At 36.3% G+C, this 125,326-nt stretch overlaps 1 protein-coding gene and 1 long non-coding RNA gene across 2 annotated transcripts; one reads left to right on the forward strand and one right to left on the reverse strand.

The window, feature by feature from the left end:
* Window positions 1-6,862: 6,862 nt before the first annotated feature.
* On the reverse strand, window positions 6,863-118,889 carry LOC124520501 (uncharacterized). The gene is made up of 5 exons (XR_006964328.1): window positions 118,622-118,889; window positions 17,429-17,645; window positions 15,421-15,609; window positions 8,796-8,905; window positions 6,863-8,205 (listed from the first exon to the last, which is right to left on the reverse strand). It is a non-coding gene; the product is annotated as an uncharacterized LOC124520501 (long non-coding RNA).
* A 2,053-nt stretch (window positions 118,890-120,942) lies between these two features.
* On the forward strand, window positions 120,943-121,529 carry LOC124520516 (60S ribosomal protein L6-like). The gene is given in 1 exon segment (XM_047091439.1): window positions 120,943-121,529. A coding segment is annotated over 1 exon segment (534 nt). The 5' UTR covers window positions 120,943-120,957; the 3' UTR covers window positions 121,492-121,529.
* Window positions 121,530-125,326: the final 3,797 nt, after the last annotated feature.

Raw genomic sequence — 125,326 nt, forward strand, 5'->3', positions numbered from 1 at the left:
TTATTAGTAAAAATAATAAAGACTTGTCAATTGGGCCTTAGTGTTTTCCTCACTTGAAAGCCTGGTCAACTGCAATTGAAAGGATAACATGCAGGGTTAATTACTTCTCCATGCCCTGTTCATGTTTGTTTCTCTGTCTAGACCATGTATACCTTCCTCTCTCCCCCATCATCTCTTTCTCTTTTCTCTGCATGACTAACTCCCACTCATCCTTTGAGACTGATCTGGAAGTTTGCTTCTGGCAGGTGACAACTTTTTCAAACAGACTTCATAACTTTTTGTGGTGTTGTTGTTTTTTTTTTTTCCCCACCGTGTTTTCACAGTATTTTATACCTATTTTGTAATATGTATCACATCATGTTATAATAGATTTTTTTTTTCTTTTTGCTTTTCATCCTCACTAGACTGGAAACTTATCAAAGGTAAAGCCATGTCATTTCCTGCCTTTCCCGTTGTATCTTGAACCTAGCCACCACTTAAAGTGATGACTGAGTGAATAAGTTCTTCAACAGGGAAAGTTTGCAAGTCTGATTAAAGACTAGTTCTGCACATCTGTAGGAAAATGGTTAGGTCTGTTACAGTTCTTGGTAACTATAGTACTTCCCTGCATAGCCTTAGGACAGGAAAAGATGAAGGGACAGAAAAGTGATGGATGTTATACTAGATTTCATTCAGTTTAAATATGTTCATGGATGGGGGGAATAGCCTAAGAGCACATTTCTTGAATTTGGCATAAACTACAACAAAGGAACACAGCATAGAAATAAGTATATATACTAAGCCTATAAAATTCAGTCTGATCTTTCTTTTAGAAATCACTCTGAAGATCATTTAGTTAATTTATTTTCACACTGTTTTCCTTGGGAGATCTATGAAGATGGTCCAGGAGTTCCCAAATGGACAGAGCCTGACCACTGTGTGGATACCTATGCTCCCACATACATTTCTAAGAGACAATTCAGCTTTCATTAAGGCATTTGGAATGTTAGCTTAGGCCTACCTGCCACGTGAAATTCAACTAAAATTGGCCCAAGCCCACACCAAATCAATAGATGTTGGGTCATTTAAAACCTGTTAAACATTTTTGAAAATCCCTAGGGCCATCTGCATGTCTTGACTCTTGAATGTGGCTCAGAGAGTATGCTCTCTGTACGTTGTTTCTGACCTCCATGCCATGGTAACATTCACTGATTTTTACATTTGAAACCAACACACAGAACACAAGCATTTATGACTACAGTAGGTCTCCCTCTTCTTTTTTCTTCCCCAGATTATCCTAGGAACATACACCTCTTCTTTCTTCCTTTATGTTTATGCTGTGCTGTAGCCAACATACAATCCTTCTGTAGGGGCAAGGGGATTTCTCAGTAAAACATTTATCTCTGTGAGATAAATTCCAAGGGCACCTGGGTGGCTCAGTCAGTTAAGCATCTGACTCTTGATTTCAGCTCAGGTCATGATCTCGCAGTTCACGCGTTCAAGCACCGCATCAGGCTCTGCACAATCAGTGTGGAGCCTGCTTGGGATTGTCTCTCTCCCCCTCTCTTTCTGCCCCTCCTCTGCTGCACTCCCTCTCTCAAAAGAAACAAACAAATAAAAAAAAAAGGAAAAGAAAAATTCCAGTGTCAGGTGTAAAGGTAACGATATTTTCTTTGCTCATTATGTTGGTTGTCAATTGGTGCTTCTATTGGGATTTAAGAGATTTCATTTGAAGAAAGGGTTTCATGGCTTCAAAATTTGAAACCCCTGATTTTAGGAGTTTGGGTTGGAATTTAGGAGTTTGAAATTATGCAGGGCAGTATTTCAGTTGTATGGGATGGGCCAGGTACAGTAAGATATGTCATTCTTTACACAGATTAATTTATGTTGTTGATGTTCTATGTTCCATAAGAGACTAAATCCATAAAATAAAATTTTATTATAAATGAGCATATGACATGGACATTTTGTTACACAGGTGCTACCTATATATGGCATTCTAAATAAATTATCAAGCTTCACCCACCTGAGGGCACAAATATTAAAATCCATACCTAAAGTTCTCCAGTTTTAGACATTTGGTGATGCAAACCCTCAGGCATTGGAAGATTTTTTATAACTCAGAAGCAATTGTGTCCATATTCTTTTCTTTAGCTTCCTTGAGGAAGTCTGCTCTCTGCAGACCATTTTGCAGGTGGGTTTCCACTTCCACTAGTATCTTGCATGGGAGTGTTGGTATACCAGGTACCATCATCTGTCTGCCACTCCCACTTGGCTTAACAGTTGTTTTCTGCTGGCTGAGTTTGGCCCTCAACACTTGTGGGAAATCTATGGTGGGCTGGGAAAACAGAGTGAGTCTTCTCCTGAATTCTGTCACATTTTTTTCACTTGAAACAAGGAACCATGCTAGCACTTAGAAATGCACAGAACTTCATGTGAACACCTTCTTCAGTCATTTGATTTAATCTCTACCCCACTAAGGGTAGTCTCTGCACAGACTGAATGGGAACAGACACCAAGTTATTCACTCAATTCTTCTGCTTTTTCTTCCTTTCCCCGACTAGCCCCGGTGCTGGACACACACACACACACACACACACACACCCCTCTTTTCTTCTTTAGCCTGAAAATAAAATACCTTCTGTACAATAACACATGGAATAGTCATCATCCCTCTGATCTGGCAAACTGAGTCTAAATTAGTTGAGGCTGGATACAACTGGGGCATCCAGTTTCACTTATGTTTTATAGTATGCTACCATTTGTAAAGTGTTTTTACATAATCAATTCTCTTATTAACCCTAAGAATACCAGTCCTTAACAAACTGAGGGTTGATGGGGGGGAATGGGTGATGGGCATTAAGGAGGGCACTTGTTGGGATGAGCACTGGATGTTGTATGTAAGTGATGAATCATGAGAATCTATTCTTGAAACCCAAACTACACTGTATGTTAGCTAATTTGAGAATTAAAAAAAAAAAAAGAATACCAGTCAATCTATCACCAATGATAAACATGAAGTATGAAAAGACCAAGAAGATTGCCAAGATATGTGATGATGAATTCTATATGTCAATTTGACTGGACTAAGACATGTCCATTTAACTGGTAAAACACTTCTGAGTGTATCTGTGAAGGTGTTTCTGGAAGAGATTAGCCTTTGAATCTGGCAACTGAGTAAAGAAGATCACCCTCACCAAGGCATTGAGCATCATTGAATCTGTCAAGGGCCTGAATAGATCAAAAAGGCCAAGAAGGAAAGGCAAATTCTCTCTGCTCAAGCTCAGATACCCACCTTCTCCTGCCCTGGGATGTCAGAGCTCCTGGGATTTGGGCTTTTATACTCTGACCAGGACTTACACCATAAGCACTTTAATTTTAAGCTTTCCGATTCAGCCTGAATTATACCAGTAACTTTTCCTGTTCTCCAGCTTGCAGGTGGCAGACTGTGGGACTTCTTGTTCTCCATAAGCATGTGAGCCCATTTCTATAAGAAATACCCTTTTCTATATAGCTGTATATATATCCTATTTTTTCTGTTTCTCTGGAGAATCCTGACTAATGCGTGGTACATTTGCAACTACAATTCAGGTCTCTTGGCACCCCCACACAGAGCCAATGATGACAGTTGGGTGATATTAACATAGAATGGTCTTTAAGGACTGAGTTTACTTATATACATTCCTTCTTTTCCTTTTAGCCAAATATTTTTTTGCTCTCCTCTCTCCTCCCCCTCTCCGCTTCTTTCTTTCTTAAGTTCAACCACTTAAAGTACGGTGGGAGGCAAGAGGAAGAGTAGAAGGAAAGAATCATCTCCTGAACTTCAATATTCTTGTATCCCTGAGATGTGCACTGAGAAGGTAGCCTTCTACGACCATTATTTTGAAACATGAAAGTTAGGCTTTAGTAATACATAATGGCTCCTAAGGAGGTGTCCCTAGGGGTGACCCCAACTAGTAGTTTCCTATGGGGCATCCATTATTGACTGACACAACAAATACATGATTTTCATTTGTCACTAATAATACCTACACTATAAACATATAGAAAAAAAGTATAATATAAAGGGCTTAGGAAGAGAAGAGTAATTTTTTCAATGTACACTGCTTAAATAACACAAATAGGCAAGGTAATATAAGAGATAGTCTCATCTCTTTAGAATAAAATAATATAGAAAATTGACGTAGTATAACTCTTATTATTTTTAAAAAATCAAACAGCTCTTTTTTGGGAGTATGTCTATTGAGGATATGATGAGCAGAAAGGACATTGGCCAAGTTCAACTCACAGATTCCCATGTATTATCCTGATGTTTTAAAGTAGGTACTGTTTATGTGACATGAGCTAATTTTTTATTTCTTATTTTGATTTTTTTCACAAAATAACCCCTATTTAAATAAAAATAATATATGCTTGCCTATTATTTAAAAAAAATCAAACTATATAGAATAGTAGAGGGAAAAAATCAAAAGGCTTATCTACTTCTGCTCAGTCCACATTTTTCCAAATGGAAGGTTTTAATGAGAGTTCAGAGAATTTTGTAAAGTCATTTTCTTTTTTCATGGTTGATCTGTGAGCAAGGAAGCTGGCTCAGGGACCTAGACTTTACCACCTGTCACATCAGAATCCTCTGTTTCTTTCTTTAGCTTTGCTTTTTGAGGTATATGGCTTTCATTTGTTCACATTTCCTTATTTGGTGGCTGTTTGTGAAGGAATTTTTTTAAAGGTTTTTTTTTTTTTAATTTATTTTTTGAGACAGAGAGACAGCGTGAGAGAAGGAGGGGCAGAGAGAGAGAGGTAGTGAAGGATTTTTTATCCTTTTTCTTCCTCTCTCCACTTAAAAACTATTTGTCCATTTTATTAGGATGAGGGAGGGTGATTTTATGCTGCTGTGTAACTGAGCTAGTAACCCAAAACCCTGCATTTGGTTTATAAAGGTAAATGTGAAGTAGATTGATATTTCCAAAGAATTTTTACCCTGTGTTCTGCTTCTTCGGGATTTGAGACTAATATGGAGTAATTAGGAAAGAAAAAAGTTACATTTTGTTTCAGTCTAACTCCGAGTAGATGGAAAAGCATAGAATTAATCAAACCAATCTTTGAACTCCATTGTCAACTTGCAACATGATTCAATTTCAGAGTTCAACCAGTTCACACGGGATATTCACGAACATTTTGCATGTTACATTGTAGGGCCTGTAATGAATGTGGCAGGTATGATATGAAGAACTTGTTGGCTCAGCTGCTGGGGATCCTGTCACCAGGTGCCTTAAGCTTTCATACCCTTTAGGAATTGCCTTACCTGCCGAGAAGCACCAAAGTCACACGTCCTTCCTGGATAGCCACGTCCAACGATTTGTATGGAAAAGCAAATGCCTGGCCATTTTGATGGAGCTGAGAACAACTCTGAAGAAACATTCTGGCTTGAGAACTCTTAAGAGGGTCGGTGAAACTTATTGGTCCTGCTGCTCTGCCCATTCCTTATCTTCTCTTCCTTCCTCCACAGGTGTTCATCCAAAGGTACCCCCTAATAAACTCCAGGAATACCAAACCCCCTCTCAGGATTTGTATCCAGGGAGCTCATCTGTGGCAGAAGTCATTGTGACTTTTCTCATCAACATCTACTCTATCCCTATTCTACTGTATTGCAGCTTTATTTATTTATTTATTTATTTATTTATTTTTGTGAAGTTAGCTTAACACTTAGCACTGGGGTGTTTATCTAAGACAGACAAGGGGTTCCTGTCTAACTTGCCACAAAGGTTCAGATTGATCAGGGCTAGCAAGTTAGTACATAACAATTGCTTGATCATAGGGAATGACTTGGGGACAGTCCAATCAGCATGGATTTTAGGATTATAGTACTTACAGGAATAAATGTTGCTCTCTTCTTAGATGTGAACCATATTGCCTTCAATGGCTGCTAGTATCTGTCTTCCAACAGTAGTGGAAACCAATCTGAAGATGATGCTAACACACCAAGGACAGAACTGAAGCAGATGTTGAAGAAACGATCCAGGCCTGGATGGAACCATGACTAAATCCTGTCCTACAGGTGGGTATGGGTACAGGTGATTCATCAGGATTTCAGTCTTTTTCTCCTAAGACCCAACTCTTCAGAAATAGCAAATTAAATGGCTCTGAGTACTCTTAGAAGGTAAAGATATTTTTTTTCCTTAAAATTTTTTTTTATTAACCTTTATTTATTTTTGAGAGAGAGACAGAGTATGAGTGGAGTAAAGATTTTAGCCTGATCGTAAACCAGTTTACTTATTTATATTTTTAAGTTTTTATTTATTTTGAGAGGGACAGAGACAACATGAGCAGGGGGAGAGGGAGAGAGAGAGGGCGAGAGAGGGAGAGAGGGAGGAAGGGAGAGAGAGAATCCCAAGCAGGCTCCACACTATCACGAATCGTGAGATCATTACCTGTGCTGAAACCAAGAGTCAGATGCTTAACCGACTGAGCCATCCAGGCACCCCCATGAACCGGTTTATGAAACAAACCTGCTAGCATTCAGGATAATTCTTATTGCCCTATTAGTTAGACTTGCATTAAACAACATTAAAAAGATGGAGATAATTACTATCTCAAGCACCTTGCCACACATATTTATACTTGTTGGTCATAATTTTATGGCTTTAGCTTGAATAAACATTGCTTTATTGCTTTTAGCTTTTAGCTTGCGAATGCATGGTGATTATATTGGTGAGGTAATGGAAATATTTTAAAATTCTTCCTCTTTTACCTATTAAAACGAACCAAAGTTTACAAAAAAAAAGGCTTAACATGCAAAAATAAAGTATGAGTAATTATAGTAATGTCTGTGTAGTTTAGTGACACAAGAACAACACACAATGTGTCATTTTCATTCTCAGCCGACCTTCACTTAAATAGAAATTTATTAATGGGTTTTTACACAGAAGAATGAGGTACACAGATACAGGTCTGGGCCCTTAGTCAACTTGTGAGTACATTTTGCAGTATTATATTTTTAACCTTATTCTGTCTCATTTATTACAAGGAAAAGTATAATACAAATGGAAAATACTGGTTCCTCAGTAATAGTCATCTGACAAATTCAGCTGACAAATGAGTGTATTTCTGGAGATTGAACTGAAAAATATGTATGTAAATGAACAAAGAACAGAAAAGAGACTAAAAGTAGCAAGAATATAAAAATATTCACTTATTTTTGAGTGTGTGCATGTATGTGTGTTATAGATGTACTGATGATATAAAACCAGCAAGGACTATTCTCATTTCAGCACCAGCAAAGAACTAAAATCAGAGAGGAACAATAGCCTTTATTCACTGATGATTCAACAGACTGAAGATAACTTTTCCTCAGCACACTTGGGGATTTATAGACAGAAAGTGGTTTTGATTATTTTCTGAATGAAGTCCCATCTGACATAGTAAGGAAGAATCTAAAATGTCACCAAATATCACCCCTAAAAGCTTAAGAGCAGATCAAATATAAACTTTTTGAAATATCCCACCCTTAGTATTTATTTTATTTACACTGGGAAAAAATATCTGCTTATCTACGGAGGAAAAAAAAAATAACTAAAGTGGTATTACCACTTTAGAAATCTTTCATTATGTTACCTTTTTTGAAGGGTGTCTAACAACAGCACTTTTTCAAATAAAAATACACAATATATTGGACAGTAAGTATTCCGATAATATTAATTCATAAAAATCATTAAGAAGCTTAATTTGTCATTCCTGTTAGTTTAAAACTACTCTAGATAATGAAAAGAGACAAGAAGGTGCAACGTGGTCCCTAAAATGGAGACTTTTGTGTGATTATAAAGTTAAATATTAAGATATTTTTGGTTAATGAATGAGAAAGTAACACAGGACTGAAATAATTAAAAGGGAGAATAATCGTTTGATGGCTTAATAGATAAGGTTTCACTCAAATTACATCACTCCATTGCTTGAAATCATTTGATGGCTTCTTACTTCCTATGAGATAAATTTCCATGTCTGTATCTGGGCATTTAAGCTTCTCCCTAATGTACTCCCAGTCTAATCTTCTTAATTTATCTTTTCCCACAGATTCTTCTCTAGAGCCATACTTGCTGGTCCCCCAAATTGCCCAGCATCACCTCATTTCCATGCTTTTTCTTTTCCTGTCTCCTCTCATGGCAAGAAAGTCTTCTGCAACCTCCCAGATAGGACACATTCTTCTTTCTCCTCCAAATCCCCATCCCGTGTCTGATAGGGTCAAAGAAACATTATCTTACTAAACATTCCAGAATTCATCCAAGAAAGATAACTGTCTATGCATAGAAACAAACATTGATAAAGTTACTGAAAAAAGAGATGAGCTCCTAAAGTGAGGGAAATAAATCCAAGAGCTAACCTACTCTGGTCAAGAATAAGCAGGAAAAGGGGGAGAGAAAAGAGAAGGTGTGTGAGCCACGGTGGATGTGCAGTACTGTGGATTTGCTCTGGAAATTATATAATCCAGAATATATGACATCCTATTTTAGTCAATGTTTCTGTGATATCGTAATCTCTAAAATCTTTGGTAGATTATGCCACACACAGAAGACCTTTTGAATATTTTCCTTGTCTTTTATTTTGAAATAGAAGAAAGAATATAAAGTCCATATTTGTTTAACTGCCAGCAAGAAGATGAATGAAGAGACTCAAGATTCAGGATTAAAAAAAGAATCCAGGAAGAGCAGGGAATAGGAACAAGAAGTGGCTAGAGAAATAGCTTTTCCTTAGGATTTAACAGAATTCTTAGGGATAATGTGGACTTTCCACAAAGCATAAACTGGGAGTGTTGCTCAACTTACCTGTAGGGTGACCAACCACCTCAGGACCTGGCACTGAGGCCTTTCCTGGGATAAAGACAGTCAGTGCTGCAACTGGAAAGTCTCAGGCAAAGGGAGATGAGCTGTCCACCCTAATGAGAACAGAACGACACTGACATAAGGTACCTCACACGCAGTGTCCTGAATGGTTAGTGCTCATTCTCTTTGTAAAATACTTAATGAAATAGTGATATAACATTTTTTTTTCAGTAAACATGCACACACATGCATACCTGATCTATAATACAAATCTGCACACCCTCAAATAATGACCTAAAGAGACTTTATACTTAATAATTACATGAATAATTTTTTCAGGGAATTTTCTTCATTCTTCTTTTGGAGTTACCTTTAGGTCATTGATTCTCAACTGGTAGTGAATTTTGTCCCCTTCCCCAAAGGAATTCGTCAATGGCCAGAGAAATTTGTGATTGTCAGAACTTATGTTTATATGGGTGGCTCCTGGACTCTAGAGGCCAGGGATGCTATTGAACATCTTACAATGTACAATACACCCTCACCCCACCCGAGGAAATATTTGATCCAAAATATCAATGATGCAGGTTGAGAAATCCTGATTTGGATCCTGAATCATATTTTTTCTATCATAGTATTAGCAAATTATTGGCTTCACATGAGAACTTGATATTTAAAACCATTAAGATCATTTGAGGAGAAAGAGTGGCACTGTTTCACCAAGCACTCTTTCCAGGCTAAGCACAGGGCAGTGATAGGTAAAATAATTTTAAAACATCAAAAGAAGTATCCATAAACAAGATAAGAATCTTTATGGACCAGAAGTGGAATAGAAACACACAGCTGTAGTCTGGGCTTGCTGGGATCTGGCTCCGAAAGCAAACAAGGCAGCCAGAGTTCAATTCTGTGGAGAAACAGGATCCCAAATGCACCATGCCCGGCAGGGGACCAGCGCCAGACTCAGCTCCTGATTGCAACATTCCATGAGAAAGATAAAAGCTTTTATGTTGCTCCTGAGCTGTAGCTTTTATAAGTTCTGTATTCGTCAGTATAGCCTAGATTATGCTGTTGACAAGCAGCTCCACCATATATCGGACTAAAACAATGAGAGCTTATTTCTTGCTCAGCTACATGTGCACCATAGGTTGATAAGGTGTCTGTGCTCATTCTAGACCTAGGCTGACAAAGAAGCCACTGTCTCTATATGTGCTGGCATCCAGGTCCAAAGAAGAACTCTAGAAGGTCTTGCATCGGCAACTGTATGCTCTGGCCTGGTAGGAAGATATACCACTTTGGGCCAAAAGTTATTAGCTAACACTCATCACTTGGCCCCAGGAAGTACAATTCTATCATGTTCCTGGAAAGAGGATTAACTGCACTAATGAATGCCACAAGCTCTGTATCTAAAATTCTTAGAAGAAGCATAAAAAGCTGAGAACCGGGTATGGCAGGCTGCTTGCTTGTTCAATGACTGGCTCTCTGATAACTTCAATTTTAGAATAGGTTAGAAGCTTCAAGTTATGAGTATGAGATCTGAGCATAATGTGAGGGCCCTTGATGAGGAGGACAGGAAGAAACTGACTGTATATGTATCATTTAATACAGGTAGGGAAGAGTGAAGGAAGAGAAAGAAAATATCCCCTACTTAAGATCATCTTGCAATCTATAATCTCAAGGCACCCAAGGAAACCCAGTGATATTTCCAATTTTCCACTGCCGGACAAATAGTGGGATTTCACAATCTTGCTGTCTTATAATTAGGGCTGGAATGTGAAAACAAGTGATGTATTCCAATTCCAAGTTGGAGATTATAAAAGCTGATGTATGATCTCCCATGTTCTTTTCTTTCCATAATGCAAAAAGGTATATTCCAAATAGTATAAGGTCCTATAGCCTATATATGACTGAGAATAATGTAGAGCAGGTCCCCCAGTAGATTTGAAATTGATATGTGGTATGGGCTCCTGGATGGCTCAGTCGGTTGAGCCTCTGACTCTCGATATTTGCTCAGGTCATGATCTCACGGTCGTGGGATCAAGCCCTGTCTTGGGCCCTCTGAGGGTGTAACCTGCTTGGGATTCTCTCTCTCCCTCTCTCCCTGCCCCTCCCCTGCTCTCTCTCTCTCTCTCTCTCTCTCTCAAAATGAGTACATAAACATTAAAAATTTTGATATGTAGCTTAAGTAAGTTATCTGTATGTATTGTTTTAATCCACTGAAATTTTGTTATTATGAAGAAAATGTACTTTATCATTCAACTGATAGTTATTCAGTTGATACTTATTGAGTGCTTAGGAAATTTTAAACATGGTACATGTTTAGCTAGGCTTTCAAAAGAATGGAGGGTGTGAATTGGTGAAGATCATGGTGGAAGATGTTCCAGACTCTGTGAATAGCAGAGGTAGAGTGTTAGCCCAGTGTATTGTTTGACATGGTCAAACAGATGAGGGTGTTTGCTTGAGTGTATAGGTAATATCAGCTCGAAGGAAAATTTCATGAGAGAAGGAATAAGATGTAAATTATAATAAGGAAGGGGGCATCAGTTAATGAAGAATTTTTGGTTCTAGTGTGAAGAATTCAAATCTTGCGCTCTTGAGAATAATTTAGGTTCTTTTAGAGAAGAATGCCACGTTGAAGTTGTGCCCACATATTAGTTGTTTTTAATAATGATTAACCTAGTAGTCATATTTGGATGATTTAGAATGTGGAGCAGACTGCAGAACTGTTATAATAAGCTAAGTGTGAAATAGAGAGTATAACTCAGGTATTGGTAGTGGGAATGGTATAACCTTGAGAGTGATTTACAAAAGGGACTATTAATAGGACTTTTTGATTAGTATACATGAGAAAGTTAGGAGGGGGTAAATTAAACTAAATAAAGCCCCTCCCCCCCAAAAAAAAAGAAAAGAAAAGAAAGTCAGAATCAAAGTCACTTGCCTGGGAGACAAGTAAGGTGTTTCGTTTGCAAGAGAAAGTGATGTTAGACTACAGATTTTAGAGTTGGAGAGACATCTCATAGTGATATTGGAATGCAATTACAATTCCATGGTTCATATGGGAAGTTAGGACCGGAGATACAGATTTATTAACAAACATTTTATTTATTCCATTGACTTAGTTCACATTCACTAGACCAGCAAACAAAAGTTGCAGTGAGTCACTTGTGTGACACTCAGTAAAAGAAAGGGTAAGGCCAAGTTTTTAGTTATGTTATTCTATTTGTCACTGACAAGCTTTAGAATTTTTAGTGTAAAAAAAAATGGCTACGATTAAGGTAGAGGAGAAAGGGGATTGCCAAAACATAGGGATAATTTGTAATTTAGACTTGCCCTCTTCACCCAGCTTTAAGGAGCTTAACGCTCAACTACAGAACTGGCTTTTGGCTGATCTGAAGAACAAATAAGAACTTGCTCTGGGAGATAATCTTTTTTATTAGCTCCTTTAAAGGTTTTAAGTTATATGTGCACGTTGTGGAATGTAGTCACTGTAGTTACTGCTTTCGAAAATTGTTGACACTTGTATAATTCAAGACTAGATTCATTATGAGTATCCAGAAATACGCTGTGCTTAAGTGAATTTATATTTGCATTCAGAAATGTTAAAAAAAATGAATATTTTCTTCTCGAGCCATGGCATTTATGATCTTTGTTGTATGGCTAGAAGCTCAAATAAAAAAAAAAAAAGGGTTAGCTTTATATAAAATACTTAATGCAAAATAGTATAGTGTTAAAAATGCTTCATGTGAACTTGATAGCATGGATCTCATTAAGAAATAAGCAACTAATTCTTATGTATTTTATTACATGAACAAAGGAACCAGCTACACATGGGCAATAAATTTCAATCAATGCTAATTTTTCTATTATTTTCATAATATTTTTATTATATGAAAAAGTAGAGCAATTTTCATATCAAGATTTCAGGAATCTTGACAAACATTGTATTATCATCTAAAGGATAAAATAAATGTTGCTGACAATAGCAGGTAAGCTAAATTATTTAAAGTAATAATGTGCCCATGATTGAATGTATATTAATTCTGCTTTTGGAGAAAAAGCTATTTCTGACTGAATTATTATTATTATTACTGAAGGAGAAATTCTTCCAGACTACAAATCCCCAAAATAAATAAGCTATGTATGATCCAAGTATTTAGGATTCCTAAGTCAGGTATTTTGCTGAGATTTTACACATATTAAATTATACAATAATCTCCAAAATGGTTTTTGTGTATTGATTCAGTCTCCAAATAGTGAAAAATTCTTGATAATTGCTTTTTTTTCCCCCTGACTTCCTAACAAATTTATAATTAGCCATCAGGACAATTGAAATGCTGTTAGACCCAGACAGACCAGATTCTGCTGTCTATAATCTTCTAAGAATTATCCTATTTTCACATAGTCTGGGAATCTGTTCGGGGACTTTTAAGCTATTAAGAAATAAGTGCTTAAACTATGTCTGAAAGCAGATGGTTGAAAACCTGATGGCCAATTTCTCATCCTATGTGGGAGAATTCTTTGTGTGTGACATAGGATGAAAAACAGGCCAAATGATCTCAAAACAACATCATTGGAACATTTTAACTCCATGAAACACATATTTCCAAAGGGAGATTCTGAACACCGTGGAATTTGTTTTTCCTCCCTTATGGGGCAAAGAAAACATTTTCCTTTTTCTTTTTCTTTAATGTTTTAAAAAACAACTAAAAAAGAGCCACGCACATTTTCTTAGTGGTATCATTTTTCTGATAGCTGAGATAATTGTAAATTCTCTTCTGCCGGCCTAGAGGAAGAACATTACTGATTTTATATTTCAGGTATACTCGTGACTTAGGCTTTCACTTTGCTAAGGGAGGAACTTAAAGAATTTACGCCAAGACGAATTATTGTGAGAGTCAAGAATCTGGCTGACTGCTTCATAAGGGTCCCCATTTTGAATCGTAAAAGCAACATGAAACTTTGTCAAAACGTGATAGAAATACCAATCATGTTTTCTATGGCTACCCTAGAAGTCTAAATACTTAGATGCAGAAGCACTCTGGCTACCATTAGCTGCCATGATGATTGGGTGGAAATTGTCAGGACTCCAATCTCACAAGCATAGGAGAGAGAGAGAATATCACTTCAAAATCAGAAATTAACCAATTGCATAGCCCGTACATAGCACGGTTTTAAGGAGTTTAAAATGGTTACTGGTGACCACTCTATGAGATAGCTACTCTAATTATCCCCGATTTAGAGAGAGGAGCTGCTACTCAGAGCAGTTAAGGAACTGAATTAGGTCATACAGTGAGGACGTGGTCAGCTCTGCAGTTCCCACTCTCAGCCAGCGGGGGTGCTGCCTCTCGGGAGCGCGTTGCGGTGTGCCGCGTCACAGCAACGAGGGGTGCCCCTGCTTCCAGCATCACCTTGACTCTTTAAAGCCACAAAGCCATAAAACCTTTAAAGGGCTCATACTTTTCTCCTTGGTTTCGTATAGTAAGGAAAACCCGCTACCAAACAATATACAAAGTTTTGGTTTTTGTTTTTAATTTTTGATCAGTGTGCAAACCAGAATGGTTTTCAGTTTTCATGGTTAACAAAGGTAATAGAATTTGGCGAGGCATCCTGAGAATTCATCATTCTGGAATAGCTATAGACAGAAGTACTATCTGTAAAGAGAAACATTACTTCTAAAGTAAATGTTCAATCTTAAAATTATAGAATTACCTGTGAAAATGAATTACCATAGAATTACCATAGAAAATGAAAAACGAGTAAGAGAGTCTATCATCCTGGTGCTGATCTTGACAGAATTTTATTTGTAACTGTTTATGGGCCAGTGGGTATGATTCCTGGTGAGTTGCCTTGTATAGTACCACACATGTATCAGACTGTGCACATGCACACACTAGCACACAATTACTTATATAGCTAACATAATACAGTGTTTTCCAATTAACTTTATGGGCAAGTTTTGTGACAGAAATTTCATTCTCGTGAATACATTACATTAAGTATTTTGGTTTCAGGGAGTGCAATCTGAATCCATGTGGCTCGTGGATCCTTACCGAAATATAACATGATTTCCAACTCTGCTATGGTCCTGTATTCCATACACTCAGCAATTATGTTATATAGGAAGCCATAGGCTGAAAAACATAGGTTGAAAAACATCTCTGGATCGAACAGCAATGTATTCAAATGGAAGTAAATAAGAACCGGTTATCTCATGAAAATGGCCTCATGTACCAGGTGAAAGACATCTAGATAATTCTGTGGTTACAACTCCAACGAGGTAACGATGCCAAAGCATATACAATATTGTTCATCATTTAAGATTCATCATATTTTGTAAAAAGCATAGTCTCTGTTCTCTTCATTCAGTGCAACTTCTCGAAAGTATGGCCGGAGCAGGAAGAAATGCTTTTAGCTCCCCTTAGAATTGAACCAAGGAAACAGTATGAGGTATATGTACCAACTTCTGAGACTTGTTTCCTGGGAGATCTAAAACATATTTATTTCAGAATATTAAAAATAAACTGTAGGCTAAAAACCATCTACAGATGAAATCAATGTGATTCAAGAACTCTGAGTGTGGAAAATGAAATCACAGTTCTGCAATCAGTGAGTGTAGGTCATCTATGTTGCTTACCAGAGGAAGCAGGTGTGGGAGGTGGTGGTTAGAATAAGGCCATTAGAATGTGCATTGGTGTGGTGCTGTAGGAAAGGAAACTATTTTCTGCTTGTTTCTCTAATTGGAAAAATTATTCTTCTGATGCACAGTTTCTCATCAGAGCATCTTGGAATAACACAGAAGCGGTTACTGAAGAAATGTAGAACCCTAAAATTAGAGAAAGATGAAAAACTTGAGGACCACACAAATAGAGAGAGAATAGTGAGTTCTGTGGTTATAAATATTTAGTGACAGGCATTTTGCAAATAAAATTAGAAGAAGCCACTTCCCACCCATCCTTAAGAATAGAATTAATAAAATCTGCTATTAATATACAGGACTGGAAAACTTGTAAAGCTTAAGAAAATGAAGAATTCTGCCCAGAGATTATTCACCTAGCAACACAAGAGAAAGAGAGAGAGAGAATGAGAGAGAGAGAGAGAGAGACAGAGAGAGAGAAGAAGAAGAAGAAAGAAGAGGAGGAGGAGGAGGAGGAGAAGGAGGAAGATGGAGGGGGAGGGGGAGGAAGGGGGGAGGAAGAAGAAAGAAGGAGAAACTGAATCTTACTTGACTAAGGAGAAAATTAGAAACAAGAAGCCCATGGCATATTATCTGAAATGTGTGGTATATAATTTTTCTTATACTAACTGTGTAATAAGATCTATGTAGTTCTCTTTTTACCGTGTGGAGCCTTTTTTAATGTGATGATCAGGGACCAGCCAATGTTTAGATGGTACACTCGGAAGGGACAACTAAAGAGAGTTCTATCAAGAAATTCTTTGTAAAATGTGGTGAGGACCAGAGGAAATCAACACTACTACCAGTTGAATAGTTACCAGACACATTGAGTGGTTTGGGAGAGTGAGTACCCAGGAGGATGTGTGGCTCTGGTTAGAGGATATTGGCTGGTGTCTGGCCAAGGGATAACAGGTAGGCGGCCAAAGGAATAAATATCTGACGTGTCTCTCTTCCTCTGATTGCTTACATGTGCCTCCTGTTGCCTAAACCCAACCAGAAGCCAAAGGGAAAGGGAATTTGGCTGATACACATTATAGAAGCTATAATGTCCAGTGCTAGAAGAGGGTAGAGAAGGTGGAGAGTAGGTCTGAAGGGGATAAAGGAGAATATAGGGCACACTTAGAAAACATTTTGTAGTTATCAAGTCTTAAATTAAGGTGAGGTGGGTGGGAGAAACCCGGTAGAGTCGAGTCCGGTTCCTGGAACACTTAAACCTAGTCATCAGCAACTTTCATAGAAGAATTGCTTCAACAGGACTTACTTCTTCCTAGCTTTATTTCAACATTCAAGGGGCATTTCCTAGGCTCTGAAAAATCAGAATTCTGCCTTAAGTATTCTGGGAAAAAAACCTCCAGTTCTGAGATTTTTTTTTTCTTTCACATTGATCAGTATACCAACAAATATTAATTAGGTTGTGTAAAAAGAGAAAAGATATGTTTGAGCCAATAAAAGCCCTCATTTAGTCTGTCAGAGATTAAAAAAAAACAACAACAAACCGTATCTTTGTATAATATTATAAAACAATCATCTTGGGGGCCCCACATATATCACACATCTATTTTTATGCAGAGTAATTAATCGTTTATTCTGCCCTAAAGAAAATTTACTTGGAAAGTACAATTTGCTCACTGTTCATATCTTTTTTGAAAGATAAAATGTGGCAAAAAGTTCTGTATGAAGAAGAGATACAAGTACCACACTGTCTTGAAAAAATCCTTTCACTTTCGTCAAGACTCTTACCATCTTCCTGGCATTTTTCAAAAGACACACAAAACTTCCTGAGAATTTATGTTTTGGTCCTTTAAATCAATCTTACTATAGAACTTGACAGAGCATTTTATCAGTAACTTCAAAAAGTGAGAAATTTTAAGTCAAACGTGACCGATCCTTTTCTCCTTTTTTGTTCAAACCCTAGGCTCTCATGTTAATACAAGATGAGTCCCTGCGGATGAGACCATGATGCACTTACCGCTCTCTGATGATTCCTGGCTATTTGATAGAGAGTTCTTCTCAACTCTAATCAGAGAAACACATAGAACATGTTTCTGTGTTTTGTTGCTTTCTCAGCAGTTTCGCCCACCTCTCTACTTTCTAGGTCAGTTGAAGCAGGCTTGGTGTCTCCTTCCACTTGGCAGCAAGCAGTATTAGAGTCTGAAAGTTTACAGAAGAAGGGGGAAAAGAGCAATCTTTTCCTGGAATTAATCACGTTTCAGGTGTTCCCATCCTATCCTCTAAAGATATCATTTCTTTGGTCTCCTCATGCATGGGACTATCTGAACAATATTCTCTAGATTTGGGCTGCTTTACTCGAAATGTGTACAGTTACATCAAACTGTGATCTTCTGTTAACTAAAAATTTGCTTGGATATCTGAATCGATGCCATATCAGAGTACATGAAAGTAAAATGTGACCACCAGTTTGTTTCTTAGTCTAAACTCAGTTTCAAAATATCACTATGGATTATGTATCAATATGTAGCTGCAGGAGAAAATAGTAATCCTAATAGTAAAAGCTGAAACTATTGGAGGTCCTTTTTTTTTTTTTTTTTTTCTCCAGGATCTGAAAAGAATCACCTGTTATCTGTCTCCTCTTTCTCCATGTAGGGAAGTGAGGATGTTTCCAAGAGATGTGCTACAGATGGGGCCCAGAGCAATGCCTGGCAGTAGGGATTCCAAATCACACAGGTTCTGCCAACCACGTGACCTCGGAGGGGCACTCCAGGTGCAGCTATCACTGCTGAATTCTAGCAGTTTGCCCACACAATAGCTTAGAAAACACATGCTCTGGAGAGCAGAGCAAGGGCTACTTGGAAACATAGCATCTTTTACTAAAAAGGCATAGATCGATGTCACTAATGATTTTATTTATTTGGACAGGGTGACTAGAAGAGAATACACAAGGATGGGAACAAGTCATATCTATAGGGAAAGCTATCTCCCCTCCAGGTTTAGAAAGATGTGTAATGTGGAGGCAACCTATATGAGATGAGGAGAGAAAATTCATTAGCAAATTAATTCTGAGAATCTTTGTAAAGCGCTTATGACAGCCATTAAAGTAATCAGTGTTTTTGTATGACAATATAGCTTTTATCCTTACTCAAGGTGTCTCAATTAATGGATAATATTGGGGGTCAAATCTCTTTTCCCTCTTTTAATCTCTCTTCCACTAGTCTCAGTGCCATTCTGTTTACATATTTACAGAGATAGCAAACACTTTAAAATGCAAATCAAGTTCTTAAGGCTTTAGAAGTGTAAGCAAGTTGAAGACAGTACTGGGGAATTTGAAGGGTAGTTTTGTTCATTTGGAATTTCTCACCTTCATCTGTCTGGCCTGATAAAACCAGTAAAAACATATTGTCTTTTTTCCCTCAAAACCATGACGTCTGATTTTTCTTATAATTGTCATAAAGTGTGTGTTTAAGAGATAAATTGACAAAGGAAATTATTCAATGTATCACAATGGCTACGAGAAATAAGCAAAGGATACAAGTTAAATGCTTAGTAAACTAAGATAAATTTTTGAGAACAGTTGTGTGTAATAATTTAAAATTTTAAGTAGAGAATCTGCAAATATATTTTTTTTTCTAGTGTTATTCCACACATTTAGATTTGGGGAAACTTTTCCTTTCCTTTCCCTTCCTTCCTTCCTTCCTCCTTTCCTTCCTTCCTTCCTTCCTTCCTTCCTTCCTTCCTTCCTTCCTTTTCTCTTTTTCCTTCTCCTTCTTCTTTGGTGTAGCAAATGCTTTAATTTTTAAAATCTTTTATTCAACTCAAATGCTAATTTTAATGAAAATCATTTTTTAAATGTAATTTCGTATCTCAGTTTAGTACATTGCTCTGGAAACACATTTTTGACGTAGTGCTTCTTATTCTAGAAGCCTTAAACCTTCCTAAGGAGAATACAGGAGAATGCAACAGCCTCTGTTCTAAATGAAAAATCAGGGAAAACCCACACAAATACTATTACAGTGATAACTATAAAGATTTTATACTGATTGAGGTATTGGCTTTCTCTAAAGAGAATCTTATTTCGTCTGCAGAGCTCACCTTCTCTGGGTGAAAAGTGTTGATTTACTTTTGTCTAGAATTTGTTTTAGCTTGCTTGCTTATCCCCCCACCCCCACCCCAACTCCATTCTTAGCACATATTTTGGATTACCTAGAAAAGATTTTATTAGGAAAATATCATGATTTAAAAAAAACATTTTAATTAAGGTATAACTTGTATACAGTGAAGTGAGCAAATCTTAAGTTGCTTTATAAAGTGTTGCAACTGTGTAACCACCAGCCAGATCCATATACATAACATCACCATCACCCCAGAAAGCTCCCTTGAGCCTCCTCAGAGTCAACACTCCTAGAAAATAACTACTCTTTGACCTCTGCCATCGGAAAGTTGTTTTTCTGCATTTGAATTTTGTACAAATGGAATCATACATATAGTCTATATTCTGTGTGTGGTATTATTTGCTTTGTATTATGTGATCTTTGAGGGTTTATTCCCTTTGCCAGTTTTTTAAAATGTAACTAAGCTTTAATATACTATTTTAATCTTTTTGAAAGTATCCAGTACAAGTCATAAAACCACTACAAAAAGACCATGTATTTTGCAATGACATTAGATGATCAATGACATTGATGCTGACTTTGTTTTGCAATTTGTTAATATAAAGAAAAGCTGCTTCAGACCTTCACATTTCATCTACTCACCCATGCCCCATGTCCATAAGCATCAACTATACCAAAGTCTGGAGAGATCACTTAAGGCTTCAGTTTGACACAGGTAAAATCATTACACATGCACAATTAGCTCAATATTATTTTGATCATGAATTTAGACAGTAAAAAATAGAACAGAACTTGGGTGGTTGTGATGGTTAATTTTATGTGTCAACTTGACCACGTATTTGGCCAAACATTCTGGGAATGTCTCTGAGGGTGTTCATGAACTGAGATTAACATTTGAATTGGTAGACTGAGTAAAGCAGATTGATTTTCCTGTGTGGCTAGGCCTCATCTAATCTCTTGAAGGCCTGGATAGAAGAAAAGGGCCAACCCTCCTGTGAGTAAGCGGGATATCTTCCTGCCTGACACCTTGAGCTGGGACATTGATCTTTTCCTGCCCTCAGAAGCATTGGCTTTTCTTAAATCTGAAGCTTGCCAGCTTTTGGACCAGAACCACATCATTGACTCTGTTGGGTCTCCAACTTGCCTGGGGGCGATCTTGTGACTTCTCAGCCACCATAATCCTGTAATGAATAATTCCTTATAATGAGTCAATCTCAATCTCTCTATCTCTTCTCTCTGTCACTAGCTAACTAACTAGCTATCATCTATCATCTAACTACCTATCTAAGACACAGATTCTGTTGGTTCTGTTTCCCTGGAGAACCCTGATTAACAAAAATGTTGATACTGAAAGCGATTCTAGAGGAAGAGGATTTTAAGGATGATGTTTCTGAATTGGTTCTGGGGTTTCTGGGCTCTTTAATTTGATTAAACATGGCAATGACTTTCCTGTAGGAAAGAGAGCACTGGTAGTCAATGGCATGATCTGGCAATAGAGATATAAAAAAATATTATAATTGGATACTCCTAACCAAGCACTTATGAGAAGCAAGGATCTAGGTGATTGTGTATATATTTTCAAACAGTTTTGGCAAACTAATGAATATAGTGAGATTGTCTGGTTATTCCTAATGTTGCTACAAAATGAGGAAAGAAAAGGATGAGTTCATGAATTCGAATTCCCAGCTAAGGCATCACATAAATGATCTGAAGGCTTCTCTGTGTGCCTTGAAGGAGATCCTTATCTCCTGTAGCAGCATGACTGAGATGATTGAATAAAAAAGAAAAATCCAGAAACATCCTGTGACTCAATGAATTACAACATATATTCAGTTCCTAGCTTTGTAGGGTATCTACTGTTTGAGTGAAGAGATTAACTGGAAAGGAATGGTATCTTGAAAGTTGAAATGGAAACATATGGGAAGACCTTGATGAAGCTGGCAACATTGAACCTCTAAATTCTAATGAGTTTTCTTTGCCAGTGAAAGAGGTGCCTCTCAAAGGGGCACATGCACGCCAAAGTTTATAGTAACACTAGCAATAATAGTCAAACTATGGAAAGAGCCCAAATGTCTATTGACTGATGAATGGATAAAGAAGACGTTATACACATATATAATGGAATAGTACTCAGCCATCAAAAAGAATGAAATCTTGCCATTTGCAACAATGTGGATGGAGCTAGAATGTATGCAAAGCAAACTAAATCAGTTAGAGAAAGACAAATACCAGATGACTTCACTTATGTGTGGAAATTCAGAGACAAACAGATGAACATAGGGGAAGGGAAAAAAAGAGAGAAGGGAAGCAAACCATAGAGAACAAACTGAAGGTTGATGGAGGCAGGTGGGTGGGGAATGGGCTAAATGGGTGATGGGTATTAAGGAGGGCACTTGTTGGGGTGCCTGGGTAGCTCAGTTGATTAAGTGTCCAACTTAGGCTCAGGTCATGATCTCACAGTTCATGAGTTCAAGACCCACGTGGGGCTCTGTGCTGACAGCTCAGAGCCTGGAGACTGCTTCAGATTCTGTGTCTCCCTCTCTCTCTCTCTGCCCCTCCTCCATTCATTCTCTATCTCTGTCTGTCTCTCAAAAATAAATAAATGTTAAAAAAATAAAGAAAACAGAGGGCAGTTGTTTTGATGAGCTCTGACTGTTCTATGTATGTGATGAATCACTAAATTCTACTCTTGAAACCCGTATTGCACTGGACGTTAGCTAGAATTTAAATGAAAATTTGAAAAAAAAAAAAAAAAGAAAAGGAAGAGGCATCTCTACGACCTTTCTGAAGGTATTAATCCTGCATTGTTTGAAGAAATTGTAATGGTCTCCCTTGAGGCAGTCGCCATGCAAGACAATGCTGGGTTTCTTCAGGACCTACCCTCACCACACCTCTTTGCTTCTCGATGTTTCTCTGGAGAACCCTGACTAATAGAGAGGTTGAAATTATTTGGGAAACTGCTTAAAATATTCTCAGCTTTTCTTTAGATTGGCTGATATGTGCTATAAGCTTCAATATCAAAACAATTTCCTGAACAATGTTAACAAAAAAAATTACAAGTTGGACTAGAGAAAAAATTACTTTTCTACGGGAAGGGTGCCCAATTATGACTAGATATAGAGCAAGTTAGGAAGACAGAATGGGTCAGAACTGAAACATATATTGTGTTCTTCCAAGAAGCATCTATTAAGGAGAGTTGAAAATACAGCCATCCATAGTCAGGCTGGAGGCAAGGTGAACTGAAATGCATTTGAACTGAATAAAGAATTACATTGAAAAAGAAAGGTATTATGTAATGGAAATAATGGATACTGCTTTTTAAAGAAGAAATTTCCACATTTGGAAAATTCTTAGAAAAAAGGTACTAAAATAAACTCAAAAGAGCTATTCAGTAGAGAAGATATTAATTGGACGATATTAATTGGAAGATAGAAATTGGATGATATTAATTGGAAGATAGAAATGGATATTGAATTGGACGATGTCCAATAATTTAATGGATATTATTTTTCTATTAAAAGATTAGTGTCCTGGTAATAGTGTGAAAACAAAACAAAACTAACAAAACTACATTTGACAAGTTAGAGGTTAGTGTGAATTAGGAAAAGTCTTAGAGTTTTAAAAAGTAGAAAAATTTCAAGGTTTAATCTTAAATCAAGGCAAAATTAAATTATTTAATACATGACACTAATACATGACACTAATCAGGATGGATGTTGGCTATGACTAGGGCAACGTTTCATAGGTTCCCTGCTCTGCTGGGCAATAATCCTTGAGTTATTCAGGGTCATATATGGAAAGTCCTGGAGGAGAAACAGTATTGAAAGGGGGCAGGGGAACATGGGGCCTCCAAGCAACCAGAATGAAAGTACTTAAATATTTTAACAAGTGTTTTGGCCTTATCTGTGCAGAGTGGTTGAATGTCAGCTGTACCTTAACTTCACTGTTTGCATAATCCTTGCTGGTATTCTTTTTTAGTCATTAGATAAGGAGGAATCTCTAAAGTTGAAACATTCGTTTGCTTTTGAACACCGAAGTCCTTGAACTGGTTTATTTACTGAGATTGAATAAAACCATCCTCTATTACCAGGTGTGTTCTTTTTAAGTCTTTTCGCCTTTTTTTTTTTCCCTACATAGTATAAAGAAAAACTTTAGCTCTACTTTGAAACATTAGTTTCTTTGTTAGACATGTTTTGTAACTAATTTGAATATATTCATTAAGTCATTCATCCATAGATGCATTTGTTCCTGCAACTCTTCATGCGTGCATTCAACAGATTTTGACAAAGCATGAATGTCTCTTCAGTTTTGCTTTTTTATTTTTTAAAAATTTTTTTTTTCAACGTTTATTTATTTTTGGGACAGAGAGAGACAGAGCACGAATGGGGGAGGGGCAGAGAGAGAGGGAGACACAGAACCGGAAACAGGCTCCAGGCTCTGAGCCATCAGCCCAGAGCCCGACGCGGGGCTCGAACTCACGGACCGCGAGATCGTGACCTGGCTGAAGTCGGACGCTTAACCGACTGCGCCACCCAGGCGCCCCCAGTTTTGCTTTTTTAAAAGAATATTTAGATATTCAATTTAGAATATATTTAGAAAAATATTTAGACTATTTTATGTTTAAAATATTTCTCCGATTATAAAATTAGTATTTTCTCCAAGTGGAAAATATATGGCTAATACAGAAAGGTTTTAAGAAAATAAAAATAAATACTCTGGCTCACACTTGATAATACTACTTGGTGGACTTCGATGTTCTTAGAAACAGATCTGTAATTCAAATTGAGTATAAAGTTTTAACTTAATATTTTGACATAAACATGTCATGTGACATTAAAAACAGTGAAAGCATTTTAATATCTCATAATATTTCATAGTATGAATGTTTTATCATTCCCCTAGCAGTTCCCATAAGGCTGAACATATAAGTGATTACGAACAGAACTATGATGAATGAATATATTTATGCATACATATGCACATGAATTTGAGTATTTACTTAAAAAATATTTTACGGGCATCTGGATGGCTCAGTCGGCTGAACGTCAAGACTTCGGCTTAGATCATGATCACACAGTTCATGGGTTCCAGCCCTGTGTCGGGCTCTGTGCTGACAACTCAGAGCCTGGAACTTGATTCGGAGTCTGTGTCTCCCTCTCTCTCTGCTCCCCCCGCCCCACCTTTCTCTCAAAAATAAATAAACATTAAATAAAGTTTAAAAAAAGAATATTTTAAATTAGATTTAATAATGAAACATGATGACAAATTTAAGAATCTTGACACATATTACAAAATTTATCTCCAGGAAAGTTACATTAATTCCTATCACCACCGGTAGGTGATGACTACACTTAGTTTAACTCAGTCTCTAACAGCCATATTGCATATTATTATCAATAAAACTAAAAAATAGCTTTTTTATTTTTTTTGTTATGTGATGACAATTTTTAATCCTAATTGCTTATAAAGAAAGGTGATTTGTGGTGCAATGTTTTATTTCTCTCGTTTTACTATTTTGTTTACATTCTTATTTTACAAAACAGCTCATTCCCCAGTTCTTTCTAAGTGTTAAATACTGTGATTGGTTTTCAGTTTTCCCCAACAGACCTAAGTCCTTTCTAGGCAAGGCTGTTTTGTAATCTTTCTACTCAAAGATTAGAAGTACTCTATTTGCTTTAAAGTTCATTAATATTTCTTTTTGAGAGAGACAGTGTGTGAGTGGGAAAGGGGCAGGGAGAGAGACACAGAATCCAAAGCAGATTCCAAAGCAGAATCCACTGCAGGCTCTGAAGTGTCAGCACAGAGCCCAAGGGGGGGACCTGAACCCATGGGGTGATCACCACCTGAGCCAAAGTTGGACGCTTAACAAACTAAGCCACCCAGGCGCTCCAATATATTTGTGTTAAAGGTTGAATCAATCAATGAATGAATTTGATGGAATAGGTTGCTAATAATTAGATAACAAGGTATTACCTGTCATCTGCTTTTTTTGTAGTGTAATATTCCTTCAAATCTTGAAACAGTAAGAGAAAGCTGAGCTACTTTAGCTAGTTCTCCTAGGATATTTTAAGACAAAAAAACATGCAGTATTTATTTACTACTGCTCTTGAAGATTTAAGCACAATGTCATTGGGGGGGGGAAAGATGTACAGAAACTGATTCACAAAGTCTATACAGTACCATAAGAACAATATTTGCATTCCAAAAACTCTGGAGTAGTAGTTTCAAAAATATTACATTGTCAGTGTAGTGTGCATGTTTTTTATCATATTACTTCAGGACACATTGGTTCAGATTAGACGGCAACTGACTGCTTTCTTTATGCTTTTGGGAAACAACAGCAACCCAAGCTGAAACAGAACAAAACAAAAAAGAATAGAGATTGTATCATCTTTGATTTCTACCTTGTGTTCTAACTCTTTTTCTCAATCATGGCAGTTTTCCTCTCCTTTGTCCTGGGTATATTTAGATTGTAAATAATACTTTTTGAACTGGAACCTCCTGTGTGGTAATGGATTTTCTGGCTCACTCAGAATTTCTTAAAATTTTGACTGCCACTAAAACATACAGAGCACATTTTGATAGACTCTATTGTGACACATGAAGGGATATCATTAGCCAATTTGCCTGTAAGTTGCAGTGCTTAGGTACTTGTTATGGGGCTAAAATAATAATTTTTGAAAAACGTTACAATGACACATATATTGAGCATATGTCAAACATGTATTTCACAAATCAGAGAAGGAAGCAGTGAGACAACAAGGGTGCTTCAAAAGAAGGTACACAAGACTAAAATATACAGTCAGTAAAAGGAAAAGGCATCTATCATAGGTTCAGAACTGACTAATGGCCTAAAGGCCACAAAACCATAATCTTTTTTTTTTCTTATGGTGTAGAAAACATCTGCATCTCTACTTGTCAACATTTATTTGCAATTTATCACTCTTCTACGAATTCAAATCCAACTTTACAAAATTGGACTCCAAGTAAATAGTAAGTTGTACAAAGTTACATATTCTTAGAGCATCTGATGGGGTTGTTAGGTGGGGCTGTTAGAGACTATTCTTATAAGATATTGAAAAATCACACAGAATCTTTTTCATTATTTCCAAGTTTTCAATATTTTTAATAACATAGGAATTAAATGGACACATACACGATACGAAAATGATCTTGTTCTCATCTTTGACATAAAAGGTGTTTAATATTTTATTCAAAGTTTTGAATCTAAGAAAGAAAATACAGCCGATTAAAAAAATGTTCAGACTATAAAATTATTTCTCTCTCTAATCTGATAAATATTTTCCAATGGCTTATTAGGAGTCATTAACAAAAGGATAAAATAGAGATGTAATAGAACATTTGAAGAATTTTAATTTTATTTTGTTTTAAAATCATAAAATATTTTTATATACTATAATATCTTTTATTACATGATATACTAGAAAAATAACAAAATTATATTACTACATAATATAATAGAAAAATAACAAGACCTAAATATATAGTATAATCTAATTTATAGAATAGAATTACTAGTATGGTTAAAATTCCTTGTGTATTTCTTTCCAAATAAAACCAGCTCTCATCTTCAGTTAACTATGAACTTGAATTTTGTGTTTTATAATGCCTTGCTTTCTTTATAGCATTAATAAAGTGTTAGAATGTATATATATGAATTATATAAAATATGAATAATATATAACATAAATAAATATAACATATATGCATTTTCCCAATATGGCATGCTTTGGACATAGTATAAATGCTATCATACCATAGATATTATTCTGACATGATTCTTCTCATTCAAATTTATCTTTTTTTTAATGTTTAATTATTTTTGAGAGAAAGAGAGAGCATGAGCGAAGGAAGGGCAGAGAGAAAGAGGGAAACACAGAATCTGAAGCAAGCTCCAGGCTCTGAACTGAGCACAGAGCCTGACACAGGGCTCGAACTCATGAGCCATTAGATCATGACCTGAGCAGAAGTCGGATGCTTAACTGAGCAAGCCAGGTGCCCCTCAAAGGTATCTATGTTTTTAAGATGAACCGTGTTAAACTGTTTAGCTCATGTTAATTCTTTTTCATTTGGATTTTTGCTAATTTTTAGCTATAACAAACAAAGAAACCACAAACAGTCACATGCCTATCTTCTTGTACAGTTCTTTGAAAACATACATTCTAGTAGATACATGGGGACCAAGGTTTCATGTATCTTGAATGTTGTTAGATAATTTCCAGTTTTTTTCCAAAGGCTTATACCAACTTACACATCCATCAGCATTGTATAGGGAATCCTCTTGCACCACAGTCTCAACACTAGTTTATTGTCAATTTTTAACCTTGTCAAATTGGTGGGTAGAGAATCAGAACTTCGTTTTAAATTTCTGTTTCTCCAAATATGAAGGTTGTATATATATATTTATGCATTTGCTTTCACTTATGTTTCATCTTTTGTTGAAGATTTTTTTTATAAGTGTGTTTTTTTTTTTTAATGTTTATTTATTTATTTTGAGAGACAGAGACAAAGCATGAGCAGGGGAGGAGCAGAGAGAGAGACACAGAATCTGAAACAGGCTCCAGGCTCGGAGCTGTCAGCACGGAGCCCGATGCGGGGCTCGAACTCACAAACCGTGAGATCATGACCTGAGCCGAAGCCGGACGCTCAACCGACTGAGCCACCCAGGCGCCCCTGTTGAAGATTTTTTTTACTTTCTTTTTTTTAATATTTATTTTTTTATTTTGAGAGAGACAGAGAACGCCAGTGGAAGAATGACAGAGAGAGAGACACGCAGAATCCGAAGCAGGCTCCAGGCTCTGAGCTGTCAGCACAGAGCCAGACACACCCTCAAACCCACGAACTGCAAGATCATGACCCGAAGTGAAGTCAGACACGCAACCAACTGAGCCACCCAGGCCCCCCAGTTTTTTTTGTTTTTTTTTTTTACTTTTTTTGACTGTTTTGGTCATTTCCTCATTTTTCTATTTTTTTTAACTTTTTTCAAAACAAGTTTTTATTTATTAATTTTGAGAGAGAGAGAGAGAGAGAGTGGGGGAAGGACAGAGAGAGAGGAAGAGAGGAAATCCCAAGCAGGCTTAGCTCAGTGCAGAGCCTGATGCGGGGCTTGATCCCATGACCAGGAGATCACGACCTGATCTGATATCAAGAGTTGGACACTTAACTGACTGACCACCCAGGTGCCCTTCTATTTTTTTTAAACTTTTTAATTATTTAATGGTAGGAGTTCTGGATGTTGTCTGCTACTATTTTTTGTTGGTGGTGGTTATATGTGTCTTTACACAGAAATAGTGTCTTTATACTATCTCTTCAATAACATCATTCGATGATCAGAAGCATTCTATTTTAAAACAATTTCAAACTTACAGAAAAGTTACAAGGATAACACAATAAACTCTCCACATTTATCTGATTTTTCCTTAGCACTATCTATATAAATACACATGTTATTATGCGTATTATTCTTGCTGAAACATTTGCAGTTGCAAAGCTATATAATGTACTATCTCTGGGGAATCATCATTCACATAAGTCACAGTGAAAATGGTGCTTTTTCTAAATGTGAAGTTCAGTGTTGCTGAGTATGATAAATTTCCTTCCCATGTAAGGCTCTTGTCTAGATTAGTAACTGCTTATTCTGGTAAACAGAAAAACATGATCTGATGCAATGCCAGCATGTAACCCAATGGGACAGCCTGATTCTTACTGAAATGAAATCAGCTAAAAATGAACAGCATGGTTATCATACAGCTAGCATATTTTGTTCCCACGAGCTGAAAATTAAATATTCCAACAGTTTTTGTCTTGGAAGAATTATATCTGAGCTCTACTACATGAACACCGTAGGGATATTTCATTTCAGGTTCCTACCTCTTTATTCTCCTGCCTACTTTCCACATAAATGTGTTCCTGATAGCCTCTTCTGGTTACTAGGAAACCCCAGGAAGCACATAAAGCTATTTGGGAAATGTGGCTGTTGTTTTATTCTTAGAGGTACCATAGTTCAATGTTAGCATGTTGTCCCCAGAACTGAATGATGAACTTCTTCAGAGTATAACTGATTAAAGTAGTTTATAACCTCATAAAGATCTATTATTGAAGGTTTGCTTGCATTTTGTCTTTCAATTGATTTTTCCTCTTCCTGTTTGCAATGAAAAATTATCTCATATTCCTTTGATACCAAATTATTATGTATCTGTGGAAGCTTTATCTACACCAAATACGATAGAATGAACAACTAGAGAAAATTGGCGTCTGTTTCATTAATTTCTGCTTGCAGCAATGTCTGTGGACACTAATTCTCAAAAGCTATTCTAAGTCTCTTTTGGTCCTCCTATTGTTATGGAGAATTTAAGTCTAAATCTTTAATTTCTTATCAAGAAAAAAAATAAATGACAAAGGTATCTAAATCATGAAAGCGATATTAGAAAGAAAAATGTTTCAAAATTATTGCTTATTTATATAGGTGGTAATCTCTATAGTAATGGTTATCCCTGGTGATAACCATTCATGGTGGAAAGAAATCCTTTTAGAGGAAACCAGAACTTGTTAAGTTGGATCATGGACAGAGAAATTCTGTCTATAGACTGTGTTCTCTAAGTTCTGTTTCAAGGAAATGCTAACAGTTCAGGAGAGTTAAGGAGATCTCATTGAAATAGGCCAAAGTTAAAGAGAATAAAGTCTTGAAAGTCACATTATCAATTTGCACATCACTCTTTAATTAGAAGTCAAAGACCTAAATTTTAATAAAATCTGCTCCTCATCTCAGACGTCTGCAAATAATTGAAACTTATTCCCCTTGAGGCTTACACATTGGTGATAGAAAAACACTACTAGATTACCAAGGAGAAAATATACCAAGCGATTCCAGTCTTGTGCTTAGAGTCGAGAGGTCTACAGACAAATAGAAAACTTATCATCAGTGTCAGGTTTGGAAGGTCTGGCTTTGTCATATTCAGGAAACCAGCAATTTCCTTATACTTCAAAAATAGGTAAAGATCCTTTATGTTGTCTTCTGAAAGGTTATCAGTGCTATTAATTCTTCATTTGTCAGAAAAAGTCAATCAATTGAAATGTAGTTGGTAATAAGGAGAGAAGGGCTCCAGGGGAAATATAAAATTAATTTCACCCTTTCTCACCTTGTTGCTATCATAAGTACATCCTACTGCTTGCTGCCAGAGAAAAGAATGGGCTGTCTGGTAGCTACTTACATATCAGAAAAGCATTAAAACAGAGACCACATCACTCAGCAGTATTGTTAGAGATGGAAGCATAGAAGGGGCAGGTTGAAGAGAGATAACTTTTATGTTTTTTGGTCTGATAGTTTGTTTTGTAATAAGTGCATATAGAAAATGTACTTCAGGGGCACCTGGGTGGCTCAGTCAGTTGAGTGTCGGACTTTAGCTCAGGTCATGATCTCACAGTAGTTCCTGAGTCAAGCCCCACATCAGGCTCACTGCTGCCAGCAGAGTACAGTTCGAAACCTCTGTTTCCCTCTGTGTGGCCCTCTTCCATTCATGCTTTCTCTCTTAAAAATGAATAAACATTTAAAACAAGAAGAAGAAAATGTTCTTCATTGAAAGCTTTTTTCTTCTTTAAAATGTAATAAACATTTTTAAAAGTTTATTTATTTTGAGAGAGACAGAAACAGCACAAGTAGGGGAGGGGTAGAGAGAGAGGGAGAGGGAGAGTACCAAGCAGGTTCCACACTGCCAGTGCAGAGCCTGATGCAGGTCTTGAACCCACAAATCCATGAAATCACGACCTGGGCTGAAACCAAGAGTCAGTTGTTTAACCCACTGAACCACCCAGGTGCCCCTGCAATAAACATTTTTAACTATAATAAGATTTTCTTTTGGAAAAGCCTGAATTATTATCTTTATAGCTCATTTTTATTAATATCACATATCTCCTCCAAACAGCAAAAAAAATTCTTCACAAAAATGCCTTCCTTAAGCCCAGTAAATTACAGTAGAAAATCTTTTAATTGTTTAATTAATGCGATTCTAAAGAAACTTATATTGACAAATTTAATATTATTGATAGATTTACTATTATTCATAGAAACATAATTATTGTAATTACAATTTGCATGTGTTCCATGATTTAATGAAGAAAAAGTAAATTAAATATAATGAAAGAATAGAGTTGTAGAAATAAAAAAATTAATTATGTCATGCTTTAAAGACTCCTAACATGTATCATTTAATTGCTTAAGCCATTGCACAGACAGAAAGATTAGCATCCTAAGTAATAGCTAAATAGATATATAGTGCCAGCTGGTGGAATATATAAATCCTTGAATTGTAAAATTTATTACCTGAATACATTGAGTTGGGCAAAGCTGGGTTTTCAAAGCTTTGGTACATGAGGACTGGTTACTAATTGAGTATCATTTTGACTGAATTACTGCATGTAATTTAATGAGACTTATTAGTTTAACATATTTCTTTCTTTCCTTGAACATCCAACAATCTAAGGTGAGTTTTCAGATAATTCTTAAACTGTTCTTTTTTGACACAGTTTGTTTCTTCTTTTCTTTTCTTTTTTTTTTTTTTTCTGGGTCTTTTCTTTGGCATTTCAACCTACATCGGTTAACATTTAGACACCATCTTAAACTAAGCAGAAGAATACTAAGAGGGAGAGAAGAGCCCACATTATTGCCCGCTTTATAGCTCCATGACGGAGAAAGAATTCCATATACATTGATCATGTGAGGCATATTATTGCCTAGATTTCCAACCAGTATGTTGAATTTAAAAGTATCAATTGGACTGTAAGTTAAGGAAACTTAAAATTTCAATTGAGAATCTTCAAAGCAGAATCATAATGTGCAAACAAGGGTTACATCATGTGCAAGGGATACTTAGTGATTGTGTTATGAATGTATATTTTTATATTTTATCAGGCTAGCTAATAATCTCACCTCTCCTAACCTTTTTGCAAACTTGGAAGCCTGTTTAAATTGTATCAATTAAAATTAAATATACATGTGTGTATATTATTCACAGTACTTTATTCACATACTATACGTTGTAGTGTTGAACACTTCAAACCTTGATAATTTCCTCAACTTAGTATGGGGCTTATGTGTATTTATTTACATTCCAGTTGAACATTATTTCTTTTCATTTTTGTGCAAGGCTTTTTAAAAATAAAAATCAAATTCAACAGAGCTTTTTATTTTGAAAATAATTTTAGAACCAGAGGTCTGTCTCTGCTGAAGAAGGCTAAAAGTTTCAGTGGACAGATTAGCACATCTTTAGAATCCAAACTAGCTGGAAGAACATTCATGATAAATGGTTTGTTTCATTTTAGTGTTATATACCTCATTATCATGAAAGTGCTATTTTTTATTATCCTCTAAAAATGAGGTTTTGGAAAAAAACAAAAATGAGTTTTTAAATTATCCCAACCACCTTTTTAGAAGGACATTTTTTGGCAATGGCGATAACACCTAGAAACATAGAACATGTGTAGGTCATATCATACTATCTCTGGAGACATGGATCCTTGTCACAGAAAAAAAATATATTTTGTCAAGTTTAGCTTAGGCTTGAAAATTATGGTACTATGTACTGAGAACCAACAGGATATTTATATATGGATATAAATGTATGTATATCTGTATCTGTATATAAAGATTTTTATTGTAAGGAACTGGCTTGCATGATCAAGGAGGCTGAGAAGTTCCACAATCTGCCATCTGTAAGCTAGACCCAGGGAGGCCAGAGGTGTGAGTCTGAGTCTGAAGGCCTGAGGACCAGGAGAGCCAGTGGCGCAAGTCACAGCCCAAAGGCAAGAGGAGACCAATGTTCCAGCTCAGCAGTCAGAGAGGGAGACAGAAACAGAGACAGAGAGAGAACAAAGTGACTGTCGGAACAAGGAAGGGTTTTGGAAATATGTCGTCTTGAAATCAATCATATCTTCCAATTAATACCTTTAACTCTAAGTAGCCAAAGAATTGAAAGCACTTTTTCTTATTTAATGCATCCTTGAGGGCAGTTTCATTTCCCATGGAATCCATCTTGGGTCTCAAGTTTAGCTTGTACTTTCATGCAGTTTCATTTTTTTAAAAAAAATTTTAATGTTTATTTTAGAGAGAGAGAGAGAGACAGAGACAGAGTGCAAGTGGGGGAGGTGCAGAGAGAGAGGGAGACACAGAATTTGAAGCAGGCTCCAGGCTCTGAGCTGTCAGCACAGAGCCCTACATGGGGCTCATACCCATGGACCTCAAGATCATGACCTGAGCTGAAGTCGGATGCTTAACCAACTGACCCAGCTAGGGGTGCCCATGGTGCCCATGGGCACCCATGAAATTCATTTGAATTGCCCATGCAATTTCAGCTTTAATTTTCAGAAACTCCTTGAAAACATGGAATAGAACACAAATGCCAGAAAATCCATGTTTAGTAACAAAAAAAAAAAAAAAGAAAAGAAAAGAAAGAAAGAAAGAAAAAGAAATTATACATTTCATTCAGCTCTAGGGAACACTTTACCTCTCTAAATTTCCTAGACCCAGCTGGAAGGGTAGAGGAAGAGGAAGAGGAAGAGGAAGAGGAAGAGGAAGCCTGGGGTCCCCTGAAAATGCCATGGGAGAGGGTAGTCAGGGCTGAATTCCTCTTCAGTAATGCATGGTTAGTGGGCCCCTTGGTTTCTTCTGGATACTATATTTGTTTCATTTTCTGTCTACATCTTTATTTTACTACAAGAATCCCTTTGAACTCAATACTGACTGTTCACGAATAAAAGTTCTGGAGCCCCACCTCGATGCAGATTCCCAATTTAGATGAAAAATCTAAATCACAGGGCATTGTGTCCTGTCTTTTCCTCCCTCTTTTATCTCTAAAACCTAGCACAGCACTTGGCACATTATTGGCACAGTATAAGTATTACTTTAATAAATGAGTATAGAAGAAGCCTGAAGTGAACACTTTTCCTTTATATAAATATACATTGCAAAATATAAATTGAATATTGTATGAATTTACCCAAAGGAATGCTGACCCCCTCCCTCATCTAATTCTATAAGAAATAGCATTTCTGGGGACTAATTAAAATTTCTGTCACTTTTCTATTCTACGGACCTCATTCAGAAAGAACAGCAGAAACATGACTTTCTTCTTTCACTTTCTATGCCTTTATATACTAAATTTTATTTAACCCATAAAAGGTATCCAGAAAGAACCAAAATGAAGTCCTTTGCATATTATCTAAATTAACACTCTACAAAATTTGAGATTGGCTTTAAAATGTATGTTGTCAAGATAAGAAACCTAAAGCTTAGAAAATTTAAGTTCTCCAAATGGCACCTCTTACATGGAACCATGATCAGGACTCAGGAAGGAATGACTGCATAGCACATCATATCTCAGGATGTCATGAGTCTTTGGAAGGTACTCCTTTGGCCAGTGTTCATCAAGCACATAGCCATGAACTCATTTGCTGAAGTATTTTTTCTTTGTTTGTTTGTTTGCCATTGCTGCTTTTCCTGAGAATTTCTTTAGTGGCATATAGTCTAGTCCATTCCACAACTTTGAAGTATGACTACTCTGTCAAATCTTGATAAAAATCTGCTAGTTTGAAATACAGTGTATCTTCCAAATTCTTTCCGAAGTTTAGTATTTTTCCAGAAGTTCTTTTGCTGCTTAAAATTTTCTTCCCATGTTTCCCTAAGCTTCTTGCTTGCTATTTTGTTCTCAGTAGGCACTTCCTAATTTTGCAATTTCAGTTTGCATACTCTACAATTTGGATGACAGTTTCAGATATCATAACTAATTAATATACTTCCCAGCCCTATATTTTATACAGAAACAAAATAATCATGAATAAAAAAGGAATACTATGTTAACATTTTCCACCAACAGTTTCTCTTATTATGTAAATCATAGTAATGGTTGAGAAGAACAATTGTACTTCATTTTAAAAATAAACTCATGATTGTTCAGCTAAATATTTAAAATGTCATATAAATGTTCCAATTAGCCAAAGTTGAAATATAATCAGGTAGGCCATCTGTTAATAGCCCAACTCTTACAGTGAAATTTAGATAGTCAAGATTAAAGATGAATGGTTATTCTAAAATTATGTTACAAGATTTGCAGTAAACATCATCGAAGTCCAGATTTCTACCCCTGATATCTCTTACTGACAGCAGACCCTGATTTCTAGAATTTCTAGGTTATCTTCTTTTAAATATAACTGTTCACCAACCTAGTTTTTGCTTTTCTTTCTCTTTCTTTCTTTCTTTCTTTCTCTCTTTCTTTCTTTCTTTTTCTTGAGACTGAGCGTAAGTTGATATGAGGGTTTCAAAAAGATTAAACTATTATTTCTTTAGGATTGGATTCAACTTTAATTTCTTGTCTTGGCTGTGCCTTTTATATAATGCCCCTAGAAGACCCCATTACATTAATATGGTAAAATATTAAGATACAAAAAGTAAAAAATTAAGGTACAAATCAGAAATATATTTTAAATATGCACACATATTACATGATGTATATGTTAATGTCTCTGAATTTGCATTCTTGGATTGACATTTGATTTCCTTAAAATGTGATCCTTTGAATGGGTCTCTGTGGGTGTTGCCTGATGTGGCTTGAGAAGGATCACTAGGATGATCTGAACTTGCTGTATTGTTTGAGGATATTCAACTCTTCAATAAAGACAAAAAAAACAAACAAGCTGTGGTAGACTTATAAGAAATATGAATTTTACATGGTATAAAAGCCGGTAGCTTATGGGTTAGAGGCAAAATGTATAATAAATGGTAAACATATATAATAAAAATGCTAGTAGCTTGTAAAATAGGAACAGAATTGATGTAAGTATAAAAAATGAGTTAATAACATGTGAAACATGCCACAAATAGAGTCAACAGAGATGATGGCAGAACAAACAGAAGGGTTGATGATAGAAAGAGATAGAAGGAACAATGGGCTGGTCCTGCCGTTTCTGGGCTGAGAGCCATCTCACTCCTAAATCAGCCACCCATTGATGACACTTAATATGTACTTGTTCTGACTCCACATGTGCTCTATCCAAGAAGTATAAAAAAACCCATGGCTGTTCAGCAGGCTGATGACAAGCTACTGTGGTAGCTTCGTATACTTGTCCCTGCATCTCTGATAGCATGTGTGTGTATCACTGACCGGAGGAACTTTCTGTCTGTGGGCCCCTTGCTCTGCTGCTTGTAACCATGCCTGCCATAGGGGAACCTAATGCATCAGAAAGAGAAACAGACCACAGGAGCTCTGTGTAATTCTAGATCAAGGTAGTGTGGACCTGCATGCTAACCTAAGTGTGTTACCTCACCCCACCTCTCTTCTTGTGTCTCTTCCTGTGTGATTAAATTCATTTAGTAAACAGTGTGATTTGAGCATTTATATGGGTTTATAAACATTCCAATTCTTTGGTCTCTGGGGTAAGCTTACCTGGTAGTGTGGAAGCTAGTATTGGAAGCTAGTATTGCTTCAGAGAAATTTCCCACATGATACTGACTTTGCTCACCTATATACTAGGAAAATCTGCAAATCCTGGACAGAGAGCTTCTAGAGTTGGTTGGAAGTCTAACCAAGTAAACCTTCAGGGTCTATGGTTTGATGGTGATTTAACTTCTGATTAAATCCTGCTCAGACATAAATGGGCTAGTAGCCTTTCTTAGATCAGTCTGTATGTCATCTCCAAGAAAGATCCAGGGGAAGATAAACTAAAAATCCAGAGGAGAATAAAATGTAGTTATGACACGTGCTCTTTATCATTTCGTTCATTATATTATTATTATTAAAAGTAAACATATAAACAATATACTATTGTCAATACTATTTCTTAGTTAAACCTGGGCTTACTTGTTGGAAAATAATTTGAGAATTACCATTTTAACTATTCTATATCTTGATCATCAAATAATAACAAAAAAATACAATATTTCCCCACAAGTCCTTTTTGTCTCCCAAGAAGCAGAAGAGCCTTGATAGACAGGTGGTCTACAGTTCCCACTTCTCAGGACACGGGATGGATAGGAACAACCACTGAGTGGTCTTAAGCTGCTCTTCTATAGAGGCAAACAAAATGGAAATAAGGTTGATAGAAAATAGTTTCTGAAAGTTGGGTCCAAAAAAAAAAAAAAACAAAGTAGACGAGCTGATTTGCCTATTATTTGTAAATTCTAACCAAAGTAACATACACATTTTAATAAAGCTTCTGCATAAAGGTAGCTCCTAGCTATAGGTCACATTATTTCTTTGCATCCCTTCGTAGCAGTCCTAGTTTCCATTCTGGAATGAGATTTTTGGCTTCTGTGTGGCTCTTGGTCATGAGAGACATCAAGCAGGACACAGAAGTCATTTTTAATTCAAAATATTCATCTGAGATGAATGTTATTTTTTGATGAAGTGTAAAGAGAGCAGCGATCATAAAGTAGTATTTTTTTTTCATCATAATGGTGGTGATGGTATTTATTTGATTTCAAATGCCTTCAGGCTCCAGGGTGGTGGCTACTGCTCTTCATTAGAGTGTCTACCATCCCCTATTGACTCAATGCTTCACACAATTTCTGCTTGTCCCCAGAAGACATTTGAGGCTGTCACTCCACAATTCAAGACATAGTTAATGTTCAGTTGGAACCCTGAGAGGTAAAAAATTATTCTGAGGACAAATGTCGCCAAAAAGATGAAATTTGAAATCCATCAGCAAATTGAACTGGAACCATACCCTAAGTTTCCTTTCCTCAGAGGCTTTGAATTATCTTTGTTGTTAAACCGATTTGTATAGTGCAATGACAAAGTGTTATAAAATACGTTTTGTTAGTTAACTTACCCACAATCTCTTTTTTCCTACTTTGAGGCATTTTTATAAATATTCCAAAATTTCATATTGAATACCACTTGCTCAAAAATAAATGGACCATCATTATTTATTAGAGAAATCTTTGTCATCTCCAAGAGAAAGATCCAGGAAAAAAAATCTTCAAATTTCATGTTAAGACTTCTGCTTCTTCGGAGATAGAGTTGATGTATTTTTCCCTATTTTTTGCACTAAATATAACTAATAACCCTGGAAAATTACATATATATTATACATACATATATGTATTATATATAATTTTATGTATTAGATATAGTTAATAATTCAAATATCATATTGAGAATTCAAATATATAAAAGTATTATATATAATACTTATGTTTATTTTATATACATATAAATATATAAATATAAGTCTATATACTTTAATTCTTATGTTTATTTTACATATTTATATGCTATATATACTTATATTTATATGCCTGTAAAATAAACATAAGAAGAATGAAAAGTGGAGTAAAGGTAGCAGACTGGACCAGCTTGGGACCCTGGGACTCAAGGAATAACACGGTGGAGAGTTCCCTGGTTTGATTTTTTTTTTTTCCATTGTATATTCCAGAAGCCAGTAGCCTCTCCAATAAACCTGCTCTCTTTAGGTAAAAGGCCTCAGTCTTACAAGAGAGAAATGTTAGACAATAGCCACTCCATCCCAGCCAAACACCACATCAGAGGCCTTATCATTATCCACAGCAGAAAGAGTCCAGTGGCAAGCCTACATTTGCCAGGAGAGCCAGCCCTCTCATCTGCTTCCCTCCAGGTGTCAAAGAAGGCTAAGTGGGAAAGCAGATGATGAAAGCCTCCACCTGCACAATGTCCATGTAGGTTACCTGCAGAACCTGGACTTTCATCCCCACTCTTAGAAGGAAGGAGGCACCCCTGCCCTTCCCTGCCTGGGTGGTGTCAGAGGAAGCCTGGGGGAGAGTCAGATCTCTAGAGGATCTTCACCACTGCCTAGCAACAGCAGGTCACCTCCCACCCACCATATGTCAGAGGAGGAGGCCAGGGAGGGTGCAGAAAAGAAGCACTCCTCCCCCTCATCCAGGGAAATATCAGGAGAGGCCTATTGAGGATCTGGAATTCTCCTCCCTGCCTAGCAGGAGAGAGTGCCTCTCCCTATGGGATGTCAGTGTAGGTCGACATAGATGGACTTCCACCACTGCCTGGCAGTTAATGAGGCTTCACTTCCCCCTGCTCTACTGGAGCAGTTTAGAGGAAGCCAGAGAAGGATTAAAGACGACCCAGAATCTAGTAATTCACAAAGTGTCTAGGTTTCAATAGAAAATCACTCATCATACCAAGAACATGAAAAATCTCAACCCGGGCAACTGGGTGGCTCAGTTGGTTCAGTGTGTGACTACACCTCAGGCTCCTGATCTCGTGGTTCATGAGTTCAAGCCCTGCATGGGCTCTGTGCCGTCAGCTCAGAGCCTCACGCCTGCTCTTGATTCTGTGTCTCCCTATCTTTCTGCTCCTCCCCCGCTTGGGCTCTGTCTCTGTCTCTCTCAAAAATAAGTAAGCATTACAAAAAATAAAAAAAAATCTCAACCTAAATGAACAATGACAATCAATTGAAGCCAACAACAAAATGACAAAGATAGAATTATCTGACAAATATTTTAAAGCAGACACTTCACCAGAGTGTATACACATGGTAAATAAGTACCTGAAAATATGTCCAATATCATTAACATTAGGGAAATGCAATGAAAACCACAGCAGAATATCACTACACACCTATCATAATAGCTAAAATAGAAAATATTGACAATGCCAAATGCTGGTGAGGATACAGAGAAATGGAATCACTCACACCTTGATGGTGGGAATGTAAACTGGCATAGTCTCATTGAAAAACTGGCATTTTCCTAAAACAAAACAAAACAAACCACACAAAAAAACTAAACATACTACCCAGCAGTTGCCCTTCTAGGACTTTATCCAAGAGAAATCAAAGCTTATGTTCACACAAAATCCTGTCAGGAATGTTCATAGCAGCTTTATTCATAATAGCTACAGTGGGAAACTGTCCAGATGTTCTTTAACGGATGGTTGGTTGAGCATCACATGGAACATACATATCAAGGACTACTATTCAGCAGTAAAAAGGAACAAATTATTGATACATGCAATAGCATGGATAAATCTAGAGACTTATGCTGACTGAAAAAAAATTCCAAAGGGTTACTTACTGTATGATTCCATATAGAACATTATTGAAATAAAAAAAAATAAATGAAAAACAGATTGTGGTTGCTGGGTTAAGGATTGGAGGTAAAGGGAGTGAGGAGGGCAGACGTGACTTTAGTGTAACACCATTGATTTTGTGACAGAAATGTTCTGTATCTCGACTGTATCTTGAGAAATTGGACCCCACCAGGCTAGGGGGAATACTGGGCTGATCCTGTAGCTAAGGGACCTGGTACCCAAAGGCCTGGACAGGAAAGGAGACCTGAAGATATGCCAAAAGTGGAGGATGGTGCAGAGAGGAGGGTTGTGGGTCATCCCAGAATGGAGATGTTGTGGGTTTGAGGTATGATAGTGCTTCTGGATCATGCTTCTGAGTCATCTTTTCAAATCACAGAATGGGTTTAGAATGGAGCAGAGATTGTTTATTGGCAAATCAAGGTGGTTGAATGAGATGGACTTCAGGAGACTTCCATTTTTGGATTCAATCAACAAATCTATGCATAAATAAAATCCAGGTTGTGTTTTTTTTCTCAGTGAGAACTGTGGAGTAAAATGCTTGTAATCTGTTTTGCAAGTTAATAAGATGTGGAAACAAAATCATTTGAAAATAACAAAAGAAAATACTATAAAATAAACATGAATGGTGTTTCAGAATAGTCATTCATTTTAGTCAGCCACTTCTCACAATATTTGAAAGGTGTAATGGTAAAATCAATTCTAAGCCAGGAAAGGCACCAACTGGTCTCTAATGATTCTGGAGATAACAAAGTAAAAGCAGAAAATTATCTGTAAGTCATCATTGCTCTGGTGTCCAAAAACATCTTATTGATAGAATGATTCTGAAAATCTAAATAGTAAATTATTAAGGAATAAAAATTTATAATTTCTACTTTTAACATGCAATACTTAATCCAACTCCAGGGACTGACTGTGACACACTGGTCTTTACAATCAGTTGCATATGCATCAATTTCTTGCCATTTTTGCTCCATTGATTTTGGATTCACATTATTAACTGCCTGGTGCGTCTCTCTTTTAAACACAATGTGTTATGATGCAGAATTAATTTGAAAAGTATTTTCTGAATCTCACCACTATTTATTCATGCAGAAAACCTGAAGAAAAATAAATCCTTATTAAATGGCTATTTTAAGCTAACGGGTAAGTAAGATTGGATACTACATGAATGCCTGCGTATGCACATCAATATGTAAACCAAATTTTAAAACTATCCGAACCTAGCAGTTGCTTTCTTTGACTTTTCAATGTTGCTTAATCTTAGTAAAGTTTCCCCAAAGCCTATAAAATGTTGCTGTAAAACCTAAGGATCATCTTTTAATACACCATTTAGCAGCAACATCGTGATTCACCATTTAGTGTAATTTAGTTTGATGAACGTAAAGACATATATTTTCAACTCAGTATTACATTAACTTTTGTGTTAAAGGAAGCCTTAGTCAAGAATTATAAATTCCATTTTTCTTTTTTGTTTAAATGCAATAGTCAGTAAATTGGACACAGATATCCTTTCTTTAAGAAGAGTATATTGGGATGCCTGGTGGCTAAGTCTGTTAAGCATACAACTCTTGATTTTGGCTCCGGTCATGATCTCAGGGTCCTGAGATGGAGCCCCTTATGGAGCTGGCGTTGGGCTCCCTGCTGGGCGTGGAGCCTGCCTAAGATTCTCTCTCTCCTTTTCTCTCTGTCCCTTCCCTCCCCACCCTTGGATGTGTGTACTCTCTCTCTAAAAGTAAAAAAAAATAAGAGCATACTGATGGCAATTTATTTCAAAATGAGAGAAGCTAATGAAATTAAATGGGTATTGAGTGTTTTGCCATGTCCTGGGCACTAATCTAATTGCTTCATGTAATTAACCTATTTAATCCTCACACCAATTTAGAGAACAAGTGCATTTATTCTTTCCATTTTCCAGAGAAAGAAAGTCTTGAATAGAGAAGGTAAATCACTTATGTAAGGTACCAGAGCTAGGAAATTTTAGAGTTCTATTGTCTCCTGGCTACAGGATATGCATTTCTGAACTATTAACTATTCCATCCATTCCAAAGTAATGTATTAAAAGAAAAGGAAAAAAAAATGTCATGTGAAAGGATTGTTATTCAACTATTCTTAACAGACATTTGGAAATCTTTCATCAGGAACTATATTGAAACGTAATATTTTCCTCACCACTTTTGCAGTCAATTTATATGATTATAAACTGTGAATGAGATATAAGAAAATGCTGAGTTGGCATAACACTGGTATTTTAATTTTGCTTTGTGAGGTGAAATGAAATAAGCATGGGGATAAATGACATATCCTGAAAGGTTATCTTTCTTTTCCTGGATAAAGGAAAGAAGACTTCGGTTATGGCTGGAGGAGATGATGTGGGCCAATCATTCAAGCTAGAATGATATGGCTATAGCATTCTTTTTTTTTTTTTTTTTCAACGTTTATTTATTTTTGGGACAGAGAGAGACAGAGCATGAACGGGGGAGGGACAGAGAGAGAGGGAGACACAGAACCGGAAACAGGCTCCAGGCTCTGAGCCATCAGCCCAGAGCCCGACGCGGGGCTCGAACTCGTGGACCGCGAGATCGTGACCTGGCTGAAGTCGGACGCTTAACCGACTGCGCCACCCAGGCGCCCCTGGCTATAGCATTCTTGCCTGCAATCACGTTAAGATGTTTTGCTGGTTTCCAGTCAGCAGAAACGGTCCTCTTCCGTGGTGAACCTTGTTTTTATTTCTCAGAAGGACACTCTGTGGCAGAGAAGCAGGTTTGATAATTCAGAGCAACTGTCTCCGTTGCTCCAGGTTAAGACCTTTCCCAAAGGTCAAGCACTAATCACAACAGCTGCTTAGTTACCCAGAAGAATAATAAATAGTTCCCAAGCCCAGTCTCTCTGTATGTAAACACACTTGGTCTCTGCTCTTCACTGCAACATTTTAAGGTGAATTGTAAAGAGTGCTCTTGTTTACCGAGCAGATGTTAGAGCATTAATGGTGTACTATTTACAACTCCTCGGTGGATGTTAAAGTTTGTGTTTGCTCGCCTTGAACACTCCTTATCAACACAGCTGCCAGAGATGGTCTGTGAAAGGGTTGCAACAGTGCTGAGAGCTGCTGCTCGGAGCCACATTCTCCGCATAGGAGCCAATATTAGCGAAATGGGTCTCGCGATGGTGCACTTCCATCACGCACCTTATCTGTCGCTCTGTTTTCTCCTACCCAGAGGAATATATCTTATTCATTTTGTAAGTCCTATAAGAAAATCCCCTTTCTTCCAAGATGAAATAAAGCAGTTGAGATGTATTGTTGTTGCTGCCTACAGCAATGACGTGTCGATATACGTAATGGATCCCAAGCAGGTGGCATTGACTGCTCTGACCAAGATAGTGAGCATTCTGGAAAACTGGTGCTTGGGTTAAGGCTTTCAATTTGTTCTACCACAAGAAAGATGATAACACAGAGTAAAGATTAATGGTAGGCCAGCAATTTTGGGGGTGGAGAAAAAAATCGACAACCACCATCTATGATACATAAACGATTTTGGTTTGGAAGGAGGGAGCATTTGCTATTTAATTTTCTTTTTTTTTCTTTTTTTTTCAATATATGAAATTTATTGTCAAATTGGTTTCCATACAACACCCAGTGCTCATCCCAAAAGGTGCCCTCTTCAATACCCATCACCCACCCTCCCCTCCCTCCCACCCCCCATCAACCCTCAGTTTGTTCTCAGTTTTTAAGAGTCTCTTATGCTTTGGGTAGCAACGTGGATGGAACTGGAGAGTGTGATGCTAAGTGAAATAAGCTATTTAATTTTCAAAGAGAATGCAGTGGAACTCACTCTGGCTTCCATGGGAAGGAACGTCACACACACACAAATATTAACTCTTGCAATCCAACAAAGCTAATACTGTACGATGACTAGATTCGTGGCCAGTTATTTCTATTTTGAATTGACACAGTCCGCTTCAGTAAGAGACCTGATTTTTTAAAGTTTTTGCATTTGTTTTTATTGTGGATATTAGCATATTAGTTTTGCAACACTTCAAGGGAAAAAACTTCCTCATCGGTTTTGTTTTAGTTTATAATTATAAAATTATGAAGTAGTCTATTAATTATCTTTTCATGGTTTTTATTTAAAATCTATTTATGCCTGCAATTTCAGCAGAAGCAAGACAATTAAACCTGTTGATACTTTAGAAGGACATTATAGAGGGGCTAAGTGAGCCCTAAGGTTGAGCAGAATAAAAGTAATATAGAATTAAAGAGTAAATATAAGTAAATTTATTTCTATCTTGATTCCGTGTATCAAGTGAATGAATAGATTTGCAATACAATGGAAAGAAGAGAAAGAAAGAAAGAAAGAAAGAAACAAAGAAAGAAAGAAAGAAAGAGAAAGAAAAAGAAAGAAGAAAAAGGAAGAAAGAAAGAAGAGAAAGAAAGCAGTTCTCAGGAAGTAGCTTCTCGCATTCCCAGGCTAGCAGCTAAACTTGAGAGAGTGACTGGACTTCCCAATTTCTAGGAGCCAGTTGCCGACCTCAAAGCCCCAACTTCTGACACACAACCTTATTTGCATGTGTGAGCTACACTTTGTCTTTGACTGGAGTGGTAAGGGTTCTATTGTTCAGAATAGCATGCTGGTCACTACTGCTCTTGGTTACTGTTAAAACACTTACTAATCATTTTGACAATACTCTTACTTTCCTAGAACGTTTTTTCCTAACACTGAAAATTAGTTCATGCCTCAATAATTCCCAAGTATGTTTTCAGTGTCCACAAAGGGCTGGGTTTCTATTTAGGTGGAGGAGGCAGCTGCTGAGTGGTAGGATTTCAGAGGCCCCGACTCCTCCCCCTTCCTTGCCTCATTCCAAAATCTGCTTGCCACACCTGTTCACCAACTTAGGACATTCCTTTAACAGGGGACAAAAGCTTTCAGTTTATAATTAGAAATATGACTTAGGAATCCCCTTTTGCCAGAGTGTTCGAAGCACAGAGGCCCAGGTTTCTTTACGGGGTGTCAAATTTCTCTTGGCTTTGGCCGCTGCCCAGAACACTCAGAAAAATCTTTCCACTGTGCTGTTCACTGACATGCCACCGTCTTACTGGTGTGAAAGAACATAGTAGTGATAATGTGCTTTATTAAAATTCAAAAGCCGTTACACGTCCTTCAAGTAATAAGTTATAGTACCTCGAGTCCCACAGGATTATTGCTCCCTGTTACAAAGATGCAAACTTCCTTAGGAAAATCCTCTGTGAATCGTTAGCACAAAGTTTGAGGTAGTGTCCCTGGCATTAGCCTTCTGTTGACATGACATGTTTCCTTTTTCTTTCTACATTTCTGTGTTCAGATGTGATAGAGGCCCATTTTAAATGCAACAGTTTTAGGCGTTTTATTGAAGGAAATAAAACTTTCATACCAGTTTGTTTAAAGTTTCAGAAAACTCAAGGGAAAAAGGCCCCACCCCCTAGAGTTCTTGGAAACTTGTAGCACTGGGCTGCAGTTTGAATAGAACCGTACCCTTCTCTGACTATACACTTCCACCTGTCAGGAAACCAAGTTCTTGAGTGTTTCAGTCGAGACCTGATTTTCGCTGGTGCTAGTCTGACTAATGCTCCTGGCCATGCAGCAATCATACCCACTCATTATTGCATCATTTTGTCTATGTAGTTAAACAGTATGAGAAAACATTACTTTCACCATTGATGTTAATTTGTCAACACAGATGGATTTACAGAGTATCACTGTGTCTGAGAATTCTTGCGGTGTATATTTCACAAGGAATCACTGGTGTGTTTTTACCAGAGCTATGTGTGGCTTATGATTTTTCCAACAGCACTAGAAATATATTTTATATCAGGAATTTCTAACTGGAGGCTATTTCACTTTCAACTTAATCACCGCAAAGGAACACCCCCTCTTAAGTCTTCATTACTCCTCCCTTTCAAGTTTAGACATCTTCTGGTTCTAAGTATAGAAGTACAAAGAGAACCTGCTTTATTAGCACACATTAGCTGAGACCTTACCCCAACTTGATGTCGTTTTCCACTTCTCCAAAATAAGGACAACGCTTTCCTTTTCCCCAAGATTTTTTTTATCAGTTTTCTTTGGACTAACAAGATTCCCCACTTAGGTTATCATGTTCTCATTAGACTCTGTGTCGAAAAAAACTAGTTGATTCTTAGTGAGAAATGTTAATCACAGTGGCTACCCATTCTGGCCAAGATATGTTTTCAATAGCTCCTAAAGTCTGTATCTGCCTAAATATGCTTTTATGTAAGAACATAGGGAAGGAAGGAGCACCTTGGTGGCTCAGTTGGTTAAGCATTTGACTCTTGGTTTCAGCTCAGGTAATGATCTCATGGTTTTGTGAATTTGAATCCCACATCGGGCTCAGAGTCTGCTTGGGATTCTCTCTCTCTCTCTCTCTCTCTCTCTCTCTCTCTCTCCCCCTCCTCCACTTGCACTTCCTCTATCTCTCTCAAAACAAATAAATACACATAAAAAAAAAAGAACACAGGGAAGGAAAAGTTGCTATAAATGTTCCAGGTACCCAGTATTGAAGGATAATAGTTCATTATCATCAATATTATTATTATTTCTGTGAGGGAGCTTCCTTGGAGGGTTGCTATCAGTTTTCATTTCCTGGAGGTGCAGATTTTGTTTACTTTTGTTATATACACCCTTTGTTTCAGGAAATTTACCAGGCTGGGTCTGCTAGATTTACAAAGTAAAGCAAATGGTCATCACAGTCATTTATTGTTTTTGGAGAAAAACATAAAATAATTCACACATTTGAATGAAGATTTTAGACTAAAATTTTAAGTGTTCAATTAAGTATCTAAGTTGGGCAACTAATCATTTAGACCACTTTATTTTTTGTTTTGTTTCTCTTATGGTGAATAATTGTTGTCAGAACTATTTGTCACATGGGTGTGTTGTAGTATTCTCATGGCAATCTGCCCACCAGAGCTTTTAAATCTACCAACCCATCTGTTAAGTTTTTTTTTCTCCAATAATTGAATTATACAGGATTATTTGGGGTTCTACACTTGGTGTTATTTAAGATTTAATAAGCCAGATTTGGGGGAAATAATTGTTCTTCGCATTTCTTTTATGAGGCTGTGGGGATCAGACTATCTTTTAGGGATTGGGTTGGAAGGAGGAACCTGGAAAACAGAAATATTTCCTGAAGAAAGTGAATGTTCCTACCATTCTTCATTGAGCACACCTTTGACTATAGAGGAGGCAGGTTCTTCTTGTTTTGTAGCTGAAGACTAAGGAGTGGTTGGATTCCATGTTTACATTTTCTTGAGATGCCTGATGGCAACTGTCAAGAACAGGGTAGGGATCTTGGGATTTTAAGTCAGGTTCCTGTGGGACCTAGGGGTAACTTGTGCTATTGATCATGTACCTGACACATGATCTGTTACCCTCTATAACCCAGATATTCTGGAAATAAAAATAATGCATATAGTCTTCTTTCATCTTTGCTTTGAATTTTAAGGGCTACAATGCTGTAGACACGCAGAGTAAACATCTGTGAGGAATTGAGTTTAACAACAAGGACAACTCATTGTAATTGTCAATAATTCTATGAGGGAGGTGATTTTACTATCTCTTTTTTTACAGCTAGAGAAACAAAGGGAAAGAGATTAGATAACTTCCTGTAGGCCACACAGATATGCCAAGTGATCTGGAGAGTTTAGCAGCCACAAAGTGCCGTTAGTTCATTTTTTCATTCATTCATATATTTATTTGTACTCTCTGGTGCCAGTCACCATTTGAATTGAGGGATTCAACAAAGAATAAGACAGAAAACATCCCCACTATCCTGGAGCTTATATTCTGTTGAGACAATGGCAGTGGGAGAAAGAATCACCCAACTGGAAGAATTCATAGACTAGAGAAGAGTTCCTCAAAAATACTAAGAAATTTCTCATGGAAGGAAATATGAGAATGAGTGGACTTGATATGAATCTGGGCATTTGACAACTTGCAGATCTAATGTTTTGAAAATTAGGGTATTGTATTTTGAATACTAAGAAAAGGAATTCTATTATTATTAGAAATGCTTTAAAAGCAGGAATCTCTAGTCATGACAATGCTTCATTGCTTTTCACACTGAGATATATATGTATATACATACAAGTCTATACACACACACACACACACACACATATATATATATATATATATATATATATATATGATTTTTCTCAGCTTCTGCCTTAGAGCAGCTTTCTAAGGAAAATGAATGCACTCAAAAGACCTAAAATTTGGATGGTGGATAAGAAGGAAAGAGGAGGGGCTATATATGCTGGTATAATAGTTGTCACATAGAGACACTAAGTGACTTTAGATACATTTCCCATCTTTTATGTTTATGACATTTGATACGTTCTCGAGTGTCTTTTTGTTGTTGAATGGTCATGAGACTCGTAAGTTTCCTGTAGCATACTATACTTTCCTGTCACTGTAGTGTTCTCCTCTGAGTCTTTAAATTCACCAACCTACCAGTTTCTCTCTCTTCTTTCCCTGTGCGAATTAGCTGGCTTAATTTCCTCAAGTTTACAGTTTTATTTTATGATGTGGACAAAGCCAGAGACATTTTATGAGGAATCTTATAAAGAAAAAAACCTTGGATCATTAGGTAAGTGATTTCTTTTTTGCTTGCTACCTGATAGCCTTAATGGTCTCAACACATGGAGAATCCTTTTTTTTTTTTAAATCAGAACTATTGTGGAAAAAATGAATAGCATCAGGAAATGACTGGAAGGGTCTAATTTACAGTAGGAGTTTTTAATGAATTGTCTATGAATTTGATCCTCAGCTCTGCATTCTTTTTTTTATTTTTATTTTTTAAATTATTTATTTATTTATTTATTTGCTCTGCATTCTTTAAACATTTCTTTGGAGAATATAAATGTATTTTTCATATGAAAAAATGGAACAAAAATTTCTTTAAATGGAATTTGCCAGCTTTAGTCTGTGGTAAAAATAACATATATACCCTTACTATGCTATGTTCATGTAACTTCATTAAGGTGCGATGATGCCTGTGTTTCATCTCTGATTCTTAGAACTCGCTGGTGGTCTTTCTCCCTTTATCACATGGCAGCATGATTACTGAAAATAACTATTCTTCTTTACAAACCTCAGACTCATAAATTCTGTGAATACTGAATTTATTTTTTCCACTCTGCTAAGTAAGATGGGAAAAAAAAAACCCCAAGAAATAAAGATTTCAGATATTTTGGTTGCAATAATAGAAGTTTTTACATTGTGTTTAAAAAGTACACTTTTATGTAAGTGTATATTTGTAGGGAGGATCAGAAAACTGTAAGGAAGGTTCAGAAATCTGTGTCTATTTAGGAGAATTCGGGAAACAATAAGCAACATCTGGGACATTTCTGCTAATGACCATGGCTATAAAGCAAATCAGTAACTATTCTAGCTCAGCATATAGCCTATCTCAATGAACATAGCAGGTGCACTTAAAAAATGTATATTCTGCAGTGACTGAGTGTGGTGTTCTACCTATGCTCAGTCACAGTGATAGCATTGCCTAAATCTCCCATATACTTTCAAACTTTTCGTCTAATTTTTCTATCAATTATTGAGAAAAGGAATGATAAAAAAAATCCTGAGTTAGAATTGTGGATTTATTTATTTCTCCCTTTAATTATATCATGTTTTTTTTTCCCCCAATGTGTTTTAGGTCTGCATACACAATAAGGATTACTATAGGTACTTAATGAATTGACATTTTAACAGTAGGACATTGACATTTTAACATTATGAAATGTCTTTCTTTATCTCTGGTAATACTGTTTGTCTTGAAATTGACTTTGTCTGATATTAGGGCAACACCAATATTTTTTATGCTTAGGGTTGGTTTGTACTTCTTTTTCCTTCTTTTACTTTTGACAGGTCTCTTTCTTTATATTTAAGGGTCATCTCCTGTGAACAACATATAATTGAGGTTTTCTGTAGGAATTATAATAAGCATCTTTAATTTATCATGATCTGCCTTTAATGCTATATAATGTTAGAAATTTATAACATCCTATATGTTATTTTCATCACATATTTTACTGTTACAAATGTAATGAACCCCATGATATATTGTTATTTTGTATGTTTCCTCTTTTTAACTGATTTTAAATAATTTAATAAAATAAAAAGTTAACGTTGTCTTATTTACCTAAATATTTACAATTTTTAGTGCTCTTTGTCTTCCACTGTAGATCTGAATATCCATTTGGAACTGTTTATCTTCTGCCTGAAGAACTTCCTTCAGATTGTTTTTTGTAGGGTGGTTATATCTGTTGGCAAAGAATTCTTGGCTGTTGCTTATACAAAACATCTTTTAAAAAAATGTTCCTCCATTCCTACCACCATGCTTCAGTTTGTATAATTTCTGTTGATCTGTTTTTAAATGTATTGATCCTTTCTTTTAACTTCTCCATTTGTGGTTATGTAAACCAAAGACTCTTTAGATCTTGTATAGGTGTTTCATGTGGTAATCATTGTTTCAAATGATTTGTTTTAAAATTTTTGCACACATCAAGTCCATTACTGTTAATATCAAAATATGTTATATCAGAGTCTTTCCTTTGATTGTATTTTCTTTTAGGTATGAGTCATATTTTCCTGTTCCTTCTCATATCTACTGACTTTCTATTAAATAGTGGATATTTGAGTGATACGTTATAATGACTTGGAATTCTGTTATCTTCCTCTAAAGAGTGTTGAATTTGGTTTTAGTAGGGAAGAAATAAATTGCTATTGGTTACACTGAGCCTGTGGAATCTTGTTTTTAGGTTGTGTTATGGTGTGTCTATTTTGATTTTGATTTTTCCTTTTATCATCGTACATGGCCTTATTCCTAAGGCATAGTTATTCTTGCATTTTAATGGAAATTGTATTTTGTTTGCTATTCTCTTATTGGCAGAGCTTGGACTTTCAATGCTGCCTCCCTAGCAATGGCAGTTTTTGGACTCTCTTCTTAGTCCTTCAAACTTCTTCCTGCTTCTTCGAATGGACTGCTTAGATCTTGTCACACACATGCCCAACTAACTGGCAATCAATGATATGAGGGAAATTGTATGCAAACTTAAGACTCTGTGATGTCCCCTCATCCATTTCAAGAAACGCTTACTATCTCAAACCCTGACCTCTGAATCATCAACCTAGTGAGACATCTGTTTTTAGTTTGAGTTTTATTTCTTGTTAATGTGTAGACAGTGCTGTGTTCTCAGGGAAAAAACTCATATTTGTGTTGATTTTAGCAATACGCTTACTATTTCAATGTTTATTTATTTTTGGGACAGAGAGAGACAACGCTTACTATTTCAAAAGATGAATTCGCCCTAAAAATTCTCATCGTTAGAAGAACTGTTTTTCTTTTCTTTTTACTGTATCTATATGATACAGATACATGTTAACTAAACCTATTGTGGTAATCATTTCACAATATATGCAAATCAAACCATCATGCCAGACCCTTAAACTTAGTGATGTATGCCAATTATTTCTCAATAAAACTAGGAAAAAAAAACCAGAAAATGAAAAATAAAGATATATTTCCTGTAGTTTCTTCTTGGTTGTTTTTCTCTCTTGTGCCTTCAGATCACATTTTTATATTTCATTCAAAGCTCATAATTGTTCTGAGTTAGTATGATATACATCATTTTGACATCCCTAGAAACAGAATTCTTTCGTATCTTCCTTTCAGAAATCTACTTGATCAGTCATCAATTGTTATCAGTTTTCCAAAAACAAAGTATAAGAAAAGTAAATCACTTTATACACTAATATCATTTTATGGTAGATTTTTTTTAAAGTACTGGAATATAGGATGTTTTACTAACACATTACAGCCTTCATGATTTAGGGAATTATGACAGGTAAACTAGAGTGGCTGCATTTCTGAAAAAAAATGTATTATTTACTATGGCTACTTTATAGTATGTGTTGGTGTTCAAAGTGAGATCTAATATGTGTAAATCTAGGGATGCCTGCGTGGCTCAGTTGGTTAAGCTTCCAACTTCGGCTCAGATCATGATCTCATAGTTCATGAGTTCTAGCCCCACATCAGGCTGTCTGCTGTCAGCACAGAGCTCGCTTTGGATCCTCTGTCCTCCTCTCTCTTTGCTCCTCCCCCACACGTGCACAAACACTCTCTCAAAAATAAATAAAAACACTTAAAAATAAAATGAAACGTGTAAACCTAAAAAAAAATAAAGTGTGTAAATAAAAATAAAATGTGTAAACCTGACTTGCAAAAAAAAAAAAAGAAAAAAATTAAAAGTAGCATTTCCTGTGATGTCGTGGGATGCTATATTCCTGACACTTAGTGGGAGATGCTGAGGCCATTTCAATTAGCATGGGCCTTTTTTCAGTAGGGGCAGGTGCTGGCTCATTTGCCAACATTTCAGATTAGAATTCATGTGAACGTTAGGGTGTGAATCAAGTAAACTAACAAGGAAGTTCAGCTAATAAAAACTTGGCCAGAGCTTGGCCTTACTTATGTTACCCATTTGTAAGAGGGTATGATATACTGATTTCTCTGCTGGGAATTAATGTCTTTAAAGACAAACTCTTCTAAATTTTTCTGAACATTATGAAATGTATCTGTCATCTACATTCCTTACTCTGCCACAGAGCACTAGATTAATAACTGTTTTTTGCATCAAGAAGAGATGTCCTGAACTATGTATCAGTCTTCTAGTCTGTTGAGTATTATTTTCATTAAAGATTGTTATGTCCTGATGTATGAAGGGAAATTCATCACTATAGGTATTCTTTATAGAAGTTGTGCAAGTTGGGATCAGAACACATGTCTGGCTTTATGAGATATGTGACATAGAGAAAATCACATATCCCTTGATTCTGAGTCTTCTTATGACTTAAATGGAGAAATGTAAAATATAGACTCAAACCTTGGTTCATGAGCATAATTCGTTTCGGAAACATGCTTGTAATCCAAAGCAATTGTACATCAAAGCGAATTTCAAGAACCATTGGCTCAGTTGTGATCATGTGGTGTTCAGCATCACCTATTACTCATATTGCAAGACATCGCTCACTTATTAAGTTAAAATTTACTAGAAATGTTTGCTCGTCCTGAGGAACTCTTGCAGGACAGGTTACTCGCAATCCAAGGCTTTACTGTATATTGAAAAAAATTTTCTGAGGATTAAATGAAATAGTGTAAATAAAATAACTTTGTTATAAAGTGTTAAATGTTACATTTAATTGTCACATTAATGGTGTATTTTCTTATTTAATAAGATTTCACTTCCCTTGGGTTAAAATCCCCCAAAGTTACATCTAAGACTTCACTTGACAGTTTAACTTTTTATAATGGGCAAAGGACTTAGAACACAAACTAGGCAGTTTTGCCAACTAATGGACTGTTACTAAGGAGGCACAGATAATAAAGAAGAAACACTTTAGTAATCAAAGAATTACTAGTGTTGGAAGGCTGAAGGGCTCACTTAGGTTCTCATAAGAGACAGAACCGGATTCACATACAACTGTTCCATTTCATATCTAGGTAACTTTGGCAACATGCTTAAATTCTCTAAGTCTCAACTTCTTTATTTTTACATAAGTGGGATATTAAGTGTCTGAGAGACGATTAATGAGGCATAAATGAAAAATGTTCATGTAAATTACTGAGCATGGGCCCAGCATGGAGGGAGTCTCATAGGATGTTACTGGTTATTGCTATTAACTCAGCAATCGGGATGTGTCAAATATTTTTCCCAAGTACAATAAAATGACCCAAACAAAATTTAAATTGGAAAATTAATAAAATTAACAAAATTAATTGTTATGGTCTGAATTATGCCCTGCCTCCAAATTTTGTTTTTTCACATGTTAAATTCTCAACCCATAGTTTCACTGAATGTTGTAATTGTATTTGGAGATAAAGTCTGTAAAGAGGTGACTGAGTTAAAATGAGGCCATTTGGGTGGGCCCTAATCTCATATGACTGATGTCCATAAAAGAAGAAATTCCAGGGGTGTGCCTGCACAGAGGGATGACCATGTGAACAGGCAGCAAAAGGTAACCATCTGTCATTGAGAGGGACCTCCAAGAAACCAGCCCTGTGGTTCCTTGATCTTGAATTTCCAGCCTCCAAGAAAATAAATTTTGTAGCTTCATTTACTCTGCTATTTTGTTATGGCCACTCTAGAAAATGAATACACAAAGATTCAGAATTTTATTTTGGGAAAGCATTTTTTACTTTACAAGGAAGCCCTCAAACTAAGCTTTCAGATGGAGAAGGAAATGTAAGTTGCCAAGAGAGGTCAGGTACTTACTTATTTCAAATATACCCAGAAAAGCTTATTTCAGAAAATGACCATTTTAAAGTAATAGGAATAATTGTAGGAATAATTATAGTAAACTATAAATTATGTTGTAACCATATTAATTGCTTTATGCATACTATCTCATTTGATTTTACTAACATTCTGTGAAAAAGTTACTATTAACTACATTTTAGCAGGATGAAACTGAGGCTTAAATGAGGAAAAACCATGGAATGAGTAAGGTGGGAGTTTGGGATGTGAACTAAGACATGTCTGACTGTAAACCCTGTACTCTTAACAATGTGATTATTCTAAGATGCATAGTATGTCACAAGTTGCATGATTAAACAAACAATTTTTCAGACCTCATGTCCTGAATTTTGGTTCAGAGATTGCTGTAACTGTAAGCTCTTTTTTATCATGTTGGTAAGGATCACAGGAGATCAGAGACCCCTTTTCTGGGAAATTGGTTGGTGCTCCATAAGAAAACTAAATATTTCTAGAAATAAATGAAATTAAACAGCACTCTAAGTAACTGATCCAAAGAAATTTAAGCATGTGTATGAATTACACACACACACACACACACACACACACACACACAGGTATGAGTGCTAAGAATTTGCTGGAAAGTTAAAAGTATCTGGAGCCAAATAATTGATGTGTAAACAGCAACAACAAAACTGAGCAACAGCAAAAACAAAATGGTAGCAGTATTTCTAAGAAGGGTTTGTTACAGGGGCGCCTGGGTGGCTCAGTCGGTAAAGCGTCTGACTTTAGCTCAGGTCATGATCTTTCGGTTTGTGAGTTTGAGCCCTGTATCGGGCTCTGTGCTGACAGCTCACAGCCTGGAACCTGCTTCAGATTCTGTCTCTTCCCCTCTGTCTGCCCCTCCCATGCTCATGCTCTGTGTCTGTCTCTCAGTAAGAAATAAACATTAAAAAAAAATTTAAAAAAAGAAAGGTTTGTTACAAAGGAGGGAGGGAGTAAACTTTTAGAGTTAGGGATATAGTATGTGCAAGAATTCTCTCCAGTCAGTTTGAGTTTTACTATTTTTAAATTTTTTATTTTTTCAAGTTTTCTTGAAATTTCAGTTAGTTTTATACTTCACGTCTACTTAGAAAATGGAGATTGAATGCATGTTAGCACATTCCTGTGCACATAGACTTCAAGAAACCTTTCCTTTTAAAAAATTCTGCTAATTTTCTTTGCCTTTCTACATCCTGAAGAATACATTCCTTACAAGACTTTTATGCACTCTATACACCAATAATAGTCTTCTCTCAAGGTCTCTACTGCCTTTGGAGGAGAGATATACTTCTGATTTCTTAGGGAATTAATGACATTTTGCTATACTCTCAGTGGGAAAATCTGGCTCATCTTTTTCTGATTAATGAAGGACTTGGTGGTTTATGATTTTCTTTGAAAGGAGGGAAATGGAGGCACAAAAGTGAGAATTTACTTCTGCCATCCCCAAAGCCTGAAAACTCAAAATATGTTTCTAAGATAATTGTACAAAAAAGAGATTTGGGGGGAGGAAGCTGATTGGTTTCTTATTCAAATGTAAAAGTACACATCTATACACAATCTATATGCCTACACACAATAATATGAAAATTCACTGATCATATAATTCTTATCAAGAGAAACTTGATAAAACCTAGACTATGTGATCACATTATCTTTAGAAAGTGAAAGAAGATGTAAATTACAGGTAGTCTGGCTTTTGTCAGAGGTTTAAGGATACGTGGTGATAAGAGGCATTAAAATGAGCAATGTTCACTTATGAAAAAAGACAATTAGCATTGGCTACTAAGTGCTTTCAAGACAGGCTTCTTATCTACCAAAATGATACAGAAGAGAGTCTGAAGAGTTTGAGTGTATGAAAGAATTTCTTATAGGTCTAGCGAGAAAGTGGGACTTATGTATAAAGAATGTTTTATTTGAGAAATGAAAGATTTCACAAAACATATCTTTGTTTTAATTAAGTAGGTAAATCATGGTTATAGGATGTGTTGCTGTTTTTTATAAGATTTATAATTTTAGAAATTTATCAAATTCTTATGATTTCTTAATTTTAAAAACCATTCCTTGGCAAAAGTTGACTTAATAAATGCTGTATCTCTTGTCTGTGTCTGTGATTGTTGCTAAGTGATGGAATTGTTGAGGAATTTTAATTTGTCTTTAAACCTTCTTTATACCTCATTTAGATTTAGTATAAAATATAAATATTTTATAAGAGTATAATTTTTATGTTATCAAAAAACATAAGGCTATTTATTTTTTAGGGAGAAACATATATACAAAGAGATGATAATATAGGGAAAACTACTTATTTATTTTATTTTTATTCTTGGACATTTATGTTATTAATTGGGGGATATTTTAAACCTTCTCAAGTCACATCAATTATTTAAGTAATTAAATGCATCATAGATATTATTTTTATCTACTTAATATAGGAACATTTTCCTGGATTTTTACTGAATTATTATTTTTTTGGTGATATAATCATGAATTTTTATCCCTATGTCTAGCAAAATAACAGTGTGATAAGTACATATTTAGATGTTTTTAATTTCCTCATTTTTATGTTAAATTTTCTAATTTTCTTATAAAAATGCCTAAATCAAGCCGTTTTAATTAGAAATAAAACGACAAAATCAAAAGTGAAAAAAAGTTTCTAATAGCTTTAAAAAAATTTTTTTTAATGTTTATTTATTTTTGAGAGAGAGAGTGAGAAAGAGCATGAACAGGGGAGGGCCAGAGAGAGAGGGAGACACAGAATCCAAAGCAGGCTCCAGGTTCTGAGCTGTCAGCACAGAGCCTGATGTGGGGTTTGAACCACAAATGGTAAGATCGTGACCTGAGCTGAAGTCAGACACTTAACCTACTGAGCCACCCAGGTGCCCCTCTAATAGCTTTTGATGTATAAGTGACAAAGATTTAATAGGGAAGTACTGGAATAATGTGGGAAAGCATTTGTGTTTCTTCTTACAGTATGATCAGGAAGCAGATCCTGCTAATTGCTTAATCAATATCCATTCTTTTCCTTTTTTACAAATGGAATCACATTTTTTTTTTCAAGTTGACAGTGTGCACTGTTGAAAACTTTATTTTCCATCCTCTGTTGCATTTGACACAGTATTAGCAAATGAGATGTCTACGTGGAGGTCTGGGATAGCTTTTCTCTCCCCATATAGGCACTGTCTCCTCTTCTCATTATAGGCCTGTGTGGTGCCTAAACATCAAAGTTTCCAGAAAATTAATAGTTCTTAGATTCATTACTGCCTTTAGAGCAGGTAGGGTGAAACCCTGTGAACCCCATGGTAACATCCCTCCGAATCTCTTATGTCCTTAAAACAAAATGTGAGCCTGAGTGCTGTGAAGAGGTTCAGAGTGCACCAAAGCCAGTTCTGAGGATCCTACTTTGAAGACCAGAGAATTTGAGCAGTGGAACTAAAATAACTTAAGAACAGATATAAATCAATTGACTTGTCAACTCTAGCCTATCAAACAACATACACATATATATTTATATTAAAATACATTTTTCTCAGTGGTGCTGAATATCTGTTTCTTGTTTCTCAACATATTCTAGATAATGGTTCTGGAGACCCTCACAAACTTGTGTGTCATTCAAAACACAGCGGGACAACTGAGGAACATTTTGCCTTGTTAAGCATTTCATATTTGTTCCAAATTTGCAGATGTATGATGTAAAATGTAAAGTATGATACCAATTCCATATATTGGCAACCAAGTAGATATTAAATGTTAGAATTAAGAATATCTTTTCCTTATAGAGAGTTTTCGTAATGTTGATTCATTTTTTTTAAATTAAGTGCTCAGCTTTTTATTAAAAGGTCATTGATAGCAAGCTTATGATAATGATGCTTGCTAGCATGGTTAATAAAGCCAAATAAAAGCCAAAAATTTGGCCAAAGAGTCAGAACATTCTTCGTGCAATGTAGAGTGTGTGGTTAGAAATTTTGCTAGAAAACATGTCCTCAACTGTGCCAGAATTGACAATATTCAAAGACTATGATCTAAATTCTCTGGACTTGTTCAAAGATACAACTCTTAATAAAGCCCACATAAAATGTAACCTTTGAATTTATGGTTGAAACGCCATCTAACTGTTATTATAGCAGACTAGATTCAAGATGCACAAAAACAGGTGAAACAACAGATGTTTAACTAAAGAAGTTAGTTTTTCACTGAAAAATTAAATTAATTTTGAGTGTCCATTAACCATATTTTTTGGTATGAACTGTTACTTACAACTATTAGTTTAATAATAGCTTATGGAAAACTCAGAGATTTAAACTTGGCTACTTTAGTTTTAGGGAGATTAAGTGTTTTAGATTAAGAGGTTTTTTTTTTTGGCCCCTAAATCAAAATACACAGCATGCAAAATATGTAGCAAAGGCAACATTCCATGAAAATACAACAAAATTAGAACAAGGAAACAAAAAGATCTGCATGGCCATCAATAAAGATATTCATATACAAGTAATCTCCAACGTATTTTCTAGAAATTATCTTATAACCAATATAGTCCCAGGAATAGCTGTGATTGAGCAGCGTACTGCTGTTTTTGTTGTCTTGTTTTATCTAGCCTTTTAAAACTCCTCAAAAAGAACTTAAGAAATACTGTATGTATCCAGATATTATTGTAAGAGATTGTAAAACTAGTGATATTAAGTGACAGCAATTGATATGGTAAGATTAAAGTATTTTTGAAATTATGTGGGAAAATGAAAAGTTACCATCTGGGACCCCATTGACATGATAAGTGTAAATCAAGGCTCATCCTTGAATCAAAGTATTGTTTAACAATTTTTTTATTGATATTTCCAACTGCTGCTTTAGTAGAACAGATCTTTTTTAAAATGTGAAGTTAATAAAAAAAGCTACCTACTTATCACCCAATACATGTCTAATTTGGCATTGCTGCTAATAAGATAAGAAATTACGAAAAAAAATTGCTAATAATATCATAATTGGTGATTTTGCTAAAATGAAGGCGAGAAAAGATTTTTTGGGATAAATACATAGTAATTCAAATTATGTTAGTCTTCATTATTTTACTAACCAAAAAATTTCAGACCCGACAACAAACAGAACACATAGACGTGCACAATAATAATTGATTTCACACTACTCAGGATGTTGTCAACTTCCAATCATATAAAAAACATACCTTTGTGCCTATTAAAAAAAATTATTCCTAAAAAGTATATTTACACATACGGTGTGTGGGCCTGCATTTCTACTCTCGTCCTGGGCCCTGAAAATATTAAAGAACAGCCTGTCTTCATTACATAGAATCATTTAGGAGCAAAAAGCAGAGTGAGCATCAGCAAAGAGAGGAATAAAAGGGGGGAAATGGGAAGTTAGAGACCCTGGTATCTGTTGAGCCACTAATATGTGCTAAGGTCTATACTACATCGTTTCATTTTTATAAATGTTTGAGATAGGTGGAGTAGGTCAGTTTCAGAGATGAAGAAATTAAGAATAGGTCGTATCTTGTAATTTTCCCAGTTCATTTTGCTAGCTCTGTGGAAACCAAGAACCCAGAGCAAGGTGAATCTTGGCTTGCCCTAATTACACAGCTGTTTCTAAACTGAGAGTATAAAAGTAAATGAAGACAGACCGTAGGAGGTGCAGAGACTATTTATTATAGAAAATTGGTAAAACAAACAAACAAACAAACAACTCAGCAGGAAAAAAAAAAAGAAAATAAGAATGTTTTGGGACTTTAGAAATACTCAAGATTTAAATTCTAGTAGAAGAATTACAAAATTTGTCAAATATCACAATCAATCTGCAAACTATCCACATTACAGGACTGTGGTGGATGAGTACGATGGGATGTGATGAAGTATTCAGGAAATAGAGTTGAATATTTAGTTTTATGTCTACATTTATAAAAATAAGTTGAGGACGACTAAAACTTACACAGCAAACATTTAACAACACTCAAAAAACTGAAGACCCTAAGAAAATTTTTATAATTTCAAGGTAGAAAGGTTTTTGAGGTATGATACCAAGTCAGGAATCATAAGGACGAAATATTATAGTAGTACTTTTTTTAAAAGTTAAACTGAGAGGAAGCTTGGGTAGCTCAGTCAGTTGAGCGTGCAACTCTTGATTTTGGCTTGGGTTATGAATCCAGAGCACTGGGATGGAGCCCCCGCGTGGGCTCCACTTTCAGCTCTTTCCCCCTCTGTCCCTCTCTCTGCTTGCTCTCTCTCTCTTTCTCTCTCTCAAAAAAAACAAAAAACAAAAAACAAAAAACACTTAACCTGGGACAACATTGAAACCCTAATGAGAAGACCAGGATTCAGATTATCTATATTAAAAAATCTTACATATTAATTTGACCCCTCCTCAAAAATGGGCAGATGATACCAATGGGAGTTTATTCAAAAAAGAAATACAGGTGCTACCTGCCCACTGGGGAGTAATATACTTTGCTTTTTGCACTTCATCTTTCTTAGGATACTATTGTAAATTCTGTATTGTGGAAATATTTAAAAGTTAGCTCACAATTGTTAGAATATGTTTCTATTTAGACTCATTAAATCTTAATCCATAATGTGACATTTGCTCAAAAAAATTCATCTCAGAGGCTGGTTATACAGCTCCAGTGTAAGGATCATAATCAGGTCTTTTTTAGCGATAAATCTAAATGTATGTGGTTGCTTCCCACTTTCTGATCATGGGGCTAAAAGCTAGTTTGGATCAAATGATAACTGACTGGATCTTATATTAGGTCCCCCTAAAACAGCGAGTAGGGTATTGCTGATTGTCACTGTGAGTGGAGGCTTCACCATCTGGCTCCTGAGAGAGCTTAACAGGGTCATGTGCCCTAACTTCCAAATCACTGATAAGGTTTAATGTTTTTACTTTTCTAAGGTAATTTGCATTTTAATGAAGTAGTGAAGGATTAGGCCAGTTAATAAAGACTAATTTATAAATCGAAGACTTCATGCAGACCATTGGGTTAGGCATGTGGGAGGGCCAGATGCCTTTCGCAATCTCTAAACGGTCAACGGAGACACATGCTTTCCCCGGGGCCCTGCAGGTAAGTAGGTGGCAACACTGAAGATTACTTCCACTGGATCTTCTATAAGAATGGGGACAAAGAGCACAGATGCCAATTTATTTTCCTATTATCCAACCATTGCTAGTTCTTTCCCTTTGAATGCTAATTACACCCATCTTATACCACATGTCTCCTCTGGAGAGGGAAAATCATGTCAAAGAAATGTCCTGTAAAAAGGCTTAAAATTCCATGTTGATAACCCCATATTGATTATTTTACATAGGCAAATTATATGAACAATTTTATATATCCTACCCCAATTTCTGCTGGGTACAGTGAAGTGGGCAAAAGTAGTGCTCAATAAATCAAGTAAATCAACTTAAACATTTTTTTTTAATGTTTATTGTATTCATTTCTGAGACGGAGACAAAGCATGAGTGGGGGTGAGGGTGCAGAGAGAGAGGGAGACACAGAAACTGAAGCAGGCTCCAGGCTCCGAGCTGTCAGCACAGAGCCTGACGCGGGGCTCGAACCCACGGACCGTGAGATTATGACCTGAGCCAAAGTCGGTCGCTCAACCGAAAGCCACCCAAGTAAATCAACTTTTGAAAAAGACTTTGCAATAACAAAAAATTGAAGCGAGCTGAAAATAGTTTGCTTTAAGTAAAACACACATTATTTTTCTAAATAAACTGTTTAATGAAGACCCTTGGTGGTCTCACTGGGGCACATAGACCCAAGGGCTGGATATTTCTATATGGTTTGCAGACACATTCCTGCTGATAACCCATTTCAGCTGAAACTTTACCACTGATGGAGCACTCAGGCAATCAGTTATCAGTGTCTTAGAACGGAGCTTACCTTTTGGTGAATCCTTCACTGCAATTTATAGAGCATTTCTTGTACTCTCCTGTGATTGTTTTGCTGCAAATGCAAGTATGGAGTATTTAACCTAGAGGCTACTTGGTCAAACATGATATGTGGCTATTACATAGTACTATGCCATCTCTTAAACAGAATAGAATGTTGAGAGTAAGACAAGATTTGGTTTGGTCTCTACCACTTGCACCACTTACAGAAACTTGAATCTAGCAATTAAAATAAAATGTAGGGGTTGTTCATCAGATATTGGATCTAAGTTTAGAATATTATTTTGTTTTATTTTACTAGGGAAATGACATGTCTGTCTTTCATAGAAATGTGAAAGGGAAAATAGAGAAATACATATAAAATTTATTTAAATAAGCATGCAAGTAGATATTTTTATGTAAATAGGGATCTATGTGTATATTACATATGTATATATGTATATATAGTGCCATAAAAGCATTACATTAAAAGTTAGCCACTTAGTCACATGCATGATGCAATTGTCACCCTTTGCATTTAGCTGTTTATAAGGAATAAATGTAGGTGGTTTGGTGGCAGATAGTTTTATACTAAGATTTAGGAGACTTCAACTCAAGTAAGCACAAAGAATCTTCTATGTTCTCATCTCTAAAAGTGGTTCAAATAAAACTTTTTGATTTCAGAGGCCCCTGGGCTCTAACATACTATAATACATTTTATAATCTGACATTTGTATAACCCTATATCTAAATAAAAGTGAATCCAATTTAAACAGTTCCAAATAATCATTATACTTGTGGTGGGTGAAAAGCCTATTTTTATTAGCTTTGGAATAATATTTAGAAATAAAAAGTAATATTTAAAATAGAAGAAAATATCTTCTGAGACCATAATCTGCTCTCATGCAAAATGATACAAACCTTATGATTATATGTATGAAAACTCATGATAAATATTTAAGTGTTTAATGGAAAGAGAAAATAGAAATCCACCAAGTAATTGAGTTACAGCAATGGGCTTCTGAAAGGTTAATTTTTCATTCTTAATATTCTTCTAATTATACCACATTAAATTTTATTCTACATAAAAGAAGACAAAGTATAAGAGTACTTGGGAAGTGTTAATTATATGAAAATATTTGTGAAGTGGATTGGTCATCCAAATAACATCATGAAAACCATTTGGCTTGGAAAGTTGTTCTCTATGGGTTTTAAAAAAAAATGTAGCTGTACCTTTTAGTGTAGATATATCAGTATTTATTTTCTTTACCAGGATTTTCAACAGACTTGTAAAAACTAATGATTGCTGCTAATGGAGATCCCTAGCTTTTTGAAGGTAGAATATGTGGGTAAACAGACACGGCCCCAGAACCTCTGCCCGCCTAGTGAATTGCATCCTGGAGATGTGTCTGGATTTGTGGAGACTGACTGAAACCAGCGGGGACTCCTATTCTTCTAGAAGCTCTATGAATATCATACAAAGGGAGAAACACGGTAAATGGAAATGCACAATATTTCATTGGTTTATATGCCAACATATTTTTGGGAAGATGATATTTTGTAATCTTTTGGAAATATTGACAAAGATATCACCAACTACACATAAAATGAAAAAAAATGCAAACTTCTTATTACAGTTTCTGGAGACTGTAATAAACTTTGCGTCATCTGTATAATGTTTATAATTGGAGGTCTGAAAAATAGACGGACTTCAGTTGAAACCTCCAAGTTTTTTTATCCGGTGTTTCCTCAGAATTATTAATTAGTCCAGGTTTGGCATGCCAGTAATGTTCACATGAAACTTAACTAAGGCTAACTAAAAACTTGGCATCTGTCCTTGGAAAAAAATCATCTTGAGTTTGCTTAAAGGTCTGTGAACCTCAGGAAACCTTTCAGTGACCCTTGCTACAGTGTGGTGGTTTCTAGTGATATCTGAAACCAAGAATGTTTTGTGAAGGGTTTGGGTTTCATCTGGAAAGCCATATCTAATCCTAGGTACTGCCTAATGAATTAGGAGTCTGCTCTTCCTTGGATCCTCATACAGGCAGTGCTTTGTGCAAAATCCGTGACTTTCACTGCAGAGTAAAATTGCGCCTCTTAATGAACCTTTTAAAAATGCCTTCAGTGGATTTTTAAAAAATGTTCTTTCTGGGTATATTTATGCTATCGTCACTGCTACCTAAGATATAGACATACACTGAGGCATCACTTGAGGCTGCAGCATATTTCTGCTAAATAACAGGTAATTATTGTAACAGGTAACTATTGTATTGATAGTATTACACATTCTAAGAATGTTGTATGTATTTCATAGGCCAAGACAGTCCTAAGTGTAGCAAGTTTTGACCACGTGGGGCCAGGGAATACTCCAAATGATAACTAACTGGATGGTCCTCCAGACGTTGAGTGGGGCACTGGTGGAGCCAGCTTTTCTCACTCTTTTTTTTTTATCCCTCATAAGGACACACACAGACCCACGTATATACATTTCTCTCCAGCATATGGAAATTATCTCCCCTCAAGTGGGGAAAATGACCCCACTGGATATGAACAGTTGATAATAAAGAATTTCTAAAATGTGCTACAAAAATAACATCTACAGTTGATTTTCAAGGGAAGTCTACATTATAAAAAAGGTCTGAGCGATATGAAATGGAATAACCCTCTTTATTTTCATCTCTGAATCCTCTTTAGTGGCTCGTTTTTGCCCTAAATTATTTTTTCAGTTTTCTTGCTTTAAGGACTCACTGTCCATTAGTTTTCAACTATTTTTATATCCCAAATTCTTAGACGAAATGCCTGAGAAGTTCTGACATTCTTTATGCTCCTAAATCTGTTTAGATGTCATTATTTTAGGGCCTGTTTTTATGTTACGAATAAGTTGAAAAAAAATTAGGGAAAGAAACCTTTATGAGGATTCTTAAAGATATATAAGAATCCATTTAAGAATATAAGAATATATCTATTTCAGATCTATTTCAGTTGCTCTTTGCCACTAGGCAACCATAGAGAGAAAAATGTTATATTGATAATGACTGATTCTGATTGCCAGAGAAATAAAGATAGGTTCTAATAGGATCAAAGAAGAAAATGAAATCCTAGTGAGCTAAGACATAGTCTTTCAACTTTGATATATAGGCACTAATACTATACTATACTATATACTATAATAATACTTTCTTTTCTACTGATTTTTTGATCCTGTGCAGCCATTTATGGTTCATTGTTTAATTTTTCCATTTGAAAGCTTTAACATTAAGTCTTAAGTAGATTGATCAATTTATACCTTCTGAGATATTCTCTATATTTACAAAGAGTACTTTCCTTTTGGATGGCATATCTGTGGACAAATTTACCAGGGTGCAATGTGTCCAATTTTGGAAGCTTCCATTAGATTTTCTTTTTTGACCCATGAGATCTCATAAGCAACTGAAGCATTAGCATTAGGTGTGTCTGACACATATAACCCAACCTACAACCTGTATTACATAGTCTTTTTAAAATATCGTAGACAGTGGAAGGGAAAAATGTATTTCTTACAAATTTTTAAGGAAAAAGATACTTCTTCCCTTTCATTTATAAGGCATTTTTAAACAAAGGCCATCCATCACATAACCAAGTAAAAGAATGCAAAGTATGAGTTTTGGACGATGCAGTGCTCCAGTAGTTGCTGGAAATAGGCTAAACCACGTCAGCATCAGTGACCTTACATCCCCAGCTGCCATTATGGTTATAGATCTTTCTTTTTTTTAAAAAAAATTAATGTTTTTATTTAGTTTTGAGACAGAGAGAGACAGAGCATGAGCGGGGAAGGGGCAGAGAGAGAGAGAGAGAGAGAGAGAGAGACAGAATCCAAAGCAGGCTCCAGGCTCTGAGCTGTCAGCACAGAGACTGATGCGGGGCTTGAACTCACAGACTGTGAGATCATGACCTGAACTGCAGTTGAATGCTTAGCCAACTGAGCCACCCAGGTACCCCTGGTTATAGATCTTTCTAAACCACCTTTAAACTACCACTCCTGTATTCTAGATTTTTCAATCATAAGTTAGCTTTTAGGGGAGGCTGTCATGTGAATCTCCAAATTTTCTTATAATATCTTAGCTGTCACCTGTATCTTAGTAAATTTCAGTTGCTTTTGGTTTTACTTTTCACCAATTATGTTGTCAAGGCAAATGTTCTGTCCTTCCACATGAAGTCATTTGTCTGCTTGTCTTATTGCCATTGATTTTTTTATTCTGGCTACACCACAACCTCCTGATTAAAAAAAAATAAAAAACAAAAAACAAAAACAAAACTTACGTGAATTAGTAGTTTAATCATTTTGCATACTTCATTTGCATAATTCTCACAACATATGTTTCCATACAATCTGGTAATTGTTTGGTATGTGGATCACCAATTGTAGCTTAAACTTGCTTTTCTTTATTCTACTAAACATATTCTGTTTGTTAGCTGTCTACTCACTGTTTATAAGTTATGTACTTTTGTAGAGTGGGGCTAATTGATAATGAATTATGAGGTAGTGCTACACTCTGTTAAGAGACAGAGTTATTTTTGAAGGAGTAGTTTTATTATAGAATGTTAAGCCATTTGCAGTAATGAAAAGTTTGCTTTTGATGAAAGCATAAGAAGGTGATAACATATGATGAGATATTGTATAGAAAACAGACAAGTCCTTTTAACTTGTTTTTGAGGATAAAGATGCCTTTACTCAACAAAGAATAGATTGTGGCCTGTCAAGATGTCAAAGTCAATGACATTATCATTACCTCTTTCTACAGTACTAGCAAAAACAGTTCCATTTCAGAAATGAATGATATGAAAAAGCATTGTTTGGCCAACATGCTATCATTAAACTATCCAGAGAATTTTTTTCTTTTCTTATTATTTCTTCCAGGTAAATTCACTTCTCCTCAATAAAAGTATGGAGTATACAGAAGTATACTTTAAGTATACAGAATCAGAAACGTCGATGGAGGGAATCACGATCACCAGCAGTGCAATATCTACAGATAATTTTCCTTAAGGCAGAATGTTCACATTCGATGCCGGGTCATTCAGAGGGCAGGGCTTAGGGGAGACAGGGTTCAAAGATGCTTGGCATGGGAGTTTGTCTACTACTGGCTGTATATTTAAGGTCAGCCTTGGAGGAAATTGCTTATCTATACTTCTTGGAGCCTAGAAAGATTTTCAGATGAGTAACTTAAGGATTCTGTTTCTGTTTCTTTTCAGTTTGCTTCCTGTTGTCTCAGAGGATTTTGTGATATAATAATAGGCAAAGGTTATCATTTATTAAACTAAACGGCAGGCAAAGTCTAGGAGGCTTTTCATACATTTTGTCATTCAATTCACAGGGCAAGTTCTGGAAATCGGCATCATCGCTGTGATCATCCCCTTCTAGAGATGAAGAAAGTGCTGCACACAAAATTTAAGTAGCTTGTTTAAGGAGGTATAATTTGTAAGTTTCAGAACAAGGATTGCAACTTAAGTTTTTATGATTTCACATAAATATAGCATAGACAAGCATGGACTCTGGTGTTGGAACTTTGGGTTAAAAAGCAAGGTCTCTTGGAGCACCTGATTGGCTCAGTCGGTTAAGCATCCCGCTCAGGTCATGATCTCACGGTCTATGAGTTCAAGTCCCGCGTTGGGCTCTGTGCTGACAGCTCAAATCCTGGAGCCTGCTTTGGATTCTGTGTCTCCCTCTCTCTCTGCCTCTCTCCCTCTCACACTCTTTCTCTTTCTCTCAAAAATAAATAATAAAACATTTTTTTAAATTTTTTTTAACGTTTATTTATTTTGGAGACAGAGAGAGACAGAGCATGAACAGGGGAGGGGCAGAGAGAGAGGGAGACACAGAATCTGAAACAGGCTCCAGGCTCTGAGCTGTCAGCACAGAGCCCGATGCGGGGCTCGAACCCACGGACCGTGAGATCATGACCTGAGCCGAAGTCGGACGCTTAACCGACCGAGCCACCCAGGCGCCCCAATGAAACATTTTTTTTTTTTAAAGCAAGTCTCTTATTTATTAATTGTGTTATTTTGGGTAAATTAACTTTCCTGTGTCTCAGTGTCCTCAAATAGGGATTTATTTATTTAACACATGCAAAGGACTTAGGGCTTAACACATAAGAAATGCTTAATAAATATTAATTATAATGCTAAACTTTCTTCAAAGAATTTTATTATGTATTAATTCGTATGCTGATCATAAAAAATCATATGTATAAATACAAGGGCTCAGTCTTTTATATTTGAAACAATTTTTCCAGAATCACTTTATTATATCCTAGGCACAATATATGTCTATCTTCTTATGCCGAAATCATAGAGGAATGTTGTGTTAGTTTTCTGATAGCATAAAATGTCACTTTTCCATATAACATGCAAATGCTTTATTTCAAAAGGCCAAATCTAAAGGTGCTGTCTAGCTTGATTTATTTGGGCCTATTTTAATCAGGACTGCTTTGACATACAAACTAAATTGCTTTAAGGAGGATCTTTCTTTCTGGGAGTGTATTATCATTTTGGCATTGTATGTCTGTTGAAGAGGTCCTAATTTATGCTCACACAGCAGGATGCTTCCTTCACTGTAATTGCACTTCTTTTAGCTCCTCTTCTATGCACTGGGCAAGACCTTGGTGGGAGGAAAGGGAAGAGCAAGACCAGACACGGTTACAGCACAGAGAGCACTATGACAAAAGTATACACAGGTGCACAGAGGTACAGGCATGAATGCAAGTTCAAAAGTCTGCTTGTGTAACTCAGAGTTGGATTGTCCGTGGGCAGCCTCACAGAGCAATCCACCCTACACCAATAGTTAAGACTATAGGATTAGAATAACTGCGAGTCATAAATAATACTTGGAATTTGGTAGAATTTACAACCTCCACTGAAATCTTTTTGTCTTCAATATTCTGAGAAGTAGGGCTATTTTTTACAGCTAAGCAAAAAGAGTTTGAGAACAGATAAGAGACTTATGCCAGGATCTGTGCCTTATTTAATAGATGTAGAATAATTGACCCCAGAGCCTAATTCTTTCCATTATAAATCCTGCCTCTGATCAAAATTAAAATTAAAAACATTTCTGGATCTCTAGACAATAAATCAATAATCCAATGCATAGAGATGATTCATATTGTATGATGAAGAGTGTTCAGGGAAGATTTCATCAGACCACCAGTCCATGAGCTGACATTGAACGTGAGTAGGCTCTTACAGATGGATGTGGTAAAGGGAAAAGGTCATAGAAAAGACTTGGCTTTTGTGCTTTGAGAATTTATTTGAATTAGGGAAGTCAAAGTTGAAATATATTAGCAGTAGTTTGGAAGCAGGAATGAGCATGTCAGAAAACAGTATGGAGATGTGGGTGGCTGGAGTTCGCAATGCACAGCGATGAATGCTTGGGGGACGTAAGTAAGAGGTGGAGGGTTTCCTTGCCAAATATTTGCTTTCCTATCTTGTGGTGCTCCGACCATTTCCCAGAGGGGGACAGACATATGGAAATACCAATAAAATGAATAGGCCACAACTCGACAGTGTTATTTAAATAAATAGTACACAACATGTCTTTAAAAACTGGCAAGATAGTTTTTCTTACTCTTTAAATCCGGAAGCAATAAGGTGACTATGTGTGTAAAGTTTGCCAAACACTGAGGGCAAAAATGAACAAAACAAACAAACAAAAACAAACAAACAAACAAACAAACAAAAACCATATAACTGAGGAGCAGAACAAAGAAAGAGCAAAGGGAGGTCAGGGAAAAGATTTTAAAGGAATATAAAAAATGTTATGACCCAACATAGTTAATGGAGAATGCATACATTTTCATACCATGCTACCTCTGACCTCAAGACTTTGTGGCAGATGGAACACCTCTCTGGTTCCCTTCTCTCTAGTCTGTCTTCCTCTGTCCGACGTACAAAATAGAGCAAGGGAAAAACCCAAGAGGAAAATGTCTGCTCTCAAAGCCAGACAGGCGCAGTTGCTGCTGGCCTCACACACTTCACAGCTTGGTGCTTGGGTCTACAGTTGCCAAGTATGTCTCAAGAGTGACTATAAACACTCTTGGCCCGAGTGGAGTAAGAGATCCAGAAGGCTGACAGAGAGTCCATGAGCTGATTGCCAGCAGGGGATGGGGACATGCCAAATTCTGATTGAATTACACACATGTGACACTTCCTACTGTAATCACACCCTCCCTTTGCAGAGGCCCAACTGGGACGAGGAAAGCAACTACCGTGAGTCAATGTCATTAGAGAAGGCTGGTTTCAGTGCAGAGCCTAGCTCTGCAGTTGAGAGCTCAGTTGGTCAGTCGTGTGCATGCTTCAAGAGGGGTTGGCCTAAAAGGGCTGTGTAAGCTAACAGATGGAAGAAAGACAAATGTTTTTCTAGAAATATGTTCTGTGCTTAATAATGATTAGATTTTAATGAGGTATTGCAGGAATAAAATGCCTTAAAAAATAAGAATTTTGAAAAGTCTCACTGCACAGGGCACACGTAAACACGTAACACAATGCAGGGAGAGAATGACTGTTTTTTCCAATCTCATTAAATATATGAATATGAGATGTTACCTTCAAAATATCTTCATGCAATCGTCTTTCAAATATTTTTTAGTGTATGTCCTCTTAGTTCGAATTTCTTCATTCTTTTGTTTAAGGTTTATTTATTTATTGTCAGAGAGAGAACCCATGGGGGAAGGGCAGAGAATCCCAAGCAGAGCCCCAGTGGGGGCTTGATCTCAAGACCTCTGAGATCATGACATGAGCTGAAACCAAGAGTCAGATGCTTAACTAAGTGAGCCACCAAATGCCCCTAGAATTTCTTCTTCCTAATCTCTCCTTCCACTGAATTTAGCTGTAGCTTAGTGAGACCACCATGACGTCATTAAACTAAGACACTCCCCGAGCTCTTGCAAGAGTGTGCACCTCATGGGGCTTAGCAGTGTTAGACAAGGACTAGCATTGAATTTACATTTAAATTCAATGCCCGGTGGGAAAGGCTTTCCAGCTCAGCCATGAATAAACTCTTGCTTCCAAAAGGAGGTAGGTTATGTCAGGAAATGGAAAAAAAGGCAAAGATATAGATTACAGAAGTTGTTCTGGGAATGCCTAGTTATATCAGACAATAAGCATTTTGCTAGGAAGAGAGGTGTCCATAGAAGTATATTTAAAAACTGAAAGTCATCCTAATCATTATACTATTAATGACAGAAAATAATCTACCAATAATAAAGGGCATCAAATCTACAAATAATAAAAGACAAATATGTGACCAGTGAGTGAGAAATGATCAGTGTAGGAGACAGAAGAGAAGCATTAGAATTTGATGGCAAAGGAACCCAGAGGGACAGAGAGAGAAAGAGAGAGAGAGAGAGAGAAAGAGAGAAGTTTCATATTTATTTATTTATATGCATTGGCAGGTAAAATATCCATAATGTTTACATGTGACTTAATACAATTCCGAGTTGAATAACTCATCTTGTTATTGTTTTATGTGAGACGTGAATCTGTAAATCTTCACTGATGATGGTCCCAGTAGGCATTTTGATAAACAATAGATGAAATTCATGCTTTTCAGTGTGGTTTGCAGACCAGTTGCTCCGTTAGAGGACAAGTACAGAAATTGAGAGTAAATGATTAGAAACTTTAATAGCAACTTGAGCAATTTTTTTTTAGATCTGTTGAATCAAATGATAAATAATTTGGGATTGTGTTTCATGTGTCTAATGTTAATTTGTTAGATATTAATTTTATATTTTACCAAGTTGTCTATCTCTAAAGAGTCTCTTACCATGATTCCTTGCATAATGCTAACTTAAGAAGGGTATATTCTATGTTCCACAGTTATTTATGCACATACCCATGCTTGCTGCAAAGGCCAGTGTTTCAAGAGGAACCAAGATGAAATGTATCACATCATGATCCCCTGGAAGAAGTTTTAAACAGCACAGTTTCTACTTCCTCAGGCTGTCTGCTGAGCAAGCGTGAAAGTGTTGGGGATAAAAATGAGTATTAAACCAGAATGTCTGAGGAAGTGGTCAGCATTCAATGATCCAAACAACTACCTTTGTGGAAACCCTCCATCTTGGCACGCATGCATACATAGAACAGGTTACTGGGGAGAAAACATCATTTTATATCATTTAAAATAGGAGATATTTGATACCTCATATATAATGTTTATTTATTTTTGAGACAGAGGGAGACAGAGCATGAGCATGGGAGGGGCAGAGAGAGAGGGAGACACGGAATCCAAAGCCGGCTCCAGGCTCTGAGCTATTAGCACAGAGCCCGATGTGGGACTCAAACTCATGAACCACGAGATCATGACCTGAGCCGAAGTCGGACGCTTAACTGACTGAGCTACCCAGGCGCCCCTATTGATACCTACTATATAACAAGTATTCCCCTTTTTTGTGTATAAATTGGTTTTACTATTTTTTTAGTAATGCATAATGATCTTTTAACAATACCACTTTTCCCCTTCTCCTTTTCTGTACATTCCTCCTTCTCTGCATCTGTCCTGGGTTGTTGGGAGTGAAGGAATTATTAACTTAAAGTTTTTTTATTAACTGGAAGTGGATTTGCTATATACATCACACGTGATAGTTGCACATTTGTATGCTGATATAGATAAATATACGGTTTAATATTTTCCAATCAGTCCTTTGGAAATTCTTGGGGAGGAGTCTTTGTGTAAATCTACGGTAATATGATTCAAAAAAGCAGGAAGTAAGAAGATAATCAAGGTGGAGAAATTTGTTTTAAAATAAGAGCCACCTAATTTCAAGTTAATGAATGAGAGAGATGCAGAGATTTTTATCTGTTTTGACATGTACAGATTTTTAAAATATAAAGACTCAGTTTTTTACTCCTCTTTGTACAGAACCAAGGATGTTGAACCTTTCAGGGTCACTCTATTTCCGGTCAAATGAGTTTTTCTATCAATGCCCAAATTATCTCCAGCAGTTGTTCCCAGGCTAGCTAATTATCAGAATCACCTGGGGAACTACCAAATAAAAAACTATGGAGGTGAGACATGGGAATCCTTACACTTAAAATGCTCCACAGATGATTTTAATGAATAGTTTAGTTTGGGAAGTGCTTGTGTGGAGGCAGCAGACCCAAAGGAAAAAAAAACAATTTAACATTTTTATAAGTGTCCTAATTCAAGTGTTGGAAGTTCTATTCCTATCAAAGTTCTATGGCATCCTCTTAAGACATTGGGCTAAATCATATGGCGTGTATCCTGTGTGGGTCCCTCTTATAATCTCCATAAGGATGAGGACACAATTTTCTTTTATTGCTCTCTCCCATGTGCTTATTACATCGCAAGGAGATGAGGCATTCAATTAATTCTGCTGAATAAAATGGCATTCCCAAGAGAAAATGCGGCTTGAAAAGGGAATACGGTATTAATACGAGGTGTTGTACCACCTCTTATTACACACCAGAGGCTTCCTTGAGCAGTCAGTTGCTGGTGGAGACTACTGCTCTCTGGAGAAGCCCTTACCAGTGAAAGATTGCTAGGGCTCTATATGTGTGCTGGAGCTCTTAGCTGTAAGTAGGATGCAGAATTATAAGAACACGAAGAAGAGATTATTGTAAGTTTCATCTTCAGGAGAGAACACAATCTAGAGGAAACAGACTTCTAAGTCATATACTCTAACTTGAAAGACCTCCAGAGAAGAATTCTCAAACTCATATAAATACTACTTCCCATATGCCATTGCCATTATTTAAAAATCAGACAATTCCCCTCAATCATGGTGAATTACGCATGGATGGTGATGGTTGGGACAATCACTTTAAGAATATATCATAATTTCTATAGCCACCATAATTTTATGTAATGTTTTATTTGATAAATCTTTTCAAGATCTGAGACTGTTTCTATTCAAATGGGAGTATTAAGCTAAGCGATTTGTCATGATTATTTGTTAATTTTTGAGCATACATAGCTGCTTATAATCACAGAATTTGTTATCGTACTGTTTAATATTGCCATATTATGCAATTAACGACTGTTCTCCATTATTTAAGAATACTTTTTACAAGGTATCAGGCCCAACTAAGGGCGTTGTAAGGATGAGAGAATTGCATTGCTACTAAAAGTGAGAATTGGCTTGCTCTGAAGATGCCAGATAGAGCCAGCGAATTGTATTTTACAGGTTTCTTCTTTTTTAAAAGATCGTTTTAGAGTTGTCTTTTTAGAGTTGTCTTTTTGTCTAAAATGTCACCTTTATCTGCTGTTCTCATTCCTAATTCATTGGATTAATCAAATCTAAAAGATTGGTAGAATGGTAGAACAGATCACACCTTGATCAAAACTTATCACAATGAATACTGAGTAATGTATAGAGTTGTTGAATCACTATATTGTACACGTGAAACTAATACAACACTGTATGTTAACAATGCTGGGAAAAAAAAAAACAGTCATTCAGCTTTTCTGGATTCTTTGCTCTAAATATTAACTCCATTGCTTGGTATAGCTTAAATGGTAAGTCTATATCTCCCACAAACGGCCTTTTTAAAACTCCTGACTGATCTCACTAAAGATTTCCCAACACAAAATTATAGGTTGGGTCTACTAGTCTCCTCCTTCCTCACTATACTTCTTAGGTGTCCATCCCAGGCAACACACCATCCCACCTATTCCCTGCACTTAGAATTTTGGTTGTCATCCTTTGAAATTACTGACTTGTGACTTGTGGCTCATTAGGCTAACTGGCTAATCCACTTCCTCTTCCTCTATGTAATGAGAAGAAGAGTAAAGGGCTGTACACTCAATGTATGCATTTTATATTTTTCAAGAAGTTTTTTCTTATGGAAAAAATAGAAGCACCTTTTCAATTGCATATTACAGAAGGACTTATAATGAAATTAAGAATTGTCTTCCCCAAGTTAGTCTCACTTCTGTTCTTCTCCTTAGGGGGCAACTGTTTTCAAACATATCAGTATTCCATTTTCTCATAAGTTAACTCTGTATCTTTCAAATGCATTTTTACTACAGGGTTTTTATGAAATTTAGAAATATTTATTGCTTTTCTCTTGCATAATTAATGTGTATTTAGTTTACTTATCCCCTTTTAGTCTTCCCTAACACATTTCCCATTTCATAGTTATTTTACCATTATAGTTTTTCAATTGTTACTTTTCTAAACTTAAATAATTACTGAACAATTTATTTCCTGTTCCATCAGAAAGGATTATTGATGTTTAATTTATACATTATGGATCTTGGCACTTTTATCTTTTTTTAGCATTTCTTTCTCCCTACCTTCTTTTTTTCATCTTACATCCAAGTTACACTGAATTTTATACTGCTGGGTTGATAGCATTTTTATTCAGTTCTATAATGTAAGCCTAATCTTATGTGCTTTATCTGTAGAATCACTTTAAAAATTGAAAACCATAAGCTATTTATTTTTTAAAACCTTTTTTCTTTACATATTGTGACCATGTAAATTTGGTTTACTGTATATATAGTAATTTGTGGGCTGTGATGATATTTCTTTCTTAGGTGTTATCCTGTCATTTTTGGTATTACTCAAGGGACACTATTTCTATCATTATGTTTAAATGCAATATTTTTAATTATGATCCATCAATTATTCAAAATCATATTTAATTTGATCCATATTTGACTATGGATTTTTTGTTTAATTTCTTTTCCCTAGAGTTTCTGTTGCCTTTGTTTTTTCTTACAGGGATAAAAGACATATGTTTTTTCCATTATATCCCTAATATGATCCAGGTTCTTACTCATTTTATTTATTTCTTGAAATATATTATGACTTTTTTGCAGTCATTCTTCTTAGAAGCCACTGTCTTCTATTTTGCTTTAAACTATTGTTTTTTAGGCCTGTATTGAAGAAATTAGAGTCATTCTTTATATTTCAGTTCTTTTGCTGGTTATATGGTAGAATTGCAATAACTTGAAATTGCATAAGGTCACATGACTTGCTTTGGGCGATGATATATGAGTGGAAGATCCCAAAAGCCAGTGGACAATATGCTGTATTCTTTTCCCCTGCTGTGCAGGGATAGATGGGGACTCCAAATTCTAGATTGCAGGGTGAGGAGACATAAAACGGAGCTCCTATTCATTATTCATCAGATATTGATCTATTGAATACACGGCATGTAGCATAGTAGATATTATTTAGATGCTGGTGATACAGCAGTGATCAAAATTGTAAATTTCTTGCTGATGTGATTTTATGTTCTAGTGATATGAAAGAGAAAGAGAGAAAACAAATATGTAATATATAAGGTGGTAAGAAGTGTGATGAAGAAGAATTAAATATGGTACTTGGGATTGAAGGAGACAAAAGCCTGATTCTTTCATAGTGCAGTTAGGTAAGACACGCTAAGATGGAAACAGTTGAGCACACACACACAAGCACATAAGAAAGCTGTTTATTTGGATATTTGGAAGAAGAGTTCTAGGGCAGAAGTTAACTCTAAGTGCAATGACCCTGAATCAGGAGCATGCTGGGCTTGAATAAGGAGCAGTGAGAGGGGCAGTGTGGCTAGAGAAGGAAAGTGGTCTTAGCAGTCTTATAGAAAAGTAGCCAAGGGCCAGATTGTGAAGGGATCTCTGTGCTGTGGGAAAGTTGGGCTTTTATTCTGTGTGATCTGGGAAGCCAGTGGAGGATTTTAAACAGAAAATGACATGGTCTGACTTGCATTTTCCGACTCACTCCTTCTGTTGTTTGCAGAATAAGACTATCAGAGGCAAGGGAGGTCTGGAAATTTAAGTTGTAAGTGATTTTTCCTCAGGACTTTAAATCCTTACTCAGCTATATTTTAGCATTCTCTTTTGCTGGTAAATTTGATATGTGTTATTTTCATTTCATCTTTTATTGGGAAGATTTTTTTTTTCATTGCTGATAAGCTTTTAGGATCTTCTTCTTCTTGTGTTCTGAAATTTCATAATGATGTGTTTTGGATAATGATGTGCTTGTGTTTAAAATTTATCTTGCTCAGCATTTTGTGGAACTTTTCAGTTTAAAGACTTCTGTCTCTCTTCAGTTCCTGGCACCATTTTCTATAGCTCCTTTGAAATTTTTTTTACTCTGATTTACCTCTACTGCTCATGTCAGCCGTTTCCTATTCTTAAATATAGGATTTGTAAAGGATTAATATTGTGCTCCATAGATAGCCACATAGACTACTCCATGTCAGTTCCCCTGTACTGATTTCTCTGTTTATAACATCATTGTTGTGTTCAGAGCATACATGCATATGCATGTCTTGGGCATCAGCAGAAGAGCCTACACCGAAGCTGTGTCTACAGGGCACAGCTTATCCCTTGCTACAGCCTATGTTGCAATGTGTGTGCTGGTTTCAGTGTTTTCAGATTTAGTTATTTTTTATTCTCAAGGCAAGCCAGAAACATAGATTTGTTTTTTCAAGTCAGATCATTTTGTATCATTTCTTATTCTTGTTTCTTTATACTAACACTCTTATTTCTTTGAATATCTTAAATATGTTTATTTTTTATTCTGTATTTGATAATTTCAATATCATCAGTTTTTATTTATGTAAGTATGACTAGTTTTATCTATCTATGTATCTATCTATGTATCTATCTATCATCTATCATCTATCTATCATCTATCTATCTATCTATCTATCTAATCTATCACCTGTCTAGACAGTGTGCCCAGCGAGGGGCTTGAGCTCATGACCCAGAGATCGAGAGCTTCATTCTCTACTGACTGAGCCAGCCAGGTACCAGGATTTTTTTTTTTTTGAACAATTTTAGTTCACAGCAAAATTAAAAGGAAGGTACAGAAATTTTCCATATACTCCCTGATTCCACACATACATTATCAACATTCTCCACCAGAGTGGTACATTTGTTATGACTGATATACCTACATTGACTGATCATAATCACTCAAAGTCCACAGTTTATATTACCCTTCTCTCTTGATGTTGTACATTTTATGGGTTTAGACAAGTGTATAATGACACGTATCCATCATTATGGTATCATACAGACTATATTCACTGCCCTAAGCATTCTCTGTGTCCACCTATTCAGTCTTCTTTGCCTCTACTTCTTGACAACCATTGATCTTTATAATGTCTCCATAATTTAATCTGTTCCACAATATCATATACAGTATTTTGAATTACACAATATGTAATCTTTTCAGATTGGCTTCTTTCACCTAGTAAGATGCTCTTAAGTTACCTCCCTGCCTTTTCATGGCTTGTAGCTCATTTCTTTTTAGCACTGAATGATATTCCACTGTCTGGATGTACCATAGTTTATCTACTCACCCACTGAAGGACATCTTGGTTGCTTCCAAGTGTTGGCAATTATAGATAAAGCTACTATAATCATCTGTGTGCAGCTTTTTGTATGGACATAAATATTCAACTCTGGGTAAATACCAAAAGCACAATTGCTGGACCATATGGTAAAAATAAGTTTCGATTTGTAAGAAGCCTCCAAATTGTATTCCAAAGTGGCTGTACTACTTTGTATGCCGAATGGCAACGAATGAGAGTTTTTGTTGCTTTACATCCTCAGCAACTTTTGGTGTTGTTGGTGTTACAGATCTTGGCCATTTCAGTAGGTATATGATGGATCTCGTTGTATTTTTAATTTGAATTTCCCTTATGACATATAATGTGGAGCATCTTTTCATGGGCTTATTTGCCACCTGTATATCCAAGTTGTTTATTAAGGTCTTTAGTTCATTTTTAATCGTGTTTTCTTATGGTTGACTTTTTAAAAATGTTTTATTTATTTTTGAGAAGGAGGGAGAGATAGAGAGAGAGAGAGACAGAGAGAGACAGAGAGAGCAAGGGAGGGGCAGATAGAGAGGGAGACAAAGAATCTGAAGCAGGCTCCAGGCTCCGAGCTGTCAGTACAGAGCCCGATGTCGGTCTCCAGCTCACTGACTGCAAGATCATGACCTGAGCCAAAGTCGGATGTCTGACAGCCACCCAGGCGCCCCTCTTATTGTTGAGTTTTAAGGGTATCCAGAAAGAGTTGTTTTTCTTCTTTCTTTTTTGCTCTAAAATTTGGCTAATAAAGTATTTCAAAAACACGTTATATTTTGCTAAGATCTTTTGTGTGTATTCAAGTGTTTTCCAGTAACATGACCGTCAATATATTAACTGAAAATCTGGTCCATCTTAAGTGCCATTCAGGGATAATGGATTTGAGCTTTCTATTGGATAGGTGACACACAGGGACAGAAAGTACATTTGCAGCCAATGCAATTGGGCAGGTAGTTATTTTGGGGAATATTCACTAGGATCAGGAAGCCTCTATGCTGCACTATTTAATATTACAACTGCTAGCTGTATGTGACTATTTAAAATTACATTAATTAAAATGAAATACAGTTAAAAATTCTGTTCCTCAGTTTCATTAGACACATTTTAAGTGCTCACTGGCACTTGTGGCTACTGATTATAATACTGTAGACCTCAAGGGAACATTTTCATCAGTTAAGAGAATTCTATTGGGAAGTGCTACTCTAGTGCCTTTGCTGAGTATTAGACTAGCAAATGACATAACTGGGATAAGTCCACTTGACCTATGAAAAGAGGTTAATATTTTAAGCCCCATGAGATAGATGGTGAGGAGGGACATGGATTATTGATATCTTTACTCTATCTTGATAAATATTGACTCTGAAAATGGTGAGGCATTGAGACTGAGAGTGACATCCATAGATTCAATTATATAGAGTTAGATCAAAGCAGAGAGGTTGACAAAAACAAAGCAAAACAGAAAAATACCAGATAGAGGCTTAGAAACTTCCCTTTTATTTGTGTGCTTTTTTGTTTTCTTGGTTGATAATAAAAGTAGTGTATGAGCACTGAGGAATATTTGAAAAGCGTAACAATGTCCTGGCTTTCTTCTGCGGAATATACTAAATGTACTTCATTTGTTCCCTAATGACTGTGAGTCATCATTATTGAGCTATAGAGGATGCATCTAGAAGAGAGTGGAGGGAGGGCAGTGTTGTCCCAAACTGGTGGGCTATTCAGAGATTTAATGCATGCTTTCCCCCACTATTAGGTGGCTCTAGAGTATCCTTATTATTTTTTTTTATCTTACCATTCTTTACCTCATATTTTGTTATTATCTGTAACTCTCTACTTGACTTGTCTTTTTTTTTTTTAATAATGTTTATTTTAAACATTAAAGGAAACAGAATCTGAAGCAGGCTCCAGGCTCCAAGCCCTCAACACAGAGCCTGACGCGGGGCTCAAACTCACGAACTGTGAAATCATGACCTGAACTGAAGTCGGACACTTAACCGACTGAGCCACCCAGATGACCCTGACTTGTCTGCTTCTGGTAGCCTCACTGCAGAACTTATACTTTAATGTCTTCTGTAACTGAATACACAATACAGCGTATTAAAAGTGACCAGGTAATCAAAGTGGTCAAATTAAATTTTCACTTTATCATCTAAATGCCTCTGACCTGCTCTGTTACTGAGTACAATGTATGACCGTTATGTCAAATAGCTCCTCACTCATCATCCCTTGCCTTCTTGGAGATTCTCAGTGAGGCACCAGTGAAAGAACATGGAACGTAAAGTGAGGAGTGGGAGGTTTGACTCATGGCTCAGCTGTATGACTTCATCCTGAGCCAACCTCATATCTCCCTAAAGTCAGGTTTCTCGTCTGTTAATCCTCATTTCACTGTTGTTATCACGCACACTAATAAAATTCTTGGCATGTGACAAACAGTGATCTAAGTACTTTCCATGCATTAATTCATTTTCATCTCCACAATATGCTGTGAAGTAAGTACTATTAGGTAGTATTCACATTTTACACATGAAGAAACTGGGATAAGAACTCAGTAACTAGTTCTCATAACTCTGTTTCCAGTTGCGATTGTTATGTCTCTTTGAGAGACATTTAATTGTCCTTTGGGGTCATGATTTCACTTTGGATGTTTGAAATTTTGGGTAGTGAGTTTCTAGATAACAGCACATCATAAAGCACTTTGGAATTTCTGAAGAATCTGTGCAGAGCAGCACTTAGTATCCAATAAACTGGGAATCCATTCTTCTCTAATGATCAGAGCCATGTAGGCTGGGGAGGGGAGCATGAGAAATCCAGACAGTTTGGCTATAATCTTTTAGGGTTTTATCAAAACTGTGTGTGCTATTAATTTAAGCTGGGGATTTGGAAAATGTCAAGACAAGGTTCATATGACAGGAAGAAAAACTAATATATTGGCTTAGTGAGAAAATCAAGATTTGGTAGAATTTTTGTTCAGTTTGATTTTTATTAGGTGTGTATGTATGTATGTATATTTTTGAGAGAGAGAGAGTGAGAGACAGAAAACAAGTGGGGGTATGGGCAGAGAGAGAGGGAGACACAGAATCTGAAGCAGGCTCTAGGCTCTGAGCTGTCAGCATAGAGCCCGACGTGGGGCTTGAACTCACAAAATGTGAAATCATTACCTGAGCCGACGTTGGATGCTTAACCGACTGAGCCACTCAGGCACCACTCAGTTTGATTTTTAAAAAAAACATTTCCAAGATTTTATTTTGATACTAAATAGTTATGTTAACGTGGACTCAGTGGTCTTGTTCTAGAAATAAATGTATTTTTTTAAATATTTCTATGGCAATTCTCCCAAATATAATTTGGTGATTCTAGTAAAGCTGTGAGTATCTAAATGTCTTTTAAACTATTTCCCACATATATAAATTAGGGACTTTACATACTAAGAGGAAATCATACCTAGCTATTTTTATTTCGGGAAAGACCAAGATGTTATGAAAAGGCGTCATTGTCCCTCAGGCAGACATCTATGCTGGAAGCCATCTTTGCTTGAGAAGTGGCTTTCGGTGAAAGTTGGGCAAATGAAACTTCCCACCAAACTAGTGATCTAGTGATGAGATTGCAATAGTGGCCCCACATTAGCTGAAGTATACGTGCAAATAGAGATACTAAAAGCAATAAAGATTTTCAAAAAGCTCACTTAGTGTCGTTGCTCAGAGAATTGAAGGTGTTTTATCATCTTTCCAATCGTTCTTTTGCACACATAATCTCACATCCCTCCTGGCATCATAGCTATACTCTTCCAAAAATATACACAGTAATTTTAGCATTTATATATTGAGGAAAGCTTAGCATTTTAAAGAAAATTCTGATGGGTTTTAGTTTAGCTTAAAGAAAGGCCATATATCAGGTCTGGGAACAATTCCTTACAAATTACTGTCAGATAATTGAATTCTTCCAGTGGTGAATCGCAGAAGTAATTTGCAGTAGTGTGTGCTTTTTATTCTCTGAGAGGCCATACACTTTACAGTCTTCGGGCCTTTGTTACACTATTGCCAGAAGACAGATGCACTTTACCAGCACCTCTGGCTGATCACTTTTTAGGACTGACCACAGGGCTCAGGTTGACTGGGAATGGGTTGCTGAGATGTGGTTGGAATAGCTTTCCAAATAGCTTTGGAATAACTGATGTTCATTTTCGTTTTGCACATTTGAGGGTAGCAGTAAACACATCAACGAAGCAAGCCTATGCATGTTCATTGGAAATTAGCAGGGGCTATCCATGCCGGCTGGGACTCCATCTTGCTGGAAGTCTTTGGTCTTGGTCTCTCTCCTTCTTAAGGTCTGTATAACCTCATAATGATAGGACACTTACTGCCCAATGAACGTAACATGGCTAAAGACCTACAGTGGACAAAATTCAGAATAATTTATATTATAAAGCACTCACAGGGCATAAATGCTAATTTTGTATTAATATGTGTTAAAACATTAATAAGATTATTTAAATTCTTTAAAGAAGTCAAGGATGAAAAGCATAAAACTAAATAGCCCCATAAAACAAAGCATTACAATGGGCCACAGGAACTGAAGTTTGTGGCAGCAGTGTGTGAAAAATAAAACTCATTTAATTCAATTCCTGTTTGTTTACAACTTTGATTGCATCGATGAAACTTTGGGCTCCTGTTAGAGTTCTGGAAAGTGAAACATATAGGGGGGGTTATCTGGATCAGTACTTGTTTTCAGTGTTCTGCCCTTTTACTCTCATGCATGCATACACTCCACTTCTTTCTTTCTTTCTTTCTTTCTTTCTTTCTTTCTTTCTTTCTTTCTTTCTTTTTCTTTCATTTGTTTGTTTCTGGAAGTTGTGACAATGCATCCCAAACTTTAATTAAGAAAATGTGAGTATTTTGGCCATACATAAGGATATGCTAAACTTATTTATGAAGAAAGGAAAAGTAGTTTAAAAACACACTAACCTTAAGATACTCTTTTTACTTCTTTTTAAACGTTTATATTGTAAATATTCTGATCCCATCAACACAGGCATAGAATTTTATAAGAATCAGTAGAATTCTGTAATGAAACATACCTCGTTCAAACCACCGAAGTATTTAACTTGCTTGGCCTTCATGTAATCACATGTGTCCATGACCGTGCAAATTGTACCATTTTACCTCCCTGTTTCCTGGCAAGTGTCATCGTTTTTCCTGTTAAAGCCACTACTAAGGTTTATCCTCTGTAGCTCGTTCTTGGTCTGCAATCTTCTCATGCAGACAAGGTGTATTCTTTCTTCAAAATAATGTGATTAACTTCTTTACATAATATTTGGTATGAAAAAAAATCCCATTTACTCTCTCTTTTGAGAAGTTGGTATGATGCATCGGGGAGGAAGAAAGGAACGGAGATCTTCTCTTTCTCATGAGTTGTGATACATGAAAAATTGAGAAAAAAAAACCCTCAGTAGAGTGGTTTCCTTTCATCGGCTGGCAACATTTTATTAGACAAAGTTCTCAAAGTCAGTGAATGCATCTGGATTAATAATGTCTGGAGTCTAAATAGAATTTATAAGACTAACTAAACCTGGAGACATGATATTAGGTAAGGAGAGTTGAGAAGAAGGAAAGGCGGTTATGAACTCTGGCAGGTGATAATGGGAAGGACTCCTTTAAGGAAATGAGCAGCAACAGTGCTTGATAGTTGGACACCAACAGGTTAAACCTGAGTGCTCATTTTATGTTAAGAGGAATTATGTTACAAAAGTGTGGCTAAAATTAAGTTTGCATTTTCATTGAACCTTCTGTTTTCTCCCTTTAGTTCCATCACTTAAAAAAAAAATGAGAGTGAAGCTTCTTTGGCTTGGAATTCAGCCAACAATGACTTCTTTTCTGCATTCTTGATTCAAATTCACTCGTCTATTTTTGTAATCTTTGAATATGGGAAGAAAGATTTATCAGACTCTCACCATATAACTCATATAACTAAAAAATAGCTTTCTGTTTATGCTTCAGGCCTGGCAGACAGGTAATAAAGAATATGGGCTTGACCTTGTTTGAAGAAACTGGGTATTGAGAAAACAAAGTAAGACACTTTCTAAATTTTTAATAAACACATACATAGAATCAAAACGTATTCTTAATTATAAGATATGGGATACTCTATGTTTAATTTGTGTTAAATTTATAAAGACATAGTTGGAATGTCAGTAAGGGTGCATTCATGAAAATCTTTGTGTTCTGAAAAGTCATACACCAAAAATAGTAGAGCTTATGGGAAAATAGGCCTTGGGGAAAGACTTCCCAAAACCCATGCAATTTTGTAACCAAAGCGATAATAAAAAAAAATAATTGGCATATTATGAAATGACTTAGCCCAGGGATGTTCCCTTAGGGCTATCAAATAGGTACAGAACCAATAAAATAAGAATGTGGGTTTGGGGGCCGCTGAGGTAATGCAGATGAAAGCAAAAGTCTATGCATTTTGGAGGAAGAGTGACCTGTAGAGAGAGCCATGCTATTCCCAGTATGGCTCCTATGAGATCAGAGCCCCAGTGCAGGAGTTTGATTTTATTTTTTCTTATAGCTAAAATGTTCTTACCTGTGCAGTAGCCAAGCTATAAACTATTCTCTTTTCTAACAAAGATTGTAGTTCTATTCCTCCTATACCAGCCCCTCTTGCCAAGGAAAATTTATTCATGAAAGTACTCAATTTCATGTTGTGTGTGTGTGTGTGTGTGTGTGTGTGTGTGTGTGTGGTCCCATAGATCTAATGCCAAATACAAGTATTATATAAATTTCCACTTTCTGTATCTATCTCTCCCAGTGCCTTGTAGCTATATGGAGGTAGAGGAAGGTCATAATATAAATGCAAAGGAGGAGGAACCACCAGAGAGCTGAGAAGGTGACACAGAGTGTGTAGTGACATAGAAGCCAAGGCAAGAGCATGTGGCAGGGGGAGGAAGAGGTCAACGGCAGCTGAGCTTATGGAAGGTAATGGCTGATGGAGACACACTGTTGGAATTTAACAATGATGAACTTGTCAGTGACCTGAACAGAACAGTTTCAGTAAAACAGTGTGGCCAGAAATCGATTTCAAGAGCTTAAAGACTCAACTGGAAGAAACAAGTAGAGAAAGAGAGTGTAGATGATACTTTCATAAAGTCTGATTATAAAAAAGAGGAGAAAATCAGGACAGTAGCTAGAGGGGGATGTGGCTTTGGTTATTTGTACTTTTTTAAGTTGTATTTTTTTTTATTTTGAGAAAAAGAGAGAGAATGGGAGGCAGAGAGAAAGAAAGAGAATCCCAAGCAGGTTTCGCACCATCAATGAGGTGCCGAATGCGGGGCTCCGACTCATGGAACTGTGAGATGATGGCCTGAGCTGAAACCAAGAGTCAAATGCTTAACTAACTAAATCACCCAGGCACCCCTTTGGTTATTTGTTTTATTAAAAGAAAACCAAATGTATAAATGCTGTGCGGGGGATGTTGACCCAGAACATAGGCTACAAAGTGAGTTAATCATAGAGAGTGTCTCAAGAAGGCAGGAGGAGTTGGGCAATAAAGTTGTAGAAGCAAGGTGGGCAACATTTACATTGCAATAGGAGAAAAGAAGGAATGACAGGTCTGTATGAATGAGGTTGGAGGATTAGAAGAAGTCAGTTGGAGTTTCTGTCTATTATTCTCTATTTGAAGTAGAAGAGAAAAGAAGATTAGAGTCTTGGATATTTGTAGCAGCTGCTGTGGAGGACAAGAAAAAGAAGAGGACAAGAAAGAAATGAAAGGGCTCACCAGAAAGCATGGAAAGGCCAGAGATAAGTGCCCTTTTCCCCATCATTCTAGGAACTCAGTCTGCACTGACCCACGTGTGACACCCACACTTCAGGAAGGTGATTTAAGACCCATGTTCTTCAGCAGAGAGATCACTTCCCCCATATAATCCTAATGAGGTCTACCCAATCCAGACATGGTTGTCACCGGACTCCTGAGAAAAATAATCCTGTAAACCTTCTCAGCAGCTCTTTTGTGCAGATTTCACCCAGGGAAAGTAGGAATAACACAGGCTTTGGCACAGGACAGACCCAGATTGGCATCTTGACTTCCTTGCTTCTTAATTGTATAACATGGACTTCATTCTCTGGATTTTTAATTACTAAACAAAGCAGAATTAAATACCTACATTTTGCAGCTCTTACGAGGATTAACTAAGGCAATATGTGCAAAGTTCCTGGCACAGAGTAGATACTCAGCAAATAAAAGTTCCCTTCCTTCTATAATTAAATGTTGCTTCTAGAAGTTTTTAGCTTAATAAGAGAGGAGATGACTAGATTTGAAAATTTGGAACAAGAGTCTTCCAGTGTTAAAAACTTTTTTAGGTTTTTATGATTCAATGTTAAATAGTACTCATGGGAGAGGTTTGTTTTATGTATTTAGTTTCTCAAGTTAATAATCAGTGTGTAGTTGAGAAAGAGGAGATATTTTAGTGCTGCTAAGCCCTGGCAGGTTGGCATTAATGCCAGGAAAACAAGAAAACTAATGGCTCTGACTGGGATACAGATGATTCATACCTATTTTTTTTTTTCAGATTTCAACAGAAACATTCAGGTAGATTAGATAACAGATTCTAGGATAAAACTGTATTATTGAGGACAAAAAGTTACTCAAAATTAAATCCAGAGTTTTAGGGCTTTATTTTATGTAATGGGTATAATTTGATGGACTTTCCAGACATAGATAGTTTTGGGGGTCCAGTACCAAGCAAATCAAATATCAACCAGAAGGCTGGGGCACCTGTGTGGCTTCGTCGGTTAAGCGTCTGACTTCGGCTCAGGTCATGATATCGTGGTTCCTGAATTTGAGCCCTGCATTGGGCTCTCTGCTGTTGTAGAGTATGCTTTGTATCCTCTGTCTCCCTGTCTCTCTGCTCCTCCCCAACTTGTGCACACATGTGTGTGCATGCTCTTTCTCTCTCCCAAAAATAAATAAACCTAAAAAAAAATATCAACTATAAAGCCTAAGGTAGGCCCCAGGATGTGTTTGCTTCCAGTCACCTTTTAACAGGTCCCTTAGGGCCTATTTCAATGGACAGAATTACAGTTTAAGAGATGAAATACTCGGGGCACCTGGGTGGCTCAGTTGGTTGAGCATCCAACTTTAGCTCAGGTCATGATCTGTCAGAGCCTGCTTCAGATTCTGTGTCTCCCTCTCTCTCTCTGCCCCTCCACCAATTGCACTCTGTCTCTCTCTCTCTCAAAAATAAATAAACATTAAAAATTTTTTTTAAAGAAAGTAATTCTTCTGTTTTAGACAGAAATTGTAGTACATTATATATGCCTGTGTTTATACAGGCATACACATGTACAATTTTAGAAATTATAATAGCTATTTTCCCATTTTGCTGGCAATTTATATTTGTTTATGAGCTCTTAGAAATAGGACCTCATTTTCATTTGTTCGCACTTTTGTTGAATGATAAATGCTCTTGCGCAGAAAATGAAATAAACTTAACCTGCTAATCTCAGTTCCTTTAGTGGATTGCTTGGCTTTTTCGCTCTAGGAAATACTTTAAATTAGCAAAGAAATCTACATACAAATACAGGCAAGGGTCCAACTGAAAAATAATGGTTACAAATGTGAAGATTGGCTTTGTGAACACTTGTAAAGGCAGAACACCTCCCCCCAACAGAGGGATGGTTGATCTCACCTCCATGCTCCTTGCTCTCAGGCTGAGAAGTATTTTATTTGTGCTATAGACAAATCCTGGGAATCTGGTGTCATCAGCCCAAAGGACAGTGCTTCTAGGATGAGATAGGTTAAAGATTTACCTTTACAATTTTATCTTTACAAACTCTTGTAAAATGTTTTGAGAAGTCAACCCTTTAGGAGAGCTTCAAGCTCAGAAAAGAGTAACTTCTTAGATTATAAATATCTGGTTCTTCCTTTCATGTTTGTGAGAATATTTTCCAAGAAATTGACTATCCCTGAGCCTTTATCACATATTTCATATCAATGATATGAAGGTATATAATATAAACATGCTTAAAACATAAGACTTCTCAGAGAAAAAACACTATATTTTACAAACTAATGACCTGGAGCAGAGCACATGATATAAGAAATTGGATCTTATCGACAAATGGACTCTAAAATGTCAGATGACGGAAATGAATTGCTAACTTTGCAATTTACAGTGAAAACACAATAGAAAATACACACGGTTTAGCAATACATAAAAGAAAAGAAAGTGTTTGACAGGAGTAAGGCTTTGAACATTTAATGGCAGTTTAAGAAGACTCAGAAAAGCTATCAAAGGCCATTGTTTAATACTTTGTACTGACTGCTGGCAATGCTAGAAAAACCTTAACTTATTACTCAGTTGGGTACACAGGAACCACTCTAAATAAAAGAGCAGTGGATGGTTTAATTTAGAATTAATTTCTATTCCTTGATGTCAGTAAAAAGCTCCAACAATCAGAACAGGGCAAATTAGATTTCTGGGCACTTTGAAAGGTTTTTGATGTTAAGATGACACTTACTGATTTTGTCTAATTGCATTTTAATACATATCACTTTTTCCCCCCTTAACACTTAAGTAGAATAGTTTTCTCATATAGGACGTATGGCAGAATACCACTGAAGGTGATGAAACAGTCCCGATGAGAAGTGGTAAAGACTGAATTAAAGAAGTATCAGCAGGTGTGGAAAAAAGGAGCTGATGAGGGGTGCCTGGGTGACTCAAGTTGGTTGAATTGACTGTCAATTTCAGATCAGGTTGTGATCTCACAGTTGTGAGTTTAAGCCCTGAGGCAGGCTCTGTGCTGAGAACAGCCTATTTGTTTGTGATTCTCTGTCTCCCTCTCTCTGTGTCCCTCCCCTGCTCCCGCTATCTTTCTCTCTCAAAATAAATAAACTTGGGGGAAAAAAAAGGAAAAGGAAAGGAGCTGATGAAAGGTATGTCCATATCTTTATCAGTGAGATGTATGGGCTTAACTGGGTGCTGGAGGCAAAGGAGAGGAAAGTTGCAAAAGTGACATAGTCTTTTCATTTGGGTGATTGGATAAATGGCATCACATTTCTCTGAAACTGTGCATGCATATAACATGTAATGGTTAGTATAAATTGCTTACTTGGTTGATGATAAATAGGCTGTCAAATACATAGATTTGGAGCTTAGGAGGTGAGCTGGAGATAACAGTTTGGCCAGATCACGAGTGAAAGACTGGTAGTAGAAATCATAGCAATAAATCAGATTGCTCAGAGAAAATGAGTAACATGAGAGAAGAACAAAGATAAAACTGTAAGGAATAGTGACAATTAAAGAGCAGCAGAGGAAATGAAACCAAGTAGGAAACACCCTTAGCAGTGGTCTGAGTTAATTGGAGAATCAGTACATTTCAGAGGAGCCCAAGGAAGCCAAGACTTTGAAATGGAAGAAGTGGTCACCAGTGAACAAAGCCACAGAATGAACAAATCCCCATTGGATTTTGTAACTAAGAAAGCATTGGTGACCTTAGAGAGAATGGTTTCCATGGAGTGGTGTTAAAATTAAACCTGATTATGAGGTGATTGAGTGGAGACATACACTTTTCTTTTAGATTTGATACAAAGAGACAATTCTGGCTGGAGGGGAATAAAGGGCCCAGGAAGAATTTTTTTTTTTTAAGTTTAAGAGAGTTGAATTAACTTATATACAAGAAAATAACCAGTAGAGACAGAAAGGATAAAGAAGAAGCCAAAGAAAAGTAAATGATGGGGGAGTAGCTTTGGAGCAGACCAGACATGATAAGATATGGTGCAAAAAATGGAAGAATTAGTTGGACAGAAAAGAGAGCTATGTTTTCCTCCAAGGAGAAGAAAAAGGTGTATCTTCTATAGCAGATACTCAAATTCCCTTATTTTGATGGATAAGGTTACTATTTGTATACTTACAAAGTCTGAGAGATGAGCTATTAAGCACTTAATAGATGATGGGAAATAAATTCAGTAGGCTAAGAAACAGTCTCCCAGGTAAGAAGCAGGGAGAGCAAAATCGAGCTCTATCTCGAGGGTCATGTTGATGAATTCTCTAATTACCATCAATTCCATACAGCATCTATAAAGCTATGGTGGAAAAGAAAGCTTCAAGCAAGGAACTGGATAAGTAGCCATGGAGACATGCTGCTAATTCCATCTCCTCTGATTCCATGTTCACAAAATAACATCTCCTCTATAAGTTGGCTTCCCATATCACAGCCTCCCTGCAAGAGATTTTCCAATGCATAATTCTAATTCTACTTTTGTGTGTGTGTGTGTGTGTGCAACTGAATAGTAAAAGCTAGTTCATGAAAGACTGATCACTACTGGCTGAAAATATCAAGAATGTTTCTGGACTTTAAAGCTGGAGAGAAACCATGAAACCCTGTGGAACACTGCCCAGTGGCTGCTCAGGCCCTCTAAATGATATCACCATCATCTTTAAACTAAAACAACATCTTTATCAACCCAGATGTCATGAAATTATACAAAAGAGAATAAAAGTGAATAACAGAGTTTACACATTTCTTTAAAATCTCATGCCTTAGGCTTTCCTAAGGTTTAGTTAATGTCTGGGCATGCTAGGCCTGGGCTTCTTTTCATGGCTGCGGTGTGTCCCATAGCTAGATCATAGCTATGAATTGCTAATATTTAATTCAGTCTTTAAAATGCCTTTCATTTTCTCTAATCCTAGGATTTTTTTTTTTTGTAAAGGAAAAATAACTAAACAGATTTCTTTATTTCTCTTTCAAAAACAAGGAGAAAACCAAAGATTCAGTCATGACTAGAGGCCCTCTATTTCACAGAAATTTGATTTATTTGCTGACCTGAAAGCTTAGCTTTTACAGTTCAGTTACAAGTATAGTTGGAATCCCAGTATGAAAATTATATTTTATAAGCCTTATAAAAACTAGAATGGTAAATTAAGTGCAGGGTAAGCAAGAATTGAAAGTTCCAGCAAGAAAAAAGAAAATGCTCAGTGATTTTAAGGAGAAAAGGAAACTTTAACTTTTAAAGGAGAGATAATTTCTGAATGGCAAATTGATGAGAATCAAAAATATTTTTTTTCTTGAACTTTTCTTTTAGTTTTTTTTTTCCTCACAGAGATCAGTTATATTTTTAATTTTTCATTTACTTGTATCTTTATTTCAAAGTTCATAATCACCTTATGGCGATCTCTTGAAAGATGGCAACATTTGATATTTTTGAGGGATACAATCATAGCACCCATTTTGGTGACTCTCAGTTTCGGTACAAATGGCAATTGTGAAAAAAGGGGAATTTTGTGTAACTGTCAAAGGTCATAGCACTTGAAATTAAGCTGTTGATTATTCATCTCACCACTCTCTCTTCACACAGGTAGCTCTGAAAAACAAAAGAGGCTAGTGGTGAAGGCATCCCAGTTAGTATATACTGGTATAAAGTTTGGTTATGTGTGATGCATGTAGGTACGCACACACACACACACACACACGCACGTGCACACGGAGGGAAAGAAACTTTCCATTAGATTCAGGGTTTGTCAACTGTTACAACAGAGGATAAAAAAAGAATCTTTGTAAACATATTTTTTTTTAACTTTAGAGACAGAGAGAAAGAGTGCACATGAGCAGGGGAGCAGGAGAGGAGCAGGGAGAGAGGGAGAGAGAGAGAGAGGGAGAGAGAGAGAGAGAGAGAGAGAGAGAGAGAGAGAGAGAAAATCTTAAGCAAGCTCCATGCTTAGTGTGGAGCCCTTCATGGGGTTCAATCCCATGACCCTGGGGTCATGACCTGAGCCAAATCAAGGTTTGGACATTCAACCAACTGAGCCACTCAGGTGCCCCCAAAAAGATCTTTAGTTGAACAAAACGTATCAATTTATTTAGCTTCCCTCTGCAAGCACTGATTTGTAGTTACTGATAGATATATGGATGGTGCTTACATTTTATATCATATATTTCTGGAAAATTTTTATGGCAATGTTGAGGAGTAAAGAGAGAAAATTGAATGATTGTGGGAAACCTAAAGAAGAGTTTGATGTTTTTTGGTTTTTTTTTTGTTTTTTGTTTTTTTTTTTTTTTTTACAAGCAATAGGGAAATTGTATGTTCTTAAATGGGAATGTAGCATAAAAGTCTAAATTATTTTACAAGATTATATTTAAATTTTTTTTAATGTTTATTTATTTTTGAGAGAGAGGGAGAGACAGAACGTGAACAAGGGAGGAGCAGAGAGATAGGGAGACAAAATCAGAAGCAGGCTCCAGGCTCGGAGCTGTCAGCACAGAGGCTGACTCAGGGGTCTCGAACTCACAAGCCAAGAGATCATGACCCTAGCCGAAGTCAGACGCTTAACCGACTGAGCCACCCAGCTGCCCCATAAAGAGATTATATTTTAGTTTTCTTTGTATTCACTGGGCTTATAAAGTAAGTTAGAATTAGGAAAGGGAGGGAGCCGGGTTGGGGCTGGACTCCACTTTGGAAAGAGAGGTTGGATTCACAGAACTCAGTGTTTCCCCCAGTCCCCAGCATCGCCTAGCCCCAAATTCCCAAATGTAGTGTGTGTGTGTGTGTGTGTGTGTGTGTGTGTGTGTGTATGTGTGTGTGTGTATGTTGCAGGGGGAGGGGAAGTGTTTGTTTGCCTGCTTGCTTTTTTTCTGCCCTTTTATTTAAATTACTTAAGTTGGGCTTAAACATCTTAAGTAAGTTAAGGTTATCTGAGAAGAGGCCTTATTCTTATGTTCAGAAGTATTTTGAACTTCCTTCATCTTTTAACATCTTTACGGTATTTTAATGCGAAGTTCTAAGGAGGCATATCAGGCACTGTCTGACTTCTGCCATCCTAACTCAGGAGTTTTCACAATTTCTGAATTCTCAATCAATCTATTATTTCCAAAGCATTACATATCTCTAAGATAGGAGAGGAGAGTGAGACCAGGTAGATAACTGTGACATGAGAAATTGTAGGAAAGGAAAAGGATCATTACTCCCAGGAATAAATAGTTCAAGACAAAGGTAGACTTTTTCTCTTAATAAGTCCTAATTACCAGCAAAGTACTTGACTAGAGAAGTGTTTTATTATTAACACAATGCATTTGTTATAGTAATACAGCAGAGTATTCTGAGTTTTAAACACTCATTTAACTTTCTGGACATCTTTATCTTTGTTTTATCCTTCCAAAACTCTTGCTACCACAGTTTCAGATTGCTGTCAATGGCTCTGTTTTCTATTATTCAAGGTATAGGGATGCTAAGGAAATGCACTCATTATTTTACAGGGGAAAACTCCAGCCCATAATTTATTTTGCTTTATGCAATAATGTTTTAAGTAAAGTACACAGCATAATCTTCATATGTTGGACAATTTTATCCAACTCTTTCCAAAGGATTAGTTAGTATCAGATTTTCTAATGGTGAGAGCACCATTTAAACATGAGACACATCTTCTGTTGGGGCGGGGGAATCTGTGTGACTGGACCTGCACGAGTAGAATGCAAAACCTCTTTAATTACCCACAGTTCCATCATATGCCCAGCTTCAGAATCTAGACATTTATTGACCCATTTGACACCCAAGCAGATGGGTATTACTTACATTTAAACATTAAATAGCTTTAGGGGTGCCTGGGTAGTTCAGTTTGTTAAGCATCCGACTCTTGATCTCGGCTCAGGTCAGGATCTCATGGTTTGTGGGCTCAATCCCTGTGCGGGGCTCTGCGCTATCAGGCTGGGGATTCTCTTTTTCCCTCTCTCTGCCCCACCCCTGCTCGTGCACACTCCCTCTCTTGCTCTCTCTCTCTCAAAATAAATAAACTTAAAACAATAAACATTAAATACCTTTCAATGTACATATTCTGAAAATTCACATAAATTTAATTTTAGTAAATGTATAAAAATAATTTATAAAACTAATAATAATAATTTGTTTTAAAGGATTCAGTAAGAATCTCTGTAATCACGTAACACATTTCCTCACTTGAACCTGAGCTATGTTTCTCTTAGGATTTAGGTGTGCCCAGGAAGATCTGAAGGAGTGTTGGAGGGGGTCAACCATGGTCCATTTGCATGAAAGTCTGAGATACTTTGTGGGAAGGGAAAGAGGATAATGTAGGATAATGGGCCAATGATAGAAGAGAAGGATGGTTCTGAAAACAGTGCAGTACCTTTTATTTAGATTGTTTTCTGGTCTAGTCCCCACGGACTAGCCTTGAGTGCTAGAGTAAGCAAGTGGCAACAATGTTTGATAAATATTTAAAAAGCAATTAAACCTACTTCATGGGACAGAAGAGTGCCAGGTGTCTTCTACCAGAGTAGCTGGCAACGAACCACAGTGGGAGAGAGCACCTTTGGCACATATTGGCACCTTCACATTGCCCCCATCAGCTTCTCTGGGTCGTGAGCAGGAGTTATAAGCAGTGATAGAAGCTTTGTGGCATAGTTATAGTTTTTCACACTGAGAGCAATAGAAGACATAACCACAGAAATCAGAGAGGGAAAAAGGAATTGTGGATGCCAAGTAATGGTCAAGATGATTGATTTGTAGCTCACAGCAAGATACCTTCACAGGACTTCTAGAATCAGTTGGAAAGAATGTGTGAAGCCAGAACTTAAAAAGCAGATGAAGACAGAGCCAGTCAAACTTCATATAGGTGTGCTATTTTGATGATGACTATTGTTTTTTCCAGATTAATTTGGGACAGAGGAGTTATTTCTATGTTCAAATAAGACAGAGATGCTAGATATGTAACCAAAATATTTTCTATATTATGGAATTGCTAATTTTATGTTATATGTTACTAATCACTTCAGTGTAAAAGACTCTAAAATATAGCATATGACTTAAAAATAATGCTTTTCAGGTGTATTACTGAAATTGATTCATAGAAGCATGTTATATAGAAATATTTGCCTAGTACTGCCTTTGGATAAATACATTACTGTGAAATTCACATTTTTATTAAAGGACTTTACTAATCTGCTTCAACATACCTTAACTGTCCCCACCTCCTCTATTCATGCCCAGTTTAATCCCCTCTGCTTCTTGTGGGCTGGACCTCATAACTGTACTTTTTGTTTTTATACTTCATACATACATTATATTCTATTAATTATAAAGATTTTTAAATTTGTCATAGATTGTGTAGAAACTTATTCTGTAAAGAGTTGATGCTGTTCTTTGTAACCTATTAGTACAAAAGACAAAAGTTATGGAGTATGTAAATCTATTTTACGGAATATCCACAGCACATTAGATGTTTATAGAATAAATACATTCAGTCTTGACCTTGGCCATATATTTATAGTCTAAGAAACCAAGAGAAAGAAATGTATTACCTATATCTAATTGTAAATGTGTGGCAAGAGAAAGTTAGAAAAGTGAATGGAGCAGAGAAATTAACCATTTTGCATTTCAAAAACAAGAATATACCCTTTTGACCCTTAGTTAATTAAGATGGATTTTCTAGGGAAAATAAAAAGTCACACAGACTTATGGGTCAAAGAGTCTTTGCCTGGTGGGTCTTTTCTTTGGGAAAGGACATTCTTCAGATTGGTATTTCTTTTCTCAGAAACTCTCCCGACAGAGATCTGAAAATGTTCCTTGTCCACCTCCCTCAGCCTGACCTTGGCTTTGTTAGAGAGACTTTTAGTCTATGATATTTACTAAATGTCCGCAAGATCAGTGGACTATCCTTCTGTAGTGAGTTCAAAAATATGGAGGATTTTGCATACTGGAGTTTTTTTTTTTTTTTCCAACATTTATTTATTTTTGGGACAGAGAGAGACAGAGCATGAACGGGGGAGGGGCAGAGAGAGAGGGAGACACAGAATGGGAAGCAGGTTCCAGGCTCTGAGCCATCAGCCCAGAGCCCGAGGCGGGGCTTGAACTCACGGACCGCGAGATCGTGACCCGGCTGAAGTCGGACGCTTAACCGACTGCGCCACCCAGGCGCCCCCATACTGGAGTTTTAAATATTTCTTTGTAACATAAAGCAAACTTTTTTAAGTTCCTTGAAGGTACAGATTTGTATTTATTTGTTTCTCTATTCTCAGCATTAGAAGAGTGCTGTCATATAGTAGGTTCTTATTAATATTTATGCAGAAATGCTCCACCTAAGGGTGTCAGGAAATATGTGGAAGGCATTTGAAATTTCTTTATATGCATTCAGAGCATGATATATATCATATGAATCCTAGCTTGCTTAAATAATACCACGTTCTAAACAGGCCCTTCTTTGATAATGATTAGGCAAGAAGTTCTGAAATAATCTCTTTTAATTCTCAGGAAATTTAAAATCTAAAATCTTTCATTCATTTTTAGTTCTCTTTTACTTTACCACATTTCCGACTTCCCTCTTTTTTTACACTCCCTATGACTCACCCTATGAATTTTTATTCCATAAAATCACAGAGACTGGAACAACACTTTGAATAAGACTAACATGGACAATCACATTCTTAGTGGAAAACAGAAATGAAGGAAAATTAGAGTTTTGAGAAAGTTGTGGAACCGGGTAGTAAAGAAATGGACCAGAGTGGGGCCAAAGGGAAGCATGGAAAACTGGGGCCAAAGAGTGGGATGAAAATACTGCCCCTCTTATAGCCTGCTCAGTCCGCAGGGTGATCCCCCCACAGAGTCTTGCTATGCTTTCATTCCCAAGAGGAAAAGAGGTGTGATATCTGAGAATACTGAGAAAGTTGTTCGCCGTATTGACAAATCTGGTGTATCAACACTCATGTTCTCTGGCTTTGTTCTACACATTAAAAATAGATTTTGCTGTATTGGCATTCCATCTGCCTCTTTCAAGACTCTGAAATTTTTGAAAAGAAAAGAATATGAGAAAGTGGACTATTAATTTAATAGTCCATGGTTAAAGAGCACATGATTTATTTTTAGCATCCATCTAGACATTTAGTGAAGTGTTCATATTGAGGAAGCCTTATAGTATGGGTTTAAAGGCTGTGAGGATTTCAAATCATGAATTTATCTGTTTGTTGGTATGTATGTGTGTGTATGTGACTATATATATATGTATATATGTATATATATACATATATATGAAAGGTAACATAGAGAAACATAAGGCCATAGACTGTATTTGTGTGTGTGTGTGTGTGTGTGTGTGTGTATACACACACATATGAGGCATTAGATTTATTTTCCTTCCTTCACTAAGCTTATTTGGTATCACAAAACTGTAATGTAGCTTAATAAAAGAATACATTTTTATTGGAAGGTAAGCAGCACCATACCCCTGGAGGGAAGGAGGCAAAATTAGAGAAATGTTTGTGGACATATTTAAATAGAGTAAGTCTCTAACTTGTTGGAATTTCAGTCTTATTAGCTCAGTGGGTTCAAGAGCTCATACCAACATACAATCCCCACATAATATTTGATATACTTTATGAAAGCAAAAATAAGTTACATAGATGTTAGAGACAAAAAATTCTTTAATTGTTTACCAGTACACCTGAAAACGTTGTATTTAGCCCTAAGATTTTTGTCCCATTTTATCTAATTTTATATCAGTTACATAATGTAAAATCAAGTTTTGTATATCAGACAACTCTGAACAGGGTAAGATATAAGATGTTATACAGATCTATATATTCCTGTAGGTTCAAATTCTTTTCTAATGTTTATTTTTGACACACAGAGAGAGACAGAGTGTGAATGGGGGAGGAGCAGAAAGAGAGGGAGACAGAGGATCTGAAGCAGGCTCTGAGCTGCTCAGCACAGAGCCCGGGCTCAGCACAAGCCCGTGGCTTGAACCCATGAGCCACGATATCATGACCTGAGCCAAAGTTGGACGCTCAACTGACTGAGCCACCCAGGCACCCCTATTCCTGTAGGTTTAAAATTAAAATATTTACTTAAAAACTCAAGAACTTGAATTGTCAAACATGATTGGTATGAAATTAGATTTGAAAAATAAAATAAAATTTATGTATTTAATCATTTCTTTACTTATCTATACACTGTTTTATTCCAAAAAGGATTTGATTCACAAAAATACATTTCATGTGAAAAATTGAGGAGGAGATTGCCAAACACCTTATCAATTAACCTTTGTTAAATGTCATTTAGGTTCCAGAAACTTTCATATTTGTCACAATATTTAATCTATTCCACAAACTACTTCAGGACTATTCTCAATATTTCAGAAGACGTTGAAACTCATATACATGAAGTAATTTATTTGCAGATTATGAAAAATAAGTAAATGGCAGATCTTGGGTTCAAGCCAGGTCTTCTGACTCTTTAATGGTTTCCCCAGTACTTTCCATCACTTTCTCTTTGGCTTAGGACCGTGATCAAAGTTATATCCTTCAAACTGTTAAAGGATTAGACATAAGACAAAAATTCCCCAATGAATAAAGTAGAAAACCACAGCTTTAATCCATTACCAAAATGTAACAAGTCTGGGGTAGGAAGAAGAAAGCAAATATTCTACAAATACATGTTGTCCCTGTCTTTAATGATAGATTTGACTGAATGTGAATTGAATTCTAGGAGCTGAATCCCTATCATAAATTATTTTGATTATTCTAAAATAAAGCATATACACAAGTTGTTATTTATTGGAGAAAAACCTGAAGGCCAAAGTGGTCCCCAAGACCATGTCAGAATTGTTCGTCCCAGTCTCACTTCAACTCCAGAGCAAAACTGTTGTTGAGAACTCACTCTCAGGCACTGTCTCCACGGCATTACATGCGTTTCCCCACTCTTCCCAAGCTCTGAATCCTATCTGAGCACTGCCACTATTACCAGAAAACAGCATATTTTACCTCACTGAGAAATTAGTACCTTTTAGGTGGTTTCCCTTATCCGAAGCTCTTCTGGCTCAGCCACTGGACCCACAGATGGTGGCTTTCCTCACAGAGGAACGTCTGTCCCTCATGTTTTAAAGTTAATTTCTCAGGGGCGCCTGGGTGGCTCAGTCGGTTAAACATCCGACTTCAACTCAGGTCACGATCTCGCGGTCCGTTGAGTTCGAGCCCCGCGACGGGCTCTGGGCTGACAGCTCAGAGCCTGGAACCTGCTTCCCATTCTGTGTCTCCCTCTCTCTCTGCCCCTCCCCCGTTCATGCTCTGTCTCTCTCTGTCTCAAAAATAAATAAATGTTAAAAAAAAAATTAAAAAAAAATAAAGTTAATTTCTCAGTGTGTGCAGTCTTTATTTCCTCTGCCCCAACTAGGACCTTGCTCTATCATTTATACTTTCTCTTGACCATTTATTCTTTCATATTTATTCCTTTAGTCTGTATAAGAAAATGTATGGAATTCAAACGATGCTGTGGGCCGTGTGCGGATCACCACCCTCCATGTTCAAGTACCTTTTGGTTCCCATTTACCCTTTGTTGTTCCTGTTCAGCCTCCATCAGAGTCCCTTTTCTTTACTCTCAAATGCCAGGGCCTCATCTTCAATGACCTTTTATTCTCACTCTACATCTATAACTCATCCAGTTTAACACTTCAAATTCAAACTATAATTAGTCTTCAATCTAGACTTCTCTACATGTCTACTGCTCTCCATACCTATATATATTCATCTGCGCACAAGATGCCACCAATTGGATACATCAAAGCCCCCAAACCAACATGTCCAGAGTTAATCCTACACATATTTCCACTCTCTGATATGTGCTGCTTCTTTATTCCGAAATGTGGAGGTGGCAGCACGCTACTGGATTTGAAACCAAACACCTGGGAGCATCTGGATTTTACTCCTGTCCCCTTCCTGCTACATCAGAGTCTGCAAGTTCTGAGACAACTACCCTGCCATCATATATTTCATTTCTCCCTCTTCTGATTCCCACGGCCATCAGCTTATCTTAGGCCTCCGTCTTTGTCATTTGTATCACTGTACCATCCTTTTAACTGATCTCATCTTTGTGGTCCTACCGGCCTCATATTTGTCATCCAATGCCCTTAACATTGTATCGCTTTGATCACTGAGCTCCCCAATACGAGATAAGTGTACGTGTTCATATTTTACTCTCTTTATCCAGTCATGTCATGTTATAGATATGGCTCTACATGTCCAAATATCACACATTACTGAAAGTCATTGTCATGCAAATAATTCAAACAAATAAGATTTTTGCAAAAACTGACATAAAAAAATTGTGCCAGTGTTAGCAAAATAAGTATATTTTAGCATGAGATAAACTTCTTGATCTCTCTTTTGCTATAAAATCAGCTGAAATTGTCAATTCTTTTGGTAACAACTAGTTTCTTCAGAATACTAAAGTATGATAACGGTTTTGTGAGACCATTTGCTACCTCAGTAATATAAGTCAACTTTGATTTTTGTTGAACACAGGGCCTTACTAGAAACAAGCCTTCGAAAAAGTTTCTAATTATTTTTTCACCAACAAAATACAGTGAGTTCTACTATAACATGACATATGCATTTTTAAAAATCACCAGACTATGCAAAATTCTGTAATAAAAAGCACAGAGCTGGCTCAGTCAGGTAAGCGTCCGACTTTGGCTCAGCTTATGATCTCATGGTTCACGAGTTTGAGCCCTGTGTTGGGCTCTGTGCTGACAGCTCGGAGCTTGGAGCCTGCTTCAGATTCTGTGTCTCCCTTTCTCTCTGCCCCTTCCCCACTCATGTTCTGTCTCTCTCTCTCTCTCTCTCAAAAAAATAAATCAATATTAAAAATTTTAAAAAGCACATAGCTAATGAGAAAAATAGAGTTAGGGTAACAATACCCAAAAACTTTATCAGTGACAACCAAAAAAAATAGGAACTGAACAAAATTGGTAGTGCAAATTTACCCATGTCAAATTGTTAAGAAATATCCAAATACTACATTAAATATAACAGCTTATCTTGAAAAATCCTGAGGTTTTGTTTATAAAAAAGTGGCCATCAGAAGTGTAGTGGGTTGTAAATCATCATGAAATGATGGAAGGAAGATTATCTGAAATTGGGTAGAAAGTGGCAACGTCAGATATGGATGGACGTGGCGCCCAACATACACCATGAACTGAGGAAGCCAGACATGTTGGTGATGTGTGCGTGTGTCATTTTGTGCCTTAGTGGCAGGCCTGGCCAAATGGGTTTTTTATATGCACCTAGTGTTTCTCACAGATGAAACTGGGTATAAGCAAATGTAAAATGTGCATTATGCTCAAATTATCACTTAAGATTTTTAAAAATATCATTTATTTACATGATAGGAAGAACCTCTTTGCTGCTTATGTTTACATCTCTGGAGTTCAGTAATGTAGGGCTTTGTTTCCCGAATCAGAAGTAACTAGGTTTCCTCCATCAAAGCAAGATAGAAATCATCTAAGTTAATTCGGAAAAAAATATTTCAGGATCACACTTGACCAAGTGAAAAAAAATTTCTCCTTAATTTGTAAATAAAAAAATAAGCAGTACTAGAGAGCCCTCCTTGATCATTAGTATTAACTCAGTAAATCATTGAAAGACTCCTCAAGGGTCACTTTCATTCTCTAATTTCACTTTGACTTTGGTAATCATTTTGTTAATGTTTTCTGTTTTTCATTCATCAGTTAGCAAAAATGGTAGCCTTCCTGCATGCAAAATGATAATGTTACTATTACTCTCTTTATTAATGATCTTTAGAACTATATAATAAAAGAAAAATAAGAAACAATCTTGTCTCAAAGCAATGCATTATTTTTTCCCTCAGCATAAGTTATCTTCATGCTCTCTTAAGAATGAGAGTAATAGAATTCTTTACAACAGGAAACTAGTTTCTCTAACATTTATTGCAATCATCTTTATTAAGCACTGTAAATAAGTATTCAAATAAAAACAAACAATAATATTAATATTTATAAATGTTGAAGGTGGTAGAGGAGAAAGAATAAAAGGCATGCTATTTGTGTTTTTTTTCTCTTTTAATAACAAAATCCAGGCTTTACTGTAAGTCACGATTAAGTATGAATAAGCCATTATAAATATAAATATACATTAAAACAAATGAAAATGTAATAATGATACTTTGAATTGGAAACTCACAAATTAATAATTAATATCATTAAGAAATATTTACCTGATTTACAAATATAATCATGTTGGTTTGCAACTATAAGAGTTCCTATGAAACTGGCCCCCGAACGTGGAGGGCAATGTGAGACCAAAGAAAGAAGTAAGCACTCCAGATTGGTAGGTGGTAGTTTTAGTAAGCAAGAGGACTTACAAGGGTGGTCTTGGGTGGCCATGAGGTGAATAGATCACTGCATTTGTTGGCCAGAATCTTAGAAGTTTATAGAGAGAACTTAATGGGGTGCAGACCAGTCCAGATGGTCTTAACAACATGCTACTCTCTCAAGGCTGCATTCTTGAAGCAGCTTCCCCTACAGAGTGGTGGGTGGAGCTTACATTCCAAGCATGGGGGTGGGGAGTGTGGGGGTTTGCAGGGGAGTGGTAAGGAACCCCTAAGTGCCCAGGTTTAGCTTGCAGGTCAACTGGCAGTCATGTCCTCTCAATGACCTCCTTCAACAAATCTAGAGATAATAATTATTGCTTAGATAGCAAATAAAGTTTACTCATTCTTAAATAAAAATCAAGATGCTAATTAAGAAAATATATGAAACTCTTTCTCTCATTAATTAGTGTTTATCATTTCTGACTCTACCTATAATATTATATGGAGATTTATGACTCGGTGCCTATTTTCTTGGCAACAAATCTTTAAAAATCAAACATACACCAAAATATTACTTATTAGCATATGTGCATATATGCTATGAATGTATTAGTAATATATATGTTTGTGTGTGTGCATGTACATGTGTGCATGTGTATTTCTGTATTGCTATGCATGAAAAGGTTTCTTCTGTGATAGGTCCATTGCTCTTGGTTCAGATCCTATCAATAGTGATTTTAGGCAAGCCAAATATTGCTTTAAATGGAGTATTAAAGTATAATGCAGCAATAAAAAACATGAACTCTGGACACTTGAGAGCTCTAATGCCATGGGCAAATTAGGTAGTCCCTCTGTATCTCGTTTTCCTCACGTTAAGATGGGGTTAATAGGAATTCTTATCTAACAGGCTTTCTATGAGAATTAAAGGAGTTAAGAGTATAGATTGCATAGAAGAGCTCCTGCCATGGATTAAGCTCCATGTGATGGTGACGATGCAACGGATACATTGCATTGGCTCAGTCCCCTCTCTCAAATGGCTCTGTATTGTCTGCATTGACTGTCTAGTCTCGCTTTTCCTAAAGATGGATATACCATTCAACTTGATGTTGTACAATCGTGATACAGTTTTATTTTAAAGCAATTACAGCAAGAAATTGTAAAACAACACAGCTATGCCAATACTGTGAAAATTATTTAAAAAAATTTTTTAAAATGTTTATTTATTTTTGAGACAGAGGCAGAGTGTGAGTGGGGGAGGGGCAGAGAGAGAGGGAGACACAGAATCTGAAACAGGCTCCAGGCTCTGAGCTGTCAGCACAGAGCCCAATGTGGGTTTGAACCCACGAACCTTGAGATCACGACCTGAGCCAAAGTCAGACGCTTAACCAACTGAGCCACCCAGGCTCCCCAAAAATTATTTTAAAATAGACACATTCTGTAGATTAGTTTCTATAGTAGTCAACCAAATAGCAAGAGTTTTGCATTTCTCCCTAATAAACATCTTAATTGAACTTTATGAGTGAGTAATCCCCATTTGCTAGCTAAAGACTGGAGCTATAAAACACCCACAGCCAAAAATCTGTTCATTTACTCCCTCTTTTTCACAAATACCCCTAGGAAGTGATATCCTCTTTCATCTTTAAAAAGACAATGCCTTGCCTGATCTAGCACAGAGGTGTGAAATATTTACCCTCTATTATTCGAAAGTCAGGTACTTAGTTTGATCACAATAAGGACAAGACTCTTCCCTATTATAGTAATAAGGGGATGCATTTTTTTCTATTAGCTAAAACAGCTTTCATTAACAATTTTTAATTAATTTTATAATCTTAAAGCTGAGTACTGAGTGAAAGTAAGTAGGTGGGATGGGAAAATAAAATAAAAATGAAAAGATAGAGGAGAAGAATGAGGCAAGATAAATATAGGTGACACCTGAGTCAAACATCTGGATACGAGTTATAGATTCTCAAAAGAGAATGTTAACGGTGGTGGGGTTAATGATACGTAGAACCTAGAAGAGGAAAGAATCCTACTCAGGAATCCCAGAGTGATATAACTAGGTGGTTCTTGCCTAAAGTCTATCCCATCCAATGTAGAGGTTAAACCATTGGATAGCACTACTGTCATCTGAAGGCTCAACTGGGTGAGGATCTGCTTCCAAACTCACTCATATGCCTTTGGGCAGACTTCAGAAGATCTACTTCCAACTTCACTCATGTGGATCTCTCTATAGGGCTGCTTCATGTCACGGCAGCTGGCTTTTCCCAGAATCCAGTGATCTGACAGAGTAAAAGAGAATCTAAGCACCCAAGATGGAAGCCACGATCTTTGATAATCTGATCTCAGATGTGACATCTGATCACTTCTGCCATATTCTGTGAAGTTAAAATGAGTTATTAAATCTAGTCTATTCTCAAGGGGAGGGCATCGCACAAGAACATAAATATTGGGAGGTGGGCATTATCCAAGGCCATTTTAGAGACTACCTTCAACACTGAATTCAATGCTATCAGTCAGGCCAATCCCAAACTTGTGTTCTGGTGGGGCTGGACTCAGTTCTGTCTATAAACTGGTAACGGAATGAAGGAACTCTTAACTACTCTTTAGTTAACAATCCAAAAATTCAATAATTACAGCAAAAAAAGAGTCTTCTCTCTTACGGGTACACACAGAATTCTTTTGTAATGTTTACATTGTGATATCTGATATTTGCTTTAAAATATCTCAATTTTAAAGTATTAAAATTTGGAAGAAACAAGATAGTAAAGGTGAGTTAAGTACTGCTGAATTGGGTTACGGATACTTTAAAAAACATAACTGTACTAACTTATCACATCTAAGAAACATAATAATTTCTTAGAATAATGTAACACTCAGGAAATATTAAAAGTTCCCAGTTTAACTCCAAAATATCTTTTTTTGCAGTTGGTTTATTTATCCAGAATCCAAGTAGGGATCCACCTAATTGATTTAGCTGACTTTATGCTTACAGTATCCTTTATGCTTCTCTACCTCTCTGTGTCCTGTAAATTGCTTTTTATGTCTAGAGGCTTGATTGGATTCAGGTTCAATTCTTTTGGCAAGAATCCTTCATAGGTGACTTTGTGTACTTATTCTATGACATCAGGAGATGTATAATGATATTAAATTGATCATTTCATTCAGGTGTTGTCAGCTTGAACAATCCATTGTAAAATTTCCAGTCTTTCAACTAATTCCTTTGGCACTGTGATAATTTCCCACATGAATTCTTTCCTTCCTTGCTGCAAAATAATGATATTCTAATTAGTTAATTCCTTTGGCATTTGTAAGTTAAAATTCTTCCATAGAGTGCACATTTTTTTTTTTCTGGAGCTCCTAAAAAAATGGCTCTGTTGGTTGAGTGTCTGATTTTGGCTCAGGTCATGACCTCACGGTTTGTGAGTTCGAGTTCCGCATTGGGCTCACCGCTGTCAGAGTAGAGTCTGATTCAGATCCTCTGTCCTCTTTCTGCCCCTCCCTGGCTCATACTGTCTCTAAAAAAATAATAATAATAATAATACATTTTTTCTCGTCTTCTATTAGGTTTTCCTAAAATACAATTCATACAGAAAAGGTAAGATAAATGATTCTTTACTTTTGCTGATGAGTTTTTCTAATAAGTTATTACTTTAAGAATCTCTGAAATTAATCCATGAAGGATTTTTGTTTGCTTGTTTTGCTATAGATATAGACATAGACATAGATATAGATATAGATATAGATATAGATATAGATATGGGTAGATATGTATAATATGTATATGGATATATATATATATATATATATATATATATATATAAAACACACTATGCTTCAATCCATTGCTCTGATTATTATAAGCCTTAAATTTTATACAGTCATCTGTGGCCTTATATATCTCATTTGGTCTTATTACTATCTAAGATATTACATACTTTACCTATAGATGTTCTTAGCTTTCGTCTATGCTAGAATAAGATTCTTTATAGTGGAATTTTATTTGTTTTGTTTACTTCAGTATTTCAGATCTTAGAAGAGTTGCTGTTACATAGTGAGTGTTCAATAAATATTTGTTGAAAATGAATCAGACTATGCAGTCCCTTGCTAAGCCTGTGTGCACGCGCATGTGTGTTTGTGTGCTGAAAGAGAAAGAGATAGAGATAGCCCACTAACATTTAAGCACAAGATTTGGAAGGGGGTGAGGGGATGGCAAAATAGATGAAGGGGAGTGGGAGGTACAGGCCTCCAGTTACGGAATGAATTAATCACAGGGATGAAAGGCACAGTATAGAGAATACAGTCAATGCTATTGCAACAGTGCTGTATGGTGACAGATGGTAGCCACACTTGTGGTGAGCAGGGCACAGCCTATAGAGTTGTGGAATCACTATGTTGTACACCTGAAACGAACGTAATGTGGGTCAACAATACAATTAAAAAAAAAAGATTTGGAACCAACAAAGAAATGACTGAAGAAGGAAAATCAGACAAACTAATTTTCAAAAATTTCAACGAAAATGTGTTTTAAGAGGAAGGAAGGCAATGGACTACTAGTTTAAAATATTTCTCAGAAGTTTCCTAAGATAAGAACAAAGGCTTACTTAATTTGGCAGCACGTTCCCAACGCAATCTGGGTCTTCAGAGCCTTTCTACTCTGTATCTACACTCACTTCCTTGGCAACCTCACCCAAATCTTAAATTAAACACCATATTTATGCAGATGTCTCTCAAATTTATATCTTTATAAATACCTGATATCCAGACTGATATATCTAACTGACACAACCAACACAACATCTCTACCTACATGTCCAATAAACATCTCGACAATTGTAAAATTGTATATCTATTCTCCCCACAACTCTGAGGTCTGCTTTACAGGAAAGCCTATCCTTCTAATTAATCAAGCCATAATTTCTTGAAATATTCCTTGATCCCTCTCTTACTATAGCAGCTGGAAGACAGATGGGCAGAATTTATCGAGATAAAGATATCTACTGTAATAGGATTTCATGAAAAAAGAGTCTAGGTTCTGGAAGGAAGATCCTATTGTGCCTGGTCACTTCTCTAACACATGGGATGAACGTAGAAAGAGATTCAGGGAAATAGTGACCCTTTCCATTGCCCATTAGGATCCTGAAAGCTACTTAGAAATCCAGATGCTGGGGTTCCAACCCCAGACCTATTTATTTAAAAAAGTCTTTAAATATTTTTGATATATATATATATGGATTGAGAATCACTGGTTTAACTACTTACCAGTTAATATGAAACATCTCTTCACCTTCCTCTGTTGCCAGAATCTCTCTCAAACACCGTCCTCATGATGTTACTCTTTTTTAAGTTTTATTTTATTTTATTTTATTTTATTTTATTTTATTTTATTTCATTTTATTTTATTTTATTTTACTTCATTTCATTTCACTACTCTCTACACCCAGTGTGGAGCTTAGACTCACAACCCCAAGATCAAGAGTTGCATGTTCTTACAACTGAGACACAGCCAGGAGCCCCATGATGTCACTCCTGAAAGTGACAGTCAATACTGTCTTTGAGTGGCCCTTTTTTGGCAGTGAGGAGGCTAGTTCAGAGTAGTGGTATTCACAATTTTTATTCATATAGTTTCTAAATGATTTTGAAAATTGAAATGCCCCCTCATATTTTTAAGATGACAATTATAAGTTTTATTTATATATGTAAATAGTTGCAAAAGATATAATTTTTGATGATTTAAAAACTTACACGTTCTGTGACGAAAGTCATTCAATGATCTAGCATCAAAAGTAGCTTTTAATGACAGGCTGATGGCTAAATTAGTTCTCCTTCTTGTTGAAAACAAAGATTGCAAACCAATGTGTCTTAAGCATTAATGATATGCATAGGAATCACCCGAGGATCTTGAAATTCACCCAATAGAGCCTGAGATTTTGCATTTTGAAGAAGCTCCAAGTGGCACCTTTGTCCAAAGACCACATTCGGGAGTTGTCAGTCTACGAATCTTCTGATGGTCAGAGGCTTCGTTTTCTGTCTTTCACAAATGTAGTTTCACACACTGACTTTAATATTTTGAATTATCCTTTTGTTTAGTGCTCTGAAGTTTTGTTTACCTTGAGGTATACCTTGTATACCTTGATATACCCTGATGAGATTCAAGGTGGGTTTGAGATACCCCTTTCTTGTGGAAAGTAAGAGAAGAACAACTGTGAAGTGATACATTCATCACAGGTGTATTTCCAGCTGGATACAGTTTAGGATGGGGTACATAAAGAAACTGAAGATCTGGAAATTGATTTCTTTAAAAGTCTCCATGCCTATATACTTCTTAGAAAATGTCTATGTAGTCCAGGTATACAGTTAGCCCTACTCATGTAACAGATGTTGATCTGATGCTTGATGAATGAAAACATATAGATTTCAAATTATTTCAGGAATTTCTTGCTTAATTTTTGTCCACAAAAATGTGCATAGTAAATTTATTTATGTCTCAATATTTTCTAAATAAACAAAGCCATATTTACTACCTTCTAGATAAAATTTCCAAGAGAATCTTTGCCAATGGCATACATACTTAATTTGAAATTTAATGCTGCTTAAATGAAAATTCCAAAACAGATGTTGGACAAATTTGCTCAACTAATGAAATGTGACTCCCATCTTGGCAGTCACTGAACTAAGGTAGCCTTTGGATAATGCTTTTTGGGCCTCAAGAATGATTTTTTTTTTCCTAAGAGAAACAATGTAAAATAAATAGCGTCGAGAAAGTAAAGAAATAATATAAATTAGTATCATTTCTCAATCATGAAAAATGACTATCACATATGAAGAATGTGATATAGTAACCACATGGATTTTTTAAGACATGGATCTTTCAGAGTATGGAAAAAGAATGAAATGTGTTACTTATTCTGTTTCTGAGCTTTTCTGCTATTAAAAGCCTCTTTATTATTTCTTTAACAATCTGTGGGAAGTTAAGAATGAACTGCAAAGTCAATAATTTTTATAGAGAATGCTATTTTGTAAGACTGTAGCTGTGGTTCCTCTTTCCAGGTTCAATACTTTAAAAACCATGCAAAACCGCATAAATACAAAATGATGCTATAGCATTTCCAATTTTTATGTGAATTATTTATTTTTAGGTACTCTGATTCACCACACTTTGTCAAGTTTGATTTGTTTGACAAAATCCCTTTACTAAGTACCTTCTATGTTGAAAGCATTGGTCCAGGGTTTGTAAGGATCAAAGAGTCATACCCTATGATCTTCCCTCACAGAAAATCTAGCTCAACTGGGAGTCACAGACATGTATGCACTGTGAGTAACAAAGTAGTAGATGCAGAAGGGCATGTACTCTTGGCTCTGAGGCAGGTTACCGAATGAAGCTAGAAGACGGCAGATGTTTTGTGTTACTGCTGAAATTGAGGCACACTGCTGTAGAAAACTGAAACTGTTCAATCTCTTTCTCGAGTGACGAAATCTCTCTGGGCTGGTGAAGCAATGCATTCTCTTTTATTGGACGCGTAAAATTAGTGATTAAATATAATTTGTCTCACTAATTGACTCAGTAGGCCTCTCATCTGAAAGAAGAACAACTATATCTCTTCCATTCATTAGAAATGACTCTTGCACTGGGGAAAATAAGATTCATTGTTTGAACGCAACAGAAAATCCTTTCCTTTTCATCTGAGTGACATTTGTAGGAATGATTTGACTTATGGTTTTGCAGAAATTACATTTTCTGATTTTACTTGTGCTCCTCCGTCTGAAGTTATAAGAGATACTAACTTTTCATAGTGTTCTAAATTCAGCGTAAATGGTTTGATTGTGAACTGTTAAAATTGCTTATAGCCATTTAACTATTACTGATGAGAATATAAAACTAAACGAAAAACCTCACTCAGAACACAGAATTTTCCATTTGGAAAGTGGCTGCTGCATTAGCAAGCTGTATAAGTGTGGAATGCAAAGCCATAACATTTCCACCATAGCTAGTTGCTACTATCAAGGTGAAAGGCCAATGATGCAGTAACCACCCAGTTGATTAGTCTAAGAATGGTTGAAAACAGTATTTTGTGACTACTCTTATGCATTCTATTGTTTACAACCAAAAAGAAAGCAATTGCTGCTGTAAAACACAGTCACATAACCCGGTAGGTCGCTATAAACTACAGGAAGGACAAATGTGTTTGGATCAGGTGTTCTAGCCCTGTGGAATGAGACTTGGCCATCCAATTGAAGAAGGTTATTGAAATTGAATGGGAAGTGGCTTCATGTTGTAAATACCCTTTACCAATTATGGATGTTTACCTGAGAAATCAACAGACATACCTGCTGTTTTATTACACCATTCCCTCTTAAATTGCTTCTAGTGCCTATCTAGTCCGACGGAAAAGAAAACGAAAATGTGAAAGCATTCCAGTTTAGCCTTTAATTTTAAAGCTGCCAACTGACAACCAATAAGTGGCTTATGTGTTAGCTAATTAACATAAATGTTGAATTCTACATGTCTCTTCTTCTCTTGAAATTTGTATGTGTTATTGTTTACAGTGTTACATCAGGAGTGCAAAAACAAAGTCCTGGTAATGTTTCTTTGATAAATCTACCTTTGATGGGCTTTAGATTTACCAAAAGAGCTACAGCTGAAACTTGATGCAAAATGTATTGGAATACAATTTCTATTTCTCCCATTTATTTTGGCTCTCTGATAAACAGGTTAAAATAACTTGGTCTTCTTTTTTTTTTTTTTTTAACATAAAAAGTAGTTATTCAATCAAAGTTTGGTCTAGACTTTTTTTTTTTTAATTTATTTTTCTATAACTTATTTAGAGACTGGAAACTATATACTTTTGAATTTTATTGCCATTGGAGAGGATTTCTTCTCCAGCACAATTTCATTAACAGAACCGGTTGAGTTGATGTAACCTTGGTGTTCACTTCAAGTATCAGCTGTTGGGTTTGCTGTCCCTGCCCCACACAAATGTTCTGTACTTCCAGCTGGAGGCCTGCCCTGTCCCTTCTGTACCACCACCTGTACAATTCAGAAGATGGTACCCCTGAGTAAGCAGGTGTTGTGGGAGATGAGAGAATACTAAATTCTTTGGAAGAAAACTCAATTAGCTGGGTAAGGAGAATAGTACAAGAAAATTGTAAGCATAATTTATAACTGTCAAAAAAGTTCCCTCTTTTATGTCAATAAAATAAATTCATAAGGAATTTATAAGAGCGAGTTTATGTAAGGTATTTATAGGTCAGAGATTTTTAGATTTCTTATTTGTCTATCTTAACTATTTACCTTTTAATAATCAATTGCCATTAATTAAATGGCTGACTGATTTGCAAATATAATACATAAAGGGAATTACCTTGAAGAGTTATGAATTGCCAGGTACAGAAAAAGTACTTGACTGGTCTTTGGACAAAACTGATAGAATCAATTAAAAATTAAGCAATTATAATAGCATTAATGTTTACATGACATTCTGTCTATTTAAAGTTAACTAAAATAGAAACATTATTGTTATTATTGATATGAGCATTCCACGGTTCCTTTCTGGGAATGTCAAAGAGCAGAAGAAATTTTTCAAGATGTAGTAAAACTATTTTTGAAGTCAATGTAAGAATATAAAAGGAAACAAATAATAAATCCCAAGATAATTTTTAGTGACCACAATCATTTGTATTATGATGTTTTCTTCTCTCTTTTTTTAAAATAAAACTACTTTATGAGTCATCAGATTTATTCTATAATGAGTTTGACCAGTTCAATTCTTGAGATAGGGTCCTACAAAGGGGAGGAGTACACATTCAGAGTCTATATAAATTGAAAATAGCTAAATGGGATTTATTCAGCTGCTGTGTTAAAAATAATATAGAGATTTCAGAAAAGATTAGATTCTTCCATAGTAATGAAGTCACATTATACTAAAGAAATAAATAAGATAATCCTAAATATAATTTTGACTAATTAATTTGTGGGTTTGCTATTCATAGAAAAATGCTATTCATGGAAAAATCCTTAAAAGTGAGATTTTCAAATCTACTCAATACCTTACTTTCAGTAATCTATTTGGGGTTCTCCACCTTGACCAATGGAAAGAAATTTAATTTAATGTTTATACTCTCATAGGTATGGACCAAATAGCACAACTTGACACATAGTAGATATTTACTTAGTTGGTGATTGAATGAATAAATGAATTTTTGAGCCAAAGTTTAAAACTGGAATTTTTGTGACAGTTCTTATATTAGCTTTTACAAACGTGCAGGATATATTGGTTTGCATATATATAAAGTAAATTTTATACTTACTTGATTCCTTTAACAGTTTCCAGAGGATTCTTTTTTTTTAAGAGCAAGTTTTACTAAAATATTCCAACAAATCTTTATCAGTGTCATCAAGTCAAAGGAATAACACAATTTTGCTTTAATGAAATTGTATCCCCAAATAAATTAACATACAGAATTAAAAACATCTGGTATTTCATTAACTATGAGTAAAATTTTTATTAGATGGAATTTGAAGGTAGGATAATATTTCTGTTCTTATGAGTTAGAATATTCTTGTCCTCCTAAGATGGGTAAGATACAAGGTAAAATGTTATCTTGCATAATGGTAATTTTATTATATGATGAAAATATTTCTTCCAGTAATACTACTTTTTGTGGAGGAAGATAAAACATTTGATGGTTATTTCATTTCAAAAGTTTGGAATGTTTTAAGCAGATTCAAGAGTTGTGTAGCCGGACCACCTGGGTGGCTTAGTCGGTTAAGCTCCCACTTTAGCTCAGATCATGAATCGTGATTCAAGAGTTCAAGCCCTGCATCAGGGTCTGTGCTGACAGCTCAGAGCCTGGAGCCTGCTTCTGATTCTGTGTCTCCCTCATTCTCTGCCCCTCTTCTGCTCACACTCTGTCTCTCTCTCTTTCTCAAAAATAAATAAAAAACATTTTAAAAAATTAAAAAAAAAAGAGTTGGGTAGCCAAGTGCAGCATAACCTCAGGTGTTTTGAAGAAATAGCTTTACTCATTAAATTATTACTCCTCTGAAAATAATATGAACAAGCTAGTTTCATACAAAGGATCCAAGCTGCTGACTTTTCTAGCAATGTCAAATGAAATTTTCCCCACACTTGTGATTCCAGCCTTAGCATTACTATCAATGATAAGAGATTTCACGTATTTTTTCCTCACCTGAGAAAGTTTGAGGTTAGGGGCACCTGGGTGGCTTAATTGGTTGAGCGTCCAACATCAGCTCAGGTCATGATCTCACAGTTCCTGAGTTCAAGCCCTGCATCAGGCTTGCTGATGTCAGCTCAGAGCCTCCTTTCGATCCTCTGTCCTCTTCTCTCTCTGCCCCTCCCTCGCTCATGCTGTCTCTCAAAAATAAATCAATATTAAAAAAAAGAAAGAAATTTTGAGGTTATTCAAGAAAATAGAAACATCTGATTTCTGTCCTTTATCCTAAGTCATTTGTGTTGTTCCCTAAACAGCGCCCAGTCCTCACAAATACCTTTAACATCTGAATGGCTGCTTACTAAGTTGTTCTACAGAGCCACCAAATGGTCTTGCTCTTTTACGTTAAAAAGTTAACAAATTAAATGTTGGCATTGAGGAGCATTACTAGCAGAGCCCCACTGAGCAGACACTCAGGTGGCAGACATTATCAGCAGTGCTCAAGCATTACTTGTCACAATTTTAATTCCTCTAAATGAACAGCCTGAGCATGAAATATAAATGACTAAAAATTAAATTTAAGGCATAGTATTTTGCTTCAAGACTAATTGAAGAACCTGAAGGTATAGTAATGATTAAAACTGGATCATGGCATCACGGGACAATGACATTTTATGGTATTTCTAGAAATTGAATTCAAAAGCTCTGTGGAGTTAGGGAAAAGACCTCTAAAAGTAGACGATGACCTTCTACATCAAATATACATATACACACACCAGCAATTGTTTGATGAATTATTCACCACAGTACCAAAGTGCACTATACATTTTAAATAGAATTGCTGAACCCCTAGTTCTTAATATTAGCATACCCACTCACAGAAGTGCAATGCTGTATTGTTGAGTGATGTTTGGATTGTAGTATTGATTGCAGCCTTCTGCTCAAATATCATGATAGGTGCCCTTCTCAAATTTCACAAACAAATCTATGTTGATTATTGATTTCATTTAGTAAATTTTGAAAGACTGATATTTTTAAAGCTATTTCAAATCCTTTGTAGACTTGAGAGGTTTGAAAAATAAGTATTCATGTTAATGTAAACCATGATTTTTTGGTCAAATATTTATATTAAATATTTAGAAGTGTACACTATAGACGTTATTAGTGATTTTTAAGTGCACCCTTCCAGAAGATTAAATGTTATTTGGATAGGAGAAAAAAAGGCATTGAGCAAATATAATTGAATTACTGTTTTGTAAAATTATGTTTTACAATTTAGAGACAACAGATTTCCCAAACGACAATTTTAAAACTGTACCATACTTTTCATTTGATTGCTTAGGTTATAATTATTATATATCTTGTCATCTGTCAGTTCACCTTATCCGTTTCCCTCCTGGCTGCCATGTTCTCTTTCTCTACTATTTTACCCTCAGATGAGTCAGGATTACTGGTTTCTTGTATGTATTCATGGAACACTTACTTGTGGGTGGAAGTTGAAAGTTTTACTTCTCAGGGAATTTATACCAGTCTTTGCACTATGACAACATCCAAGGATTTGGAATATGTTTTTCTAAAGACAGTCATGGGCATCGAATTTTTTAACTTCAGCACTATTAGAGAGAGTAAAAATTAAGAGGAACGTAATTGGTATGTCTCCCTTTATAAGATCTTGGTTAATTTGTTTAATTTCTCTGGATCTTAGTATGTAAGTGTATTAAATGAGTGAGTTGGCTGAAAGTAGTGGGAGCAATTAAACTATCTTATTCAGGTAGAAAATTATGTGATTTTGAGGCCTGGCTTTATTGATTGATTGATCTTTTTACCTTTTGTCATTTTGCCCATCTCTCCCACCTCTACTCTGGCAACCACCAATTTGTTCTCTGTAACTGTGAGCCTGTTTTTGTCATTGTTGTTGGTCAGTTGGTTGGTTGGTTTTGTTTTGTTTTGTTTTGTTTGTTTTAGATTCCACATATGAGAGATCTTACGGTATTTGTCTTTCTCTGTCTCATTTCACTTAGCATAATGACTTCAAGGTCCATTCATGTTGTCATAAATATGCATTCCAGACCACAATTTCTTTACCCATTCATCCATTGATGGACACTTAAGTTGTTTCTGTATGTTGACTATTGTAAAAAATGCTGCGATGAACATGAGGGTGTATATATTTTTTGTAGTTAATGTTTTCATTTTCTTCGGCTAAATACCCAGAGTGGGATTACTGGATCACATGGTAGTTCTAATTTTAATTTTTTTGAAAAATATCCATAGAGTTTTCCATAATGGCTGCACCAGTTCACATTCCCACAAACAGTGCACTAGGGTCTCCATGCTGCACATCCTCACCAACACTCGTGATTTCTTGTCTTTTTATTTTTTTAAGGATTCAAATGTACTTTATTTCTTCAATCATGCTTTATTTATTTATTTATTTATTTATAATGAGAGAGAGTAAGAGAGAGTGGGGGAGGGGCAGAGAGTGACAGAGAGAGAGAGAGAGAGAGAGAGAGAATATACCAAGAAGGCTCTGTGCTGTCAGTACAGAGCCCAATGTAGGGCTCGATCCCACAAACCATGAGATCACAATCTGAACTGAAATGAAGAGTCAGTTGCTTAACCAACTGAACCACCCAGGCATCCCAGTATGCTATATTTTAATGGGTGAACAGTGCTTTTATCCCTTATGAGATGGTTTTTTTTTTTTTTAATTTTTTTTCAACGTTTATTTATTTTTGGGACAGAGAGAGACAGAGCATGAACGGGGGAGGCGCAGAGAGAGAGGGAGATACAGAATCGGAAGCAGGCTCCAGGCTCTGAGCCATCAGCACAGAGCCGGACGCGGGGCTCGAACTCACGGACTGCGAGATCGTGACCTGGCTGAAGTCGGACGCTTAACCGACTGCGCCACCCAGGCGCCCCGTTATGAGATGGTTTTAAAACAATTCAGTATTATATCAGCTGGGCTGATCTCTCCATTCCTTTGGGGTGACTCTGCTAACAGGAGACACGTTCCATTCTATTCCAATTTATGTTGCTGTATGTGCCCATATAGCAACCATACAGCAACACAGAAAGTGGCTCCACCAGCTAATATAGCATCACAATATTTGTCATGGAAATCAGGTGTCCATTTCTGGTTGCTCTGCTTTGCTATAGTTTGCTGAATGCTTTGAACTCCGAGAGACAACTTAGAAGACGTAGAGCCCTGGGAAACATGCTGAAACTGAAGACAGAACTGTGGCAACTGCAGCTGCAGGTTTGCAACAACTCTGTGCCAAGTGCCTGTCTTTTTGATAATAGCTATTCTAACAGGTATGAAGTAGTATCTCATTGTGGTTTTGATTTGCATTTCTCTGATGATTAATGATGCTGAGCATCTTTTCATGTGCGTCTTGGCCATCTGTATGTCTTCTTTGGAAAAATGTCTATTTCAATTCTCTGCCCATTTTTTAATAAAACTGTTTTTTTGCGATTGAGTCCTATGAGTTCTTTATATATCTTGGATACCAGCCTCTTATCGGATATATGATTTACAAATATTTCCTCTCACTCAGTAGGTTACCATTTCATTTTGTTAATGGTTTTCTTTGCTATGCAAAGGTTTTTACTTTGATATAATCTCACTTGTTTATTTTTGCTTTTGTTGCTTTTGATTTTGGAGTCATATCCAGAATTGTTGCAATTAATTTGTAAACCCTAACTTTAACCCTAAGAATCATTAGTTATAACTTATAATTACTTCTACCAAATTGGCATACAAAAATCTAATTTTTTTACATGTCCACTTAGAACAAAATATTTCTAGCATTGATGATTAACTAGGAATTTTAGTCAGATTGGCATGAATTTTATAATGCAGTATCACTATGAAAAAATAACTGATAAAATTGATTTATCAAAAGGAATTCTATTTTTTAAATTTATAAGGTTGAAATCATTTCTATTTTCCTGATCGGAGCCACAGAAACCATTTAGATTAGCTACATTCTCAGCCCCACGGCTAAGTCGGCAGGATCAGTGTTCTCTCCTGCTATTCCCTATCTGTGTCGTTTAGGTACTTACTACCAATAAACTGTGACCCAAAAGATGGAACTCTTCCTCCTTGGACCAACCAAGTCTCTCTTGCATCTCAAATAGAATGACAGTTGGGTGTCCAGGCTTACTTCATTATAAGGAATGAGAATTTCTAGAGAAAGAACTAATTTACTTACCCATCTCAGCAAGGAATGTGGCTTCAAGCATAATTTTATGGTTAGAAGGCGACACATATCAGATCCCACTTTAGCCTCTTCAGTTTTTCTCAGGGATGAACAGTCACGTCTCAGACTGCAGCACTCCTGAAGGGCTCTTCCTGCACCGAGAGTTGGTTAGAAGGTGAACTTTCCTCGCCTTTGACTCTCACACACTGGCAGATAAATTCCTACCTCCTAGAAAGTGCTCTCTATTCTTTCCATTTCTGGCTGAGAGGAATTTTCTGAGTGGCATTCTGGTGGTATCTGAAAGAGTGCAGTTCTTCCCGTCTAGGCATCGGATGTAACTTCTGTTTTCAAGAGGAATGATACACTGCCTGTAGTTTATTACATCACTCTCTCATCATTCTTGATTCCTAGCATGCAGAGAAAGGTTATTTTTTCCCTGCCTCTCCAACATTTTGGTTCCAGTTTATATCCTTGATTTGTTAACGTTAAAAAAAAGTGTTTGTTTATTTATTTTGAGAGAGAGAGCGTGCGGGCGAGTAGGGGGAGGGCCACAAAGAGAGGAGAGAGCCTGTCAGCGCAGAGCCTGACACGGGGCTTGATTTCAAAAATTGGGAGATCATGACCTGAGCCAATATTAAGAGTACTTATTTGACTTACTGAGCAACCCAAGTGCCCCTATATCCTTGGTTTTTTATCAAGACTGAAATCTTGGCAATAATCTCCAGTAGTTTTTCCTGGCCTAATATGGCTAATTCAACCACTTTGAATGATCCCTAGATTATCAAATCTTAGGTAATTTTCTCAACTCATCACGCAAATTAGTTGAACCCTCTAAGATTTCTTCTGAATTATTAAGAGATTTGACTTTTACATTTGCCTTCTGACTGCTCAGACTCTGAACTGTCATGTTGTTCTTGCACCTATCTTTTGTAAGGGGGAAAAGAGAAAAAGGTTCTGAAGCAGTCTTAAGAAATGTCTATGAATTCAAGGCTATCTTTTTTTTTTAATGTTTATGCTGCATGCATCAGCAGTTCATTTATTTTTATTATACAGATATAAAATAATTATTTTTTTGTATTTTTTTTTGCTTGTTTGTTTTTATTTATTATCAAGTTAGCTAACACAGTGTAGTCTTGACTTCAGGAGTAGATTCCAGTGATTCATCTCTAACATACAACAACCAATGCTCATGCCAACAAGTGTCCTTCTTAATGTTCAACAACCATTTTCCCAACCCCTATTAACCCTCAGTTTGTTCTCTGTATTTAAACATTTCTTACAGTTTGCCTCCTTCTCTGTTTTCATCTTATTATTCCTACCCTTCCCCTGTGATCATCTGTTAAGTTTCTCAAATTCCACATCGGGGGAAATCATGTGATATCTGTCTTTCTCTGACTGACTTATTTCACTTAGCATAATACCCTCTAGTTCAACCCGTGTTGTTGAAAATGGCAAGATTTCATTCTTTTTCATCGTTGAGTAGTATTCCATAGTATACATATACCACATCTTCTTTATCTATTCATTAGTTGGTGGACATTTAGGCTCTTTCCATAATTTGGCTATTGTTGAAAGTGCTGCCATAAACATTGGGGTGCATGTGTCCCTTTGAATAAGCACTCCTGTATCCTTCAGATAAATTCCTGGGTCACAAGGTAATTCTATTTTTAATTTTTTCAGGAACCTCCACACTGTTTTCCAAAGTGGCCGCACCAGTTTGCATTCCCCCCAATAGTTCAGGAGGGTTCCCCTTTCCCCATATCCTCACCAATATCTGTTGTTTCTTAAATTGTTAATTTTAGCCACTCTGACCAGTGTGAGGTGGTATCTCCGTGTAGTTTTAATTTGTATTTCCCTGATGATGAGCAATGTTGAACATCTCTTTATGTGTCTGTTTCATGTGTCTCTTTTTGTGTCTACTCACGTCTTCAGCCCATTTCTTCACTGGATTATTTGTTTTTAAAGGTGTTGAGTTTGGTAAATTCTTTATAAATTTTGGATACTAACCGTTTATCCAATATGGAATTTGCAGCTATCTTCTCCCAATCTGTTGGTTGCTTTTTAGTCTTGTTGACTGTTTCCTTGGCTGCGCAGAAGCTTTTTATCTTGATGACGTTCCAATAATTCATTTTTGCTTTTATCTCACTTGCCTTCAGAGACATGTCAAGAAGTTGCTGTGGCCGAGGTCGAAGAGGTTGGTGCCTGTTTTTTCCTGTAGGAGTTTGATGGTTTCCTGTCTCATATTTAGATAAGTGGCCCAGTTTCATTCTTCTGCATGTTGCTGTTCAGTTCTCCCAGCACCATTTGCTAGAGAGACTATCTTTTTGCGAGTGGTTAAACTTCGCAAAATGCCTAGGTATTATCCTACTGAAGATGTGCCTCGGAAGCTGTTGAGCCACGGCAAAAAACCTTTCAGTCAGCCTGTGAGGAAACTGCGAGCTAGCGTCACTCCTGGGACCATTTTGATCATCCTCACTGGGCTCCACAGAGGCAAGAGAGTGGTTTTCCTGAAGCAACTGAGCAGTGGCTTGCTACTTGTGACTGGACCTCTGTCCCTTAATCGAGTTCCTCTGCGTAGAACACACCAGAAATTTGTCATTGCCACCTCCACCAAAATTGATATCAGCAATGTGAAAATCCCCAAATACCTCACTGATGCTTACTTTAAGAAGAAGAAGCTGCGTAAGCCCAGACACCAAGAAGGTGAGATCTTCGACATGGAGAAAGAGAAATATGAGATTACAGAGCAGTGAAAGGTTGATCAGAAAGCTGTGGACTCGCAAATTCTGCCAAAAATCAAAGCCGTTCCTCAGCTTCAGGGCTACCTCCGCTCTGTGTTTGCTCTCACGAATGGAGTTTACCCTCACAAATTGGTGTTCTAAATTTCTTACAAAGAACCTAATTAAATAACAGATCCATCTCAAAAAAAAAAAAAAAAAAAAGATGTGCCTCTTTTTTCCACTGGATACTCTTTCATGCTTTCTCAAAGATTAGTTGGCCATATATTTTTGGCTCCATTTCTGGGTTCTCTATTCTATTCCATTGGTCTGTGTGTCTGTTTTTGTGCCAATACCGTACTATCTTGATGATTACAGCTTTGTAATATGTGCTAAAGTCCTAGATTGTGGGGCCTCCAGCTTTGGTTTTCTTTTTCAACATTATTTTGTCTATTTAGGGTCTTTTGTGGCTCCATACAGATTTTGGGATCGTTTGTCCTGGTTCTGTGAAGAATGTTGGTGCTATTTTGATTCGGATTGCATTGAATGTATAGATTGCTTTGGGTAGTATCAAAATTTTAACAATATTTGTTCTTCCAATCCATGAGCATGGATGGTTTTCCATTTCTTTGTGTCTTCTTCAATTTCTTTCATAAGCTTTCTATATTTTTCAGTGTAAAGATATTTTACCTCTTTGGTTAGGTTTATTCTTAGGTATTTTATGTTTTTTGATGCAATTGTAAATGGGATCAATTCCCTGATATCTCTTTCTGTTGCTTCACTATTGGTGTATGTGACTGATTTCTGTACATTGATTTTATATTCTGTGACTTTGCTGAATTCATGTATCAGCTCTAGCATTTTTTTTGTGGAGTCTTTTGGATTTTCCATGTAGAGTATCAGGTCATCTGTGAAGAGTGGGAGTTTGACTTCTTTGCCAATTTGGGTGCCTTTTATTTTGTTTTGTTTTCTGATTTCTGAACCTAAGACTTCCAATACTGTATTAAACAACAGTGGTGAGAGTGACATGCCTGTTGTCTTCCTGATCTCAAGGGAAAGCTCTCAGTTTTTCACCATTGAGGAAAATATTAGTGGTGGGCCTTCAATATATGGGCTATTGTGACGTTAAGGTATGTTTCTTCTATCCTAACTTTCTTGAGGGTTTTTATTAAGAAAGGATGCTGTATTTTGTCAAATGCTTTTTCTGCATCTATTGATAGGATCATATGGTTCTTATCCTTTCTTCTATTAGTGTGATGTATCACATTGTTTGATTTGAAAATATTGAATCAGCCCTGCAGTAAAGGAATGAATCCCACTTGATAATGGTGAATAATTCTTCTAATGCACTGTTGAATTCAATTTGTTGGTATTTTGTTGAGAATTTTTGTGTCCAGTTTCATCAGGGATATTGGCCTGTAATTCTTCTTTTTAGTGGCGTCTTTGTCTGGTTTGGGAACCAAGGTAATGCTGGCTTCATAGAATGAGTCTGGAAGCTTTCCTTCCGTTTCTATTTTTTGGAACAGTTTGAGAAGAACAGGTATTAACTCTGCTTTAAATGTCTAGTAGAATTCCCCTGGAAAGCCATCTGGCCTAGGACTCTTATTTGTTGGAAGATTTTTGATTACTGATTCAATTTCTTCCCTGGTTATGGGTCTGTTCAAATTTTCCATTTCTTCCTATGAGTGTGTCAGTGTCTAGGAATTTATCCATTTCTTCCAAATTGTCCAATTTGTTGGCATATAATTTTCATAGTATTTTTTAAAAATTATTTGTATTTCTGTGATGTTAGTTGTGATCTCTCCTCTTTCATTTGTGATTTTATCTCTTGGGTCCTCTCTTTTATATTTTTGAAGTATAGCTAGGGGGTTTTCAATTTTGTTTTTCCAAAAACCAGTTCTTAGATTCATTGATCTGTTCTACTGTTGTTGTTGTTGTTGTTGTTTTAATTCTGTGTTGTTTATTTCTGCTCTAATCTTTATTGTTTCTCTTCTTCCATTGGGTTTGGGCTTTCTTTGCTGCTCCCTTTCTAGCTCCTTTACGTGTGATGTTAGGTTGTGTATTTGGGACCTTTTTTGCTTCTTGATATAAGCCTGAATTACAATGTATTGTCCTCTCAGGACTGCCTCTGCTGCATCCCAAAGGGTTTTGGACTGTTGTGTTTCATTTTCATTTGTTTCCATATATTTTTTAAATTCTTCTTTAATTTCCTGGTTAACCCATTTGTTCTTTAGTAGGATGTTATTTAACCTGCATGCATTTGGGGGCTTTCCAGATTTTTTCTTGTTGTTGATTTCAAGTTTCATCATGTTGTGATGGGAAAATATGCATAATATGATCTCAGTCTTTTTATACTTGTTGAGGGCTGTTTTGTGACCCAGTATGTGATTTACTTTGGAGAATGTTCCATGTACATTCGAGAAGAATGTGTATTCTTCTGCTTTTGGGTAAAAATTTCTGAATATATCTGTTAAGTCCATCTGGATCAATGTAGTATTCAGAACCATTGTTTCCTCATTGATTTTCTGCCTAAATGATCTGTCTATTGTTGTAAGTGTAATATTAAAGTCCTCTACAATCACAGTATTATTATCAGTAAGCTTGCTTATGTTTGTGATTAATTGATTTATATATTTAGGTTCCTACTCATTGGGAGCATAAACATTCACAGTTGTTAGCTCTTCTTGATAGATAGATGCCTTAATTAGGACATAATGCCCTTCTTCACCTCTTGTTACAGTCTTTGTTTTAAAACCTAGTATGTCAATATAAAATTTACTTTATCTCTGGCTTTCTTTTGATATCCAGTAGCATGATAGATGGTTCTCCATCCCCTCACTTTCTATCTGCTTGTGTCCTTAGATCTAAAATGAGTCTCTTGTAAGAAGCATGTAGATGGATCCTCTTTTTTAATACATTGTGATGCCCTATGTTTTTTGATTAGGGCATTTAGTCCATTTACATTGAGTGATTATTGAAAGGAAGGGATTTAGTGCCATTGTATTATCTGTAGGTTTCGTGTGTGTGGTGATGTCTGTGGTCCTTTGTAGTTTTTGCTGCTTTCCACTCACAGAGTCCCCCTTAGGATCTCCTGCAGGGCTGGTTTAGTGGGCATGAACTCCTTTAGTTTTTGTTTGTCTGGGAAAGCCTTTACCTCTCCTTCTATTCTGCATGACAGCCTTGCTGGATAAAGGATTCTTGGCTGCATATTTTTCCTATGAAGCACATTGAATATTTCCTGCCACTCCCTTCTGGCCTGCCAAGTTTCAGTGGACAGGTCTGCTACTCCCCTTATGTGTCTACCTTTGTAGGTTAAGGACTGTTTGTCCCTAGCTGCTTTCAGAATTCTTTCTTTGTTTTTCTTTTTCTTTCTTTCTTTCTTTCTTTCTTTCTTTCTTTCTTTCTTTCTTTTTTGCCGGTTTCACTATATTTCATGGTGTTGACCCGTTTTTGTGGATTTTGAAGGGAGTTTTCTGTGCCTCTTGGACTTGGATATCTGTTTCCTTTCCCAGATAAGGAACTTTCTCAGCTCTAATTTGTTCAAATAAGCCTTCTACCCCCTTCTCTCACTTTTCTACTTCTGGATCTCCCATGATATGGATATTGTTTCATTAATTAAATCACTTAGCTCTCTAATTATCCCCTTATTGTCTAGCAATTTCCTTTCCTCTTTTTTTCAACTGCATAGTTTTCCATAATTTTATCGTCTATCTCACCTGTTCTCTCCTTTGCTTCTTCCATCCTCATTGTCACTGTCTCTAGTTTATTTTGCATCTCATTTATAGCATTTCTCAGTTCATCATGACTATTTGTTAGGTCTTTGTTCTCTGTAGCAATAGATTCTCTGCTGTCGTCTATGCATTTTTTCAAGCCCAGCTATTAGTCTTATTACTGCACTTTTAAACTTGCTTAGATACATTGTTTATATATGTTTTGACCAATTCCCTAACTGTAATTTTTTTATGGATTTTCTTTTGAGGACAATTCTTTTATGTCATCA

This window comes from Lynx rufus, unplaced genomic scaffold (genome assembly GCF_022079265.1).
Source record: "Lynx rufus isolate CCGP_SWC_20201006 ecotype Redwood Valley unplaced genomic scaffold, mLynRuf1.p SCAF_3, whole genome shotgun sequence".
In the NCBI taxonomy this organism is placed as follows: domain Eukaryota; kingdom Metazoa; phylum Chordata; class Mammalia; order Carnivora; family Felidae; genus Lynx; species Lynx rufus.